This window comes from Salmo trutta, chromosome 4 (assembly GCF_901001165.1).
Source record: "Salmo trutta chromosome 4, fSalTru1.1, whole genome shotgun sequence".
Classification (NCBI taxonomy): Eukaryota; Metazoa; Chordata; class Actinopteri; order Salmoniformes; family Salmonidae; genus Salmo; species Salmo trutta.
Window position 1 is genome coordinate 28,590,676 of NC_042960.1, and position 144,179 is coordinate 28,734,854.

The following is a 144,179-nucleotide window of genomic DNA, read 5'->3' on the forward strand; positions in this document are numbered from 1 at the left end:
GAAGCTGCCACAACCATGCTTCACCGTATGGATGGTGGTAGGTTTCCTCCAGATGTGACGCTTGGCATTCAGGCCGAAGTGTTCCATCTTCCTTTCATCAGACCATGTTTCTCATGGTCTGAGTCCTTTAGGTGCCTTTTGGCCATCTCCAAGCGGGCTGTCATGTGCCTTTTACTGAGGAGTGGCTTCCGTCTGGCCATTTTACCATAAAGGCCTGATTGGTGGAGTGCTGCAGAGATTGTTGTCCTTCTGGAAGGTTCTCCCATCTCCACAGAGGAACTCTGGAGCTCTGTCAGAGTGATCATCAGGTTCTTGGTCACCTCCTTGACCAATGCCCTTCTCTCCCGATTGCTCAGTTTGGTCGGGCGACCAGCTCTAGGAAGAGTCTTGGTGGTTCCAAACTTTTTCTATTTAAGAATGATGGAGGCCATTGTGTTCTTGGGGACCTTCAATGCTGCAGAAATGGTACCCGTCCCTCGATCTTTGCCATGACAAAATCCTGACTCAGAGCTCTACGGACAATTCCTTTGACCTCATGGCTTGGTTTTTGCTCTGACATTTACTGTCGACTGTTGGACCTTATATTCACAGGTGTGTGCCTTTCCAAATCATGTCCATTCACTTTAAATTTACCACAGGTGGACTTCAATCAAGTTGTAGAAACATCTCAAAGATGATCAATGGAAACAGGAAGCACCTGAGCTCAATTTCGAGTCTCATAGAAAGTCTCCTATCTGAATACTTATGTAAATAAGGTATTTCTGTTTTTTATTTTTAATACATTTGCAAACATTTCTAAAAAACTGTTTTTGCTTTGTCATTATGGGGTATTGTGTCGAGACTGATGAGAAAAATAAATAATATAGATTTTATAATAACGCTGTAATGTAACAAAATGTGGAAAAAGTCAAGGGGTCTGAATACTTTCTGAATGCACTGTATGACCCCACTAGCCCCCCTGTCATTTGATCCTGGGCAAAACCATGTTTTAATGTTCAGTGCTGGTCTATTATGTGCTGTTATTGTGCTGGTGCTGTCCAGTGTTGGTACTCACCCCGTGGCCCTTGGCTTTAGTGAAGGCCGGCCCCATCTTCTGGTCAGATTTGAAGAACTGGTGGGTGAAGTGTTGGGCAAAGAAGGCAAACATCAGACTGGAGCCCTGAGGGTCTGGGATAAACTTCCTCCTGATCAGGAGCTTCTTTGCCAGCATCTCAGCATCAGGCAGCTCCTTCTTACCTGGATGGAGGAAAGCAGAGAGATTGGTTTAATTTAGAGGTTTGCTTTTTTAAATGTTGTAGTTTTATAATATATACAGAGAAGGTGCTTGTTTTTATCATTAAATGAAATATATTGACAATACAATAGAATAACCTGATCCTATGTCCACCAAACCAGAAGCATTCATGGGAATGCCACATGAACTTTGGTGTGGCTCAGTGAGTATGATTTACAGGGACTGTCAGGCATGTGCATGATGTAATGAAGCTATGGAGGTGAGGCATCGTTCAAAAATCTGAGAGAGAGAGAGAGAGAGCTTGCTTACCTACGACTCCCATAGGAGTTGGGCAATCCTTGGGCAGAGGAGGAAGGGTGCGTGTGTAGTAGGAGAGATTTGAGTAGGCTTCCCAGCTTTTATAATCATAGTCTGTATTGAAAGTCGGGGGGCTGTCAATCAGATGAGAGCGAGCTGGAGACAGAGAGAGCACAATTGATGAACATGAATTCAAATTAAACTGTGATGACTTTGTATGTTATTGTATTTGTAGCCCTACTTATTGAATGGCCTAGTTTCGACTAAGCAAAACTTCACAACACTAATTTTGACATGATCAAATGGCAAGAGAGAAAACCCTCATCAAGACTACTGTATGATGCTATTGAACTCAACTCACATGTCAGAACATATCTCATGATAGCATCCCTGAGGAATGATATGCTGTTGATGATGTTCCAGAGCCCCTTGTAGTGGGTGAGGAGGTAATGCACTGTGTTCGGGGTTGGCTTCAGAGACACTTTAATCCACGTGACTAATTTAGCTGTTAAGTCAAGATAAAAGCATATGAATAAGGTGTCTAGGGAGAAAAAAATTAAGGATAAAAAAAGACTGATTTGTTTATATAGGATATAACTTACGTTGTGTGCAGTTGTGGCCATAAAATCCTGTGCGTGTGCAATCGCACTCATAGTCGTCGGCGCCCATGGCCGTACACACGCCACGGTTCTGGCATGGCTGTGAGCAGCAAGGGTTGCCTGCATAAAAACATTTTTGGTTAAGTTAGACTAAGTGTAATAAATGATGATCACATAAACATGTAATTATCTGATTGCTTCGATGTACATATAGGCCTACATATCAAATCATTCCTATAGGTTGGCTATATATCCAAATATAGCAAAGGCTATCAATTTATATAGCCATAAAAAAACGCTCATAATGTTCGATAGCTGATAATCTAATTACTTTTCTAACTAAAATAAAAAAGAAAAAGAAAGAGTGAATAAAATGTTTAGACACATTTTGTTAACACATTGCAGATACGATATTAGAAAAACAAACACATTTAGACAGCACCAACGCTTCATAATTACTCTCCCATCATGTTTTTACCTCCTTCGCAGACAAATATTATGCCTAGAGACAGAAATAAAAGCGCCGATATGCTTCTGTTCATTCCAATGCCTTTTACCGATAGCGCACCTCTGTTTTTCTTTCCAGTTTGAGGTTGTGAATGAAGCTGTCTGCAGCGAGTACACGTTTTATAGTAGGCCTACTGGGTGTGGGCTTGAGCGTGACAACCTAAATTATTCGCTCACCAAATGGTGTCGTCGACCCATTGAAGCATTATGCTTACTGACCAGTGGAAATATTTGTGATGATGACTTTGATCATAATGAGCCATCTCAGTCTAGCGAACATTAATTAAGCTATAGGAAACACACTATTTTCTTTAATGTTATTCAGGTTTCTTGAAGATATAGGATAGCCTATAGATATTACAGTAATGTGAGTGCTGAATTTGCTATTAATTTATTTAACAAATCCATATTATGTTGCTAATGTTAATCTTACTTGATAATGACTGAATCGCAATCAATGTAATAGTACTGGTCAACGAATAATGTCCACATTGAACGTGTATTATATTACATTGCCAGACTTTTCAAATCCTATTTGATATGGGTGCTTGGGGGAAATGTAATTCCTAGCTTGTATTATAGGCCACAAATAGGTGACATTTAAATGTAAAAAAAATCCAGCTCAGTTTTTTTCAGACCACCAGCCAGCCTCTCCACAGCATCTCGCAAATGTCCAGTCTGAGAATCAACAAACAACCTAGTCTTTGCGCGCCCTCGAGTGGAGACATTTTACGCACACCACTCATAGAGCATAATGGGAAATGGATTAACGTTCTCCTAGCAGCAGGAAATCATGCTAGCATCATAATTTTCTCCAAAACAAAAGTCCCCTTCCAAAGACACTCAACTTTGGGAATATCGATTTTTTTTTTAATCACACCTTGGAAAAAATACTTAGATAATTTGATGTAATTTTAATTGTAATATTATTATTTATACCAGCATTTCTTTGAAAGCGTACACAAATACTGGTACGTTGAAAGCTATTGTGTATTTAACATAATACAGTTTTAATAACATACAAAAACATATGTTATTGGAATTATTGGAGTCTAAGAATTTACATCTAGTCTCTTGTGCTGGGCAACTGGTGTAATACAGAGTGCTGGTGACTCCTTAGTCCACCCACTCCATTCACAGCAATGCAATTAATTGTAGTCTATATAAAATATATATTGGGCAATAGAGAAAAGGACATACTACATGTCTCAGCTAGAAGGGGTTGAAATTATTCAGTAAGGTCTCTGCTAACCAAATATGTTTCATTTTTGAGGGGAACTGTGTCGTGAATATCCAGCAGCACTTTGCATTTTCCTTTGCCACCAATGCTATACACTGTCTATGAAATACATACTGGGTTATAGAGAAGAAGGTAAAATAGGTAAAAGTGGGGTTGGAAGTACTTAGTAGGGTCTGTAGAATCTATATCTGTCATTTCATGGGGGACTAGGGAATGCGGAGTGTTGCTGGTTTTTATTTTGAAGGTTTCAACATTACCATACATAAGTGACGTCGTCGTTTGTGCTGCTGGAAGAACCAAGATGGAAGCAGGGATGCACTTTTGGAAATGGGCGTACCTACTCATGTAGCGTACCGACGCATGTAGCATACCTAAGCATGTAGCGTACCTACTACATACGCATATAGCGTACCAAAGGAATTTAAATATCTGCTGGTTACTTTTCTCTCGGGGTGTCTGCAATTTATCTTGCCTACTGTCATCAGTGGTGGAAAAAGTACCCAATTGTCATACTTGAGTAAAAGTAAAGATACCTTAATAGAAAATGACTCAAGTAAAAGTGAAAGTCACCCAGTAAAAGTCTAAAAGTATTTGGTTTAAATATACTTAAGTATCAAAAGTAAATGTAATTGCTAAAATATACTTAATTATCAAATGTAAAAGTTAAAGTATGAATAATTTCAAATACGGCACCATTTTCTTGTTTTTTTTAAATATACGGATAGCCAGGGGCATGCTGCAACACTCAGACATAATTTACAAACGAAGCATGTATTTAGTGAGCGCGCAAGATCAGTGGCAGTAGGGATGACCAGCGATGTACTATTGATAATTGTGTGAATTAGACCATTTTCCTGTCCTGATAAGCATTTAAAATGTAACGAGTACTTTTGGGTGTCAGGAAAAATGTATGGAGAAAAAAGTACATAGTTTACTTTAGGAATGTAGTGAAGTATAAAGTTGCAAAAATATAAAAATTAAAGTAAGGTACAGATACCCAAAAAAACTTCTTAAGTAGTACTTTCAAGTATTTTTACTTAAGTACTTTACATCACTGACTCTGATGGGATTCCTTTGAGGTCAAATAGGTAGGCTAGCATATAGCAATATCTCTAATACAACCCATGCACCACATTTCAGTTTTCGATTTGTCCCCCCAAAAGTTATGACTTCCTACATTATCAAAGCTAGAAATTGAATTGCGCTACAGGGGTGTGTACGTTTTTGAGAGACAGTGTTTAGCACATCCTGCTCCTCGTACACAGTGGAACCATACTTCTGCATATGATTACATATGTTCTAGGATTTATGAGCTGATACTGTTCTCAAGGTAAGTGGGAAAATAACTGGCATTCCTCTATGTTGCGTGTTTGTTACAATACAACCACCTTAGGCCTATTATGTAGGACATAGCCTATTTAACCATTTTGACACGCTGCCCTTGCGAGATTGCTGTGCGCAATGGTGTGTCAAGTGTATTGACTTCCTGATCTTTATGGAATTGGCAAGTCAAACATAATATATTTTCCTTATTAGACCACTATTTAATTCCATTGTTAGCCAATTTCATCATAACTTCAAATACCTTACATTTTCTACAACTCAGCAAGGAATGATAAACCCTCCTTTGAATGACCTTTATGCGATTCATAAAATGATCAACCACTGAAGATATTTGGCAAATAGTGATGTCTGATCTATCTGGGATTGATTATGCGCAGCATCCTTAACCGGATGATTCCAACCTAGCAGATTAGGCTAACATGACTAACTTAGCGATGAGTAGGCTACTAGTGATGGGAAGTTAGGCTCTTTTTACTGTCTCGGATCTTTTCAACTTGTTCAGTCAAAAGCACAAATCTTTCGACTCATTTTCTTAATTTGTGCCGAGGAAAAAGTGGGGTTGGAAGTACTTAGTACGGTCTTTGGAATCTACATTGGCAAGAAAAAGTATGTGAACCTGTCACGTCCTGACCAGTAAAGGGGGTTATTTGTTATTGTAGTTTGGTCAGGGCGTGGCAGGGGGTGTTTGTTTTATGTGTTTCGGGGTTTTTGGGTGTATGTTCTATGTCAGTATATTTCTATGTTTGTTCTATTGTGTCTATTTCTATGTTTAGTTTCTTGGGTTGACCTTCAATTGGAGCAGCTGTTCCTCGTTGCCTCTAATTGAAGGTCCTATTTAGTAGGGGTGTTTTTTCCTGTGTTTTTTGGGTGGTGGTTTCCTATTTTGTGTATGTTGCACCTGACAGCACTGTTTATGGTCGTTTTGTTGTTTTGTTGTTTTTGAGTTAAATAAAGTAAATATGAGCACGTCACACGCCGCGTCTTGGTCCCCATTAGACGACCCGCGTTACAGAACCACCCACCATGACTGGATCAAGCGGCGTGCCCGGGCAGAGATGGACACCTGGTCGGTATTGGAGTGGATGGAGAGAAGAAACTGGACTTGGGGGCAAGTTATTGAACAATATCGGAGCCTACCAGGGAAGAACGAGAGGCAGCCCCCCAAAATATTTTGGGGGGCACACGGGTAGTTTGGCTGGGCCGGGGATAAGCCCTGAGCAAACTCCCTGTGCTTATTGTGTCGAGCATGTGCCCGCTTCTCGCACACTCTCTCCGGTAAGCCTCCACAGTCCAGTACGTCCTGTTGCTGCTCCTCGCACTAGCCATGTGGTGCGTGTTACGGTTCTGGCGCCTCCAAAGCCAGCCCCATGCACCAGGCCTTTAGTGCACCTGCCCAGTCCAGTACGTCCTGTTCCTGCTTCTCGCACTAGCCATGTGGTGCGTGTCACTAGTCTGGCGCCTCCAAAGCCAGTCCCACGCATCAGGCCTTCAGTGCGCAGTCCCCGTCTAGAGCTTCCGGCGACAGTGCCCCGTCTAGAGCTTCCAGCGACAGTGCCCCATCTAGAGCTTCCGGCGACAATGCCCCGTCCAGTGCTTCCGGCGATGTCCCCCAGTCCGGAACCGACAGAGACGGCCCCCAGTCCGGAACCGACAGAGACGGCCCCCAGTCCGGCGCAGCCAGAGAGGGCCCCCAGTCTGGCGCAGCCAGAGTCAGCCACCATGCCGGCACAGCCAGAGTCGGCCGGCAGTCCGGCGCAGCCAGAGTCGCCCGCCAGTCCAGAGCCTTCAGCGGTGGGCTACAGCCCTGAGCCTTCAGCAGGGGTGGACAGGTTAGAGTGGGGATTAAGCCCGGAGCCAGAGCCACCTCCGTGGGGAGAGGTTTGGGAAGGGGGGGTGTAGCACAGGAACCGTCGGTGACGGTGACCACCCTCCCTTCCCTCCCTTTATTTGGGGTTTATTTTGTGTTTTCTTTGAGGTGCATACAGGGTCTACATCTTTGGGGGGGTACTGTCACGTCCTGACCAGTAAAGGGGGTTATTTGTTATTGTAGTTTGGTCAGGGCGTGGCAGGGGGTGTTTGTTTTTGTGTTTCGGGGTTTTTGGTTTATGTTCTATGTTAGTATATTTCTATGTTTGTTCTATTGTGTCTATTTCTATGTTTAGTTTCTTGGGTTGACCTTCAATTGGAGGCAGCTGTTCCTCGTTGCCTCTAATTGAAGGTCCTATTTAGTAGGGGTGTTTTTTCCTGTGTTTTGTGTGTGGTTGTTTCCTGTTTTGTGTATGTTGCACCTGACGGGACTGTTTATGGTCGTTTTGTTGTTTTGTTGTTTTTGAGTAAAATAAAGTAAATATGAGCATGTCACACGCCGCGTCTTGGTCCCCATTAGTTGACCCGTGTTACTGAATCCTTAGGAATTATCTGGATTTCTGGTCATCAAATTGGTCATCAAATTTGATCTGATCTTCATCTAAGTCACAACAATAGACAAACATAGTGTGCTTAAACTAATAACACACAAATTATTGTATTTTTCATTTAACATTCACAGTGTAGGTTGGAAAAAGCATGTGAATCCCTAGGCTAATGACTTTTCCAAAAGCTAATTGGAGTCAGGAGTCAGCAAACCTGGAGTCCAATCAATGAGACGAGATTGGAGATGTTGGTTAGAGCTGCCTTGCCCTATAAAAAACACTCACAAAATGTGAGTTTGCTAATCACAAGAAGCATTGCCTGATGTGAACCATGCCTTGAACAAAAGAGATCTCAGAAGACCTATGATTAAGAATTGTTGACTTGCATAAAGCTGGAAAGGGTTACAAAAGTATCTCTAAAAGCATTTATGTTCATCAGGCCACGGTAAGACAAATTGTCTATAAATGGAGAAAGTTCAGCACTGTTGCTACTCTTCCTAGGAGTGGCCGTCCTGCAAAGATGACTGCAAGAGCACAGCACAGAATGCTCAATGAGGATAAGAAGAATCCTAGAGTGTCAGCTAAAGACTTACAGAAATCTCTGGAACATGCTAACATCTTTGTTGACAAGTTTACGATACGTAAAACCCTAAACAAGAATGGTGTTCATGGGAGGACACCATAGAAGACGCCACCGCTGTCCAAAAAAAACATTGCTGCACGTCTGAAGTTTGCAAAAGGGCAACTGGATGTTCCACAGCACTACTGGCAAAATATTCTGTGGACAGATGAAACTACAGTTGAGTTGTTTGGAAGGAACACACAACACTATGTGTGGAGAAAAAAGGCACAGCACACCAACATCAAAACCTCATCCCAACTGTAAAGTATGGTGGTAGGATCATCATGGTTTGGGGCTGCTTTGCTGCCTCAGGGCCTGGACAGCTTGCTATCATCGACGGAAAAATGAATTCCCAAGTTTATCAAGACATTTTGTATGAGAATGTTAGGCTATCTGTCCACCAATTGAAGCTCAACAGAAGTTGGGTGATGCAACAGGACAACGACCCAAAACACAGAAGTAAATCAACAACAGAATGGCTTCAACAGAAGAAAATATGTCTTCTGGAGTGGCTCAATCAGAGTCCTGACTTCAAGTCCTGACTTTAATTCCAAGATGGTGTAGCAGTCAGACATCTTTCTCGTGTCCCATGTATATATCTTTTTTCTTCACATATCTTTTTATATTTTTTCTAAACCTCAACTTCAAAATACTCTCCTGCAACCCGCCTCACCCAATGTGGTGTGGATCTGCTTTTTTCTGAAGTATTTTCGGGGCAACCTAAACTCAGAATTAATATTAGAAATATTGTTTTACCTTTGCTGATCTTTGTCAGAATGCACTTCCAGGACTGCTACTTCCACAAGAAATGTTGTTTTTGTTCGAAATAATCCATATTTATGTCCAAATACCTCCGTTTTGTTTGTGCGTTCAGGTCACTATCCAAAGGCATACCGCGCAAGCGCGGTACCAGAGACGAAAAGTCAAAATGTTCCATTACCGTACTTAGAGGCATGTCAAACGCTGTTTAAAATCAATCTTTATGGTATTTTTAACGTAAAATTGCGCTAATATTCCAACCGGACAATAGCGTATTCATTCAAGGAAAAAAAGAAGGAACAGCGTGCTCGTGTGACCGCGCATATCCAATCCCTTTGTTGCCAGGCAGTCCACTCAGAAACTGAGCTCCTATTATCTGCCCAGTGACAGGAGAATGCTCAAGCCACTTTCTGAAGGCTTTAGACAGCCAATGGAAGCCTTAGGAAGTGCAACGTAACCCCACGGATACTGTAGTTTAGAAAGGGACTAGAAAGAAGAACTACAATTCTCAGATCCTCCACTTCCTGGTTGACTTTTTCTCAGGTTTTTGCCTGCCATATGAGTGCTGTTATACTCAGACACCATTCAAACAGTTTTAGAAACTTCAGAGTGTTTTCTATCCAAATCTACTAATAATATGCATATTCTAGTTTCTGGGCCAGAGTAGTAACCTGTTTAAATTGGGTATGTTTTTCATCCGGCCGTGAAAATACTGCCCCCTAGCCCAGACAGGTTAAAACCTGTTGGGGATAGGGGGCAGTATTTGTACGGCCGGATAAAAAAACGTACCCGATTTAATCTGGTTACTACTCTGGCCCAGTAACTAGAATATGCATATAATTGTTTGATTTGGATAGAAAACACCCTAAAGTTTCTAAAACTGTTTCAATGGTGTCTGTGAGTATAACAGAACTCATATGGCAGTCAAAATCCTGAGACAAATCCTAACAGGAAGTGGAAATCTGATGTGTGGAATCACTTCAAGCCTTTGCCATTGAAACACACAGGGACTTAATCATTTAGCACTTCCTAAGGCTTCCACTAGATGTCAGTCTTTACAAAGTGGTTTGAGTCTTCTATGGTATAAACTGACCCAAAGAGAGGCTTGGGAAGTTGGTCACAGGGGGAGGGCCATTACTACTATGACGCGGGCGCCCATGGGAACCCTTTTGTTCCGAAACGTTTAGTAAGACAATGCAATCGTCCGACTTGAATGTTATTGAAGCTCTGGTTGAAAAAGGCCCTAAAGATTTATGTTATACAACGTTTGACATGTTTGAACAAACGTAAATATATATTTTTTGCACATTTGTGACGACAAGTCCCACTCGCTTCAGTACATTATGAGTAGCCTTTGGAACGCGCTAACAAGAAGGAACTATTGGGACATAAATTATTAACTTTTTTGAACAAAACTACATTTGTTGTGGACCTGGGATACCTGGAAGTGCCTTCTGATGAAGATAATCAAAGGTAAGGGAATATTTACAATAGTATATTTGATTTTAGATGGTTCCAAGATGGCGCTAACATGTATCGCCTAGCCTATTTTTCTGAGCATACCACGTCGTTTATTGCAAAGTGTGATTTCCCAGTAAAGTTATTTTTAAATCTGGCAATGCGGTTCCATTCACGAGATGTTAATCTATAATTCTTTGAATAACAATATTACATTTTAACAATGCTTTCGAATAGTAATTTTGTAAATTGTAGCGCTGATTCACCGGAAGCATTTGAGGGAAAATATTTTCTGAACGTCACGCGCCGATGTAAAATGCTGTTTTTATATATAAATATGAACTTTATCGAACAAAAAAATGCATGTATTGTGTAACATGATGTCCTAGGAGTGTCATCTGATGAAGATTGTCAAAGGTTAGTGCTGCATTTAGCTGTGTTTTGGGTATTTGTGATGCATCTAGTTGCTTTGAAAATGGCAGTGTGATTTTTTTTTTGGCAGGGTACTCTCCTAACAATCTAATGTTTTGCTTTTGCTGTAAAGCCTTTTTGAAATCGGACAACGTGGTTCAATTCAGGAGAGGTGTATCTATAAAATGGTGTAAAATAGTCATATGTTTGAGAAATTGAAGTTATAGCATTTATGAGGTTTTGTATTTCGCGCGACGCGATTCCACTGGCTGTTGACTAGGGTGGGACGCAAGCGTCCCACGTTCCCAGACAGGTTAACTCTCTGTTCCGGACGTACTAGATGACCAGTTCTTATAGCCTTTAGCCGTACCCTTATCCTCCTCCTCCTCTGTTCCTCTGGTGATGTAGAGGTTAATCCAGGCACTGCAGTGTCTAGCTTCCCTCCTATTCCCCAGGTGCTCTCATTTGTTGACTTTTGTAACCGTAAAAGCCTTGGTTTCATGCATGTTAACATTAGAAGCCTCCTCCCGAAGTTTGTTTTATTCACTGCTTTAGCACACTCTGCCAACCCGGATGTCCTAGCCGTGTCTGAATCCTGGCTTAGGAAGACCACCAAAAACCCTGAAATTTCCATCCCTAACTATAACATTTTCCGACAAGATAGAACGACCAAAGGGGGCGGTGTTGCAAACTACTGCAGAGATAGCCTGCAGAGTTCTGTCTTACTATCCAGGTCTGTACCCAAACAATTCGAGCTTCTACCCTTAAAAATCCACCTTTCCAGAAACAAGTGTCTCACTGTTGCCGCTTGCTTTAGACCACCCTCAGCCCCCAGCTGTGCTCTGGACACCATATGTGAACTGATTGCCCCCCCATCTATCTTCAGAGCTCGTGCTGCTAGGTGACCTAAACTGGGACATGCTTAACACCCCAGCCATCCTACAATCTAAGCTTGATGCCCTCAATCTCACACAAATTATCAATGAACCTACCAGGTACAACCCCAAAGCTGTAAACACGGGCACCCTCATAGATATCATCCTAACCAACTTGCCCTCCAAATACACCTCTGCTGTTTTCAACCAAGATCTCAGCGATCACTGTCTCCATGCCTGCATCCGTAATGGGTCTGCGGTCAAACGACCACCCCTCATCACTGTCAAACGCTTCCTATAACACTTCAGCGAGCAGGCCTTTCTTATCGACCTGACCCGGGTATCCTGGAAGGATATTGACCTCATCCCATCAGTAGAGGATGCCTGGATATTCTTCAAAACTGCCTTCCTCACCATCTTAAATAATCATGCCCATTCAAAAAATGTAGAACCAGGAACAGATATAGCCCTTGGTTCTTTCTAGACCTGACTGCCATTGACCAGCACAAAAACATCCTGTGGCGTTCTGCATTAGCATTGAATAGCCCCTGTGAAATGCAACTTTTCAGGGAAGTTAGGAACCAATAAACACAGGCAGTTAGGAACGCTAAAGCTAGCTTTTTAAAGCAGAAATTTGCATCCTGTAGCACAAACTCAAAAGAGTTCTGGGACATTGTATAGTCCATGGAGAATAAGAGCACCTTCTCCCAGCACTGAGGCTAAGAAACACTGTCACCACCGATAAATCCACTATAATTGAGAATTTCAATAAGCATTTTTCTACGGCTGGCCATGCTTTCGACATGGCTACCCCTACGCTGGTCAACAGCCCTGCACCTCCCACAGCAACTTGCCCAAGCATCCCCCAATTCTCCTTCACCCAAATCCAGAATGCTGATGTTCTGAAAGAGCTGTAAAATCTGGACCCCTACAAATCAGCCGGGCTAGACAATCTGGACCCTCTCTTTCTAAAACTATCTGCCGAAATTGTTGCAACAACCTATTACTAGCCCGTTCAATCTTTCGTTCGTATCGTCTGAGATTCCCAAAGATTGGAAATCTGCCACAGTCATCCCCCTCTTTAAAGGGGAGACACTCTAGACCCAAACTTCTACAGACCTATATCTATCCTACCCTGCCTTCTAAGGTCTTTGAAAGCCAAGTTAACAAACAGATTACCGACCATTTCGAATCCCACCGTACCTTCTCCGCTATGCAATCTGGTTTCAGAGCTGGTCATGGGTGTACCTCAGCCACGCTCAAGGTCCTAAACGATATCATAACCGCCATCAATAAGAGACAATACTGTGCAGCCATATTCATCGACTTGGCCATGGGGCAGACTCAACAGCCTTGGTTCCTCAAATGATTGCCTCTCCTGGTTCACAAACTACTTCTCTGATAGAGTTCAGTGTGTCAAATTGGAGGGCCTGTTGTCCGGACCTCTGGCAGTCTCTATGGGGGTGCCACAGGGTTCAATTCTCAGGCCGACTCTTTCTCTGTATACATCAATGATGTCGCTCTTGCTGCTGGTGATTCTCTGATCAACCTCTACTCAGACAACACCATTCTGTATACATCTGGCCGTTCTTTAAACGATATGTTAACTAACCTTCAGACAAGCTTCAATGCCATACACCTCTCCTTCCGTGGCCTCTAACTGCTCTTAAATGCAAGTAAAACTAAATGCATGCTCTTCAACCGATCGCTGCCCGCCCCGCCCCGCCCCTGCCCGCCCGTCCACCATCACTACTCTGGACGGTTCTGACTTAGAATATGTGGCCAACTACAAATACCTAGGTGTCTGGTTAGACTGTAAACTCTCCTTCCAGACTCACATTAAGCATATCCAATCCAAAATTAAATCTAGAATTGCCTTCCTATTTCGCAACAAAGCATCCTTCACTCATGCTGCCAAACATACCCTCGTAAAACTGACCATCCTACCAATCCTCGACTTCAGCTATGTCATTTACAAAATAGCCTCCAACACTCTACTCAACAAATTGGATGTAGTCTATCACAGAGCCATCAGTTTTGTCAGCAAAGCCCCATATACTACCCACCACTGGGACCTGTATGCTCTCGTTGGCTGGCCCTCGCTTCATACTCGTCGCCAAACCCACTGGCTCCAGGTCATCTATAAGTCTTTGCTAGGTAAAGCCCCACCTAATTTCAGCTCACTGGTCACCATAGCAGCACCCACCCGTAGCACGCGCTCCAGCAGGTATATCTCACTGGTCACCCCCAAAGCCAATTCCTCCTTTGGCTGCCTTTCCCTCCAGTTCTCTGCTGCCAATGACTGGAACGAGCTGCAAAAATCACTGAAGCTGGAGACACACATCTCCCTCACTAGCTTTAAGCACCAGCTGTCAGAGCAGCTCACAGATCACTGCACCTGTACATAGCCCATCTGTAAATTGCCCATCCAACTACCTCATCCCCATACTATATTTATTTATCTTACTCCTTTGCACCCCAGTATCTCTACTTGCACATTCATCTTCTGCACATCTACCATTCCAGTGTTTAATTGCTATATTGTAATTACTTCGCCACCATGGCCTATTTATTGCCTTACCTCCCTTATCTTACCTCATTTGCACACACTGTATATAGACTTTTCTTTCTACTGTATTATTGACTGTATGTTTGTTTATTCCATGTGTAACTCTGTGTTGTTGTATGTGTCGACCTGCTTTGCTTTATCTTGGCCAGGTCGCAGTTGTAAATGAGAACTTGTTCTCAACTAGCCTACCTGGTTAAATAAAGGTGAAATTTAAAAAACGATTTTGATGCTGTGGCATGACCTCAAGAGAGCAGTTCATAACAGACATCACAATAACATTGCTGAACTGAAACAGTTTTGTAAAGAAGAATGGTCCGAAATTCTTCCCGACCGTTGTGCAGGTCTGATCCGCAACTACAGAAAATGTTGGGTTGAGGTTATTGCTGCCAAAGGAGGGTCAACCAGTTATTAAATCCAAGGGTTCACATACTTTTTCCACCCTGCACTGTGAATGTTTACACGGTCTGTTCAATAAAGACATGATAACATATAATTGTTTGTGTTATTACTGTCTTTGTCTATTGCTGTGACCAAGATCAGATCAAATTTCATGACCAATTTATGCAGAAATCCAGGTATTTAAAAATGGTTCACATACTTTTTCTTGCCGCTGTATATCTGGATTTTCATGGGGAACTAGGGAATGTGGAGTGTTGCTGGCCTTTTAATCTGCCCATTCCTTTGGCCCCAATGCAATACACTGTATATGTGAGGGTGAAGCCTCTTTCTTACCACACCCAATCATCAAGGTGAGTTCTGGAAGAACAGGACAATGGAATAGATGGATGGAGTCTAAAGTGAGGAGATGAGAGTGAGGAGAAGATAAGATAGGAGAGGAATGTGAAGGGGAGAGGAAGGAGAGGAGAAAGAAGAGAAGAGACAGGAGGGAAGAGGAGTTTCTGTATATTTGGAAGAACAAGACAATGGAATGGATGGGTAGAGTCTGAAGTCTAAATCTTGATAGCCAGTCTAGTGTACTGTCTTCTCTAATGTCTTTAATGACAGGCTCCTATATACAGTGTATTGCATGGGGGGAGTATGAAGTGCTGCTGGATATTTAGTGCTGCTAAAGCCACTTTCTACCACTCTAAATTCCAAGCATCTACCTCTAACCCTAGGAAGCTCTTTGCCACCTTCTCCTCCCTCCTGAATCCCCCTCCCCCCCTCCCTCTCTACGGATGACTTCGTCAACCCTTTTGAAAAGAAGGTTGACGACATCCGATCCTCGTTTGTTAAGTGAAACGACACTGCTGGTCCTGCTCACATTGCCCTACCCTATGCTTTGACCTCTTTCTCCCCTCTGTCTCCAGATGAAATCTTGCGACTTGTGACGGCCGGCCGCCCAACAACCTGCCCGCTTGACCCTATCCCCTCCCCTCTTCTCCAGACCATTTCCGGAGACCTTCTCACCTCGCTCATCAACTCATCCTTGACGGCTGGCTACGTCCCTTCCGTCTTCAAGAGAGCGAGAGTTGTACCCCTTCTCAAAAAACCTACACTCGATCCCTCCGATGTCAACAACTACAGTCCAGTATCCCTTCTTTCTTTTCTCACCAAAACTCTTGAGCGTGCCGTACTTGGCCAGCTCTCTTGCGATCTCTCTCAGAATGACCTTCTTGATCCTAATCAGTCAGGTTTCAAGACTGGTCATTCAACTAAGACTGCTCTTCTCTGTGTCACGGAGGCTCTCCGCACTGCTAAAGCTAACTCTCTCTCCTCTGCTCTCATCCTTCTAGATCTATCTGCTGCCTTTGATACTGTGAACCATCAGATCCTCCTCTCCACCCTCTCCGAGTTGGGCATCTCCGGCGCGGCTCACTCTTGGATTGCGTCCTACCTGACAGGTCGCTCCTACCAGGTGGCATGGCGAGAATCCGTCTACGCACCACGTGCTCTCACCACTGGTGTCCCCAGGGCTCAGTTCTAGGCCCTCTCCTATTCTCGCTATACACCAAGTCACTTGGCTCTGTCATATCCTCACATGGTCTCTCCTATCATTGCTATGCAGACGACACACAATTAATCTTCTCCTTTCCCTCCTCCTGATAACCAGGTGGCGAATCGCATCTCTGCATGTCTGGCAGACATATCAGTGTGGATGACGGATCACCACCTCAAGCTGAACCTCGGCAAGACGGAGCTGCTCTTCCTCCTGGGGAAGGACTGCCCGTTCCATGATCTCACCATCATGGTTGACAACTCTATTGTGTCCTCCTCCCAGAGTGCTAAGAGCCTTGGCATGACCCTGGACAACACCCTGTCGTTCTCCGCTAACATCAAGGCGGTGACCCGATCGTGTAGGTTCATGCTCTACAACATTCGCAGAGTACGACCCTGCCTTACACAGGAAGCGGCGCAGTTCCTAATCCAGGCACTTGTCATCTCCCGTCTGGATTACTGCAACTCGCTGCTGGCGGGGCTCCCTGCCTGTGCCATTAAACCCTTACAACTCATCCAGAACGCCGCAGCCCGTCTGGTTTTTCAACCTTCCCAAGTTCTCTCACGTCACCCCGCTCCTCCGCACACTCCACTGGCTTCCAGTTGAAGCTCGCATCTGCTACAAGACCATGGTGCTTGCCTACGGAGCTGTGAGGGGAACGGCACCTCCGTACTTTCAGGCTCTGATCAGTCCCTACACCCAAAGAAGGGCACTGTGCTCATCCACCTTTGGCCTGCTCGCCTCCCTACCTCTGCGGAAGCACAGTTCCCGCTCAGCCCAGTCAAAACTGTTCGCTGCTCTGGCACCCCAATGGTGGAACAAGCTCCCTCACGACGCCAGGACAGCGGAGTCAATCACCACCTTCCGGAGACACCTGAAACCCCACCTCTTTAAGGAATACCTGGGATAGGATAAAGTAATCCTTCTAACCCACCCCCCCTACTCTCCCCCCCTCAAAAAAAAGATATATATGTACTATTGTAAAGTGGTTGTTCCACTGGATATCATAAGGTGAATGCACCAATTTGTAAGTTGCTCTGGATAAGAGCGTCTGCTAAATGACGTAAATGTAAATGATTTAGGCCAGTCCCCCTGAAAAAATAAACATTCATACTGTATCTCTTGACTTATTCAAAATGTTGTTGTGTTACAGCCTGAATTCAAAAGGGATTACATTTTTTTTTATCTCACCCATCTACACACAATACCCCATAATGACAAAGTGAAAAAATGTTTTTAGAAACTTTTGCAAACGTATTGAACATGAAATTCAGAAATATCTCATTTACATACAGTAAGTATTCACACCCCTGAGTCAATACTTTGTAGAAGCACCTTTGGCTTCAATTACAGGGATTTTACAATGAGGCCAATGGTGACTTTAAAACAGTTTTAAAAAAGTACCCAATTGATTTTTTAAATTAACATTTCTCATTGTTTTAATAAACTCCTTCTTGCGGAATAAGCACAATAAAAAGGCCATTGATTAAAATGTAATATCTTTTGAATGAGTTATCGACATTTACATTTTTTTAAATGCAAGCTTTTATTTTGAAGGTTTCCTCATCACCATACAACGTGGCGTCGTCGTTTGTGCTGCTGGTGTGACCAAGATGGAAGCAGGGGCGCACTTTTGGAAATGATTGCGTACCCTACGCATGCAGCGTACCCTACGCATGCAGCGTACCAAGGTTACCAAAGGAATTGAAATATCTGCAGGTTACTTCTCTATCGGGTTTCTCAGCAATTTATCTCGCCTACTCCCATGGGAGGCATCTGTGGTCAGATAAGTAACGTTAGGCTACCCTATAACAATTTCTCTAATACAACCCATGCGCCACATTTCACGTTTCGATTTGTTCCCCCAAAAGTCCTGACTTCCTAAATTATTAAAGCTGGAAGTTGAGTTGCGCTACAGGGGTGAGTACGTTTTTCGAGAGGCAGTGTTTAGCGCCTCCTGCTCCTCCTACACAGTGGAACCATACTTCTGCATAGGATGACATATTTTCCAGGATTTATGAACTGATACTGGTCTCAAGGTAAGTGGGAAAACAACTGGCATTCCTCTATGTTGCATGTTTGTTACAATACAAACACATTAGGTCTATTATGTAGGACATAGCCTATTTAACCATTTTGACACGTTGCCCTTCGCAATATTGCTGTGCGCAGTGGTGTGTCAATTGTATTGACTTCCTGATCTTTATGGAATTGACTTCATGATCTTTATGGAATTGGCAAGTCAAAGATAATATATTTGCCTTATTAGACCACGATGTAATTCCATTCGATCATAACTTGAAATACCTTAAATCCTTATAATTTTGTTAATTTTCTACAAATCAGCAAGGAATGATACACTCTCCTTTGAATGACCTTTATGCGATTCATAAAATGATCAACCACTGAAGATATTTGGCAAATAGTGAGTGATGTCTGATCTATCTGGGATTGATTATGCACAGCAACCTTAGATTGGAATCATCCGGTTATCAGATTAGGCTAACATGACTAATTTAGCGATGAGTAGGCTACTAGTGATGAGAAGTTAGGCTCTTTTTACTGTCTCGGATCTTTTCGACTCGTTCAGTCAAAAGAACAAATCTTTCGACTGATTTCGTTCATTTGTGTCTGTAATGCCCAGAGCATGCAGTACCTCTACCCGCGAACGATGAACTGAAAACTTTAGAGCAGGGGTGTCAAACTCATTTTAGCTCAGGGGCCACATGGAGGAAAATCTATTCCCAAGTGGGCCGGACCGGTAAAATCATGGTATATATATATATAACTTAAAAACAACAACTTCAGATTGTTTTCTTTGTTTTAATACGATCAACATAAAACATAAAGCTGGAGCCTGAGGACAGTGTGTCCACAATAGTACAAGCACAACATCACTATTAATCATAAAACACCTCAAGTTTATTTGAAAATTCTAAAGAAAAAGAACACAAACACACAATGCCTCAGTGATTCACAGAAGTATATCACAGAACTATATCAGGGTGTCTCATGCAGCACTTTAAGTGGGGTTGCATAGTTTATTTGACTCCTGATACCTGGCATCTTTTAGCTTTCACCAGCGCATCAATATCAGGCGTCACATCCTGAGTGGCGGCCAACTTCAGGATGTGATTCAAGTGCTTGTGCGTGAGCCTTGAGCGCAGCTTTGTTTTATTTATGCTCATTACAGAGAACTTGCTCACAAAGATATGTGGTTCCAAACATGCACAACAGTTTTGCAGCGAGGGCTGTCAAGTTGGGGTAACCTGGCAAGAGATTCTGATAAAATGTGTCCAAGCCAGCTGCGGCAAATTTGCCCTTCATATCCGAGTCACACTGCAAGTCTATTATTTCAAGTTGTATGCTGACGGGCAGATCAGAGGGATTCACGGTGAATGGCGGGGGCAAAAAACGTTGAAGTCTTTCTCCAGTTCACCAAAAATCTGAAAGCGTTGCTCAAACTCCCGTAACAGTCCCGTTATTTTATCTTTGAAACGCTTCATGTCTGCCACATGTTGGGTCGCGCACACATTTTTCAGACAGGGGAAGTGAGCTGCATCACCACCGGCGAGTTGCGTCTCCCACAATGACAGCTTCAACTTGAAAGAACGTATGCTGTCATAATACTGCGTGACGACTTTGTTGCGCCCTTGCAGCTGTTTGTTCAAGTTATTCAGGTGCTCTGTAACATCCACCATAAATGCAAGGTCCTGCATCCATTCTGCGGAATGAAATTCTAACACTGGTTTGCCCTTTTCTTCCATGAACTGTTCTATTTCTTCTCGTAAGTCAAAGAAACGCCTAAGCACAGCACCTCGGCTTAACCATCTTACCTCAGTGTGGTATGGCAGGACATAGATGTGGTCTTTCTCTCTGAGAAGGCTGTCAAACTGACGGTGATTCAGGCTTCTGGATCGGATGAAATTAACAGTTTGGATGACCACCTTCATGACGTTATCCATCTTTAATGACTTGCAACACAAAGCCTCCTGGTGCAAAATACAGTGAAAAGTCCAAAAATCACGTCCTCCATTTGCAGATTGCACTTTCTCTCTGAACTTTGTCACAACGCCTGCTTTTTTCCCGATCATTGAGGGTGCACCATCTGTAGCCAGGCTGACAGCGCGGGACCAGTCCACTCCGACCCTGTCCCGCGCGCCGACGAGTGCGGTGAAAATATCAGCTGCTGTCGTTGTATCGGTCATCGGCACCAACTCCACGAACTCCTCGGTGACGGTCAATGTGTCATCAACTCTGCGGATGAAAATGGCCAGTTGTGCAACATCTGTAATGTCCGTGCTTTCATCAATTGCAACTGAAAACCCAATAAATGACTTCACTTTTTGCTTCAACTGGCTGTCCAAATCCACTGAAAGATCGGAAATCCTGTCTGCAACTGTGTTTCTTGTCAGGCTGATATTTGCAAAGGCCTGCCGCTTTTCAGGGCACACAATCTCCGCTGCTTTCATCATGCATGTTTTTACAAATTCATCCTCACTAAATGGTTTTGAAGCCACTGCGATTTCATTAGCAATGAGGTAGCTAGCTTTCACTGCAGCGTCACTGTTGTCTCGGCTGTGAGTAAACACAGACTGCTGTTTCTTCAGACCCGCCAACAGTTCATTCACCTTCTCTCTTCTCCGCTGTCCTTGAAAGTTGTCATATTTGTCGGCATGAAGACTCACATAGTGGCGACGAAGATTATACTCTTTCAGCACTGCAACATGCTGTGAACACACCAAACATACAGCTTTCCCCATTCAATCCCGTGAATAAATAGGAGGATGACCATTTTTCTTGGAACACTCTGCACTCTGCGTCCACTTTTCTCTTTTTTGACAGAGACATATTGGGGCAATGAGGGTGCCAAAGCACATAATGTTAAAAGTAGAAGCCGTAATAAATATCGCGGGCAAAACAAAGTAGCTCATCCGGACTGGCTGCACTTGCTTGACCTACTTGCTCTGCTCCGGTATAAACAGTTTGCTTGCTTAACACAACTGCTATTCCGCCATCCAGTGGACGCAATTGGAACAGCAGTTTCTTTTATTGAAAAATTGCAGCTCATTTTTATACTTTACAAAATCATCTCGCGGGCCGGATTAAACCCCTTTGCGGGCCTGAAACGTTTGACACCCCTGATTTAGAGGGTCAATGGGAAAGACAAATATTAACAAATCATTGCTCTTAATTTTTTGTACATTCAGTATATATTCATTGACTCATAATTTGTAAACAAATATTGAAACATTCCTAGCTCGGACACTTAATCTGCAAAAATGACAAGTTTAATTAGTGGGCGATGGTGATTTCAGAACCAAAGTTGGGGGGGGGGGGGGGGACACGGGACGACAAATAATAGGCTACAATGTCCCCCCGAATCTGATAGGTAATGTAGATGCCTAGTCTCCCTTATGGGTGAGCTCAGGTGCCTACATAGTACATACACCATAGACATACATCATTTACACACAGACACACACACACACACACACACACAGTCAGCTCATATAGATAGTTACACTTAACCACACAATTTTCCCAAGAGATTGCCCTTCCTTTTAACTTACATTTTGACATCAGAAGCCCTCAAAGATAAGATGCAGTCTTTGTGAGCCAGCAGTGTCTGCCTTCACTGCCCATTCTTCCTTGCTACACTTGCTGACTATTGACCCATCGCTAAGCCCAGACCCCCTTGGTTACTGTTGTGGAGAACATTTTCCAGGGAAGCCCAATTTTCCCCCCTTCTGACCACTGGCGAAATCTCACAATTATCTCACTGTGTTTTTAATACACAACGATATTAAACACACACCGCCCCTTGCTAATCGAGAAACTCTTGGGTATGTTTTGGTGGACTGTTACTATAATTGCTTCTTGGGAACCTGGTAAAATGATGTTTGTAGTGTGGCTAGCCACTGAATGGCTCATTGAAAGTGGCTAATATTGCGTTGATTTGATCACAACTGCCACAGTGAAGGGACACGTTGTGTTAACTAATGGATATATATGCGCTAAACTACAGTCATGTTTGACAAATATGATGTAAGATAATTAATATTAACGTCTAGAGTCATGATTCTACAAGCATCTCGTTCACATGTCGTTCATCGTAAGGGGCTTATTGTAGCTGTCATTTTTGAATGAGACTTGAAACAGTGTGCTTTAAACATAGTATATTGGTTGATTGCTAGGCATACAAATACTACTATTTCTTGATACATTTGAAACGAGGTCTAGTTGTGACCGCAACTGGACTAGATTGTAAACAAGTCTTGGCGGAATGCATTGCTTGAATGCTCTGAACAGGGCCTGGTTAAGAAATCATAGGCCCTGGGTTTTTTTCCCCTGGCAAATAATAATTTCATGTAAACAAATCCGTGCACCAAGATGCAAATCCATGCACCACGATGCAATTCGATGTGTGGTAAATTTACTATTGAAGAAAAATCCCATTTATAATAAAGGCATAATAACTTTTGCAATGTGGCATAGACTACACTTGAGCAGAAGCATTTTTACGATTTCCACACATGGGCAACATTTGTTAGTTGCCTTTTAAAAATGCATTTCATCAAATATATTCTAGATATGATAGAAGACATCAGCTGAATGTTTTTCAATAGCACACACATGACCGAAATAGTGACTACTCTGACAAACAGATCAATCTGGTCTTGAATTCAAAGAAACAATAGCCCAGGCCAATGAAGTGACACACAGATTGTACAATATTAGGAGGCTATATCAATCTGTGTGTTGCTTCATTGGCCTGGGCTATTGTTTCTTTTAATTCAAGACCAGATTGATCACATATATATATATATATATATATATATATATATATATATATATATATATATATATATATATATATATATATATATATATATATATATATATATACACACACAGTTCATACGGAAAGTATTCAGACCCCTTGACTTTTTTCACGTTTTGTTACAACCTTATTCTAAAATGGATTAAATTGCATTTTTTCCTCATCAATATCCCATAATGACAAAGAAAAAACTGGTTTTTAGAAATGTTAGCAAATGTATAAAAAACAACGACAGAAATTTCACATTTACGTAAGTATTCAGACCCTTTACTTTGTACTTTGTTGCAGCACATTTGGAGCGATTACAGCCTCGAGTCTTCTTGGGTATGACGCTACAAGCTTAGCACACCTGTATTTGGGGTTTGTCCCCATTCTTCTCTGCAGATCCTCTCAATCTCTGTTAGGTTGGATGGGGAGCGTCGCTGCACAGCTATTTTCAGATCTCTCCAGAGATGTTCGATTGGGTTCAAGTCCAGGCTCTGGCTGGGTCACTTAAGGACATTCAGAGACTTGTCCCGAAGCCACTTCTGCGTTGCCTTGGCTGTGTTCTTAGGGTCGTTGTCCTATTGGAAGGTGAACCTTCACCCCAGTCTGAGGTCCTGAGCGCTATGGAGCAGGTTTTCATCAAGGATCTGTTAATCTTTCCCTCGATCCTGACTAGTCTCCCAGTCCCTGCCGCATGATGCTGCCACCACCATTGCTGCATCTCACTTCCTTGACAATAAACATGGAGAACTTTGACAAAAGTGCACAAATCAAAAACATATTTATGATACCTCGTAGGGATTTCAAAGACACAAAAATGTGTTTGAACTCCTGGAAAGAGATCGGGGAGGTAAACGGAATAGATGCGATTGGTGCACATGGATTGGCGCACATTCAACAAATCTGTCCAAAAAAGTGGATATTTGTCAAATCCATCATGATTGATTAATTATAACAGGCCCACAATGTGGAAAATCCGATTTGGACATATTTGGCTTTTTTCACTGGGTAACATTTAGAAGACACTTTTCAGGAAAACTGCTAAATGCTAACTGCCATTCGTATATGCTTGTAGCATAGATAGCATACAGAAATTGGTGGTGATAGTCAAAGTAGTTTTAAACTGTAATGCAATTTATTGATGACATGAACATGTATTGGGGTTGACATCTATACAAGCATTATAATCACATTTTTACCTCAACATAGTGTGGTTAAAAAATATGATTTTGCGGGGGGCAATGGTGAGTTGCCCCGGTCAACTGTAAGTGCTGTTATTGTGAAGTGGAAACATCTAAGAACAACAACGGCTAAGCTGCGAAGTGGTAGGTCACACAAGCTCACAGAACGGGACCGCAGAAGCGTGTAGCTCGTAAAAATCATCTGTCCTTGGTTGAAACGACAGCACACAAACTGTTCGTCAGGAGCTTCATGAAATGGGTTTTCATGGCCGAGCAGCCACACACAAGCCTAAGATCACCATGCGCAATGCCAAGCGTCGGCTGGAATGGTGTAAAGCTCACCTCCATTAGACTCTGGAGCAGTGGAAACGCGTTCTCTGGAGTCCGACAGACGAATCTGGGTTTGGCGGATGCTATCTGCCCGAATGCATAGTGCCAACTGTAACTTTTGGTGGAGGAGGAATAAAAGTCTGAGGGTGTTTTTCATGGATCGGGCTAGGCCCTTTAGTTCCAATGAAGGGACATCTTAACGCTACAGCATACAATGACATTCTAGACAATTCTGTTCTTCCAACTATGAGGCAAGAGTTTGCGGTAGGCACTTTCCTGTTTCAGCATGACAATGCCCCTGTGCACAAACCGAGGTCCATACAGAAATAGTTTTGTCAAGATCAATGTGAAAGAACTTGACTGGCCTGCACAGAGCCGTGACCTCAACCGAATCTAACACCTTTGGGATGAATTGGAACGGCGTCTGCGAGCCAGGCCTAATCGCCCAACATCAGTGCTCACCTCACTAATGCTCTTATGGCTGAATGGAAGCAAGTCACGGCAGTTGTCCACATACTTTTGGTCATGTAGTGTATTCTCTGTGTCAACCCCTTTCTTTTCAGTTGAATTATGATTTATGTACGTTTTGTTCCTGTACCTTAAGATGTCAGTTCTTTTTTAAGTTGAGACTTTATAGGACAGTCTGTTTTTTCATTTTAGTTCAGTTATCCATTTTGTCTATTTTAAAGCACTTTTTGGTTTATTTCCTATTGTAATCATTTGTATTTTTGAAAATTTGGAGAATAAAACCCCTACTTGTTTGCACCCTATCTTAGTGTTTTTCATTGCCTCCATGGTCATCCCTAATACAGTGTTATTCAATTCAAAATGTATTGGCTAGATATTTTACCTGTGTACATGGCATGCGTGAATGTCTGACTGAAAAAGTTTTTTGAGCCTGCTTTGAGCCATAACTCATCCTTATTAGGTTAACTGCATGGTATCGAGAATCCTCACGGCCAAGTGAAGAATCTTGTAGTGTGTGACCCCGTCTCGGCCACATAATTTAGTGTGCGCACCCCTGCGTTGGCAAGACAAAAAACTACAGGTGTTGTTTAATGTGAGGAATTGTTTAACGTGAGAGGCTCAGCAATGTTAGGATTTTGAAAGTCGTTACAAAAAGTTACAAAATTAAAATCTTGATATCAACCTGGCCTGATTGTACGATTTACTTCAGTTTGTCGTCACATTCTGCAATTGGCTTGCGAGGCTACGTCAGCCGATGTAGGCTATGTCAGCTGCAGCATTGTGTTTGATCTGCACATGTGCCAGCACCAGCATCCCTCTTACAATATGCAGGTGTGAAGTGAATTTGGAAAAGTATCCATCTTAGAAATAGTTTCACATACAAACTTTAAGTCCAAACTAAGAATCAAATAGGATTCCCAAAACTAACTGTCACGACTTCCGCCGAAGTTGGTTCCTCTCCTTGTTCCTTCGGCGGTCGACATCACCGGTCTTCTAGCCATCGCCGATCCGCCTTTCATATTCCATTTGTTTTGTTTTGTTTTGTTTTCCCACACACCTGGTTTACATTCCCTCATTACTTGACGTGCCTATAACCCTCTGTTCCCCCCATGTCTGTGTGTGGAATTGTTTGTTGTTAAGTGTATGTGCACTTTTGACTGGTTTGCCACGGGTTATTGTCAACCCGTATTTTGTTGTTCTGGGTGCAGTTTATGTTGCTTTATTAAACTGCTCCGTTTGTTACCCAGTTCTGCTCTCCTGCGCCTGACTTCCCTGCAGCCAGTTACACACCTCTTATACTAACATGGTCGCAGTGGTAGAATGTTTATTTTGATTGACGTTTTTATTCATTTATCAAAAACCCATCAGGTAGCCTGATTTCAGAAATTACATGTAAACAGGATTGTTAGGAAATCATTAATCTTGCAAAGCATGTAAACATTTAAATCGAACTATTATATTAATCTGACTGCATAATGGTCCCGTGTGGCTCAGTTGGTAGAGCATGGTGTTTGCAACGCCAGGGTTGTGGGTTCGATTCCCACGGGGGACCAGTACGGAGAAAAAAATGTATGAAATGTATGCATTCACTACTGTAAGTCGCTCTGGATAAGAGCGTCTGCTAAATGACTAAAATGTAACATGTAAATGTATAATCAGTGCCGGCCGTGTTCCTATTGGTCAGTCACTGGGATTGGCTCATAACACCAGCCACACTACATGACAAAGGCTACATTTTTGACACGTAGTGGTACTTAAGCGGCAGACCTAGACCTTGTCACACTGAACAAGCCAAAGACCAGGGCCGGACTGGGACAAGAATTCGTCCCATCCATTTTATCCACACAAGCCTACATCACTGAAATCGAGCTAACTCACATCCCCCCCCCCCACCCCAAGCAGGCCACCAGCTATACACACACACCCCATCCCCACACATACAGTCTACACCCTGACCCTACACACCCTACTTAGACACAGGCAGTATTGCTGGTACTTAACATTGGTAGTACACTAAAGTGATTTTCAACCATTAAATCAAATCAAATTTTCTTTGTAACATACAGATGTTATTGCGGGTGAACCGAAATGCTTGTGTTTCTAGCTCTAACAGTGCAGTAATATCTAACAGTAATATCTAAAAATGCCACAAAAATACACACATCTAAAGTAAAGGAATGGAATTAAGAATATATAAATATTTGTGTAGCAATGTCAGAACTGCATAGACTAAGATGCAGTACAATAGGATAGAATACAGCATATACATTTGAGATGTGTAATTCAAAATATGGAAACATTATTAAAGTGACTAGTGTTCTGTTATTAAGTGGCTAGGGATTCCAAGTATATGTAGATAGGGCAGCAGCCTCTAATGTGCTAGTGATGGCTATTTAACAGTATTTGATGGCCTTGAGATAGAAGCTGTTTTTCAGTCTCTCTGTCCCAGCTTTGATGCACTTGTACTGACCTCGCCTTCTGGATGATAGCGGGGTGAACAGGCAGTGGCTCTGGTGGTTGTTGTCCTTGATGATCTTTTTGGTCTTCCTGTGAAATCGGGTGCTGTAGGTTTCCCGGAGGGCAGGTAGTTTGCCCCTGGTGATGCGTTGGGCAGACCGCACCACCCTCTGGAGAGCCCTGCGGTTGCTGGTGGTGCAGTTTCCGTACCAGGCTGTGATACAGCACTACAGGACGCTCTCAATTGTGCATCTGTAAAAGTTTGAGGGTTTTAGGTTCCAAGCCACATTTCTTCAACCTCCTGAGGTTGAAGAGGCGCTGTGGCGCCTTCTTCACCATACTGTCTGTATGGGTGGACCATTTCAGTTTGTCAGTGATGTGTACGCAGAGGAACTTGAAGCTTTCCACCTTCTCCACTGCTGTCCCGTCAATGTGGATAGGGGGGGTGCTCCTTCTGCTGTTTCCTGAAGTCCACAATCAGCTCCTTTGTTTTGTTGACTTTGGGTGAGAGGTTATTTTCCTGGCACCACACTCCCAAGGCCCTCACCTCCTGTATGCTGTCTTCATCATTGTTGGTAATCTGGCCTACTACTGTTGTGTCATCTGCAAACTTCATGATTGAGTTGGAGGTGTGTGTGGCCACGCAGTCATGGGTGAACAGGGAGTACAGGAGGGGGCTGAGCACGCATCTTTGTGGGGCCCCTGTGTTGAGTATCAGAAAAGTGTAGGTGTTTTTTCCTACCTTCACCACCTGGGGGTGGCCCGTCAGGAAGGCCAGGACCCAGTTGCACAGGGCGGGATTCAGACCCAGGGCCTCAAGCTTAATTATGAGCTTGTAGGGTACTATGGTGTTAAATGCTGAGCTATAGTCAATGAACAGCATTCTAACATAGGTATTCCTATTGTCCAGATGGAATAGGGCAGTGTGAAGGTGATTGCATCGTCTGTGGATCTATTGGGGCCGTAAGCAAATTGAAGTGGTTCTAGGGTGTCAGGTAAGGTAGAGGTGATATGATCCTTGACTAGTCTCTCAAAGCACTTCATGATGACAGAAGTGAGTGCTACGAGGCTACGGTTCAGTTACCTTTGCTTTCTTGGGTACAGGAACAATAGTGGACATCTTGACGCATGTGGGGACAGTAGAGAGGGAGAGATTGAATATAGAGAGATTGAATATGTCTGTAAACACTCCAGCCAGCTGGTCTGCGCATGCCCTGAGGACGCGGCTCGGGATGCCGTCTGGGCCGGCAGCCTTGCGAGGGTTAACACACTTAAATGTCTTACTCACGTCAGCCATGGAGAAGGAGAGCCCACGGTCCTTGTTAGCGGCCCTCGCCGGTGGCACTGTGTTATCCTCGAAGAGGGCGAAGAAGGTGTTTAGCTTGTCCGGGAGCAAGATGTTGGTGTCCGTAACGTGGCTGGTTTTCCCTTTGTAGTCCGTAATTGTCTGTAGACCCTGCCACGGACTGGCGAGACATAGTCCTCCTCATATTTTTTAACCACCTCATGTTTAAAACAAATACAATTTGAGTTGATTTATTTTATTATTATAGTGTCACGCATCATTAGGATGGCCATCCCATATGGCCTATAAGACACTATTTGCTGTAGCAAAATAAAATAATCATGTCTATATATGGACACATGCATATACTGAACAAAATATAAACTCAACATGCAACAATTTTACTGAGTTACAGTTTATATAAGGAAATCAGTCAATTGAAATAAATTCATTAGGCCCTAATCTATGTGTCACGGATTCCCCCGGTACTGCTGCTCATTCCGTGCACCAGCTCCGGAGGTCTACGTCACCGGCCTCTAGGCGTCACTGAACTGTTTCATTACACACACCTGGTTTCCGTTCCCCCTGTTTAGTAATTGTATATATGTGCCCTCTGTTCACCATTGTTTTGTCATTTATTGTTCCCATGTCCGTTGGTCTCGTGAGTACCTGTGCTTTGTTGTTTTGGCTTTCGTGCTGCGTGTATTGTGTACTCGTTATTACGGGTCTCATCCCGTGTATTTATTAGAGGTTTAACCTCGCTCTTTTGTTTGGGTTACATCCCTGTGTTTTTGTATACGTGTTTGTTTTGGGCTTCGTCCCCGAGCCTTTCATGGCATGTTGTAATTTTGGGTGGAGTATTAAAACCCCCTATTATGTATTCCTGTGCCTGTCTCCAATCATTTATACAACATGACACTATGGGCTTCACATGATTCGGTCTTATGTAGCAAAAGTTGAAATTGTGTTTTTTACATTGGATAAAAGTAGAGACTCAGAGCTAGAAAATGGTATATCATACACTACAGTTGAGGAACAATGGGAAAGTAAGTTGATAAACTTTTAACCTCACTTTTGAGCAAATGGACCTTGAATATTTTGATACCTACTGGAGAGCTCTTTATCTACACCCATTCAGCATCGTTTACACCCTTTTAAGCTTTAGCTCCACCAATCTCTTTCAGGATTCACATATGAGGCTATGTACTAAACAACCAAAGATTTCAAGACTAAAGGTTGGCTTATACTACAGGTGTGTTTGTAAATTTAATCTGGAGTGCCAGAGTGTGCTCTGGACGTTTGTAAAGTCAGAGCGTTGTCAGATTGTCCGTTCGTAAATTCAAAGTGTTTCACTCTTGGAGCGTTGTTAGGTCAGAACACTCGGAACAACCTTACTTTCCGGCCAGAGCGTCCAGTGTGCACTCTGGCCGAAAAGTAAGGTTGATCCGAGCGTTCTGACGTAACAGCAGTCAAACGCCCAAGCTAACTGGTTGGCAAGTTTGCTAGCTACCATTTTACTCGCCCTAGCAGAGCTGGTTAAGCTGTTTTTATGTTATCCAGAGCGTTGGTGACTGCAACTGTGCTGCTGGAAAGAATTTAATTAAAACATTTTGCCAACGTTTAGTGACACCGGCCATATTCAAAAGGTGTTGAGAGTTCGTAAATTCATCAGTTATTCTGCGCTCTGGCACACTCAGATGAGAGTGCTCTGAAATTGGAGTAGATGGCCAGAGTGAATTTACCAGCTATGTCTATCGACAGTTGTCGCAGTGACATCATAAACATTGTGTTGAAATAGTGACTTCCATAGCAGAGTCTTTTGTTTAGACATGTAGCTAGCTAGCCAAACAATGAACCATTATCCCAACTAATAACATTACTACCCTGCATGAATCTGCAGGTAGCTAACCAACCATGTTCAATTTTAGCTAGCTAACATTAGGCTATAACTAGCAATGCAAATGCTTCTGAGATACAAATAATATTACTACACATCATACACGAGATGTTAGCTAGCTAGCCAGCCACACTTTAACTTGAAATTAAAATGACTTTCTGACAAAACATGTAATATCTGAAAATGTAATTAGCTAGACTCTCTTACCCGTATAACGTAAACTCACTGACACATCGCCTTGGTCCGTACAATTGACCTTATTTTAGCGCCCCAAAAACGTAATACTTCCAGATCAACTGTAATGTCAATACCATTGTAAAGCACAATTTCTCCCCTTTCCAACAAAATTAATGACATGACCTCCAAGCTGCCCGTTTCTGCATTATTCAAGAAGGCAATTGAGCTCCGTCGGGTCTTTTAAAAAATGGCGGGTGGGAAGCAAAACTAATGCGTGGTAGTGAGAAGGAGAGGAGATTTGTGGGAAAACTGCTTTTTTTCTCACTCTGTCCAACTTATCACCTTATCGCCTCTAAAATGTAAATAAAACACTATAAAGAGTTTATATAATGTGTCATTACATATCTATTTGAAGGTTTGTGTTGAATTTGAATCGCGTTTTTAGGGCGGTGCTAAAGTGATCTTCAGAAGTAAACAGCGGCTTTGAGAGTCATGATCGCTTATAGTGATGACGCAAAAAATGACTAGGTATCCCCCTTACCCCCGTCACTGTCCATTTCTTGTTTTTAAACGATGAGAGAAGTGCTACACCTGGTGGAGAGAGATTGTAAGACAGAAATAGTTGCTTTATGCATGCTGTACGTTACGGCATGACACGTCACGATGTAACGGAGGGTCAGTTTTTTTCAACTTTTCTCCGATACTATAGAGCCATTACCATGTCGATCAACGCTTGAATAGAAACGTAGTTCACACCCCAGATTTTGAAGTCAACACAGTCGCTACAGTCCCATTAGTTTTCTTTGCAGCCTTGTTTGAATGTCGTGATTGCGCACATTTGTACGGAATGGGGTGAGTTTACGTTACATGGATGGCCGCTTCTCCCTCTCTGTCACGGATGCCATGGTTGCCCTTAGTTTGAAGATGTAATCTGGAGGCAGGTGTTTTACAACAGCCTTCCTTGTGTTCTCTTTTCGATTCCGTCTGCATATTTGCAATCACACGCCAGAATGTTCTCCATCTCCTTAGCTATCATACTCTAATTCCACTGATTTCAAAACTCGGTCCCCCAGAAAGTGGAGAGCAACACTTATGCACTTCTACTACGTGATATCTTTCAAAATAGTCGCGTTTAAAAGGATTACCTACACATACTGACCAGCTCATAATATAGACAATAGCATGCTACATGGCAGACCAATCCGAACTCATCTCTCAGCATGTCCAGCCCACTCATTATCTCAGCCAATCATGGCAAGCGGGAAGGTTACTGTCTTTTTTCTGTGGCAAAACCAACTAGGCTGGAAATTTAACAATTGTATTCGTATTTACAGATGGCATACAAGTTTGTTATTAAGGCACATGAAAGTTCACATGTTGCAGAAGGCATTTCTGCCCAAAATTGCATTTTGATTAAAAAAAAAAACGTTACGTTCAAATGGCTCTCCTGTGAAGAAGTGACGCGCGACATACGTCTAGCTTCCTGAAACGAGTTACATATGCATCTGTTGGTCACAGATACCTTAGAAAAAGGTAGGGGGATTGGATCAGAAAAAATTTCAGTATCTGGTGTGACCATCATTTGCCTCATACAGTGTGACACATCTCCTTCGCATAGTTGATAAGGCTGTGGATTGTGGCCTGTGGAATGTTGTCCCACTCCTTTTCAATGGCTGTGCAAAGTTGCTGGACATTGGTGGGAACTGGAACACACTGTCATACATATCGATCAAAAACATCCCAAACATGCTCAATGCGTGACATGTCTGGTGAGTAGGCAGGTCATGGAAGAACTGGGACATTTTCAGCTTCCAATAATTGTGTACAGATCCTTGCGACACTGGCCCATGCATTATCATGCTGAAACATGAGGTGATGGCGGCGGATGAAGGGCATGACAATGGGCCTCAGGATCTCGTCACGGTATCTCTGTGCATTCAAATTGCCATCGATACAATGCAATTGTGTTCGTTGTCCGTAGCTTATGCCTGCCCATACCATAAGCTTATCGTCACCATGGAGCACTCTTCACAACATTGACATCAGCAAACTGCTCGCCCACACGACGCCATACATGTGGTCTGCGGTTGTGAGGCTGGTTGGAGGTACTGCCAAATTCTCTAAAATGACGCTGGAGGCGGCTTATGGTAGAGAAATTAACATTAAATTCTCTGGCAACAGCTTTGGTAGAGCTGTTTCCTGCAGTCAGCCATTTGCACGCTCCCTCAACTTGAGCCATCTGTGGCATTTTGTTGTGTGACAAAACTGCACATTTGAGTGGCCTTTTATTGTCCACAGCACAAGGTGCACCTGTGTAATGATCATGCTGTTTACTCAGCTTCTTGATAAGCCACACCTGTCAGGTGGATTTATTGTTTTGGCAAAGGAGAAATCCTTACTAACAGGGATGTAAACAAATGTGTGAACAAAATTTGAGAGAAATAACTTTTTTGTGCATATGGAGAATTTCTGGGATCTTCTATTTCAGCTCATGAAACATGGGACCAACACTTAACATGTTGTGTATATATAAACATACGTTCATACTGCAGTGAAAAATAATTGAGAAAACAAAGCAATTCAAGATGACAGCTTATCTTGTCACATTTACAATTATGTAAAAATACCACAGGAGATACAACACACCATTATAACTATAGCTCTAGCCATTTTGTTTGCCTTCACTCTGTGCTTATTCTTGTTCGCTGTCTGTCTGCTTAAAGTGGAACTGACAGCGTTTTAGCAACATGAAATATTATTGAAATCTGTTCATATACACCCCCAGGAAGAATATGACACCTTTTTTTTCTTGTTTTTCTGACAAGCGAGCGCTTAGATATGGTCATTTTCACATTACCATAAATTCATAGAATGTTTTGGAAAGATGTATGCTAAGGCGTTTGTCGAAATTCTATAACAATACTGTAGAGTGGGAAAACGGCTGTGCGTTTGGACAATTAATAGACACTGAAGTAAATAAAACCTAATAAAAACATCTCTTGTCCAGGACCGGTGTCTACGAAGACCGGTGCGCCATAGCCAATCAGAGCTACAGTAGGCCTATATGCAAATAAGACATTTGCCACAGGGGCCTACCATCATTCCCTTTGAACTGGGCTGTGTTTACAGGCAGTAGCACCACCACGACTTTAGATAATTAGAACGCGTTCGCCAAAAGCCTCAAAATACACCTGAATGGATTTCTGCAAATATGTAAATACCACTGGAGTCCCCTTTCATTTAGGTAATTCACAGACCTATTGATCAAACAACCATGAAAAGGTAGGCTCTCTCCCTCAGTTTCCTATGCACATCAACAAGATCAACAACTAATGCTAGCCAGAGCGAGATGAGCTAAAATGTAATGAGAGAACACTAGATAAACGCTCTCAAATGTTTTCAGCCCATTGGCCTTCAAAATTGCACTAATAAACAATGAGGAATAGAAGCCTGCTCATCCTTCTGCAGCTTGCCTTCCAATGCATGCTTGTCCCAACCCACATTTTGACAATTGAATGGGAACTTGCCTGCCTGCCAAATACATTTGATTGACAACTAAAATAAATGCTAACTGTGGATAACAGTCATTCAAGTTCAGCATAGCTAGCTACCCATACCCAAACTGTTTTAATTGTATAATAATTGTTTTATTAGAAAAGAATATGGCCCTTTATAATGTCCATTTATGTACATAAGATGCTGTATATAGCATTTTAACATATTAAAACAAAAGATACATTTTTGTCCAGCCTTTGCTGCTATGCTTACAGATGTGCATAGTATGGTGAAACCCTAATCAAAAAGTATTTCCTATCTCCAAATAACAAAAACATAGCTATAGGTTGTTGTAACTTTTAAACTTAAAACAGGTTTTTCTTTTTATGCACTGCATGGCTCACCGGTGCGGTTGAAAAATGTTTTGTAGTTGAGTAGCCAGCCAGGCTACTGCTCAAATGCCTTACTATATGTCATGGAATTTTGATGAAAATATAACCTATTTTAAAAACCTCTTATACAGTAAGGCTGGTTTTGTAGCATAAACTAGGAATTTGATATTTTCACTGATATTATCATGACACAAGGCGAGACCCAGATGCAGACACAGGAGGCAGATGGTTGGAGTCTTACAATGTTTATTAATCCAAAAGCAGTAGGCAAGAGAATAGTCGTGGACAGGCAAAAGGTCAAAACCAGGTCAGAGTCCAGGAGGTACAGCATGGCAGACAGGCAGAATGGTCAAGGCAGGCGGGTACAGAGTCCAGAAACACGCAAGGGTCAAAACCGGGAGGACTAGAAAAAGGAGAACAGCAAAAAGCAGGAGAATGGGAAAACCGCTGGTTGACTTGGAAACATACAAGATGAACTGGCTCAGAGAGACAGGAAACACAGGGGTAAATACACTGGGCAAAATAAGCGACAGCTGGAGGGGGTGGAGACAATCACAGTGACAGGTGAGACAGATCAGGGCGTGACAGATATTATGATTGTCTGTTTCATATGTGCAAAGTTGTTAAAACGCTGTCAGTTCCACTTTAAGCCTTTTACCTTATAAAAGCTAAGTTAACTACTTAGGCTATATTGCAAATTGGTGCTTGTCATATCATATGTGTTCCTCTGAATCAGAATAAAATGTTCCCCTTGTGTCACTGGTGCCACTAACTTTTACAGTTGGTGGCACCAGCCCATGATTTGGTCAGTAATCATCTTATGAAGTCATTCATAGGGCTTTATTAAGAAGTGTAATAAATATACTACTGTGGTATTCAATAAATAAATAGTTTAATCTAACATGTCCCAAGCAGGAATGCATGACTCAAGATATTATGTTATGTGACCTAATCCAGTGACTGACATACATTTTGGGTTGACAGACTATAGTTGCTATATTTTTACTGTTGAAATAGAACTCCAGAATTTCCGGATGAATTACATACATATTTACAGTTGAAGTCGGAAGCTTACATAAACTTAGGTTGGAGTCATTAAAACTTGTTTTTCAACCACTCCACAAATGTCTTGTTAAAACCTGTTAAGGACAGACGTTCCGCTACGGAACCCCTAGCCAACAGCCAGTGGCATCGCACGGCGCGAAATACAAAACCAACTAAAATAACACAATTCAATTTTCTCAAACAATCAACTATTTTACACCATTTTAAAGACAAGATTCTCGTTAATCTAACCACATTGTCCGATTTCAAAAAGGCTTTACAGCGAAAGCAAAACATTAGATTAGGTCAGGAGAGTACCCTGCCAAAAATAATCAGACACCCATTTTCTAAACAAGCATATATGTCACAAAAACCAAAACCACAGCTAAATGCAGCACTAACCTTTGATCTTCATCAGATGACACTCCTAGGACATTATGTTATACAATACATGCATGTTTTGTTCAATCAAGTTCATATTTATATAAAAAACGCTTTTTACATTAGCATGTGATGTTCAGAACTAGCATACCCGCCGCAAACTTCCGGTGAATTTACTAAATTACTCACGATAATCGTTTACAAAAAACATAACAATTATTTTAAGAATTATAGACACAGAACTCCTTTATGCAATCGCAGTGTCAGATTTTAAAATAGCTTTTCGGCGAAAGCACATTTTGCAATATCACAGGCTAGCTAATTTGACACCCACCAAGTTTGGTGCTCACTAAACTCACAATTACTATAACAAAAATTGGATTACCTTTGCTGTTCTTCGTCAGAATGCACTCCCAGGACTTCTACTTCAACAACAAATTTAGTTTTGGTTTGAAATAATCCATAGTTATATTGAAATGGCTCCGTTTTGTTCGTGCGTTGAGGTCACTATCCGAAGGGTGACGTGCGGGCACATTTCGTGACAAAATAATTCAAAATATTCCATTACCGTACTTCGAAGCATGTCAAGCGCTGTTTAAAATACATTTTTATGCTATTTTTCTTGTAAAATAGCGATAATATTCCAACCGGGCGACATTGTATTCATTCAAAGACTGAAAGAACAAAATGGAGTAGTCTCGTGGACGCGCATCTCCAGTGTCACTGTCACCAGGCAGGCCAGTAACAAACAGAGCTGCTGTACTTAGCCCAGAGACTGCAGAGCTCTCATTCCACTTTCTGGCGCCTTCTGAGAGCCAATGGAAGCCTAAGAAAATGTCACGTTACAGCACAGATGCTGTATTTTCGATAGAGAGGCTACAGAAGGACAATAAATTGTCAGACAGGGCACTTCCTGTATGGAATGTTCTCAGGTTTTGGCCTGCCATATGAGTTCTGTTATACTCACAGACACCATTCAAACAGTTTTAGAAACGTTAGAGTGTTTTCTATCCAAATCTACTAATTATATGCATATTCTAGTTTCTGGGCAGGAGTAGTAACCAGATTAAATCGGGTACGTTTTTTATCCGGCCGTTAAAATACTGCCCCCTATCCCAAACTATAGTTTTGGGAAGTTGGTTAGGACATCTACTTTGTGCATGAGACAAGCAATTTTTCCAAAAATTGTTTACAGACAGATTATTTCACTTAATTCATTGTATCACAATTACAATGTGTCAGAAGTTTACATGCACTAAGTTGACTGCTTGGAAAATTCCAGAAAATGATGTCATGGCTTTAGAAGCTTCTGATAGGCTAATTGACATAATTTGAGTCAATTGGAAGTGTACCTGTGGATGTATTTGAAGGCCTACCTTCAAACTCAGTGCCTCTTTGCTTTACATCATGGGAAAATCAAAATAAATCAGCAAAGACCTCCACAGGCCTGGTTCATCCTTGGGAGCAATTTCCAAATGCCTGAAGGTTCCACGTTCAGCTGTATAAACAGTATAAACACCATGGGACCACACAGCCGTCATACCGCTTAGGAAGGAGACATGTTTTGTTTTGTAAAACACTTTCTAGAGATCAAAAGTAATCCGACTATGGGTAGTTTGTGTGCTCCGGAATGTTTTTTTTTCTTCTTCACATCAACCAAAGATAATAAGAGGAGACCAGATGAGTTTGGTCTGTTTATAGTATGCATGTTGAAGGGGGTGTGTCGTCTACGATCATCCGCTACCCTTCATTCACTTCCGGAAGTTTATTCGAAAGATGAGTGAACCATTCCTTCACCTCATTATAACATATTTGGTCTGACAGATTACGTTACACCTAGAATGCATTGTATAATTGTAACCGATGTGAAATGGCTAGTTAGTTAGCGGTGGTGCGCGCTAATAGCGTTTCAATCAGTGACGTCACTCGCTCTGAGACTTGAAGTAGGGTTTCCCCTTGCGTTGCAAGGGCCGCGGCTTTTGTGGCGCGATGGGTAACGATGCTTCGTGGGTGTCAGTTGTTGTGTGCAAGGGTCCCTGGTTCGAGCCCAGGTTGGGGCGAAGAGAGGGACGGAACCTACACTGTTACATAATGTCAACAAACATGGAGCCACACATAGCTGGCAAATAGCTTAGCTCATTATAATCAGGACAACCTTCAAAAAAGTATTTTACACACATCATAGGTGGCAATTACAATATATACAATAATCGGAATGTCACCAGTACTTGTGAATACAACTGTAAATACATTATACTACATATATACATACAGTATGTGTCTACAGTAGAAACGACAACACGATATACAGAAAATCAGGAACTTACTTTTACATTTACATTACATTTACATTTAAGTCATTTAGCAGACGCTCTTATTTACATTTACATTTAAGTCATTTAGCAGACGCTCTTATCCAGAGCGACTTACAAATTGGTGCATTCACCTTATGATATCCAGTGGAACAACCACTTTACAATAGTGCATCTAAATCTTTTAAGGGGGGGGGGGGGTTAGAAGGATTACTTTATCCTATCCCAGGTATTCCTTATAGAGGTGGGGTTTCAGGTGTCTCCGGAAGGTGGTGATTGACTCCGCTGTCCTGGCGTCGTGAGGGAGCTTGTTCCACCATTGGGGTGCCAGAGCAGCGAACAGTTTGGACTGGGCTGAGCGGGAACCGTGCTTCCTCAGAGGTAGGGGGTCCAGCAGGCCAGAGGTGGATGAACGCAGTGCCCTTGTTTGGGACTTGTTTTTACTTTGATAGGAACGCACACATGTCCAAAGTTTTTTTTTTGTACGGAAAACAACAAGGAAGGCAAAGCGAGCGCCAGCAAGAAAATGTTCCAATTCTTGCAAGACTGCGCAAATATATGCATACTTGATCTGCGCAAACATGAGTGAGGTGAGGTGGGCTCTCCTCGAAGAGAGAAGTTTATCCGGCCCAGTAAAGGCTCAAACATACATTTTCCGCAACGCTGAATGTGAATTAATGAGGAGGTGGAATACACCTCAATTCAAACTGTTGTTCGAAAGTGTAACTTGTTAGATAATAATTTGAAATTGACAAGTTGAAACAGCCTATAGATAGTTAGTAGGCAGCGCGTGTTAACTGTCCTGTTGTGTAATAATCACATTTTGGAACAGTGAGTTCTTTCTGACATCACGTGTATAAAACAACTGTCGCTGGGGCGACCGTTAGAGATATTTGGAACTCACATGTGGAAAAGGTTAATGCGTTTGATGCGTCAGTTGTGCTGTGACAAGGTAGGGGTGGTATACAGAAGATGGCCCTATTTAGTAAAAGACCCAAGTCCATATTATGGCAAGAACAGCTCAAATAAGCACGGATATGACCGTCCGTCATTACTTTAAGACATGAACGTCAGTCAATGCGGAACATTACAAGAATAACCAAATAACACTATTTGACAATGACACTTTGACATGTTAAATAAGCTTTTAATTTGACATGTCAAATAACACAGTTATAGAATGTTGTGTGTTCTGAATTTGCACGTGCAAACCAAGCGCCACCACTACTATCAGTAGCACTGTCAAAGCTGTACAAAAAGTCTGCAAATATGAACGATGTGTTAACAATATCGCGTTGGTAATAAAGCATTATTTATTCGACTGCAACCTCTGGGGTAGCTAGCTAGCTTTAGCTTAGTACCTAGCTAGCACCAATGCAACCATCCTCAAAACAATTACCAGTGGAAACTGCAGTAATTTTCACTATTCTTAGCAATGATTTAGGAATCTTTGTGAGTAAGTATTAGCTAGGTAGCCACTTGTTGATTGCCTATTGAAATTGAACTTCAGTTTATGAAAATAAATAGTTAGCCAGCTACTTAACCCTGGTCCCCAAAGCTAACGTTACAAGCAGCCAGCTAGCTTCATCTGGCTAGTGAGTCTCGACCTTACTGGGTTATGTGTTGTGAAGCTAGCCACAATAAGGATTAGGCACAATAGTGGACTTTGCAGTTTGCGTTCAAAATAAAAGTACCTCTTTTGAAAGTGATACAGAAGGTTACAATTGGTGGAATCTTTCCATATTTAGACTAGATCATGTTAAACAAGGTTGAAATGTGAAGCAAAGAAATGGGGTGTCAGTCTACTCGGTGACACCAACAGAACACAACTGTGAAGAGTTTACACAAATATTAGCATTGTAGCTCTTATCGCGGGACTGTGACTATGTGAAATCACCTCCCCAGTCAGCCTATTGACATTTATATTGCACTGAAAAAGCTTTACCTAAGGATTGGGGATACATGGGGTAACAGTCTACTCAATACCCAAAATATTTTTTCCAATGTCCTCTTCAGAGTTATCAGACTCAAACATCCACACAGTATTGTTTTTCCTTGGGAATAGTGTTCAATACACATAGGTTGACAATAAATGTGGTTCAATTCACAGTTTCAGAGTCCCGCAATAAGAGCTATGATGCTAATGTTCTCTGGGTGTCACTGAGTAGACTGATAGCCCATTTCATTGTTCCACAACCAATAGCTAAGGCTGTAGGGTGAAATAAGTATTCCCCCAATGCAATTCTAAAGTATAATACATCCAGTGATTTTTGTCAAATTAATAAATAGTCTTTTGATTTTATATAAGAACATTCCAACCTCATTTAGCATGATCTATTCAATTATGGAATAATTATACTATTTGTATTCATTTGCATCACTGTCAATGACACTTTTTTTTATTTTTAAGGCTAACCGCAAAGTCCACCATTGTGGCTAATCCTTATTGTGGCTAGCTTCACGTAGATGGGTCCGACCACCATGAATAAAATAAGAGCTGTTTTATAAATTAGGGTTATTTTAGATGACACCTAGCTATATAGTTAGCTAGCTAACGATAGCTACTGAAACAGATGTGGTTTTGCTATGTTTTTGGGTAAGAACATTGTTTGCATTCATGAGCTAGCTATCTTTTGTTTATGACCTGCACTGTAGGTGCGCGAGACAACTTTACCAGCATCATAGCATACGTATCGATGTATCGTTGTGACGTATGAAATCCGAGTGATAGTGTAATCAATATGTAATAACGTAAAACATTTCTGAATTATTTAAATTATTATGTGATGTGCAGTCATATTCAGGTCCTGATTGGTCAACAAGCTTATTTGACATGTCAAAAAGTGTTATTTGACGTGTATCTTTTTTGACATGCAAAGACCAAAACGCCGTTCAAAAGAAATCCTGGTTGAGAATAAAATGACTGAACAACGAAACAGCACAGCAAGTAAGTGAAAGAAATAGGTTTTGATTATGTTTCACTGGTAATGGGGACATTTGTAAATGCATCGGCCAAAAATATCATATCGGTGCATCACTATAAAAAAATACATGTTACAAGTTTTGATTTATCTCAGTAAAGGGGAGATGTAGTGATGTATGATCTATCTGGGATTGATTAGTTATGTGCAGCATCCTTAACAAGATGTTACCAAACTAGCAGACTAGGTTAACCCCACTGGGCACAAACTGGTTGAATCAACATTGTTTGAACATCATTTGTCAATGTATTGTGACAAGGAATCTACATGGAAAATACATTGGATTTGAAAAAAGTAATCAATGTAAACTGTTGTTGAGGGTGAACTTTCAACCACAGGAATATGTCATCACTGTAACCAATTTTCAACATGTATTTATTTTTTATTTCACCTTTATTTAACCAGGTAGGCCAGTTGAGAAGTTCTCATTTACAACTGCGACCTGGCCAGGATAAAGCAAACAGTGCGACAAAAACAACACAGAGTTACACATGGGATAAACAAGCGTACGGTCAATAACACAATAGAAAAATCTATGTATAGTGTGTGCAAATGTAGTAAGATTAGGGAGGTAAGGCAATAAATAGGCCATAGTGGTGAAATATTTACAATTTAGCATTAACACTGGAGTGATAGATGTGCAGATAATGATGTGCAAGTAGAGATACTGGTGTGAAAATGAGCAAAAAAATAAATATCAATATGGGGATGAGGTAGTTGGGTGTGCTATTTACAGATGGGATGTGTACAAGTACAGTAATCAGTAAGCTGCTCTGACAGCTGATGCTTAAAGTTAGTGAGGGAGATATGTCTCCAGCTTCAGTGATTTTTGCAATTCGTTCCAGTCATTGGCAGCAGAGAACTGTAAGGAAAGGCAGCCAAAGCAGGTGTTGGCTTTGGGGATGACCAGTGATATATCCTGCTGGAGCGAGTGCTACGGGTGGGTGTTGCTATGGTGACCAATGAGCTGAGATAAGGTGGGGCTTTACCTATCAAAGACTTATAGATGACCTGGAGCCAGTGGGTTTGGCGACAAATATGTAACGAGGGCCAGGCAACGAGAGCATACAGGTCACAGTGGTGGGTAGTATATGTGGCTTTGGTGACAAAACGGATGGCACTGTGATAGACTACATCCAATTTGCTGAGTAGAGTGCTGGAGGGAATTTTGTAAATGACATCGCCGAAGTCAAGGATCGGTAGGATAGCCAGTTTTACAAGGGTATGTTTGGCAGCATGCGTGAAGGAGGTTTTGTTGCGAAATAAGAAGCCGATTCTAGATTTAATTTTGGATTTGAGATGCTTAATGTGAGTCTGGAAGGAGAGTTTACAATCTAACCAGACACCTAGGTATTTGTAGTCCACATATTCTAAGTCAGAACCGTCCAGAGTAGTGATGCTAGGCGGGCAGGCAGGTGCGGGCAGTAATCGGTTGAAAAGCATGCATTTAGTTTTACTAGCGTTTAAGAGCAGTTGGAGGCCACAGGAGTGTTGTATGACATTGAAGCTCGTTTGAAGGTTTGTTATCACAGCGAAGGGCCAGATGTATACAGAATGGTGTTGTTTGCTTAGAAGTGGATCAGAATATCACCAGCAGCAAGAGCAACATCATTGATATATACAGAGAAAAGAGGCCCGAGAATTGAACCCTGTGGCACCCCCATAGACTGCCGGAGGTCCGGACCACAGACCCTCCGATTTGACACACTGAACTCTATCTGAGAAGTAGTTGGTGAACCAGGCGAGGCAGTCAGTTGAGGATCCAAGACTATTGAGTCTGCCGATAAGAATGAGGTGATTGACCAAGTCGAAAGCCTTGGCCAGGTCGATGAAGACGGCTGCACAGTACTGTCTTTTATCTATGGTGGTTATGATATCGTTTAGGACCTTGAGCGTGGCTGAGGTGCACCCATGACCAGCTCGGAAACCAGATTGTGTAGTGGAGAAGGTGCGGTGGGATTCGAAATGGTCGGTGATCTGTTTGTTAACTTGGCTTTCGAAGACTTTAGAAAGACAGTGCAGGATGGATATAGGTCTATAACAGTTTGGGTCTAGAATGTCACCCCCTTTGAAGAGGGGGATGACCGCGGCAGCTGTCCAATCTTTAGGGATCTCAGACGATACGAAAGAGAGGTTGAACAGGCTAGTAATAGGGGTTGCAACAATTTCGGCGGATAATTTTAGAAAGAGAGGGTCCAGATTGTCTAGCCCAGCTGATTTGTAGGGGTCCAGATTTTGCAGCTTTTTTCAGAACATCAGCTATCTCGATTTAGGTAAAGGAGAAGGGGGGGATGGGCAAGTTGTTGCGGGGTGCAGGGCTGTTGGCCAGGGTAGCCAGGTGGAAAGCATGGCCTGCCGTAGAAAAAGGCTTATTGAAATTCTCAATTATCATAGATTTATCGGTGGTGAGAGTGTTTCCTAGCCTCAGTGCAGTGGGCAGCTGGGAGGAGGTGCTCTTATTCTTAATGGACTTTACGGTGTCCCAAAACTTTTTGGAATTAGTGCTACAGGATGCCAATTTCTGCTTGAAAATTTGCCTTAGCTAAGCCTTAGCCTTAGCTTTCCTAACTGACTGTTTATATTGGTTCCTGACTTCCCTGAAAAGTTCCATATCGCGGGGGCTATTCGATGCTAATGCAGTATGCCACAGGATGTTTTTGTGCTGGTCAAGGGCAGTCAAGTCTGGAGTGAACCAAGGGCTATATCTGTTTTGCTAATATCTGCTATGCTAAGCATATCCCAGTTTAGGTCACCTAACAGTACGAACTCTGAAATAGATGGTGAGCAATCAATTCACATATGGTGTCCAGGGCACAGCTAGGGGCTGAGGGGGGTCTATAACAAGCGGCAACAGTGAGAGACTTTCTGGAAAGGTGGATTTTTAAGAGTAGAAACTCAAACTTTTTGGGCACAGACCTGGATAGTATGACAGAACTCTGTAGGCCATCTCTGCAGTAGATTGCAACTCCGCCCCCTTTGGCAGTTCTATCTTGACGGAAAATGTTGTAGTTGGGGATGGACATTTCAGAATTTTTGGTGGCCTTCCTAAGCCAGGATTCAGACGTCAGGACATCAGGGTTGGCGGAGTGTGCTAAAGCAGTGAATAAAACACATTTAGGGAGGAAGCTTCTGATGTTAACATGTATGAAACCAAGGCTTTTACGGTTACAGAAATCAATAAATGAGAGCGCCTGGGGAATAGGTGTAATGCTTGGGCTTCAGGGCCTGGGTTAACCTCTACATCACCAGAGAAACAGAGAAGGAGTAGTAGGATAAGGGTACGGCTAAAGGCTATAAGAACTGGTCGTCTGGTGCGTTGGGAACAGAGAATAAAGGAGCAGATTTCTGGGTGTGGTAGAATAGATTCAGGGTATAATGTACAGACAAGGGTATGGTGGGATGTGAGTACACTGGGGGTAAACCTAGGCATTGAGTGACGATGAGAGAGCTTGCATCTCTGGAGACACCATCTAAGCCAGGTGAGGTCTCCCCATGTGTAGGGTGTGTGACAAAAGAGCTATCTAAGGCATGTTGACCTCGACTAGGGGCTCTACAGTGGAATAAAACAGTAATAACTAACCGAAAACAGCAGTAGACAAGGCATATTGATATTAGAGAGAGGCATGTGTAGCCGAGTGATCATAGGGTCCAATGAGCAGCAATAGGTGAGTCAGGGTGCCGTTCGGTAGTCGCTATTATGCTAGGTGAGTGTGAGGCACAGCGTTCAGAAAGCTAGCGGGCCGGGGCTAGCAGATGGGTCTTCGGCGACATCGCAACGGAAAAGCCTATTGAAACCACATCGGACGATTACGTCAGCAGACCAGTCATGATGGATTGGCAGGGCTCCGTGTCGGCAATAAAGGGTCAAGGCCAATTGGCAAAAGAGGTGTTGTAGCCCACGAATTAGCGGGTATACCGCTTCGGCTAGCCGGCAGATGGGCCTAGCTCGAGGCTAGCTCAAGGCTAACTGGTGCTTGCTTTGGGACAGAGGCGTTAGCCAGCAGTGGCCACTCGGTTGCAGCTAGCTAGCTGCAATGATCCGGTGTAATGGCCCAGAGCTTGCGGCAGGAATCCGGTGATGTGGTGGAGAAAAGCAGTCCTATATGCTCTGGGTAGATATCGTGCTGTGCAGACTGGCATTGTCCAAGCTAAAGCTGGCTAGTGTCCGAGCTAAAGATAAAGGCCGCTAGATGTGGCTAACAGTGACTACTAGCTAGTTAGCTGGCTAGCTTCTGATGGAGGTTCCAGTTATCACGTATAAAAATAGCAGATCCGTACCACATTTGGTGAGGCGGGTTGCAGGAAAGTATATTTAGATTGTAGGTGGGAAGTGAGATTAAAATATATACGAAAGAAACGCAGAAACTGACTATTTACACGGGACAAGACAAACACACATCTGACTGCTACGCCATCTTGGATTCAACATAGACAAACCTTGTATGAAATATGTTGAATGTACCTTTGAAACAACGTCAGATCTTAAATGTTATATCCACTTGCCGAAAATAAAATATGGGCTGGGCAGCACCTCCTACTAGAGCGGATCTATCTACAGCTATTCATTTGGTCTCCCTTTGATGATTTTAACCAAGCCCAGTTTAGCTTTGATATTTGTCACTAACTACTACCAATGTGCTATCGTGAGAATGATTATTGAGATCTCTTAACTAAATACAGGACATTCACTGTTGCTATCAAAGTCATTCCAAAGGGTAGGTTTAACAGAGCAATATAATTTAACAGAGCCATATAAGTCTCATACTGTATCATCAATGATACTATATTGGCCTTAATAGCATTTGAAAAGTCATCAACAGCTATTGTTTCAATTCAACCCAGGATTCAACTAAAAATAGACAATACATATTTAGGCCTTGGGTTTCAAGTTTCAAATGTAATCTTCTATGTTATCATTAATATGTTTGATTCACGTCTCCATCTCAACCAAAAATGAAAGTTAAAGTATAGGACTAAATCAAATCAAACTTTATTTAAAGTGTATTTAAAGTTTGATTCAATTTAGTCCTATTGTTTAACTTAGATTTTTGGTTGAGATGGAAATGTGAAAGGTCGCAGGTCTGTGTAGATCTTCATAATTGCTATAATAATCTATGCAGAATCTTGAACAGCATTGATCACTTGCACTGTGTACTTCTAATGTAATCTCAACTGCAGTCCTTGTAATTTGGTAGTGGTATTTAATGATGCACAGTGATAACAAATTAAGTTGTTTAATAAATACAAAAATATCTGATATTGTATTCCCATTTGAACTTTGTGCTTTGAAATGATTGAAAGTGCAGTGATAACGCATTTAGATGACTAAACCCAAAATCAGTCATTGCTTTTCCATTGGTTGTGCTTTTAGATGGTTGAAGTATAGTGATAACACATTGGGAATTCAACAGACTTCTGGTTCTTTTTGAGTGGGTGAATAATCTCGTTGATCAACGTCGCAACCAAATATTAACAAAATGTCCACGTTGAAATTACGTGGTGTGCCCAGTGGGACATGGCTAATCTAGCAATGAGTGCTAGATGACAGTAGCTCTGTGGATTGCATGTTAAGTTCAGGGCCGTAACCAGAGATTGAGTTTTAGTGAGGTCCGGAAAACTCATAGGAAATTATTTGAAAGTTGAAGCTCGATACGGTTACATATCAGGATATTATTTTTTGACAATATCTAAATATTATTTCTGAGCTAGTTGGCTGTACCCCCACCAAAACCCCAGTACTTTTCCTTCATAGGTTGTTCTCCATCTTCTTTTTACATAGGGAAGCAATTTGTTTTCAGCTCTTATTTCCATGACTGATCAATACTTGTTTTCTCAAGGCTCTCTCTTTTCCCTCTGCAGCAGACATATGGTGAGCAATAGGTTTGGAACATCGAATTGCAATAAATATAGAATTGTGATAATCGTAATACATATCCTATCGGCAGCAAAGTATCGTGATATTATCGTATCTTGAGGTCCCTGGCAATTCTCTGCCCTACTGGCCATGTAAAATGTTATTATTTTATCTTCATTTTTGTTATTAACTTTCATTTGGATCAAAGTCAAGGCATTTAGGTTAGTTAAATGCTATTGTCTCCCGCCACTCTCTATGAGCAGAGTGATACCTTAACATAATAACACAAGTGTTCCAACATGGCATATTACTCCATGTTAGTTACCGGTATTACTCCATGTTAGTTACCGGTATGTCTGTGAAAGGAGTTTGGAATATGATGTTAAAATTAGAGGTCGACCGATTATGATTTTTCAACGCCGATACCGATTATTGGAGCCCCAAAAGCCCCGGTACCGATTAATCGGCCGATTTATTATGTTTTTTTTTTAAGTGTGTGTGTGTGTGTGTGTGTGTGTGTGTGTGTGTGTGTGTGTGTATATGTATATGTGTGTATGTGTGTATATGTATGTATGTATATATGTATGTATGTATATATATATATATATATGTATATATATATATACATACACACACACACACACACACACAGCTCTGAAGTGACAACGATACTGAAGAGTCTGCTTAGGAGACAAATACTCTCAACTGTTTGAATAATAAAAATAGAGTTTAAGTTACCTGTGATGAATGCTGAAAACAAAAACTGTAATTTCTATATGCAGGAAATCCTATTTTAATAATGGGCATGGTAAGAATTGACTACCAAAGTGCGAGTCATAATTCCCATGACACCTTCTAGCAAAATCTGAAAAGCAGTTCCTTGATTTATTCCATAGGATATTTTTAGATTAACTTAAAATAAGGTCTGTGTTTGGTTTAGGCTTACACCACCTTGCCAATTTTATAACTGTGTAGATATCCATAGGGTATAACTCTGATCAATATAAGCGTAGATAATTTTTTTTGTAGAGTGGATTTATGAAAATATGTTGACAAACGTTACCTAGTGAGATTTACACGGGTATCTAAACGCCGAGGCGGTTTAAGCACAAAACACAGACCTTATTTGAAGTAGATCAAGACATTCTCTATGGAAGACATCAACGGTAAAATAACGAAGGAACCCATTTCAAGTTCAGCCGCAAGTTATTACAGGAATTATGACGCGTCGACTATTTCTCTCTAAACCATATACCTTTGACTATTACGAGCCTGCTGCTGCCTACCACCGCTCAGTCAGACTGCTCTATCAAATATCAAATCATAGACTTAACTATAATATAATAAACCTTAGTTTCCGGATTTTACCATATTAATGACCTATCATCTCGAAAATATTATTCTTTCAGTGACATACGGAACCGTTCCGTATTTTATCTAACGGGTGGCATCCATAAGTCTAAATATTCCTGTTACATCGCACAACCTACAATGTTATTTCATAGTTCCGTAAAATTCTGGCAAATTAGTTCGCAACGAGCCAGATTCTGTATACCCTGATTCTGCGTGCAACGAACGCAAGAGAACTGACACAATTTCACCTGGTTAATATTGCCTGCTAACCTGGATTTCTTTTAGCTAAATATGCAGGTTTAAAAATATATACTTCTGTGTATTGACTTTAAGAAAGGCATTGATGTTTATGGTTAGGTACAGTCGTGCAACGATTGTGCTTTTTTTCGCAAATGCGCTTTTGTTAAATCATCCCCGTTTGGCGAAGTCTGCTGTCTTTGTTATGAAGAAATAGTCTTCACAGTTCGCAACAAGCCAGGCGGCCCAAACTGCTGCATATACCCTGACTCTGTTTGCAAGAGAAGTGACACATTTTCCCTAGTTAAAATAAATTCATGTTAGCAGGCAATATTAACTAAATATGCAGGTTTAAAAATATATACTTGTGTATTGATTTTAAGAAAGACATTGATGTTTATGGTTAGGTACACGTCGGAGCAAAGACAGTCCTTTTTCGCGAATGCGCACCACATCGATTATATGCAAAGCAGGACAGGCTAGATAACTACACATGGTTGATGATATTACTAGTTTAACTAGTGTTTATGATTGATTTATTGTTTTTTTATAAGATAAGTTTAATGCTAGCTAGCAACTTACCTTGGCAACGTAAAGCAGGTGGTTAGAGCGTTGGGCTAGTTAACGTAAGGTTGCATCCCCAAGCTGACAAGGTAAAAATCTGTCGTTCTGCCCCTGAACAAGGCAGTTAACCCACCGTTCCTAGGCCGTCATTGAAAATAAGAATGTGTTCTTTAACTGACCTGCCTAGTTAAATAAAGGTTTAAAAAAATATATATATATATATATTACCGATTTGTTATGAAAACTTGAAATCGGCCCAATTAATCGGCCATTCCGATTAATCGGTCGACCTCTAGTTAAAATAGAGAGAAATAGAGTCTACATTCTCTGACCATGGTTTTGTGCTTAGGAACATAAAAATGCAGTCATGATATTGTCATTTAAATGTGATTAACCATTGTTATTCCAGTCCATTAATCCAATAATGATGCCAGTAGTTATTAAGCACATTGGCACTGCTTTCTTTAATGTCCCTGGCAGCTAAAGAACCAGACGACCACTTAGCAGTGGCAGAACGTCAGGCCCTGCTGTGTCTGTGTTCCTGTCCAATCTACTCAGCTCTTATTGCTTTGTGGATCATTCAGAAATATGGTGCATATGCAGGTCACCACGTCGCAGACCGAACAAGCTCATTCAGAACTTGGACCATCCATTCAAACTACGTGACCAGCACTGCGAACACACACACCCACAATACGTGCATGAACTGCTCACAGAATTGCTACGCTTTATTGAACAAGCGAGAACTGAGGAAAGCCTTTTAGCCACACTGAGCTTGTGAGACACACATGCACGGTAACACACACACAACATTATTCGACTGTGGTAGCATCTTTTACTTCGCTGAGTCACTTAGGCCTCTCTCTCTCTCTCTCACTCACACACACACACACAGGCCTATCTCAGTCCTGTGGCTTTAGCACACTTCCTCTCTCCGTGGTCCTACAGTAGGTCCTACAGTAGTTGCTAACCAGTTACACAGTTATTTCAAGGCATTATTTTAGTATTTGCATCATCACTGTTACAGTAAACCTGACCGGCTCCCGAGTAGCGCAGCGGTCTAAGGCACTGCATCTCAGTGCTAGAGGCATATTGTGAGGTCCCACAAACGGCTGGGATTGGGAGTCCCATAGGGCGGTGCACAATTGGCCCAGCTTTGGCCGGTGTAGGCCGTCATTGTAAATAAGAATTTGTTCTTAAATGACTTGTCTAGTTAAATAAAGGTTAAGTAAAAAATAAACTGTTTCACACACCAGCACAAATACATTTTTTCACTAACTGCCAGTCTGTAGATGCTACCACACCGTGCCTTACATCAGTGGTATTCAGAGTCGGGGTTTTGGTGGAACTGCAGTGGGGTCACCAAAATAAAAGTAAATACTAGCATTTTTTTTTTCTTTACAAAAATGTATGAGTACAGATTACTGTATGGAACAATATGCAAAAACATTTTTTTAAGATAATTTGAAATGTACAATTTTATTGAGTACATTTATTTACTGTTTTCTTTTTATCTTGACAAGAGATTATTTGGTTATTTGTTGATGTAAAAATATTAATTTACAGACTCTAATGTTGTGTCATTAGATTTGGGGTGGGGTCACAAGAAATTGTTGTGAAAAGAATGGTTCCCCGCAGAAAAAGTTTGAATACTGCCTTACATGATGATTCTCTGTGCGTCACCAGAGTCTCGATACTACAACACCATCCCTTACATCAGCCAAACTCAACTGGCGGACCGCGGTCAGGGGTCCAGACTCAGAAGGGTCAATCCGGGTCGCATGTTGTTATATAAAAGTGAATACATAATTTTTTAGACATCTTTAAAAAAAAACTACCCGGCTCAGCAGCCTCTTTAACTCAGCAACCTCTCGTTCTCGCTCTCTCTCGAAGCAACGCCCACCACTACTAGTGCTTGTCTAATCCATTCGTGTGGTTATATGCAAATACAAGAGTATTTGCTTACCCAATCACATTAATCCAAATATCCTCCGTTGAACCTTGGGACAAGCAGGCAGAAAGAAACAGAAATATGTGACCGCAGTTCAACTGTAAATATCACAGATAGAATGAGCTTAGTTACCAGTGTCTTTGTTAATATGGCTTGTTAATTCTTTTTTAAGTTGATTCTGAAAACCGTATATTCAAAGTTGAGTGGACGGAACAGTATTTATTCATTCTGCCGCAACTAGCACAAAACCAATGTGCCTGATATGCAGTGAGTCCAAGGCTCTCATGAAAAGTGCCAATGTTAAACGCCATTATGACACCAGGTATAGCAAATTCGATCAGATGTATCCCCTGAACACGGAGGTGAGAAGAAACAAGATTAACCAACTCAAATCCCAATATGAGAGGTCCAACAAAGTCCTTGTCAATCCCTGAAAGCCCAAGAACGTGCAATAGAGTGTTCACTGAGTATAGCTTCGGGTTTTGGGGGGAAAAAATGCTAAATTCAGACACTGAGATGGTAAAAGAATGAATGTGTAAACTTGCTGACACCTTGCTTGGAGGTAAACAAAAAGATGAGCTCAGGGAAAAGATCAAACAGATCCCACTGTCAGATTCCACAGCAATGAGGAGAACTGAAATATTAGTGAAGATTTAACTTCACAACTTGATGAGGCCATTCAGTATGCAGTTCATTAGTTCTGGGTGAATCAACAAATAACACTGATAATGCCCAGCTTCTTGTGTTTGTCAGATTTTATAACAAAACAGAGGAATTCTGTGAGGAGCTGTTGGGATTAACAAATTTAGAACCACACACACGGGAAGAAGATATGCAGTACCAGTCAAAAGTTTGGACACCTTCTCATTCAAGGGTTTTTCTTTATTTTGTACTATTTTCTACATAGGAGAATAATAGTGAAGACATCAAAACTATAAAATAACACATGGAATCATGTAGTGACCAAAAAAGTGTTAAACAAATTAAAATATATTTTATATTTGAGATGCTTCAAAGTAGCCACCCTTTACCTTGATGACAGCTTTGCACACTCTTTTCATTCTCTCAACCAGCTTCACCTGGAATGATTTTCCAACAGTCTTGAAGGAGTTCCCACATATGCTGAACACTTGTTGGCTGCTTTTCCTTTACTCTGCGGTCCAACTCATCCCAAACCATCTCAATTGGGTTGAGGTCAGGTGATTGTGGAGGCCAGGTCATCTGATGCAGCACTCCATCACTCTCCTTCTTAGTCAAATAGTCCTTACACAGCCTGGAGGTGTGTTGGGTCATTGTCCTGTTGAAAAACAAATGATAGTCCCACTAAGCGCAAACCAGATGGGATGGTGTATCACTGCAGAATGCTGTGGTAGCCATGCTGTTTAAATGTGCCTTGAATTCTAAATAAATCACTGATAGTGTCACCAGCAAAGCACCATCACACCTCCTCCTCCATGCTTCACGGTAGGAATCACACATGCGGAGATCATCCGTTCACCTACTCTGCATCTCACAAAGACACGGCAGTTGGAACCAAAAATTTCAAATTTGGACTCATCAGACCAAAGGACAGATTTCCACCAATCTAATGTCCATTGCTCGTGTTTCTTGGCCCAAGCAAGTCTCTTATTATTGGTGTCCTTTAGTAGTGGTTTCTTTGCAGCAATTCAACCATGAAGGCCTGATTCATGCAGTCTCCTCTGAACAGTTGATGTTGAGATGTGTCTGTTACTTGAACTCTGAAGCATCCTCTGCAGTAGAGGTAACTCTGGGTTTCCATTTCCTGTGGCGGTCCTCATGAGAGGCAGTTTCATCATAGCGCTTGATGGTTTTTGCGACTGCACTTGAAGAAACTTTCAAAGTTCTTGAAATGTTCAGCATTGACTGACATTCATGTCTTAAAGTAATGATGGACTGTCATTTCTCTTTGCTTATTTGAGCTGTTCTTGCCATAGTATGGACTTTGTCTTTTACCAAATAGTGCCCTCTTCTGTATACCACCCCTACCTTGTGATTGGCTCAAAGGCACACCTGTTAATTGAATTGCATTCCAGCTGTCTGCCTCATTAAGCTGGTTGAGAGAATGTTAAGAGTGTGCAAAGCTGTCATCACGGCAAAGGATGGCTAATTTGAAAAATATAAAATATATTCAGATTTGTTTAACACTTTTTTGGTTACTACATGATTCCATATGTGTTATTTCATAGTTTTTGATGTCTTCACTATTATTCTACAATGTAGTAAAAATAAAGAAAATCCCTGGAATGAGTGTCCAGACATTTGACTGATACTGTACCTGAGGCCATCAAAGGGATGCTGACAAAAAGGGGGATAGATCTGAAGTCAGTGGTCTCCATCACCACATCACCATGATTTGAAGAGGGAGGGGACTGGTTGCACGTTTGAAAGTGGACAACCCTGACCTGACTTCATATCACTGCATAATCCGTCAATCTGTCCTGTGTGCCAGTCTGGGACAATAGTATTCTGAGGTCATGCCAACGATAATGAAACTGTTCAACTTTTTGACAGCAACATCATCCCTACAACACCGCCTGCTACGAGGCATTCTGACAATGGCCAATACCAGTTTTGATGACTTACTACTGCACACCAATGTCAGAGGGCTCAGCAAAGGCAGGGTTTTGGAATGCTTTTGGGCCATTCATGGAGGAAATCAAAGCTTTCTTATCAGAGCAAAAGAGTGACAAGCCAACTCAATTTTCTGATTTTTTGGAAGATGAGGAGAAGATGGAAACAGTTGCATTTTTGACAAACATTACATCACACCTTAATCAACTGAATGTTAAGCTGCAAGGACGGGACAACACAGTGCGTGATATCATAACAGCAGTCTGGACTTTCCAGAAGAAATTTGAGCTTTTCAAGAATGATCTCTCTGGTGCAAATGCAGGGAGATAAAGATGTTCCCAACCATGTTCTTTCATTTAGAAGCTGATGGATAACTTAAAGGCACGCTTTGATAACTTCACTGTTGGAAGAGAACTGCTGTTGCTCATCCAAAACCACTTCTCGGTCACAAATGTGACAAAGTTTTCAGAAGAAGCTAAATTGATCTTCAGATGGGTTGATTGAGCCCAGAGTGACTTATACACTGCTCAAAAAAATAAAGGGAACACTTAAACAACACATCCTAGATCTGAATGAAAGAAATAATCTTATTAAATGCCTTTTTCTTTACATAGTTGAATGTGCTGACAACAAAATCAGACGAAAAAAATCTATGGAAATCCAATTTATCAACCCATGGAGGTTTGGATTTGGAGTCACACTCAAAACTAAAGTGGAAAACCACACTACAGGCTGATCCAACTTTGATGTAATGTCCTTAAAACAAGTCAAAATGAGGCTCAGTAGTGTGTGTGGCCTCCACGTGCCTGTATGACCTCCCTACAACGCCTGGGCATGCTCCTGATGAGGTGGTGGATGGTCTCCTGAGGGATCTCCTCCCAGACCTGGACTAAAGCATCCGCCAACTCCTGGACAGTCTGTGGTGCAACGTGGCGTTGGTGGATGGAGCGAGACATGATGTCCCAGATGTGCTCAATTGGATTCAGGTCTGGGGAACGGGCGGGCCAGTCCATAGCATCAATGCCTTCCTCTTGCAGGAACTGCTGACACACTCCAGCCACATGAGGTCTAGCATTGTCTTGCATTAGGAGGAACCCAGGGCCAACCGCACCAGCATTTGGTCTCACAAGGGGTCTGAGGATCTCATCTCGGTACCTAATGGCAGTCAGGCTACCTCTGGCGAGCACATGGAGGGCTGTGCGGCCCCCCCAAAGAAATGCCACCCCACACCATGACTGACCCACCGCCAAACCGGCCATGCTGGAGGATGTTGCAGGCAGCAGAACGTTCTCCACGGCGTCTCCAGACTCTGTCACGTCTGTCACGTGCTCAGTGTGAACCTGCTTTCATCTGTGAAGAGCACAGGGTGCCAGTGGCGAATTTGCCAATCTTGGTGTTCTCTGGCAAATGCCAAACGTCCTGCACGGTGTTGGGCTGTAAGCCCAACCCCCACCTGTGGACGTCGGGCCCTCATACCACCCTCATGGAGTCTGTTTCTGACCGTTTGAGCAGACACATGCACATTTGTGGCCTGCTGGAGTTCATTTTGCAGGGCTCTGGCAGTGCTTCTCCTGCTCCTCCTTGCACAAAGGCGGAGGTAGAGGTCCTGCTGCTGGGTTGTTGCCCTCCTACGGCCTCCTCCACGTCTCCTGATGTACTGGCCTGTCTCCTGGTAGCGCCTCCATGCTCTGGACACTACGCTGACAGACACAGCAAACCTTCTTGCCACAGCTCGCATTGATGTGCCATCCTGGATGAGTTGCACTACCTGAGCCACTTGTGTGGGTTGTAGACTCCGTCTCATGCTACCACTAGAGTGAAAGCACCGCCAGCATTCAAAAGTGACCAAAACATCAGCCAGGAAGCATAGGAACTGAGAAGTGGTCTGTGGTTACCACCTGCAGAACCACTCCTTTATTGGGGGTGTCTTGCTTATTGCCTATAATTTCCACCTGTTGTCTATTCCATTTGCACAACAGCATGTGAAATTTATTGTCAATCAGTGTTGCTTCTTAAGTGGACAGTTTGATTTCACAGAAGTGTGATTGACTTGGAGTTACATTGTGTTGTTTAAGTGTTCCCTTTATTTTTTTGAGCAGTGTATATGAGTATCGCATGGCCCACAGTGACATTCGGTGCATTTAGACTACTATTTTTGTTCAACTCTCCTTTGTTCTCCAGAAAACATACACTTTATTTGATAAAAATTGAAATAATAATATTCGAGGCCCATGTACAATGGTTCATAGTGCACTTTTTGCATAGACAATTATGCAACCACTTTTGTTCTTCAGCAATGTTGCACATGTTTACATTTGAAATAAGTTGTAATTAATTCAAATTCTTAGTCTCATTTAATGTACATTTTATATAGCAACATGTTTCCTAAGTCATAGACGACTGTTTGTTACTATCCTGTACCACAGCACCAATATAGGACGATATCCATCTGGAACTTTGCCACGTAGTAAATTTGTGTTTCTGGACCTTCTCAAATAGTAGTTGAGTACCCCAGCCTTACATTATGATGCTTTGTGTGTCCCCAGAGTCTGTAGATGGTACCCAGTATCACTGGAGGATCTTCCTGAGTTCAAAGACACTGGAGACTGGACAGAGACTGGACAAGAGGGTAACACCAACCAGCCAACAATGTCTTCCATTGACCCCTACCAGTACATTATTGTAAGTCCACACATGTCCTCTTGCATTTAAAGTCTATGGCAGGGGGAACCCACTGCCTTGGCTTGTGTGTAAGCTCAGACCCTGTTGGGGAATTAAACAGCAGTATAACTTCAGTTGAAAACCTCTGTTTCCTGTCTCACTCTATCAGCACATTAGTGGGCAGCACTGCATGTTTCTCGTCATTGAAGCTCTAGGCATACTATATATCATTCTAGGATAAAGAAGACGCCCTGCTGGTGCTGGAGTCTGGTCTAGTGGTAGTGCTGCTGACTCAAAACGACACATTGTCTCTTGTGGGGCATGGGTTCAAACACTATCTCCACCTTCATATATGTATTACTCTACCTAGCTGTCTGCTCATTTGTGACTTTCTATTTCAATAAAGAAAACACAGATAAAAACTATTTTTAAATGAAGAAGGCGCCCAACTGGCTTGAGATATATGCCACTGTACTGTAGCCCCAACATGGCAGTCTAGTTCCCAGTGAAAGTCTGTGCCTGCTAATCACTCATCACTGTTACACTGTAGTGAAGACTAGCAGATCTACAGATTCACTACAAGAGGAATGGTGATAAGACAAAATGACATCTTACAAATGTTTACAAATGACTGCAAAACAATAACAAGGCAACAAAAAAGACCAGCGGCTGCCCCTTATTTGGGGTAAGGGAGCTCGGATAATCTTAAAGAAAAGGAGTAGGACTCACACCTCACCTTGACACCTCTTGCATCACATGATTGTATCAAAGCCTAGGTTTTGACAATAAGCACAGTTAATATTGTACACGCTGTCCCTAAGTAGTTCTAGGCAGTTGTTGGAGTTCAAGTGTAATAGATCTGTGCATGTGTGGTGAGTGTGTCCTTGCTCACAGACTATGTTTCTGTTGATGTTTGTGTGCAGGTGGAGCAGCAGTTCTCTCACAAATTCAGAGTGACAGTGTTGCGAGCTAAGAATGTCACTAAGGGAGCACTGGGTGACCTGTGTGAGTCTGACAACACCTGTTATTCCACATGCTCCTAGTTCACATGTTAATTAACAATCACAAATTCTCCAACATAAAAACATATCACAGGGAGTTGTCACTTCTGTAAAAGCAAATCATTTATATTGTGTCGTGAAATGTAATTATTCCAAATACTCAAGACCTGCCAGAATATTCAAACACTTCATATTAACTTGCTCTTATAGCTGTGTAATAACAATATTGTAGTTGTGTTCATCTATGTTATGTTTTTATCGAACATATATGTACAGTATGTTTGTATCACTCTTTCTATTTCTATGTTTGCTTGTATGTACTGTATGTAATGTGTGTTTGTGTCTGCAGTGGACACTCCTGACCCCTATGTGGAGCTGTTCATTCCCACCACCCCTGAGAGCAGGAAACGAACGAGGCACATAGACAACGACATCCACCCAGAATGGAATGAGACCTTTGACTTCATACTGGACCCAAACCAGGATAATGTTCTAGAGGTGAGAGATGGAACCGTGTCAGTTCAACTCAGTTCAGCACAGTTTAATTTAAGTCAAATCAACTGAACTCCCAGTCAGGTCAAGATGTGGAAGCTGAAGCCTTAAAACCTGTTACGGCTAGACGTTCCACTAGCCAAACGTTTCGACAACATCCGGTGAAATTGCAGAGCGCGAAATTCAAATAAAATTATTAGAAATATTTAACTTTCAGAAAATCACAAGTGCAATACCCCAAAATAAAGCTTAACTTCTTGTTAATCCAGCCACTGTGTCAGATTTCAAAAAGGCTTTACGGCGAAAGCAAACCATGCGATTATCTGAGGACAGCACCCCATCATACAAACACATGAAAATCATATTTCAACCAAGCAGGTGCGACACGAAAGTCAGAAATAACGATATAATTCATGCCTTACCTTTGAAGATCTTCTTCTGTTGGCACTCCAATATGTCTCAGAAACATCACAAATGGTCCTTTTGTTCGATAAACTCTTTTTTTTATATCCCCAAAATGGCCATTTATTTGGCGCATTTGATTCAGAAAAACACCGATTCCAACTCGCCCAACATGACTACAAATTATCTAATAAGTTACCTGTAAACTTGGTCCAAACATTTCAAACAACTTTCCTAATCCAACTTTAGGTATCCTAAAACGTAAATAATCGATAACATTTAAGACGGAATATACTGTGTTCAATAGCGGATAAAATCAACCAAATTCTCAAGACTGTTGACATCTTGTGGAAGTCATAGGAACTGCAATCAGGTGCCTCATAAATCTAGTTTCCCATAGAAAACCAGTAGAAAACACAGTGAACTCAAAAAAAAAAAAAATGTCCTGGATGGTTTGTCCTCGGGGTTTCACCTGCCAAATAAGTTATGTTATACTCACAGACATTATGTTAAAAGTTTGAGAAACTTTAGAGTGTTTTATATCCAAATCGACCAATTATATGCATATCATAGCTTCTGGGCCTGAGTAGCAGGCAGTTTACTTTGGGCATGCTTTTCATCCGGACGTGAAAATACTGCCCCCTATCCCAAAGAGGTTTTAAGCTTGTTGGTTGGTGCTGTACTCAATCAGATAACATTAATGGACGCCAATTACGTGATGGACGAGAAGCTTGGGACTGCATCGTACAACATCTCCAAGATGTTGAAAACTGGCCACACAGAGACAGTGCCTTTCCTCATCGGCAAAGTAAGACCTCTATACTTTCGCAGTCTGTCTGTAGAGTATCCTGAAGGAAAGAGTGTGCCTGAAAGACATTAGCTCACACAAATATAATTGTCTGTTGAGTGATGTTGACTCATCTATGGCAGTGAGGTTTTCCTCTCTTCTCCTACCTCTTACTGAATATCCCTCTTCTTTCTCTTCTCTCACCCTCTATCTATCCCTCTTCATCCACTCTTCCCTTTCCTTACTGTAGCTTACCTACCTGCATCTCTCTCCCCTTCTCTCCTCTCAGTACCCTCATCCTCCTACAGTATTTCTTATCCCCTCTCCTTCTGGATGTTGTACTGTATCCCATACTGTATCCCAGGGTGTTTTGCTGTTGACAGATTCATTTGTTTAGTTTTATCCCAGGCTGAAGACAGATTAATCAATTTTTTCTCTTCTACAACAACCACAGCGTCTTTGTGTTGTTTTGACAGGCAACCAATGTGTACTTAGAGATGGTCCTGGAGGTCTGGTACGTGTACTTCCATTAACACTCCTCTCCTCGTCTCTGTCTGTTTATTTATTTGTATCCCCATTTAGCTTTTGCAGAAGCAGCAGCTACTCTTACTGGTGTCAGCTTAAACAAAGCACAGGAATTCACATCAGGCTATGTAACCCACACCAGTGTGGTTTAGTACAAAACTCTTAATGTTTATTTTCAATTTTTTTTAGTTTGTCCATTTTTCAGAATGTGTTTACAGGTACCACCTTCCTGTACATGTGGGCTACCACTCAAACAAAGAAATCTGAGAAGTGCATACAAAGACAAAGAACAGCATCAGCAGTTGAAGTAATATTCTGTATGAAGGGAAAATACATTTAAAAAACTCCCCCTCCCAAACCCATTCCCCCCAACCCCCTCAGTCCCCATCCACCTGCCTGCATTCTCCCTCCCCTACCGAAAACCATGTTTCCCATCCCTCCTAGCCCCCCTCTTCACACATCTTCATTGTCATTTTTCCATATTCTGGTCCAGTTAAAGGATGATTCAGTTACATTTAGATCTGTGGGCCATACCTTTTTGATGGCGAGCTTTCCAAAAGTTGTTGAAATATTACCGAGATTAGTCCTTTCATGAGACCAGATAATCTGTTTACAAATTCCATCATTGGATGAATCGACAACTGGGTTTCCCATGGAACCCCATAAACCAGCACAGCTGACCTAAGTTGGAGATAAAGAAAAAAAGAGTTACCTGCTAATATAAATAAATGCTTCTTTCAGATCTTGGAATATCCTCAAACCATTACTATCCATGATATCGCAAAGGGTACGGATGCCACATTTGGACCATTGAGGCGATGTGAAAGGCCATCCTCCAGATCGCAAGGCATTATTGTTAAATATTGGAAGCTGGGGGTGCCATTTCATTTCCCAGTTGAATTGTTTTTCAAATTTGCAATAAATAGGTTGTTTGGGTCAAAGTGTAGTTTGTTTAAGAGAGATCCACTTCTTCCAGGGCAATGGGAGCCACCATATTTCTTTCTATTCCTTTTTTTAACAACTGTAACTGTTTTCAGTAAACACATGGCTTAGATTTACTGGACTGTTGCAAAAAAAGACAAAAATAAATGTTTTATTGTCATATACACTGGAATGTGTTGTTTTACAGGGTCAGTGATAGTAGTACAGCGCCCCTGGAGCAAATTGGGTTAAATGCCTTGTTCAATGGCCCATGGACAGATTTTTCACCTTGTCGGCACGGGTATTCAAACCAGCGACCTTTCGGTTACCGGCCCAATGCTCTAACCAGACTGTTGTTTTAGGTAAAGGGGAGGACATGCTTGGCATGATTGTAGTCTCAGTAATGCGGAGGTGGGAGGTTGGAGGTCTTGGGTGTGTTTGTCTCTGGAGGTCTATCTCAGACCAGACCAACTTGGAACCAGATCTAATCACATCTGGAGCCTAAGTAAACTTCAGTCATGGCTGGCTAACCTACAGAACATCAAATCAATCATCACGGCTGACTAACAGGTCTACTAGAGAGAATACAGAGACGTCTGTCTGTTTCCATATGGGAAAACGTGATGTTTTAAAGCAGTTGTTGAAATGTAATGACAGAAGTGTGAATATGTTTTGCCTGCGTTTGTTTATGCTTATTATTGTAGGTCTTCTAAACTAATCTTACTTCATTTCACTCAACAACAACACATCCTAAACTCACTGACCCCACAAACAGGCTTTTGCTAGTGGGACACATTCAACTGAGCACTCTAACAATCTAAATTGATAGTATATTATTACATTTGTCAAATAGGACAAATATTTATTGTTAACACTTTATTTGGATAGTATGTAGAGCATCTACAGACTATCTACAACCTCTAACCCTAGTTAGGGTTATTCTTACCCTAACCGTAACCTTAGCAAGCAGTTGCTTATCAACAAATAGTTTATTCATAGTATGAAAATCCAGACTATTCAAATAAAGTGTGACCTATTTATTTGATAAACATTTTGTCTCGCTTATGATGGCCATATGCAGGGTTATGTCTCTGTGTCCCCATGTAGTACGAACCTGGACCTGCGGTTCAGCCTGACCCTGTGTGACAAGGAGAAACTATTCAGACAGGCCCGCAGAGAGAGGGTGATGCTGGGCATCAAGAAGCTGCTGGACATGGAAAAGCCCCGCTTCCTCCCCAGCACCCCTAAGGAGGTGGGCATACCTGAGTACTGTGGGCCCAGGCTTGCAAAGCGGCCTACTGCCAACCCCAGTGTTCTTTTCTAAATCAGTTTCTGACTTATAGTCAAATGCAGTGTTTTACATGTGAAACCTCATGTATTAGGATGCATTGCAGGGTCAATGGGTCATAGAATGGTAACCATTTCAAAATGAACGGGCAATATAATAGACATGAACTAACTAAGGCATTTATTGCCATAGAAAGGGGGCTTACTCTGCAGTATTACTGAGCATAGTGGTCAAGTTCATAGACGAGACAATATTAGCCAACAACACCACTTGTTATATGCAAGAACACGTACACCACATCCACAGGTCTCTTAGTATTCAAATGTGATAATTTTATAGGCACTAACTTCCTCTCACACTGAAAGCTCTGAAGGCTGGTTCAGAGGCAGCTGACATTTGGCCCTGTTCTCCTGGTTGTAGCCTCTACCAACACCTCTCACTGCCTGCCTGTGTTCTCGGATGATCCGGAAGCTTACCAGCCATAATGAGATAATAATCCACCACATAAAAGTGTTGTTGCAGAACTTCTGAGCTGCCACACCGCATTCCCATTGAGGCTAGTTAATACTAGAACATTTCACAACTCAGTGAAGTGCAGTTGTTGTCAGAGTGGGTTATAATATTTGTTTGAATTGTCTACGGAAATGACTGTGGTTCTAGTTCAGAGAAGTCAGTGCAGAGGCGGAAAGAGGCCCAGGAACTACAGCAAGTAGAGTGAGGCAACAACAGTCGGAAGTAACATCAGGAAGTGGGGCTTACTGACAGTTGACCTGCTATGAATCTCAAGGAGTCATGTTATGACAGGGATCCGAATCCTTTCCAATCTCTTCCTGTCTGTGGCTGTCATTGTCTGTGTCTGTGCAGGTGCCGGTGATCGCCATAGTGGGTTCAGGGGGAGGCTTCAGGGCAATGGTGGGCTTCTCTGGGGTTATGAAGGGCCTGTATGAGTCTGGGGTCCTGGACTGTGCCACCTACATTGCTGGCCTCTCTGGATCCACCTGGTCAGTCAACTATTCATCTGTTTATACCATGCTCTCTCTCCCTCCCTCCCACTCCTCTTTTCTCCTACAGTGTCTACCCATCTACCTCTGCACTAAAATGTAACCCGTTTTTAGATGGAGGACTGTATGTGCTCTACCTGTGTGTTCTCATGCCTCCCTTCCTCCCTCACTATCTCTTTCCCTCTCCCTCCCTCCTTATCTCCGTCTCTCCCACAGGTACATGTCGACCCTGTTCTCTCACCCAGAGTTCCCCTCTAAGGGTCCTAAGGAGATCAACGCGGAGCTGATGAAGAGAGTGAGCAGTAACCCTCTGAGACTGCTGCTGCCCCAGCACATCACCAACTACATCCAGTCTCTGTGGAGCAAGAAGGCCAACGGACAGCCTGTCACCTTCACTGACATCTTCGGCATGCTCATCGGAGAGACACTCATCCCTGCGGTGAGAGGAGAACCGCACACACCTGTTTTTGTTGTTACTCCATTATTTCACCCATCTCTCTCTCTCTGTCTTCAAGAGGGTGAAACTAAACTGACTATAACTCCCAGTGTTTCTCTGTTTTCATCAGAGGATGGACACAAAGCTGAGTGAGTTGCAGGAGAAGGTGAACGAGGGCCAGTGTCCTCTCCCTCTGTTCACCTGTCTGCACGTCAAACCAGATGTGTCCGAGCTCATGTTCGCAGGTCAGTGAGCGTGTATGCATTGTGTGTGTGTGTCTGTGTGGGTGGTCTGTGTGAGTGTGTGTTTGTTCACGCAATGGTTACGCAACAATCAATGTTGTCAGTTTGAGTAGACCTGCGTAAGAGGGGGAGGAGAGAGTGATGAGCCCGTCATTGCCTTTACCTCACTGATTTACATTCATAATGGTGTGTTAACGTTTGTTTGTGTGTGTATTACTGTAGATCACAAGGTCATTTCAGTAGGAGTTCATGCACCACAGGAGGCTGGTGAGAGGAAGACTGCTCATAATAATGGCTGGGATGGAGTGAAAGGAATGGTATCAAACTCAAACTCTGTGTTTGATACCATTCCAATTATTCTGTTCTAGCAATTACAATGAGCCCGTCCTCCCCAATTAACATACCACCAGCCGCCTGTGTCATGCACGTAGTATGAGTGTGAGCATTATGAGTAATCAGAGATGGTCAGATAATCTCTCCCGCATGAAAATTTCCATTCTCTACATTTCCTTGGAGCATCACTCATTTCACACACACTGATGTGTCATGGTTGGTTGAAATTCAAATGTTGCTTTGAGAGAGTCATCCATGAATGTACTGCAGATAACCAGCGCTGGCCATATGCACAGTGGCTAAGTTTGTCCCATTCATTTTAAACAAATGAATAGTGACACGAGTCTAAACAATTTGCAGATCAGAAACAGTCTCTGTTACTGACGGTAAGGAGGAACTGGAGGTGATGAAGAACAAAGGATTATGCAAACAATGTTATTCCAAAACAGTGAATGAAGCTATCAACATATTGACCCCAGGCATTCTTGTAGTTTTAGTGCTGTAGTGTGAGAAGGAACGTCAACAATGTGTAAGTGTTAGTGCTGGGAATTGTCAGGGACCTCACGATATTATCAAGATACTTAGGTGCCGATACGATATGTATTGCGATTCTCGCTGATTCTCACAATTCTATATGTATTGCGATTCGATACTGTGATTTTATTGCGATTCGATGTTCCAAACATATTGCTCCCCATATGTCTGCTGCAGAGGGACAAGAGAGCCATGAGAAAACAACATGTTTTGATTAGTCATGGAAATAAAAGTGCTGAAAACAAATTGGCTGCGTATTTAAAAAGAAGATGGAGAACAAGCTATGAAGGAAATAGGGGCAGGTACAGCTAACTAGCGCAAAAATAATATTGCGATATTGTCAAAACGATATATCATAAAAAATAATATCCCGATATGTAACTATAGATTTCTCCCCCCATCACTAGTAGGTGTAGTAGTACAATGTGGAAGGGCAATGTTATATAGGTGTCAATGTGGTTGTGGTACGCCCCTAGTCTGATCTAGGATCTTTCTCAAATTTTAGCTTGACTCATAATGACATGACATGTAAATCGGACCTCAAAACAGTCCTTAGGGACAACCTGTCCCCTGTTAGGGTGACTGAGTCCATTACTGTATGCTGAGTCATTGGTACTGTGACCAACATATTTGTAATAATATTCATGCAAATGAATGTTGGTGTTCCAGTGTATTTTATAGATTAGCTGGAATAGAATATTAAATCGGTTAGTCATTGACTTTTTTTTTTTACTGTAAATCCCCCACCTTTTATCTCTGGTGTGACAAGGTAATGCTGTCACAACTATTCCAGATTAAGGCAAAAATAACACCACATAATTTACAGTACAGTAGTAACATTATACTCCTTAATCCAGGACCAATGATAGGCTGAAAGGTGATAGTGTATTGTCATTCTGAGGAACTCTGTCAGACGTATAATGTGTGAACAGTGTGTTGTGCCTTACAATTATATGTGTGGGTGTTGTTGTCACTAGAGTCAGGTAGGGTGTATATACCCCCTGTCACCTGGTTCCAGTAATGGAGGTCATAATGACAGTTGCTTCTGAGCTGCACTGTTACTGTAAACCTGGGCTACCCTTTTTCCATAACAAAAACATACACATATTTACTGCAGGATATACACATTTTCCCAATTACATTGCACTTAGTGTGCTCCCCTAATTAAAGAGTTAGCTAGTTACATGCACATATTGATTTTTATCAATGGATGTTATTTTATTTAACATTTTATATTTAACATTTTCTTTTGGACAGACTGGGTGGAGTTCAGCCCATATGAGATTGGAATGGCAAAGTACGGAACATTCATGACCCCTGATCTTTTTGGAAGCAAGTTCTTCATGGGAATCACTGTGAAGCAGTATGAAGAGAACCCACTACATTTCCTTATGGGTAAGAAAATCCAGACATATACACACGCATACATACACAAACAACCGAATATTGCTGGCACTTCAGCATAGGACTTCCTGAAGAGATTCCTCACATAAGCTATCATCAAACATGATATTCATAAGTCATCACATGATATTGATGTTGATCTAGTGGGTTTATCTCTCTCCAGGGGTTTGGGGGAGTGCCTTCTCCATCCTCTTCAACAGAGTGCTGGGTGTCAAAGACACTGTCGGGGGGAGCACCATGGAGGAAGAGCTCGGTAAGTAACCACACACACTTTTCTTATAACCCCAATCCTAACTCTGACCTCTGGTCTTACCCCTGACCCAAATGAAGTCGTGCACCCTGTACAGATAAAGTACCACATCGTGGTCTCCTCCACAGTTAGTACAGCACATACACTTGTCTTGTATCTACTCACAGTGAAGCTCATACATTGTAGCTTATAGACCTGAAGACAATGACTGTGCTTAGCCCAAAGGCTTAGTTCCTATGTGTTGTGTTAGCCCATAGTCCCAATCCAATGTGTTGGATCTGCTCTGCGCAACACAAGCCAACTGCATCTCCCATTGTAGTCTGCTTTCTTTATTATGTACGGTACGCCTGACTCTTTGTGTGAACGCAGATTAATGTGACATGCTAGTACCTGATGCTAGTACCTGATGCCAGCTCACAGATGTGAGTGTGATTTCCCTTCGGTCAAAACAAAGATAATGTTCAGCTTCCTGTTATTATTTATAACTGCTTTTTAAGTTTGTTTTATGGGCTGTTGGTGTTTGATTTGACCTTTTAGCACACCAACACACATATCTACAATAGAATACATACAGTACCTGCTTGCAGATGCAGTGAGTGCACATGTGCACTCACTGCATCCCATTCCAATAATTCACTGGTTTATGTTAAATGCCAATTGTTTTATTGTGTTTGCTATGTAAGCCATTGTTGCAAATGAGTTTATAAAAAGGTAGTGCCTAAACAATTGAAAGTTAATTGGACAGCCTAATATAAGCGATACAAGTCATGCTATGATAACCTCTGACTTGGATATGAGTGAAAGTGTGATTAAAGAAGATGTCCTTGTCTTTTCCTGCAGAACAGTTAAAGCCTCAACACATTGTGGGGGAGGACAGTCTAGATAATGACGAGAGGCCTTGGAAAGGTGAGAACTGCAATATCCGTGATGCATAATGATTCATACGAAATACACAGAAACCTGAATAAGTGTGTGGTCTACATTTATTTTAACACATTCAAACTGTTCAGGGGAAGTCACCGCCTTGATGCTGCATTGATGGAGCAGTGACTGTCTGATGAGGAACAGGCTGTCTCGACATAGTGAGCTAGGTTATAGGGCTACATCATGGGCTGGATAGAAGCAGTCTACCATCTTCAGAACTGGATAATAATTGCTTTATTTGCCTCATAAAATAGAAAATAAATAATATTGTTTGTTCTATCTCTCATAAAGCTGTGATTTGAGAATAGCACATGCTTAGGCTATAGACTTTCATTCTTGTTATTTTTGAAAGCCACAACAGGCTAGAATACCTTAAGTTTTTAGGCTAGAGAGAAGGGAATATAGGCTATATTTCTTTAAACAGCTTGACAATAGATAGTTAAGGAGTGTCCTTTATAAAACAAAATTACGTTTAGGCTATTGCCTAATGCCCATGCATCCGACAGAGAGAGAAACAATAGGCTATTTTCTGACTGGACATTGTGCGCTATTTTGGTGGAATTCTCTGCTCTGTCTGGCCTACAGTCCTCTCTTGCAATTCCTCTCTTTCTATATTCCTCTCGTTCTATATAGTTGGCTATGTAGTTAAAATAGGCTGAACCATTGTCTGTCACATCACAATGTTGTCACCATCAGCGATGGCAGTCAATTATCGACGATGCTATGGTAATATCGCCCAACCTTAGTCGTGCATGTAGGGAAGAACCGGGACGAAATTAACATTTTTTTTCCCTAATCACTCAAAGATCGATAGAACTAGAGAGACCGTCTTTCATGACAAACAACTTATATACACTGAGTGTAAAAAAAACATTTAACCTGTTATGGCTAGGGGGCAGTATTTTCACGGCCGGATAAAAAACGTACCCGATTTAATCTGATTATTACTCCTGCCAAGAAACTAGAATATGCATATAATTATTAGCTTTGGATAGAAAACACTCCAAAGTTTCTAAAACTGTTTGAATGGTGTCTGTGAGTATAACAGAACTCAAATGGCAGGCCAAAACCTGAGATGATTCTGTACAGGAAGTACCCTGTCTGACCATTTCTTGCCCTTCTTGATTATCTCTATCCATTACAGGGGATCTCTGCTGTTACGTGACACTTCCTACGGCTCCCATGGGATCTCAGAAGGCGGCAAAAAGCTGAATCGTGGCTTTGCAGGCTCTGGCTGAAAAAAAGTAGCGTGTTTGGATAGTGGCCAGTCACAGTACTATGAAACTCAGGCTCGTGCACGAGGGGATCCCATGCTTTTATCTCTTTGTACGTATACACGCTTTCCCGGTCGGAATATTATCGCTTTTTTACGAGAAAAATGGCATAAAAATTTATTTTAAAAAGTGGTTGACATGCTTCGAAGTACGGTAATGGAATATTTTGAAATCTTTTGTCACGAAATGCGCCATGCTCGTGACCCTTATTTACACTTCGGATAGTGTCTTGAACGCACGAACAAAACGCCGCTATTTGGATATAACAATGGATTATTTTGAACCAAACCTACATTTGTTATTGAAGTAGCAGTCCTGGGAGTGCATTCTGACGAAGAACACCAAAGGTAATCAAACTTTTCTAATAGTAAATAGGAGTTTGGTCAGGGCTAAATTTGGTGCGTGTCTAAATAGCTAGCCGTGATGGCTGGGCTATCTACTCAGAATATTGCAAAATGTGCTTTCACCGAAAAGCTATTTTAAAATCGGACACCTCGATTGCACAAAGGAGTTCTGTATCTATAATTCTTAAAATAATTATGTTTTTTGTGAACGTTTATCGTGAGTAATTTAGTAAATTGTTAGTAAATTCGGCGGAAGTTTGCGGGGGGTATGCTTCACACGGCATCACACTATCCGAATGGTAAATAAGGGTTACGAGCACGGCGCATTTCGTGACAAAAAAATTCTAAATATTCCATTACCGTACTTCGAAGCATGTCAACCGCTGTTTAAAATCAATTTTTATGCCATTTTTCTCGTAAAATAGCGATAATATTCCGACCGGGAATCTGCGTTTAGGTAAATAGACGACAGAAAATAAAGCACGGGATCGACTCGTGCACGCGCCTAAGCCCATTATCCTCTTATCGGCCACTTGCCAAAAGCGCAAATGTGTTTCAGCCTGGGGCTGGAATGACATCATTCAGCTTTTTCCCGGGCTCTGAGAGCCTATGGGAGCCGTAGGAAGTGTCACGTTACAGCAAAGATCCTCAGTCTTCAATAAACAGAGGCAAGAAAAACAAGATCTTGTCAGACAGGCCACTTCCTGTTCGGAATCTTCTCAGGTTTTTGCCTGCCATATGAGTTCTGTTATACTCACAGACACCATTCAAACAGTTTAATAAACTTTAGGGTGTTTTCTATCCAAAGCCAATAATATATGCATATTCTAGTTACTGGGTAGGAGTAGTAACCAGATTAAATCGGGTACGTTTTTTATCCGGCCGTGTAAATACTGCCCCCTAGCCCTAACAGGTTAATACCCACCTCTACGGGATCGGTGTCCCTAAACCGGGACGGTTGTTGCTCAATGTACGATAATGTGACTAGAAAATGTTGTATACAACAGCCAACTTTCCGGCACATAGACATCTTATATGGGCTGAAAGCTTACATTCTTGTTAATCTAACTGCAGTGTCCAATTTACAGTAGCTATTACAGAAAACAAATACATGCTATTGTTTGAGGATAGTGCACAACAACAAAACACTTATCATGGCAACTAGTTTGATATATTAACCTCTGAAGGTAAATAATGTACTTACATTGAGTAATCTTGCTCTGATTTGTCATCCTGAGGGTCCCAGAGATAAAAAAAGTGCTTTTTTTGGGAAAAAATGCGATTTCTATATTCAAATGTAGGAACCCATCTAGATGTGTGAAGGTTATGTAGGGAAGCTAATGATCCATTTTGTATGACATTCCTGGGAGTGTGTAAAATTCTTCAAAGTAGCCACCCTTTGCCTTGATGACAGCTTTGCACACCCTTGTTATTCTCTACCAGCTCACCTGGAATGATCTTCCAACAGTCTTGAAGGAGTTCCCACATATGCTGAGCACTTGTTGGCTGCTTTTCCTTTATTCTGCGTTCCAACTCATCCCAAATCATCTCAATTGGGTTGAGGTTGGGCGATTGTGGAGGCCAGGTCATCTGATGCAGCACTGTCACTCTCCTTCTTGGTCAAATAGCCCTTGCACAGACTGGAGGTGTGTTTTGGATCATTGTCCTGTTGAAAAACAAATGATAGTCCCACTAAGCGCATACCAGATGGTATGGCATATTGCTGCAGAATGCTGTGGTAGCCATGCTGGTTAAGTGTGCCTTGAATTCTAAATAAATCACAGACCGTGTCACCAGCAAAGCACCCCCACACCATCACACCTCCTCCTCCATGCTTCACAGTGGGAACCACACATGCGGACATCATCCATTCACCTACTCTGCGTCTCACAAAGACACGGCGGTTTTAACCAAAAATCGCTAATTTGGACTCATCAGACCAGAGGACAGATTTCCACCGGTCTAATGTCCATTGCTCGGGTTTCTTGCCCCAAGCAAGTCTCTTCTTATTGGTGTCTTTTAGTAGTGGTTTCTTTGCAACGATTTGACCATGAAGGCCTGATTCACGCAATCTCCTCTGAACTGTTAATGTTGCGATGTGTCTGTTACTTGAACTCTGTGACGCATTTATTTGGCCTGCAATCTGAGGTGCAGTTAACTCTAATGGACTTATCCTCTGCAGGAGAGGTAACTCTTGGTCTTACTTTCCTGTGGCGGTCCTCATGAGAGCCATTTTCATCATAGCGCTTTATGATTTTTGCGACTGCACTTGAAGAAACTTTCAAAGCTTTTGAAATGTTGTGTATTGACTGACCTTTGTCTTAAAGTAATGATGGACTATCATTTCTCTTTGCTTATTTGAGCTGTTCTTGCCATAATGTGGACTTGGTCTGTTACCAAATAGTGCTATCTTCTGTATACCACCCCTACCTTGTCACAACCGATTGGCTCAAACGCATTAAGAAATTCCACAAATTAACTTTTAACAAGGCACACCTGTTAATTGAAATGCAGTCCAGTTGACTACCTCATGGTTGAGAGAATGCTAAGAGTGTACATAGCTGTCATCAAGGCAAAGGGTGGCTACTTTGAAGAATCTAAAATCTAAATATATTTGTTTAACACTTTTTTGGTTACTGCATGATTCCATATGTGTTATTTCATAGTTTTGATGTCTTCAGTTTTCCACAGTGTAGAAATGTTTCTAAAATAAAGAATCCTTGACTGAGTAGCTGTGTCCAAACTTTTGACTGGTACAGTATATACTGAACAAAAATATAAACGCAACATGTGACGTGAACTGAAATAAAAGATCCCAGTAATTTTCCATCTGCAGAAAAAGCGTATTTTTCTAAAATTTTGTGCACAAATTTGTTTACATCCCTGTTACTGAGCATTTCTCTTGTGCCAAGAAAATACATCCACCTGACAGGTGTGGCGTATCAAGAAGCGGATTAAACAGCATGATCATTACACAGCTGCACCTTGTGCTGGGCACAATTAAAGTCCACTCTAAAATGTGAAATTTTGTCACAACACAATGCCACAGATTCCTCAACTTTTGAGGGAGCGTTCAATTGGCATGCTGACTGCAGCAATGTCCACCAGAGCTGTTGGCAGAGAATTTTATATTAATTTCTCTACCATAAGCCACCTCCAATGTCGTTTTAGGAATTTGGCAGTACGTCCAACCGGCCTCACAACTACAAACCACATGTAATCACGCTAGCCCAGGACCTACACATTGAGCTTCTTCACCTGCGGGACAGTCTGAGACCAGCCACCTGGACAGCTGATAAAACTGAGGAGTATTTCTGTCTGTAATAAAGTCCTTTTGTGGGGAAAAACTCATTCTGATTGACTGGGCCTGGCTCCCCTGGCTCCCATTGTAAAAATTGTTGCATGTTCCGTTTATAATTTTGTTCAGTATATTTTTAACCACTAACCTGTCGCTAAAGGATTATGTGAGAAGTTTCAAGTCAATTGATTAAGACATAATTCTGTCATATAATTTTCAAACATTTCAAACATTCAGTCACTTGTTGATATTTTGTTAACATTATAAAATCATTATAATATCAATATGAACTAGAGGAGACAATGGCCTGTGCATGATACTTGAAACCTATCCTGTCTCATTAGATGGGTTAAGAAAATGACATATGTTTGGAATCTTAAACAACATAACTGTACAACCGAAAAACACTTCTGGGGACGTTTTTTTTTACTTACATTGCTCAAAACCTCTTTTTGTTGATAACTCGGTGAAGCATGGTCGAACTGGGCTGTTTTTTGTTGTTGTTGGGAGCTCGTCCTCCGCATTAGGAACATGCTGACTCCTCTACATCATTCAAGCTTCTGTCTTATCTGAGAAAATTGGTGTGTTACTTTCGTCCCGGCTCTCCCCTTGCCTTGTAGTATCAGACAATATACCTACTATACAGTACAGTGCATTCGGAAATTATTCAGACCACTTCCCGTTTTCCACATTTTGTTATTTTACAGCGTTATTCTAAAATTGATTAAATTAAAAATGTTCCTCATTAATCTACACAAATTACCCCATAATGACAAAATGAAAACAGGTTTTTAGAAATGTTTGGAAAAAACATGAATACTTAATTAACATAACTATTCAGACCCTTTGCTATGAGACTCGAAATTGAGCTCAGGTGAATCCTGTTTCCATTGATCATCCTTGAGATGTTTCTACAACTTGACTGGAGGTATATTCAATTGATTGGACATGATTTGGAAAGGCGCACACCTGTCTATATAAGGTCCCACAGTTGACAGTGCATGTCAGATTAAAAACCAAGCCATGAGGTCGAAGGAATTGTCCGTAGAGCTCCGAGACAGGATTGTGTCGAGGCATAGATCTGTGGAAGGGTGTCAAAACATTTCTGCAGCTTTGTAGATCTCCAAGAACGCAGTGTCCTCCATCATTCTTAAATGGAAGAAGTTTGGAACCACCGAGCTGTCCGCCCGGCCAAACTGAGAAATCAGGGGAGAAGGGCCTTGGTCAGGGAGGTGACCAAGAACCCGATGATCCCCCTGACAGAGCTTCAGAGGTCCTCTGTGGAGATGGGAGAACCTTCCAGAAGGGCAACCATCCACTCCAGCAGCACTCCAATCAAATCAAACTATTTGTCACATGCGCTGAAAACAACACGTGTAGACCTTACGGTGAAATACTTACTTACAAGCCCTTAACCAACAATGCAGTTCAAGAGAGGGTTAAGAAAATATTTACCAAATCAACTAAAATAAAAAGTAACATAATAAACTAATGAGGCTATATACAGGGGGTACCAGTACCGAGTCAATGTGTGTGGGTACCGGTTAGTCGAGGTAATTCTGTTAATGTAGGTAGGGGTAAAGTGACTATGCATAGATAATAAACAGCGAGTATTAGTAGTGTAAAAACAAATGGGGGGAGGGGGGTGTCAATGTAAATAGTCTGGGTGGCCATTTGATTAATTGTTCAGCATTCTTATGGGTTGGGGTAGAAGCTGATAAGGAGCCCAATTTTTTTGGGGGGCCCGAGTGTGGCAGATGTGTTGTTGCCTACCCTTATCACCTGGGGGTGGCCCGTCAGGAAGTCCAGGATCCAGTTTCAGAGGGAGGTGTTTTAGTCCCAGGGTCCTTAGCTTAGTGATGAGCTTTGTGTATACTGTGGTGTTGAACTCTGCGCTGTAGTCAATGAACAACATTCACACAGGTGTTCCTTTTGTCCATGTGGGAAAGGGCAGTGTGGAGTGCGATTGAGATTGCATCATCTGTGGATATGTTGGGGCGGTATGCGAATTGGAGTGGGTCTAGGGTATCCGGGATGATGCTGTTGATGTGAGCTGTGACCAGCCTTTCAAAGCACTTCATGGCTACCGACGTGAGTGCTATGGGGCGATAATCAGTTAGGCAGGTCACCTTCGCTTCTTTAGGCACAGGGACTATGGCGGTCTGTTTGAAATATGTAGGTATTACACACTCGGTCAGGGAGTGGTTGAAAATGTCCGTGTCTGGATTAGTGTCCCGCTCCTTGAAAACAGAAGCTTGAGCTTTTAGCTCAATGTAGAAGCTGTTAAGGAGACTTTTGGTCCTAAACTTGGCACTCCGGTACCTCTTGCCGTGCGGTAGCAGAGAGAACAGTCTATGACTTGGGTGACTGGAATCTGTGACAGTTTTTGGGGCTTTCCTCTGACACCACCTAGTATATAGGTCCTGGATGGCAGGAAGCTTGGCCCCAGTGAAGTACTAAGCCGTACGCACTACCCTCTTTAGCACCTTACGTCAGATGCCAAGCAGTTGCCATATCAGGCAGTGATGCAACCGGTCAGGATTCTCTTCATGGTGCAGCTGTAGAACTTTGAGGATCTGGGGACCCATGCCAAATCTTTTGTCTCCTGAGAAGGAAAATGTGTTGTTGTGCCCTCTTCATGACTGTATTGGTGTGTTTGGACCATGATAGTTTGTTGGTGATGTGGACACCAAGGAACTTTCAACCCGCTCCACTACAGCCCTGTCGCTGTTAATGGGGGCCTGTTCTTTCGGCCTGCCTTTTCCTGTAGTCCACGACCAGCTCCTTTGTCTTGCTCACATTGAGGGAGATGTTGTTGTCCTGGCACCACACTGCCAGTTCTCTGACCTCCTCCCTATAGGCTGTCTCATCGTTGTCAGTAATCAGGCTTACCACTGTTGAGTTGTCAGTAAATTTAATGATGATGTTGGAGTCATGTTTGGCCACGCAGTCCTGGGTGAACAGGGAGTACAGGAGGGGCCTTAGCACGCACCGCTGAGGCGCCCCAGTGTTGAGGATCAGCGTGGCAGAAGTGTTGTTGTCTATCCTTACCACCTGGGAGCGGCCCGTCATGAAGTCCAGGATCCAGTTGCAGGGGAGGTGTTTAGTCCCAGGGTCCTTAGCTTAGTGATGAGCTTTGTGGACACTATGGTGTTGAACGCTGAGCTGTAGTCAATGAACAGCATTCTTACATAGGTGTTCCATTTGTCCATGTGGGAAAGGGCAGTGTGGAGTGCGATTGAGATTGTTCTGCTTGAAACATGTAGGTATTACACACTCAGTCAGGGGGAGGTTGAAAATGTCAGTGATGACACATGACAGTTGGTCTGCTCATGCTTCGAGTACTCGTCCTGGTAATCCGTCTGGTCCCGCGGCTTTGTGAATGTTGACTTGTTTAAAGGTCTTGCTCACATCGGCTACCGAGAGCGTTATCACACAGTCATCCGGAACAGCTGGTGCTCTCATCCATGCTTCAGTGTTGCTTGCCACGAAGCGAGCATAAGTTATTTAGCTCGTCTAGTGGGCTTGTGTCACTGGGCAGCTAACGGCTGGGTTTCCCTTTGTAGTCCGTAATAGTTTTCAAGCCCTGCCACATCTGATGACCGTCAGAGCCGGTGTAGTAGGATTCAATCTTAATCCTGTATTGATGCTTTGCCTGTTTGATGGTTCAACTGAGGGTGTAGCAGAATTTCTTATTAGTGTCCTGCTCCTTGAAAGCAGCAGCTCGAGCCTTTAGCTCGATGTGGATGTTGCCTGTAATCCATGGCTTCTGGTTGGGATATGTACGTACGGTCACTGTGGGGACGACATTGTCATGACTTGCCCTGTTGGGTGAGGATTATAGGTGCCAGATTCTCCTCCCCACCCCTCTCTCGCTCTCTCTCCCCCACCAGTTTTATGACCGGTCGTAAAAACTCTGCTTTTTGGCTCTGCCGTATTGAGAGTGGAATGTGTGACTGTGGAATACAGAGAGACTTGGCCAAACTTTAACATAAAAAAGGTTCAATAATGAAACAATATTTCTGTATTCCAACCAGTTGGAAGGGTCCATTGGCACGTAAAGAACAATCCTGTTGAATTTGTTAATAATTGCAATGTAACTAAGGACAATCGAACAACATAACTCTATCTCTGAATGTGTATAATTCTCAGTGATCAGATTCACATCCAATATGATATGATTAAACTATTTGTGAGAAGACGGAATGTGATCTAAATGAGAGAATTGTTTTTCATATGAAGTCTTAACCAAGTCAGTGGCCACACCCACTTGAGCACAGACATTACGACAAAAGAATGTAACGCCCCTGTTTCCACGAGTGCTTAAATAAATGTACATTTAGTCAAGAAAATGCAGGGACGGGAGTCCCCACGTTGAAATGGCTACTACTCTATAGACCAGAGAGCTTGGAGCTGTAGCTACATGTTGAAATGGTTGGCAATTTAAATAGAGACCAAGCAGGCGGATGGTGTGAACCGGAACTCACGAATGGTTAAGAAATCTACAAAACTAAAGACTACACATTCACAGTCTGCAACTGTATATGTAAAATGGTCTAGGAAACTTGAACGAAGAAGAGAGAGAAGAACGATCTCCTTTCACCACTATAGATACCTCTAAAGTAACTATTCTAGTAACCTCGACCAATAACCACCGGGTGGTACTTGTGAAAGATCCATTCTAAAGTACATTTCCTTATCAAACAACTAATATATTACAGTTTTTAATGTCCCGTTGGTAGGATAGTCTTGACCATATATCATCCATTTAGTTTTCCAATGATTGCACAATGGCCAATAAAACAGATGATAGTGGAAGTTTACTCAAGCGCCTACGAATTCTCAGAATGAAGCCTGACCTCCGCCCCCCTTTTCTCTGTCTTTTCTTCCCGCAAATGGCGGGTATTTGGGCCCATTCCCGAGAAAGCAGTATATCCTTCACGTCGGACTCGTTAAAGAATAAATCTTTGTCCAGTTCGAGGTGAATAATCGCTGTTCTTAACTAATCAGTCCTTTATGGTAGAGTGGCCAGACCGAAGCCACTCCTCAGTAAAAGGCACATGACAGTTTGCCAAAAGGCATCTAAAGGACTCTCAGACCATGAGAAACAAGATTCTCTGGTCTGATGAAACAAAGATTGAACTCTTTGGCCTGAATGCCAAGCATCACGGCTGTGGGAAACATGGCACCATCCCTACAGTGAAGCATGGTGGTGGCAGCATCATGCTGTGGGGATATTCTTCAGCGGCACGGACTGGGAGTTTAGTCAGGGTTGAGGGAAAGATGAACGGAGTAAAGTACAGGGAGATCCTTGATGAAAATCTGCTCCAGAGCACTCAGGACCTGAGACTTGGGAGAAGGTTCACCTTCCAACAGAACAACGATCCTAAGCACACAGCCAAGACAACGCAGGAGTGGCTTCAGGACAAGTTTCTGATTGTCCTTGAGTGGCCCAGCCAGACTTGAACCAGATCGAACATCTCTGGAGAGACCTGAGAATATCTATGCAGCGACGCTCCCCATCCAGCCTGACAGAGCTTGAGGATCTGCAGAAAAGAATGGGAGAAACTCCCCAAATCCAGGTGTGCCAAGCTTGTAGCGTCATACCCAAGAAGACTTGAGGCTGTGCTTCAACAAAGTAATGAGTAAAGGGTCTGAATACTTATGAAAATGTGATATTTCAGTTTTTATTTTTAATACATTTCCAAACATTTCAAAAAACCTGTTTTTGCTTTGTCATTATGGGGTATTGTGTGTAGATTGATTAGGAAAAAAATACAATTTAATCCATTATAGAATACGGCTGTAATTTCACAAAATCTGGAAAAAGTGAAGGGTTCTGATACTTTCCGAATGCACTGTATATAATATTTTTATACCTGGGCGTGTAGACTAAACGATTGATCAATTAAACTGTGACCCTCGGAACTGTGCACTTCAGATCAAGGCCTATCAAGCACCTCTAGCCACCAAATGCATACTGTAAGCCTACTGTACATCCCATGTGGCCTCTCTATCAACATTGTCCCCTTCTCTCTTCCTTGCCTCCCTTCTTTTTCTCCATCTCTCCCCTCTCCAGGAGGCAAGGAGAACCCAGAGGCGGAAGATGAGTACGGCACCGCCCAGAACAGCTGGGTCCAGCGAATGATCACCTCCCTCTTCAGCGGCGACTCCTTGTTCAACACAAGAGAGGGGCGGGCGGGGAAGGTCCATAACTTCATGCTAGGCCTCAACCTCAACACCAACATGCCCTTCTCTACCTTCGGAGACTTTATGTACCAGAACTCCTGCGCCTCCTTCGAGGATGAGGTTGATGCTGTCACAGGTCAGATGTCAAATCTGGAGATCTAGGAGTTCTAGATGTAATACATTCTAGATTCCAGATATGACAGGTCTATGACCGTTGTTAGATTCTAGTTAAATCAAATCAAAGTTAATTTGTCAGGTGCACAGTACAGTGAAATGCTTACTTGCTAACTCTCCTCAACAATGCATTACATGATCAATATCCATCAAGAATCAAATGCCAAATACAAAAGTACAAAAATAACAAATAGTAATAAAAAGTCAGATACTCTGATGTGCACGCTGAGGAACTTGAAGCTTTATACCCTCTCCACTGCAGCAAAGATTCCCAAAAATGTTCACTCGGGGACCCCCTTCCAGTATTGGGGAACATCCCGTGCCCGTGTGCATGTGCCACATCTATTTCTATGGGCACAAGCACTGTTCATAACAAAAACTGTTCACACCACTCTTGAGAATTTTGCAGGTTTAAAGCTTATTTCCTGCAATTCTGCTCATTTTGTCATAGGGTTGTTAGGTTCTAATTCTCAGAGTAAAAAACTGAACGGACACTATGAAAGCTTAACCAAGTTTATTCTTCCCAGAGGATCAATACAGCTGCATTAGACAAAACATGTTTTCACCAACACAAGTGTATATATACTCCAATTTAGATGCACTCCTCCTTCTCTCCAACCCTGACATCTGTTAAGGTTCGACAGGAAGACGAAGTGATGGGGTAATAAACTGTTCCTCCTCCCTTAAGGTGACCTGACCTCAACCCCCATGATGCCTAATCCAAAGTTCTCCACCCTTATCACCTATAGCCCTCCCTTAACCAATCTAGGGTACGTGGGACCACCTGGCCAACATCCAGTGAAAGTGCAGGGCGCCAAATTCAAACTACAGAATTGTAAATATTTAACATTCTTGAAAATACACATGCAATATGTCAAATTAAAGCTTGACTTCTTGTTAATCCAGCCACGGTGTCAGATTTTAAAAAGGCTTTACGACGAAAGAAAACCATGCGATTATCTGAGGACAGCACCCCATCAAACAAACACAGAATCATATTTCATCCCGTCAGGCGCGACACAAAACTCAGAAATAACAATATAATTCATGCCTTACCTTTGAAGAGCTTCTTCTGTTGGCACTCCAATATGTCTTCCTAAAACTCACTGCAGCTGGGACTTTTGTCCCTTTTACAGATCTCGCAGGGGAATACCCCACTAGGGACCTATCCTAATTCGGAACCTACCCTACACTGTATTGTCACTCCTAGATCTTGCAGAGGAAAACCTCTACTCGGGACCTATCCTTGAAGGAACCCACCCTACACGTGATATCAGCCTGGATCTTGCAGAGGACAACCTCCACTCGGGACCTATCCTTATGGATCCTACCCTAAACCTGATTTTTACCTGGATCTCGCAGAGGAAAACCTCCACTCGGGACCTATCCTTAAGGAACCTACCCTCCACCAGATATTTACAACTGGTCGTTACACAATGGGCCTACCGAATAAACTCAGGCTCTCTAGGTCCATATCCTATAATTGTTCAGACTACGATTCTCATCTCCCCAAGATGTCAGAATGAATGGATAACAGGTGTGGGAACTGTGCCTACGTTGTTTGTTGCCAGCTCCTACTCCACTGATCTGGACTCTCTGGTTTGACTACAAATTGTGGTGAACCCTGCTCGCAGCGCCAACTGTTAGGTTCTAATTCTCAGAGTAAAAAACTCAATGGACACTATGAAAGCTTTTTTTTACGTTAGTTGACATGGGCTAGTTGATCAGGACATTTCTGACAAATTATAAATAGCTCTCTAAGGTGTGCAAAGACGAACATGCCATGAGGAACTGATGATGCACTACTCAATTTCGAAATGTCAGCTTGTACATTCTACTATTACTACTTTCAAGAGTAAGTATAAATGTCCCAGCCAGACTGGGTTCCTTTAAAAAATAAATTGTAGGGCGCGCCCCCTCCTGCTGATCCCTTGCGCCCCCCACAGTTTGGGAACATTTACATTTTAGTCATTTAGCAGACACTCTTATCCAGAGCAAATTACAGTAGTGAATGCATACATTTCATATTTAATTTAATTTCATGCATTTTTTTGTACTGGCCCCCCGTGGGAATCAAACCCACAACCCTGGCGTTGCACACACCATGCTGGCGTTGCAAACACCATGCTCTACCAACTGAGCCACAGGGAGGTCTTCACTTGTCCAAAAAGTTGGAACTGATATGCATGAAATAGAGAACGGTTCCGAACAGACCTGAGGACAACTAGATCTGTTCTGTATTGACCTGGTTAGATCCAGTCTTGGTCCAAACCTGGTGAGGGAAGCACTAGAAAAGTAATTTTTTAAGCTACTTTATTAAGCATAGCTGATAAAGCGTGAGAGGAGGGGGAGAGAGGTTGTGGTGCTGCTCTAGCGGGCGGGGGAGGGGCCATACTGTGAGCGAGGGGAAACGGGCAGGCAGGAAGGAGGGAGACATGAGAGACAGCAACCAACCAAGCCGACTTGCACTATAGTAGTCTAATAGCTGCCATAGCTAGGTTAACGTTCATCAAATATGATTACGTAGTACCGGTCTTGACTGCATAAAACTGAGAGACACTAGTCAAGCAAGCCGACATTAGCTAGCTAGGCTAAATGAGGCTGCAGTGCATGCGCTTTCTCATCCTACACTTACAAATAACATCAACTCCATTCAGAATATTAAGTAGCACCCTACCTGTTGGCTCTTGGTAGTTGTAGCCTATCCTTCTCCTTTAACTTTTAATTCGGTAATTTTAAGTCCATCTTCCATTGATTAGACATCTAACATTTGCCACACACTGAGGCTCTATGACTGTAACCTATTGCCGCAATGATGACTTATGATTGGCCAACAACAAGCTACACACGCCACGTCCACTCTAGTGAAAAACAAGAGCAGCGGCAAAAATTATAGAATTTCTCTCTACTGCAACAGTCGCGTTCGGATCTGTATGGGCCCTTCCAGACAAGTTGGTTAAAATTACACATACCCGTGACAATCACATCATATGACATCCGACCCAGACCCCTGACATTATTTCGAATTCTGGATCCGGACCCTCTCGGATCGGATCGGGTATTTGGGTACAGGTGGATCCATGAAGACATCTACTGTGTACATATGGAAACAGTTATAACATGACCATCACACACAATTAACACACACATCTGTTCCCTTATGCATTTACTATAACACGTTCTGTATTTATTCTGCATTGTATTCCATAACATTCTCAGACCCAGATGAGTTTGCTGGTATCTACGAGCCACTGGACGTGAAGAGTAAGAAGATCCACATAGTGGACAGTGGTCTGACCTATAACCTCCCATACCCCCTCATCCTGCGCCCGCAGCGTGGCGTCGACCTCATCATCTCCTTCGACTTCTCAGCCCGCCCCAGTGACTCCAGCCCACCCTTCAAGGTCAGTAGGTTGACCACATGTCCAGGATTGTGCAGGACAGTCCTGCAATTTGGACCTTTGTACTGAGTCCCGCAACCAATCATGTTCCACATTTTATCAACAAATTCAAACATCACTAATTTAGAATTAAAAAGTTGTTTTGTTCCATATTTCAGTCAGACATTCCAACCTGTCTCTTCCAGTCACATTGTGCTTATGAAAAAATATATATCATAAGGATGTGGTACTGGTGATGTTAAACACTTGTTCAATCGTTGTTGAGATCTGATATTCTGCGCAACGCAAGATGAGACGTAGGCCAATGTCATATGCCTATTGTCAAGCAATCATTTCTCAAATCCTTTCGGGTTAAATTCCAGCAAAAATTGGAGAGGACAGTTAGGCAGTCCCTTCAGGATTCCGCGATTCTGCGATTGGTTGATTTTGCATTGAATTATGCAATCGGTGCATATTATGTGAGAGCTCGCAATTTTGAACAATTCCCGCACTTTTAGAGCATAAAAGGCTCCAATCAAAAGCGGGTTTGGAATTTTGACTAATTACTGCACTGTTACCATGGAAAATGGCCCAATCCAACCACACGTCAACAAAATTTCCCCCCTGGCCTGTCAGTGTATTCACGTGCGAAGATGACGGGTGCAATGAACAGAAATCAATCTCATTTGCCAACAAAAATAACAGCTAACGACCGTGCGAAACAATTTCCAAATTACCGTGAAAAAAAAACATTGCAAAATGTATCGCAGAATTTCAGAAAAGCTGCCACAAAATCAAGCATTTTTGGCTGCAGAAATCACAAAAACAATTCGCAAAATCCTGGAGGGACTGGTTAGGCCTAACAACTTATAAAAAGCGTACTTCTGACGAAGAGCTACAAATTTAAGTAAATAGACATATCTTTCAGTTTAATACAAGGTCATTTCATCAAACTTGTGAGGCTCTCCATGCTCATTAGTTTCTCATTCAACATATTTGCTGCTACTTCACTCAATCCTGTTTTAAGTCTCCCTTCCGAACTGTTTTACATTCCCTTTGCTCGCTCAGTGCAGCGGGAGCAGGTGTGGCCGGAGCATTGTGCCGCCACTTCTCACAATGGTTCTAGTTTAGTGAAGTTAGATCAAAGCTAAATCAATGTCTAGGAAGATCACATAATGAATAATTAGCACTGTACATAACAGAACCAAGTATAATCACATGATATAACGTCACTGTTACACCAAAAACACCACCTAATTTGTTATGAGATTTTAGGATGGTCAGCTGAATAGTAAAAAAATTATAATGCGGACAAAACTCAAACCATGCAGAATGATACAGGAAGGCTATGTGCCTTGCAAAAGTATTCATCCCCCTTGGCGTTTTTCCTATTTTGTTGCATTACAACTTGTAATTTAAATGGATTTTTATTTGGATGTCATGTAATGGACTTACACACAATAGTCCAAATTGGTGAAGTGAAATGAAAAATATAACATGTTCCCAAAAATAAAATAAAAACGGAAAAGTGGTACGTGCATATTTATTCACATCCTTTGCTATGAAGCGTCTAAATAAGATCTGGTGGAACCAATTACCTTCAAAAGTCACAAAATTAAAGTCCACCTGTGTGCAATCTAAGTGTCACATGATCTCGTTGTATATATACACCTGTTCTGAAAGGCCCCAGAGTCTGCAACACCACTAAGCAAGGGGCACCACGAAGCAAGCGGCACCATGAAGACCAAGGAGCTCGCCAAACAGGTCAAGGTTTACAAAGTTGTAAAGTACAGATCAGGGTTGGGTTAATAAAAAAATTAAAAATAAAAATTTGAACATCCCACAGAGCACCATTAAATCCATTATTAAAAAAGTGAAAGAATATGGCACCACAACAAACCTGCCAAGAGAGGTCCGCCCACCAAAACTCACAGACCAGGCAAGGAGGGCATTCATCAGAGAGGCAACAAAAAGACTAAAGATAACCCTGAAGGAGCTGCAGAGCTCCACAGCGGAGATTGGAACATCTGCCCATAGGACCACTTTAAGCCGTACACCCCACAGAGCTGAGCTTTACGGAAGAGTGGCCAGAAAAAAGCCATTGCTTCAAGAAAAAAATAAGCAAACACGTTTGGTGTTCGCCAAAAGGCATGTGGAAGATGGTGCTCTGGTCAGATGTGACAAAAATTTAGCTTTTTGGCCATCAAGAAAAACGCTATTATCTGGCACAAACCCAACACCTCTCATCACCCCGAGAACACCATCCCCACAGTGAAGCATGGTGGTGGCAGCATCATGCTGTGGGGGGTGTTTTTCATCTGCAGGGACTGGGAAACTGGTCAGAATTGAAGGAATGATGGATGGTGCTAAATACAGGGAAATTCTTGAGGGAAACCTGTTTCAGTTTTCAAGAGATTTGAGACTGGGATGGAGGTTCACCTTCCAGCAGGACAATGACCCTAAGCATACTGCTACAGCGACACTCAAGTGGTTTAAGGGGAAACATTTAAATGTCTTGGAATGGCCTAGTCAAAGCCCCAATCCAAAGACCTCAATCCAATTGAGAATCTGTGGTATGACTTAAAGATTGCTGTACACCAGCGGAACACATCCAACTTGAAGGAGCAGTTTTGCCTTGAAGAATGGGCAAAATCCCAGTGACTACATGTGCCAAGCTTATGGAGACATACCCCAAGAGACTTGCAGCTGGAATTGCTGCTAAAGGTGGCTCTACAAAGTATTACCTTTGGGGGGTGAATAGTTATGCTAGCTCAAGTTTTCATATATTTTTTTGTCTTGTTACTTGTTTGTTTCACAATAAAAATATTTTGTATCTTCAAAGTGGTAGGCATGTTGTGTAAATCAAATGATACAAACCCCCCAGAAATCCATTTGAATTCTAGGTTGTAAGGCAACAAAATAGGAAAAATGCCAAGGGGGTGAATACTTTCACAAGCCACTGTAGTTTGTTAACACCATCTGTTCTAATTTGCACACGAACAGTAGTTCAAGAAGATCTAAGTGCATTTTCCCATGAAACTGATTGAGATCAAATGGTTGACATGCAGATGTAGTTTAAGTAATATTATTCACGATTGACAGTGATGATGGCCTATTTTGAAATTAGGTATGCCTAACTTGGTGTTTGAAAACATTTCTTGAGACGATAAGTGTGGTCATAGGCAGTACAATGCAAATGGAGGGTGCATTTTAATATATTAGGTATTTTAAATGTGGTCACCCTTCAGGTCAGATCATTGTACTGCCAAGCTCCGCCTGCCAGTACTTTACTTTAAAATGTTTATTTCATTTTATCATTGAAGATTATTTTGTGAGCAATTTTTTTGTGTGATGATTAAGTAGTTATGAGTTAGGATAAAAGTTACAATCATTTTACTATGCCGTAGTAATCAAGATGTGAACTTTTTGACTTGTGTTTGGTATATAGGAGCTGCTGCTGGCTGAGAAGTGGGCCCGGATGAACAAGCTGCCATTCCCTAAGATCGACCCCAAAGTGTTTGACCGCGAGGGCCTGAAAGAGTGCTACATCTTCAAGCCAATAAAGGGGGAACGGAACTGCCCCACTGTCATCCATTTTGTCCTGGTCAACATCAACTTCAGGATGTTCAAAGCCCCTGGTAAGTACTGTATATGTACAGTGTATGCCATATGTATGTCTGTAGATGTTGTTTGTGTACATGTGAAATATGTGAGCCCTGTTTGAAAGTGATTTCCTCTTCAATTAAGCTATGGGGCTTTTAGCTATAAGCAATGTTATTTTAGTGACTGGTCTCCCCATCTTGGTTTTGGTTCCTAGATCAATTCCAGTGTATTCCGATCAAGTCTGGTCTGTTCCAATGTATTCCATACATAATAGTAGGCCCCTTACTGACTGTTTATCCATAGGGAATATGCCCCTAAGGAATATGCCCCTTTATGGTGTAGAACTGGGCCATATATGGGATTGGTATTTTACGAGTTGCCTAGTGGGGTGACTTATGAACCCATAAGGAGCAGATCTGTGACCAGGTGCTATGGGGGGAATCTCTCACTATGCTGGGAGAGCAGTGTGTAAATAGGGTATACATCATCAGCCGTAGGAACACATATATATATATATATATATATATATATATATATATATATATATATATATATATATATATATATATACACACATATATACATACACACACTGGCCTGGCCTCTGCGCTGCCTCACACACTGAATTATAGTGTTTAGGGCCTCATGACGAGGGCCACTCACATGTTGTCATGTGAGTGGTAAACAAATCAATGGCCAGAGCGTCAAGTGTGCACTCTGAACGCTCCGAGAGTGAAACGACATGGGTAGGGCTAAAGCTTAAGAGGGTGTGAACTAGAGGTTGGCCGATTAATTGGAATGGCCGATTAATTAGGGCCGACTTCAAGTTTTCATAACAATCGGTAATCGGCATTTTTGGACACCGATCATGGCCGATTATGTTGCACTCCACGAGCAGACTGCGTGGCAGGCTGACTACCTGTTACGCGACTGCAGCAAGGAGCCAAGTAAGGTGCTGGCTAGCATTAAACGTATCTTATAAAAAAACAATCAATCTTAACATAATCACTAGTTAACTACACATGGTTGATGATATTACTAGTTTATCTAGCTTGTCCTGCGTTGCATTTAATCAATGTGGTGCCTGTTAATTTATCATTGAATCATAGCCTACTTCACCAAACGGGTGATTTAACAAGCGCATTCGCGAAAAAAGCACTGTCGTTGCGCCAATGTGTACCTAACCATAAACATCAACGCCTTTCTTAAAATCAATACTCAAGTATATATTTTTAAACTTGCATATTTAGTTATTGCCTGCTAACATGAATTTATTTTAACTAGGGAAATTGTGTCACTTCTCTTGCGTTCTGTGCAACAGAGTCAGGGTATATGCAGCAGTTTGGGCCGCCTGGCTCGTTGCGAACTGTGTGAAGACTATTTCTTCCTAACAAAGACAACCAACTTCGCCAAACGGGGGATAATTTAACAAAGCGCATTTGCGAAAAAAGCACAATCGTTGCACGAATGTACCTAACCATAAACATCAATGCCTTTCTTAAAATCAATACACAGAAGTATATTTTTTTTAAACCTGCATATTTAGTTAAAATAAATCCAGGTTAGCAGGCAATATTAAACTAGGGAAATTGTGTCACTTCTCTTGCGTGGATTGCACGCAGAGTCAGGGTATATGCAACAGTTTGGGCCGCCTGGCTCGTTGCGAACTAATTTGCCAGAATTTTACATAATTATGACATAACATTGAAGGTTGTGCAATCTAACAGGAATATCTAGACTTATGGATGCCACCCGTTAGATAAAATACGGAACGGTTCCGTATTTCACTGAAAGAATAAACGTTTTGTTTTCGAAATGATAGTTTCCGGATTTGACCATATTAATGACCTAAGGCTCGTATTTCTGTGTCATTATATTATAATTAAGTCTATGATTTGATAGAGCAGTCTGACTGAGCGGTGGTAGGCAGCAGCAGGCTCGTAAGCATTCATTCAAACAGCACTTTACTGCGTTTGCCAGCAGCTCTTCGCAATGCTTCAACCATTGCGGTGTTTATGACTTCAAGCCTATCAACTCCCGAGATTAGGCTGGCAATACTAAAGTACCTATTAGAACATCTAATAGTCAAAGGTATGTGAAATACAAATGGTATAGAGGGAAATAGTCCTATTATAACTACAACCTAAAACTTCTTACCTGGGAATATTGAAGACTCATGTTAAAAGAAACCACCAGCATTCATATGTTCTCATGTTCTGAGCAAGGAACTTAAACGTTAGCTTTTTTTACATGGCACATATTGCACTTTTACTTTCTTCTCCAACACTTTGTTTTTGCATTATTTAAACCAAATTGAACATGTTTCATTATTTATTTGAGACTAAATTGATTTTATTGATGTATTATATTAAGTTAAAATAAAAGTGTTCATTGTTCATTCAGTATTGTTGTAATTGTCATTATTACAAATACATATATAACAATCGTCCGATTAATCAATACATTTTTTGGTCTTCCAATTATCGGTATCGGCGTTGAAAAATCATAATCGATCGACCTCTAGTGTGAACAATGCTGAATGGGTGTTAAACAAAGAGCTCTACACTCGATACCAAAACATTCAAATGCCATTTTTGCAGAAGTGAGTTTAAGTTTATCAACTTTCAAAGCAGAATTACTTTCCCATTGTTTCTCAAAAATGCAGTGTATGATATACCATTTTGTAGCTCTGTCTCTACTTTTGTTCCATGTCAAAAACATGATTTAAAATTTTGCTACATAAGACCGAATCCAGGTGGTGAGTCACAAATGACTAGACATCACGTAACTTCGCCATTGTTAAAATGGATTGACAGTGCCTAATCCACTGGAGTTGGGGCTGAAATAGCCGTAGTTCTGAATTAGTCATATGATATAGGCTATTATTAGCTGTATATGACCATTTATTAGTTAGTCATAGTCACTATCATCCTGAAATACATATCATCCCTTTGCTGTGTGTTTGAAGGAGTGCCTCGTGAGACAGAACAGGAGAAGAAGATGGCTGACTTTGACATCTTTGATGACCCCGAGACGCCGTACTCCACGTTTAACTTCCAGTACTCAAACCAGGCCTTCACACAACTCCACGACCTCATGGAGTTCAATACACTCAACAACATCGAGGTATGTTCAGCCTTCAACAACATCACCACTGGCTACTGTACATCCATCTCTAATATGTTAGGTCAGACAGTTTTTGGAACAATTAAGTGCTCTTAAAAGAGCCAGGAAATATGTTGATGTGGAGCCATCTAGTTTTGTCTGTGGTTGGTGCGTTATTGTTAAGTGTTTTACAATATCAAGGTCAAATTGATTCTTAAGCACTGTGTGTGGGTGTGTAAAAAGATCCCACGAATCAAAAAGTCAGTTCAGTCGGTCAGAACTAAAATGCAGGGACTGAAGGGGTTTCCCAATATGACATTAGTACTGTATGTGGTAGATGGTAATGTGCATCCGGACTCCTGTTCAAACCACCCTCAACAAAGTGGTGAGTTCGGTTAGCCAAAACTAATGTATGTAAAACAATATTTCAACAACGTAAATGTCAGTTCAGCCAGCCAGATGTAATGTATGTTAAACATTCCAGCAACATCAAAGTTTGCTCAATTATCCATCACTAATTATGGGTCCCCCGGACATCAAACACCTGTGTGTAGGCCTATGCTGATTGTTTTTTTTTTATCTAACCTATAACCACATTTGAATTCATTATGATTGCTTGTTAACGGTCAATTGACTAACCACATGTGTAGGCTAATACAGTGTTTAATCCATTCCACCTCCTCCATCCACCTCTCTAGGTGATAAAAGAGGCAATTAAGGAGAGCATTATGTACAGGAAGGAGAATCCCTCACGCTGTTCTGTGTCCCTCTCACTCAACGAGATCCAGAACAAAATGTTCCTGAAGCGGGAGAAAGCCCAGAAGTGAGAGCCGGAATGCTGGCAGAAACGACGTCAAGCTATCAGAGAAGACTTTGCGAATTGACATACAGTACCATTTAAGTTATTTCTACATTTTTTAATTTTTTTTACTAAATAACACACATGGAATCATGTAGCAACCAAAAAAGTGTTAAACAAATGAAGATATATTTAAGATTCTTCAAAGTAGCCACCCTTTGCCTTGATGACAGCTTTGCACACTCTTCTCTCGACATAAAGTATTTTTTTCAAGTTAAAGTGTACTGTTAGCTAGCTAGCTAACGTTAGCTGGCTGGCCCGCTAACTAACGTTACGTCATGCGTTGGGATTCATAGTTTACCTAGCTAGCTACATTTCTTAACTAAAGACTCTCGTCTTAGTGTGCCAGAGTGCAGAATAACTGATTCATTTTTATGCTCAACACCCGTTGAATATGTCCAGTGTCAGTTAACGTCGGCAACAAAGCGTAATTCAATTGTTGCCAGCAGCACAGTTAGCCACCAACGCTCTGGATACCAGCTCTGTTAGGGTGAGTAAAATGGTCAGTGTGGGGTGTTCTCATTATGTGCCTGGAAGTAGCTAGCCAATGTTAGCCAGTTAGCTTGGGTGCTTGACTGTTGTTGTGAGGTCAGAGCTTTCGGATCAACCCTACTTATTGGCCAGAGAGTCCAGTGTGCACTCTGAACAAGAAACGCTCTGAAATTACCAACGGACAATCTGACAGCACAGTTGCAGTCATCAGCGCTCTGGATAACATAACAGCCTAACCAGCTCTGCTAGGGCGAGTAATGTTCAGTGACCTGTTCTCTCTCTCTCTCTCTCTCGATGTCTGGATGAAGCTGGCAAGATAGTACAGAATGCTCAGATCAACCCTTAAAGAGATGGGTGGGGCTAAGGCTTAAGAGGGTGTGAGCAATGCTGAATGGGTGTAGACAAATAGTAGTACCAAAACAGACAGTTTTCTCAAAAGTGAGTTTACAAGTTTATCAACTTTCAAAGCAGAATTACTTTCCCATGGTTTCCTTAAATGCAGTGTATGATATACCATTTGTTGTAGCTCTGACTCTCTACTTTTATCCAATGTACAAAAACAGAAATTCAAATTTTGCTACATAAGACCGAATCCAGGTGGTGAGTCACATACAGTTGAAGTCTGAAGTTTACATACACCTTAGCCAAATACATTTAAACTCCCGTTTTTCACAATTCCTGACATTTAATCCTAGTAAAAAGTCCCTGTCTTAGGTCAGTTAGGATCACCACGTTATTTTAGGAAAGTGAAATGTCAGAAATAAATTTCAGAGAATTATTTATTTCAGCTTTTATTTCTTTAATCACTTTCCCAGTGGGTCAGAAGTTTACATACACTCAATTAGTATTTGGTAGCATTGCCTTTAAATTGTTTAACTTGGGTCAAACGTTTTGGGTAGCCTTCCACAAGCGTCCCACAATAAGTTGGGTGAATTTTGGCCCATTCCTCCTGACAGAGCTGGTTGAGTCAGGTTTGTAGGCCTCATTACTCGCAAAAGCTTTTTCATTTCTACCCACAAATTTTCTATAGGATTGAGGCTTTGTGATGGCCACTCCAATACCTTGACTTTGTTGTCCTTAAGCCATTTTGCCACAACTTTGGAAGTATGCTTGTGGTCATTGTCCATTTGGAAGACCCGTTTGCGACCAAGCTTTAACTTCCTGACTGATGTCTTGAGATGTTGCTTCAATATATCCACATAATTTTCCTACCCCATGATGCCATCTATTTTGTGAAGTGCACCAGTCCCTCCTGCAGCAAAGCACCCCCAGAACATAATGCTGCCACCCCAGTGCTTCACGGTTGGGATGGTGTTCTTCGGCTTGCAAGCCTCCCCCTTTTTCCTCCAAACATAACAATGGTCATTATGGCCAAACAGTTCTATTTTTGTTTCATCAGACCAGAGGACATTTCTCCAAAAAGCATGATCTTTGTCCCCATGATCCTTTGCTGTTGTTCTGGGATTGATTTGCACTTTTCGCACCAAAGTACATTCATCTATAGGAGACAGAACGCATCTCCTTCCTGAGGGGTATGACGGCTGCGTAGTCCCATGGTGTTCATACTTGCATACTATTGTTTGTACACATGAACTTGGTACCTTCAGGTGTTTGGAAATTGCTACCAAGGATGAACCAGACTTGTGGAGGTCTACAATTTTATTTCTGAGGTCTTGGCTGATTTCTTTTGATTTTTCCATGATGTCAAACAAAGAAGCACTGAGTTTCAAGGTAGGCCTTGAAATACATCCACAGGTACACCTCCAATTGACCTCCAATTGACTCAAATTATGTCAATTAGCCTATCAGAAGCTTCTAAAGCCATGACACCATTTTCTGGAATTTTCCAAGCTGTTTAAAAGCACAGTCAACTTAGTGTATGTAAACTTCTGACCCACTGGAATTGTGATACAGTGAATTATAAGTGAAATGATCTGTCTGTAAACAATTGTTGGAAAAATGACTTGTGTCATGCACAAAGTAGATGTCCTAACCAACTTGCCAAAACTATAGTTTGTTAACAAGAAATTTGTGGAGGGAATGAAAAACAAGTTTTAATGACTCCAACTTAAGTGTATATAAACTTCTGACTTCAACTGTATATTTATTTTTTCACTTCTATGGGCTTAATGGGACGCCAGCGTCCCACCTGCGGGACACAGCCAGTGAAATATCAGGGCGGCAAATTCAAAAACAACAAAATGTAATAATTCAACTTTCTCAAACATACGACTATTTTACACCATTTTAAAGATACACGTCTCCTTGATGTAACCACATTGTCCGATTTCAAAAAGGCTTTACAGCGAAAGCAAAACATTAGATTATGTTAGGAGAGTACATAGACAAAAATAATCACACAGCCGTTTTCCAAGCAAGGACATGTGTCAATAAAACCCAAAACACAGCGAAATGAAGCACTAACCTTTGACGATCTTCATCAGATGACACTCCTAGGACATTGTTACACAATACATGTATGTTTTGTTCGATAAAGTTCATATTTATATCCAAAAACAGCATTTTACTGGCGCGTGACCTTCAGAAAATATTTTGCCTCCAATACTGCCAGTGAATCAGCACAACAATTTACACAAATACTCATCATAAACGTTGATAAAATATTAAACTGTTATTCAAAGAATTATAGATGAACATCTCCTTTATGCAACCACTGTGACAGATTTCAAAAAAGCTTCACGGGGTACTGTGCTCAGAAAAATACACCAGGCAATACAGATACCCGCCATTTTGGAGTCATCTAATATCATAAATAGAATTAGAAATATTCACTTACCTTTGATCTTCATCAGAAGGCACTTCCAGTAATCCCAGGTCCACAATAAATGTTGTTTTGTTCGATAAAGTCCATAATTTATGTCCAAATAACTCCTTGTTGTTTTGCGCGTTCAGTAAGCTACTCCAAATGTAGGAAGCGCGCCGAATATTTCACGACAAAAAGTTATATTTACGTTCGTTGAAACAAGTCAAACGTTGTAAAACATCAATCTTTAGGGCCTTTTTAACGTAAAACTTCAGTAATATTCCAACCGGATGATTCCAATGTCTTGAAAAACGTTATGGAACACAGCTACCTCCTCACGTGAAAGCGCGTAATTGTGGCCTGTCATTCTCTCGGTCATCAGACTCCAGGAGGTCTTGTTCGCTCTCTGTTGATTGCAAAAGCCTGAAACACGTTCTAAAGACTGTTGACATCTAGTGGAAGCCTTAGGAAGTGCGAATTTAACCCGAAGTCACTGTATACTGAATAGGCCCAGTCTTGGAAAAACTACAATCCACTTCCTGGTTGGATTTTTTTCTCAGGTTTTTGCCTGCCATATGAGTTCTGTTATACTCACAGACAGTTTTAGAAACTTCAGAGTGTTTTCTATCCAAATCTACTAATTATATGCATATTCTAGTTTCTGAGCCAGAGTAGTAACCTGTTTAAATTGGGTACGTTTTTCATCCGGCCGTGAAAATACTGCCCCCTAGCCCAGACAGGTTAATAACACTTTTTTGGTTACTACATGATGTGTTATTTCATAGTTTTATTCTACAATGTAGAAAATAGTAAAAATAAAGAAAAACCCTGGAATGAGTACGCTCGTGTACACAAACTTGTGATTGGTACTTGCTTAATTAATTTGATTACATTTATGGTGTTTCTACTCCAAGTAAAATGAAAAACCCTCTGGGTTTCCGTTAGGATGGAACGGAAAATATAGCGCTGTACAACGTGACGGTCGGGAGTAGTCTACAGTGCTGGGCTATTTAGCTGAAGAATCTTTGTGTCGTGCGCAGCACGCAGGAGACCGGGGTTCAATTCCCGATGGGAAGAAGTAGGCTGTCCTTGTAAATACAAATTTGTTCTTAACTGATTCCATAGTTGTGATGTCTTCACTATCATTCTACAATGTAGAAAATAGTACAAAATAAAGAAAACCCTGGAATGAGGAGGTGTGTCCAAACTTTTGAGGCCATCAAGATGTTTTCTCTAGAGAAATTGAGATGCTACAATGCAACAAATACATTGATCATCTCAGCAAGGTTTTACCTGTGGTTGTGGAGCTGGGTGGAAGTGCAACTAAAATGTACGTTAAATAACCATCTGCATTTTGAATGTCTTTTTTTCTAGTTATTTTATTAACGAAAGCAGAAAGATGTTGATGAAGAAATACTGTACCGCTGTTTTGAGTTAGAAATGTAACACTTCAGTACTTAATACATAAGCATCAAACACATTGTAGGTAGGGGGATGTTCACTCCTACAGTAGCCGGGCTATAAAGAGTATTGTCCTGCTAATCGGGCTACAAGTGTTTGAAAACCTGTTTTCAAAATGGCACCAGCTGTCCATCACTACTGTAAATAAAAACACAGCATCTTGTTTACATCTTGTTTACATTCTTTATTGTAACCACATCAAATAATTTGTATCAACCTTTCCAATTATTTTTAGAGTTTGGGATTAATTTGATTAATATTATGGTGTTTATATTCCAAGAAAAACGAAAAACCCTCTGGGTTACCTTTAGGATGGAATGGAAAATATGGTGCTGTACAAAGTGACAGTTGGGTGTAGGCTATACAGTACTGGGCTATTTAGCTAAAGCATCCCCATGTTGTGCAGGCACACGGGAGACTGGGGTACAATTCCCCAACAGGGAGGAAGGAGTAGGCTGTCCTTGTAAATAAGAATTTGACTTGCCTAGTTAAATAAATGTTACACTAAGAGCATAACATTTGTACACCATAATTGTAGTCTAACCAATACCAAAACGGAGGTTCAGTGAAAATAAAATCTCATTGATTTATCAAGACCAGTCCCCATGCTTCTCTCAGAGCACTGCGAAACGGTGCTAAAATAGTTGTAGGCTATTGCTTCTAACTTCAATATGTTCTTTAAATAAGACCTAAACCACTTTTAACAGCACATTACTCAACACTAGTGAGACTCATGTCGCCTACGGTAGACCTACAGTATATCGAAAAATATGATGTGACTCTCCGCCAATAATTACATGTAGAGGATTGGAGGATTCTAAATTAAAACCAAAAGCCGCCTCATGGGTCTCCCGGTGGCGGCCTGCACGGGTATCTGTAGCAACGCATTTTGCATTGCGATGCGGTGACTTAGACAGCTGCACCACTGGGGAGACCCCATCCACAAAGTATCAAAATACAGAGAGGTGTTGTTAAATTGTTCTGCTAATAGCCCGTAATGGATTATTATAATAATGTACATGGTGTCCAGGTCAGGATAACCAGAACATTTATTTATTAAAGACTATCAGAAAGAATTTTGGTACTTATTTATTTTGACCCAAAGCCATGAATGGGTGAGTCACTCAGCTTTATGTAGGTGACTGTGCCATCAACTTGATAATATATAACGATATTTTGGAGTGTCACGAGTTCCGCCGAAGTCGGCCCCTCTCCTTGTTCGGGCGGCGTTCGGCGGTCGACGTCACCGGCTTTCTAGCCATCGCCACTCCATTCTTCAATTTTTCCATTGGTTTTGTCTTGTTCCATTCACACCTGGTTTGCATTCCCCAATCACACTAATTGTATTTATTCCTCTGTTCCCCCTCATGTCTTTGTGTTAAATTATTTTTGTGCTACGTGTTGTACGCACTAGGCTAAGTGTTTGTTGTTTTCCATGTGTTTTCACGAAGCGTATTTGTATTGCTATACATTTATGTTGTGACATTTGTGCACGCTATACACTTTGCCTTGTTGGCTGGAGGAGGCTTTTGACGCAGCTGCGTCCATCTGTATATCTCTCCTGCCTTAATAAAGTGTGCACCTGTTCACAATTCTCTGCTCTCCTGCACCTGACTTCACCACCAGTACGCACACGCCTGACATGGAGGTTATTTCGTTTTCAAAAAAACAAAAATGAGCGATTTGTAATCTGAATAAAGGCCAAAATAATATTTGTGAAGGCCAAAACATTTCTGTTTTTAGAGGGAGAGAAACACTGGGCCAATTGTTCGCCGCCCTATAGGACTCCCAATCACGGTCGGATGTGATAAGTAAGTATTATTATTATTAACTTAGAACCTAACTTAGAAATACATTTGACGATAGAATTCTCCCCTACCCTCCATGTAGGCAAGTCTATTGTCCAGTTACCTGCTAGTCAGCTCCATTATTAGTGCAATGCCCATGAAAGTGTCGCTCTGTGCTACCCAATGTGGGGAGGTGGGGGTCCAAGCCAACAGTCTCTGTGAAATACTGTAGCTGAGATTAACTTCTTCGGACACTTCTGCAGGCACTGTGACCGTCTCAGGAATAAAAGCATTAACGTGCAGTGTGTACTCTGCTTCCGATGATACATTTTCCGCTTTGTGGGGGACTGAAACTCCTTACAATGACACTAACGGCATCAGTTCCGCAACTGACCCGATGACTCCTACTGTTGAAATACTGTGCGATATAGCAGACAGATATCATTGTCTCAGTTCGCAGGTACTGAAACGGTTGCCACACTCAGACGCTGTGGTGACTGACAGGCCTCGACAACCTCTGAGCGTTTTGAAGCACTCGTATACCAACCGCTGGTGGGGGGGGTCCTGAGACACAAAGGGGGGGAATTCTAGCCCAGCCATGATGAGCCTCGTCGAAACCGGTGTGGGGGTTGAGACTATGCAACACAGTACGAGGCCGCCAGAGCAGGATATAAATCTATTTGTAAACTCCCCATGAGAACAGAGAGGAGCGGACAGGCCCCTCGACAAGTCTAACCTTAGAATACATCCGAGATATCCCTGAGGTGTACCACAATGGTTGTAAAAGAAGTCAAGTGGACTTTCCACCTCCAAGAGAAATGGCAACAATAATCATTCCTTGCCATGTGTAGTTTCAACTACAATGCAACTAGTAAAATGCTCTAATCATGTGTTCTGGTAGGATAACATTTCAGAATAAATTGGTAGGATAACTGGTCCCCTTGAGTACCAGTACCAATGCCAGCACTGTCAGTCCAGCAACAATTAGTAAGAAGGTTAGAGACCTCACAATTCAAATTGCTATTGATAACAGCGACAGAGGAGTTAGTAGTCACTTAGATTGCAACACGTGGAAGGGAATCTCCAAAACACTCTCCTGATGGTTAACACACATGCCACTAAATAGACCCCTCCATTCAGGAGGAACATTATTAGAAGTCATGAACCATGATCACACCGCGTACGACTGGTTCAGTGCTTATAGAGTACTTCCGTTGTGATGTTAGCTCCTCTGTGGATAACATAGCTATGAAATAGACTCCTTCATACCTACCGCCACTACAATGGTGTAAGACACAGTGACTTGTAGTAAAACTACAGGTCCCCTTAACATATGTCTTGAGGTCGGCATCAATTGTTACTGACCTCCAGGCATTGACATGGAAATTATCTGATGACGTCAGACTCATTCTGAACAGGTTGCAGCTACCAAGATACTTGGTTTTCTTTCCCTTGGCATGTGCGCTTGTGTAAGCATAAACACACACGTACAACAGAACATTTAATGAGCAAAATACCAGCCTTAGGGTACATTTTCAACTTTACTGAGGCCTTTGACTCTACAGCTACAGTACTCACCAGTTTCTCCCCAGAGGTCCATAGGTCATCCCTTTAGACTGTCCGAAGCTAGTGCCATACAGCTGTAGACTTATCATGTAGTTATCAACTTAGGATAGTGTCCTAGAACAACACACCACTAAGTAGGAACGCCCTAGATATGACAGACACAATGCCATTATAGTCATTTAGCCAAGACCTTGGACATATATAGAATACAGTCCAATTAGATGATTAAGTTGTGGTAACTATATATTTTTTAATGCTTTAATTCATTTTTGTTTCATTTTCTTTGAAACTTAGGAAGTGATAGAGCCATAAACAAGTTTCCCATATGACCATCAGTTAGTGCCACAACACTGCTCATTTGGGAAAGAAATTGAATTATGTATTTTGTGAGTGTGTGTACCCCTCTCTGGGGTAGGGGGCAGTATTTTGACATCTGGATGAAAATCGTGCCCAAAGTAAACTGCCTGTTACTCAGGCCCAGAAGCTAGGATATGCATATAATTAGTAGATATAGATAGAAAACACTCAAGTTTCTAAAACGGTTAAAATTATGTCTGTGAGTATAACAGAACTGATATGGCAGGTGAAACCCTGAGGACAAACCATCCCAAAAACAAAAAATTCAGCTTACCACTATTTTCAACGGCTAGTTCTATAATTATAAGCCCAAGTCCTTCCAAATTGCAGTTCCTAGGGCTTCCACTAGATGTCAGTCTTTAGAAAGCGTTTCAGGCTGGTTTTTGGAAAAATAGCCCAGAAATTGTAGTTTTTCTAGGTGGCTCCCATTTTGGCTGTAGTGTTTCCAAGCGCGTGGAGGAAAGCACGTTCTTTATTTATCTCCGGTAATGAACATACTATTCTCCGTCTTAAATTGTATTGTTTATTTGCGTAGTAGGATACCTAAGGTTTGATTATAAACGTTGTTTGAACGGCAATTCCCAACCAGGATATCCCCTGGCCATTCTTGTGGTGGTCTGCAGCTTTCAGAAAGCCTACCAGTGTAAACCACCAGAGAGGGACTGCAACGATGATCCACAACCAGGACATCCCGTGGTCATTTTTATGGTGGGTTGCAACTTGCAGAATCATTCCAAGGTTGAACCCACCAGAGAGGGACTGTCATGACTCTCACCTTGGTTAGGATCAAAAGAACCCATCAGCTAGGCAAATGTTTGAGGATTGGCCTATTTTATAACTTAAATACCTTGCAGAAACTCTTCATTTGGCTTCGGCAGGATTGGAAGGCTGAAAATCCTTTGTTACACAGAGACTTTGCCACCAAAAAACTGGGAAAGACGACCAAAGGGAAGGTCAGATCCCTCTGAACACTGTGTCGTACATCTGAAGTATCTAACGAACACTCCAGAACAAAGGAAGCCTACAATTAAGGACATTGTGACCTCTGGTGGACAACCAGAGACTTACATCGAACCACTTCCCATAGAACCATCGAGTTCAACAGAGAGATGACAAAGACATCTACGCATAAATGTATACATTGCATTTCTTTTCTGAATGAGCGGTCGTTCATGTGCAAAGTATTCATATTCCCATGAGCATAGCTTCCAAATGTATGTACGATAAGTTGACTCTCCTTACATACCCCTCCCCCTTACATTGCGTAACCCAACGGTCAAGCTTTTGTTAGTCCACTGTTTTCATTGTATTATGCATGTAATCAATAACATATGCTGTGTGTTTACGTATTCTGTGTGATGATTTAGTTACATTTTACATTTTAGTCATTTAGCAGACGCTCTTAACCAGAGCGACTTACAGTAGTGAATGCATACATTTCATACAATTTCATACATTTTTTTCTGTGCTGGCCCCCCGTGGGAATCAAACCCACAACCCTGGCGTTGCAAACACCATGCTCTACCAACTGAGCTACAGGGAAGGCTGGTTGTATCATGGCCTGGTACAGGAATTGCTCCATCCACTCCCTCCAGCGTGGTGAAGACAGCCCAGTACATCACTGGGACCATGCTCCCACCCATCCAGGACATCTACTCGAAAAGGTGCCTGAGAAAGGTGCGCAGCATCATCAAAGACCTCACATACTCCAGCCACGAGCTGTTCTCTCCCTTACTGTCGGGCAGACAGTATCGGAGCATGAGGTCTGATAGAAACTATATCTATAAGCCATCAGACTGCTGAACACATGAACTGGACTGACAACCTGCTCTGATTCTCGGTACCTTAGCACACATGCACTCCAGTGGTGGTCGGTGCCATTTAAGATGAGGTAGGACGATTAGATTTTTTATGAGCATGGCTTTATTTCTTTTACAGCATATTTGATAACTGTCTGTTACGAATCCCTTTGGCCCTGCAGTCTAAGGGGGATGGAAACGAGACCCGTAACATAACTCATGCAAATTATAACAGTGAAAAGGGAACAGTGAGAACAAAAACCACAGACAACTTAAATCTACCGTCAAAGACTATAGGTTTATTTTAAAACACACGGTAAAGGGGGGCGGGAAGAGGGGCTGTGCTGGACACAAGGAAAGAAACAATAATCCAAAAACACCCCTAAACTAGACTAGCCTACTTCAATAACCGCTAGCTATCTAACCAATAAAATACAGTGGGTGTTCCACACAGTTCTAACTAGGGTACTTAGACAAAGTATTCCTACAGGTAGTGTATGCCCATGGGTGACTTGTCTTGGTACCCCCTTTTGTGTGTGAGTGAGTGAGTGATTTTTTTTTTTTAAACCAAGGGGATGTGATAGGGTATTGAAAAAGGAGCAGGTGTCTTCTGATTGAGGAATGATGATTGTCACTTGTGAGGGGAGAAGGAGAGAAAAGAAATACACACTCAGGATAACTGTATCCGTAACACTGTCATTCATATTCCATTCACCCAGCTCAATGTAACATCGATAGGTTTAGGTTTCTACATGATACTCACATTTTTCCTGTAGCTTATGCTTTCTGTACTACATTCATTCTCTGATCCTTTGATTGGGTGGACAACAAGTCAGTTCATGTTGCAAGAGCTCTGATAGGTTGGAGGACGTCCTCCAGAAGTTGATATAATTAATGTGTACATCTATGGAAGGGGATGAGAACCATGAGCCTCCTAGGTTTTGTTTTAAAGTCAATGTACACAGAGGAGGATGGAAACTGGCTGTCCTCCGGCTACACCATGTGCTACACCAGAGAGTTCTGTTGAGGCTACTACTCATTGCAAAACAGTGTGTTTTAATTAATTATTTGGTGACATGAATATAGTTAGTAATGTTTGACTATTTTTATGAAATTCACTGAGGAGGATGGTCTTCCCCTTCCTCCTCAGAGGAGCGTCCACTGATGCACTCACTCATGCAAACACCCACACAGACATACACACACACACACACATCACAACTTCTGTCCTCCCTTTGTCACGGTTGTCGTCGGTGAAAGAGGACCAAAACGCAGCAGGTACGTGTATGCTCATCTTGAGAATTTAATAAGTACAAAATGAACACCAACATAACAAACCAAGAAAAATGAACGAACTAACAACAACTAACAGTCTGGCCAAGCATAGGCTCAACACAGAACAATCACCCACCAATAACAACCACAAACACACCCTAATATATGGGACTCTCAATCAAAGGCAGATAGACAACACCTGCCTTCAACTGAGAGTCCCAACCCCAATCAACACAACATAGAAACACACTCACCAGACTAGACATAGAAATACATAAACAGACTATAAACCAAAACACCGGAAATACTAAATCAAACACCCTTTAACCAAACACACCACCCTGAACCACATAAAACAAATACCCTCTGTCACGTCCTGACCAAACTACAATACTAATTAACCCTTATACTGGCCAGGACGTGACAGTACCCCCCCCTTAAAGGTGCTAACCCCGGAAGCACCTTTAAAACAAAAAACAAAACAAAAACAACAACCCCAAACAACAAAACAAAAATTCCCCTCTACTAAAGGGAGGGAAGGGAGGGTGGCTGCCGTCAACGACGGCACTGTGCTACACCCCCCCCTCCCCAACCCACCTATATCAGGAGGTGGCTCCGGTTCAGGCCTTTCCCGGCAGTCGGGCCACTCTGGCAGTTCGGGGCAGTCGGGGCAGTCTGGCAACTCGGGACAGTCTGGGCAGTCTGGCCACTCCGGCAGTTCAGCGCAGTCTGGCCACTCCGGCAGTTCAGCGCAGTCTGGCCACTCCGGCAGTTCAGCGCACTCTGGCCACTCCGGCAGTTCAGCGCACTCTGGCCACTCCGGCAGTTCAGCGCACTCTGGCCACTCCGGCAGTTCAGCGCACTCTGGCCACTCCGGCAGTTCAGCGCACTCTGGCCACTCCGGCAGTTCAGCGCAGTCTGGCCACTCCGGCAGTTCAGCGCAGTCTGGCCACTCCGGCAGTTCAGCGCAGTCTGGCCACTCCGGCGACTGTTGACTGGCGGGCAGCTCCGACGACTGTTGACTGACGGGCAGCTCCGACGACTGTTGACTGGCGGGCAGCTCCGACGACTGTTGACTGGCGGGCAGCTCCGACGACTGTTGACTGGCGGGCAGCTCCGACGACTGTTGACTGGCGGGCAGCTCCGACAACTTGACTGGCGGGCAGCTCTGACGACTGTTGACTGGCGAGGCTGGGTTTACGCACTTGCAGTTTAGTGCGGGGAGCGGGAACAGGACGAGTCGGACTGGGTGGACGCACTTCCGGGTCCGCACGAGAGACAGGAGCTGGAAACCCAGGGCTATGGAGGCGCACAGCCGGTCTAGATCTTACCTCCTGCACAACCCGCCTTGGCTGGATGGAACTAGTAGCCCTGTACGAGCGGGGTGCTCGTACAGGGCAGACTGGGCTGTGCAGGGGCCTGATGGTAGCCGTGCGTAGAGCGGGAGTTGGGTAGCCTGGTCCTCGGAGGCGTACCGGCGACCAGATGCGCTGCGCAGGCATCCTCCTACCAGGCTGGATGCCCGCTCTAGCACGGCACCTGCGAGGGGCTGGAATAACTCGCACCGGACTGTGCGTGCGTATGGGTGAGAGTGCGCTTCTCAGCGAAACATAGCGCTCTCCACCCCATACGCTCCTCCATATAACCACGGGTAGCTGGCTTCCGGCTCTTCCTTTGCCTAGCCAAACTACCCGTGTGCCCCCCCCAAAAAATTTCTTGGGGGTGCCTCTCGTGCTTCTCCCTCAGCGCGTCTCTGGCCTCGTACCATCGCCTCTCCGCCTTGGCTGCCTCAATTTCCCACTGCGGGCGCTGATAATCCCCAGCCTGATGCCAAGGTCCGGCCCCGTCCAGAATTTCCTCCCAAGTCCACTTCTCCCGCCAGTCCAACTCGAACGCCGTCTGCTCCTTCCTCTGCTGCTTGGTCCTTTGGTGGTGGGTGATTCTGTCACGGTTGTCGTCGGTGAAAGAGGACCAAAACGCAGCAGGTACGTGTATGCTCATCTTGAGAATTTAATAAGTACAAAATGAACACCAACATAACAAACCAAGAAAAATGAACGAACTAACAACAACTAACAGTCTGGCCAAGCATAGGCTCAACACAGAACAATCACCCACCAATAACAACCACAAACACACCCTAATATATGGGACTCTCAATCAAAGGCAGATAGACAACACCTGCCTTCAACTGAGAGTCCCAACCCCAATCAACACAACATAGAAACACACTCACCAGACTAGACATAGAAATACATAAACATAGACTATAAACCAAAACACCGGAAATACTAAATCAAACACCCTTTAACCAAACACACCACCCTGAACCACATAAAACAAATACCCTCTGTCACGTCCTGACCAAACTACAATACTAATTAATCCTTATACTGGCCAGGACGTGACACCCTTCCCCATACACATGTCAATATTGGACTATAAAGTGTGCCTTCCTGTATTACACTTATGCTAAAAAATATATTATATTCTACTGACATTTACTTTGTTTGTATTCTTATTTTTTATTATTTCTTATTGTTGTTGCATTTTTGAGAAGGATCCTGCAAGTAAGCATTTCGTTGGAAGATGTGTACCATGTTTGTCCTCAGGCCTGGAGGGAAGCCAAAGTAATTCCGCTACCCAAGAATGGAAAAGCAGCCTTTACTGGTTCTAACAGCCGACCTATCAGCTTGCAGCCAGCTCTTAGCAAACTGTTGGAAAACAATTTGTTTGGCCAAATACAATTCTATTTCTCTGTAAACAAATTAACAGATTTTCAGTATGCTTATAGAGAAGGTCACTCAGCATGTACTGCACTGACACAAATTAATGGTGATTGATTGAAAGTCATTGATAATAAGAAGAATGTGGGAGCTGTACTGTTAAGATTTCAGTGCAGCCTTTGAAATTATTGACCATCACCTGTTGTTCAAAAACTTTTGCGTTATGGCTTTTCAACCTCTGCTATATTGTGGATTCAGAGATATCTAATAGAACAGAGTTTTTATTTTATGGAAGCTTCTTTGATGTTAAACATGTAAAGTGTGGTGTATTGCACGGCAGCTCTCTTCGCCTCTACTCTTTTTAGCAATGATCTGCCACTGGAATTAAACAAAGCCTGTGTCCATGTATGCTGCTGATTCAACCCTATAGTGTCAGCAACCACAGCTAGTGAAATCACTGCAACCCTAAACAAAGAGTTCCTGTCAATTTTAGAATGGGTGGACAGTAATAAACGGGTCCTAAACATCTCTAAAACTAACAGCATTGTATTTTGTACAAATCATTCCTTATTAAGTTCTAGACCTCAACTGAATCTGGCAATGAATGGTGTAGGTGTTGAGCAAGTTAAGCTAGCTAGCCTACTCCACCAGCCAGCAGTACTGTATCATTTTCGTCATTTTAGTCAATAAGATTTTTGCAACGTAAGCTTAACTTTCTGAACATTCGAGACGTGTAGTCCACTTGTCATTCCAATCTCCTTTGCATTAGCGCAGCCTCTTCTGTAGCTTGTCAACTATGTGTCTGTCTATCCCTGTTCTCTCCCCTCTGCACAGGCCATACAAACGCTTCACACCGCGTGGCCGCTGCCACTCTAACCTGGTGGTCCCAGCGCGCACGACCCACGTGGAGTTCCAGGTCTCCGGCAGCCTCTGGAACTGCCGGTCTGCGGCCAACAAGGCTGAGTTCATCTCAGCCTATGCTACCCTCCAGTCCCTAGACTTCCTGGCGCTGACGGAAACATGGATTACCACAGATAACACTGCTACTCCTACTGCTCTCTCCTCGTCTGCCCACGTGTTCTCGCATACCCCTAGAGCATCGAGCCAGCGGGGTGGTGGCACTGGAATCCTCATCTCTCCCAAGTGGACATTCTCTCTTTCTCCCCTGACCCATCTGTCTATCTCCTCATTTGAATTCCATGCTGTCACAGTTACCAGCCCTTTCAAGCTTAACATCCTTATCATTTATCGCCCTCCAGGTTCCCTTGGAGAGTTCATCAATGAGCTTGACGCCTTGATAAGTTCCTTTCCTGAGGATGGCTCACCGCTCACAGTTCTGGGTGACTTTAACCTCCCCACGTCTACCTTTGACTCATTCCTCTCTGCCTCCTTCTTTCCACTCTCCTCTTTTGACCTCACCCTCTCACCTTCCCCCCTACTCACAAGGCAGGCAATACGCTTGACCTCATCTTTACTAGATGCTGTTCTTCCACTAATCTCATTGCAACTCCCCTCCAAGTCTCCGACCACTACCTTGTATCCTTTTCCCTCTCGCTCTCATCCAACACTTCTCACTCTGCCCCTACTCGGATGGTATTGCGCCGTCCCAACCTTCGCTCTCTCTCTCCCGCTACTCTCTCCTCTTCCATCCTATCATCTCTTCCCTCTGCTCAAACCTTCTCCAACCTATCTCCTGATTCTGCCTCCTCAACCCACCTCTCCTCCCTTTCTGCATCCTTTGACTCTCTATGTCCCCTATCCTCCAGGCCGGCTCGGTCCTCCCCTCCTGCTCCGTGTCTCGACGACTCATTGCGAGCTCACAGAACAGGGCTCCGGGCAGCCGAGCGGAAATGGAGGAAAACTCGCCTCCCTGCGGACCTGGCACCCTTTCACTCCCTCCTCTCTACATTTTCCTCTTCTGTCTCTGCTGCTAAAGCCACTTTCTACCACTCTAAATTCCAAGCATCTGCCTATAACCCTAGTAAGCTCTTTGCCACCTTCTCCTCCCTCCTGAATCCTCCTCCCCCTCCCCCCCCCCTCCTCCCTCTCTGCAGATGACTTCGTCAACCATTTTGAAAAGAAGGATGACCTTCTTGATCCTAATCAGTCAGGTTTCAAGACTGGGCATTCAACTGAGACTGCTCTTCTCTGTGTCAAGGAGGCTCTCCGCACTGCTAAAGCTAACTCTCTCTCCTCTGCTCTCATCCTTCTAGACCTATCTGCTGCCTTTGATACTGTGAACCATCAGATCCTCCTCTCCACCCTCTCCGAGCTGGGCATCTCCGGCGCGGCCCATGCTTGGATTGCATCCTACCTGACAGGTCGCTCCTACCAGGTGGCGTGGCGAGAATCTGTCTCCGCACCACGTGCTCTCACCACTGGTGTCCCCCAGGGCTCTGTTCTAGGCCCTCTCCTATTCTCGCTTTACACCAAGTCACTTGGCTCTGTCATATTCTCACATGGTCTCTCCTATCATTGCTATGCAGATGACACACAATTAATCTTCTCCTTTCCCCCTTCTGATAACCAGGTGGCGAATCGCATCTCTGCATGTCTGGCAGACATATCAGTGTGAATGACGGATCACCACCTCAAGCTGAACCTCGGCAAGACGGAGCTGCTCTTCCTCCCGGGGAAGGACTGCCCGTTCCATGATCTCGCCATCACGGTTGACAACTCCCTTGTGTCCTCCTCCCAGAGTGCTAAGAACCTTGGCGTGACCCTGGACAACACCCTGTCGTTCTCCACTAACATCAAGGCTGTGACCCGATCCTGTAGGTTCATGCTCTACAACATTCGCAGAGTACGACCCTGCCTCACACAGGAAGCGGCGCAGGTCCTAATCCAGGCACTTGTCATCTCCCGTCTGGATTACTGCAACTCGCTGTTGGCTGGGCTCCCTGCCTGTGCCATTAAACCCCTACAACTCATCCAGAACGCCGCAGCCCGTCTGGTGTTCAACCTTCCCAAGTTCTCTCACGTCACCCCGCTCCTCCGCTCTCTCCACTGGCTTCCAGTTGAAGCTCGCATCCGCTACAAGACCATGGTGCTTGCCTACGGAGCTGTGAGGGGAACGGCACCTCCGTACCTTCAGGCTCTGATCAGGCCCTACACCCAAACAAGGGCACTGCGTTCATCCACCTCTGGCCTGCTCGCCTCCCTACCTCTGAGGAAGCACAGTTCCCGCTCAGCCCAGTCAAAACTGTTCGCTGCTCTGGCACCCCAATGGTGGAACAAGCTCCCTCACGACGCCAGGACAGCGGAGTCAATCACCACCTTCCGGAGACACCTGAAACCCCACCTCTTTAAGGAATACCTGGGATAGGATAAAGTAATCCTTCTAACCCCCCCCCCCTTAAAAGATTTAGATGCACTATTGTAAAGTGGTTGTTCCACTGGATATCATAAGGTGAACGCACCAATTTGTAAGTCGCTCTGGATAAGGGCGTCTGCTAAATGACTTAAATGTAAATGTAAATTACTTGGTGTTACCTTCGATTGTAAACTGTCATGGTTGAAAACATATTGATTCAATGTTTGTAAAGATGGGTAGAGGTCTGTCTGTGATAAAGAGATGGTCTGCTTTTTTTGACACCACACTCCACAAAGCAAATCCTGCAGGCTCTAGTTTTATCTTATCTTAATTATTGTCCAGTCATATGGTCAAGTGCTGCAAAGAAGGACCTAGTTTAGCTGCAGCTGGCCAAGAACAGTGGCATGTTTTGCTCTTCATTGTAATCAGAGGGCTAATATCAATAATATGCATGGAAGTTTCTCTTGGCTAAGAGTTGTCTTTATAAGAAACAATATGTTAGAAATTCCAAATTGTTTGCATAGTCAACTTACACACAGCACTGACACACACACACACACACTTACCCCACCAGACATGCCACCAGGGGTATTTTCAAAGGTCCAGAACAAATTCAAGAAAACATACAGTATTATATAAAGCCATGATTGCATGGAAATCCAATTTTATATAGCGCAAGTGAACAGCATACCTGGTTTCAAAAACAAAGCACCACCTCCACTTTATGACCTACTTTTTGTGTGTATGTACTGACAAGTATGTGTACCTGATAGATGCAAACGCACGCACACTACATGTTTAATGTTTTTAAATTGTCAAGAATTTTGTCTGCAATGTTTTTTCATTATGTGTCAGACCCCAGTAAGACTAGCTTTCGCCGTTGCTTCGGAGGGTGTGCATGGATGTGTCTGGATGGTACATGTAAGGTCAGCCGGGTCAGACATCTGAGGGCATTAGAGAGTGCTTCACACTCTCTTCCCATTTTACTCACACTTTCTCTGACACCACACAGAGCTATTCTATTCCAGTTAGTCAGATTCCACCACATGCACTCCCGACACAGTTACACACACTCCTAACCCAGTGAGCAATCCTTTCTCACACATCTGACACAGACTGGAAACAGGCAGATACAGTGGTCAGGTCCAGCATGTCTGACCCAATGGGAAGTAGTGTGTTTATGTTATCCTTTCTCTTCAATAAGAGGCAAAAGGCCAACTGTCTAGACACGGCCCATTAGACGTGTTACAGTAAATGTTAATGCACCAGTAGTATTAGGGTGTGTCCATTCTCATAAATGATATTTAGGCCTACCAGTAAGTGTAGTTTGTTTTGAGTCTGGAATTTATTTAAAAGTACTGTTTTTTGGGAAGATGTGTCTTTTGTGCTTTTAACAAAGACCGTCTCTGTGGGCTTCATGATGACAAAGCTAAAACCAGCTGGAAACGTTCCCTTATTTCCTGCAAACCTAAAAAGACCACTTCAAAATCATTTGACGTAGTCGTGACATCATGGAGTGTGAGCTGCACAGGGTTTCTCTTTCATCTGTCATGGGGGACCACCACGGTCGACTGGCTGGCAGTTTCTACCCCCTGGACCAGCACAGCACGGTCGGTAAAGTACATACAGTGCCTTGGGTAAGGGTTCACACCCCATGACTTATTCTACATTTTGTTGTGCTACAGCCTGAATTTACATTTAGTTTTTTTGTCACTGGCCTACAAACAATACCCCATAATGTCAATGTGGAAATATGTTTTTCAAAATGTTTACAAATTAATAAAAAATGAAAAGCTGAAATGCCTTGAGCCAATAAGAATTTACCCCCTTTGTTACTGCAAGCCTAGATAAGTTAAGGAGTAAAAATCTTAAGTCACATAATAAGTAGCATGGACTAAATCTGTGGGCAATAATAGTGATTAACATGATTTTGAATGACTACCTTATCTCTGTACCACAGTGGCGGATTTAGTTATAGGCGACATCGGCAGCCGCCCAAGGTGGCATCTTACCGGGGGCGGCACGGGGCGCCCACACAATTTTTGGGGGAGTGGTGACATTTGCGCGATTGGTTTTCTATCGCTCATTTGCACGTCACATCAATGATATCATGTCACCGTGTGGGACTGTAGGTCAATTAACCTTGTCGGAGTGGGCTCCCTGATTCTAGTTTGTGAGCTAGGCAGGCTACTGCCTGGGAAGGTCTCCCACTCAAAAATACGAGATGGGGAGGGGGGCTGGGGTAGGTTGACCTCAGGTCTCCCCACTGGAAGCCCGAGGTAGAGAGAGCAGGGGAATCTATCAAATAGCACACCTCTAACTTTGTACACTACTAATGCAATTAGTAAAATCAGTCACAATATGAAATTCTACCAAATAAACCACAATTCATTCATCATACTGTGAATATATACACTACTGTTCAAAAGTTTGGGGTCAGGGGCCTCCCGGGTGGCGCAGTGGTCTAAGGCTGTGCCACTAGAGATTCTGGGTTCGAGCCCAGGCTCTGCCGCAGCCGGCCGCGGCCGGGAGGCTCATGGGGTGACACACAATTGGCCCAGTGTCGTCCAGGTTAGGGAGGGTTTGGCCGGCAGGGATATCCTTGTCTCATCGTGCACTAGCAACTCCTGTGGCGGGTTGGGCGCAGTGCATGCTGACCAGGTCGCTAGGTGTACAGTGTTTCCTCCGACACATTGATGTGGCTGGCTTCCGGGTTGGATGTGCGTTGTGTCAGGAAGCAGTGCGGCTTGGTTGGGTTGTGTTTCGGAGGACGCACTATTGTAGCTGGAAACAACAGATTTTTTATGGAATATCTACATAGGCCCATTATCAGCAACCATTACTCCTGTGTTCCAATGGCACATTGTGTTAGCTAATCCAAGGTTAGCATTTTAAAAGGCTAATTGATCATTACAAAACCCTTTAGCAATTATGTTAGCACTGCTGAAAACTGTTGTTCCTGATTAAAGAAGCAATAAAACTGGCCATCTTTAGACTAGTTGAGTATCTGAATACTTTTGCAAGGCACTCACTGTAGGCTATATTGTAGCTTATTTGGCCAGCAATGCCATGATCTGTTGCTAAATTTGATTCCCTGGAGGTTTCCTTGCGTACATTCCTGGGGTACTTTTTCTTGAACTTGATTGTTGTGGGTTTTTTTAGGACTGTGCGGACCTTGTGTTGAAGGTGCTGAGCTCGTTTAAGAGTAGTATAATAGAGCATGGGGTCCAATCTCTGGATAAGGACAGAGTGGACCTGCTCATGAAGTACATCTACAAAGGCCTTGAGACGCCATCGGATAACAGCAGTGCCGTCCTGCTACATTGACAAGAAAAGGTACTGCTATTTTTGTATATTTCACCTTTATTTAACCAGATAGGCCAGTTGAGGACAAGTTCTCATTTACAACTGCGACCTGGCCAAGATAAAGCAAAGCAGTGCAACACAAACAACACAGAGTTAAACATGGAATAAACAAACGTACAGTCAATAACACAATAGAAATGTCTATATAGAGTGTGTGCAAATGTAGTAAGATTAGGGAGGTAAGGCGATAAATAGGCCATAGTGGCGAAATAATTACAATTTAGCAGTTAAATACTGGAGTGATAGATGTGCAGAAGATGAATGTGCAAGTAGAGATACTGGGGGTGCAAAGGAGCAAAAAATAAATAACAATGTGGGAATGAGGTATTTGCGTGGGCTATTTACAGATGGGCTATATACAAGTGCAATGATCAGTAAGCTGCTCTGACAGCTGATGCTTAAAGTTAGTGAGGGAGATAGAAGACTCCAGCTTCAGTGATTTTTGCAATTCGTTCCAGTCATTGGCAGCAGAGAACTGGAAGGAAAGGCGACCAAAGGAGAAGTTGGCTTTGGGGATGACCAGTGAAATATACCTGCTGGAGCGTGTGCTATGGGTGGGTGCTGCTATGGTGACCAGTGAGTTGAGATAAGGTGGGGCTTTACCTAGCAAAGACTTATAGATGACCTGGAGCCAAATCAAATTTATTTGTCACATACACATGGTTAGCAGGTGTTAATGCAAGTGTAGCGAAATACTTGTGCTTCTAGTTCCAACCATGCAGTAATATCTAACAAGTAATATAACCTAACAATTTCACAACTACCTTATACACACAAGTGTAAAGGAATGAATACGAATATGTACATAAAGATATATAAATGAGTGATGGCCGAACGGCATAGGCAAGATGCAGTAGATGGTATAGAGTACAGTATATATATTTGAGATGAGCAATGCAGGGTATGAAAACATTATATGAAGTGACATTGTTTAAAGTGGCTAGTGATACATTACATCAAGATGGCAAGATGCAGTAGATGAGCAATGTAGGGTATGAGAACATTATATAAAGTGGCATTGTTTAAAGTGGCTAGTGATACATTTAATTACATCAGATGGCAAGATGCAGTAGATGGTATAGCGAACAGTATATACATAAGAGATGAGTAATGTAGGGTAAGTAAACATGATATAATATAAAGTGGCTAGTGATAAATTGATTACATCAATTTTTTCATTATTAAAGTGGGTGGAGTTGAGTCAGTATGTTGGCAGCAGCCACTCAATGTTAGTGATGGCTGTTTATCCTGTTTAGGATAGGGGGCAGTATTTTCACGGCCGGATAAAAAACGTACCCGATTTAATCTGGTTATTACTCCTGCCCAGAAACTAGAATATGCATATAATTAGTAGATGTGGATTGAAAACACCCTAAAGTTTCTAAAACTGTTTGAATGGTGTCTGTGAGTATAACAGAACTCATATGGCAGGCCAAAACCTGAGAAGATTCCATACAGGAAGTGCCCTCTCTGACCATTTCTTGTCCTTCTATAGCCTCTTTATGGAAAATAGAGGATCTCTGCTGTAACGTGACATTTTCTAAGGCTCCCATAGGCTCTCAGAAGGCGCCAGAACGGGGAATGATGACTCTGCAGTCCCTGGGCGAAAAACAGTAGGGCATTTGGAAAGTGGTCGATCTGAGAACAATCACACGGGTGCGCGCGTGCATGTGAAGAGTCCATTTTACATTTTCAGTGTTTGAACGAAAACAAGGTCTCCCGGTTGGAATATTATCGCTATTTTACGAGAAAAATCGCATAAAAATTGATTTTAAACAGCGTTTGACATGCTTCGAAGTACGGTAATGTAATATTTTGAATTTTTTTGTCACGATACGCGCCGGCGCGTCACCCTTCGGATAGTGTCTTGAACGCAAGAACAAACGCAGCTATTTGGATATAACTATGGATTATTTGGAACCAAAACAACATTGGGTGTTGAAGTAGAAGTCCTGGGAGTGCATTCTGACGAAGAACAGCAAATCCAATTTTTCTTATAGTAAATCTGAGTTTGGTGAATGCCAAACTTGGTGGGTGTCAATTAGCTAGCCTGTGATGGCCGAGCTATCTACTCAGAATATTGCAAAATGTGCTTTCACCGAAAAGCTATTTTAAAATCGGACACCGCAATTGCATAAAGGAGTTCTGTATCTATAATTCTTAAAATAATTTGTTTTTTGTGAACGTTTATCGTGAGTAATTTAGTAAATTCACCGGAAGTGTTCGGTGGGGATGCTAGTTCTGAACGTCACATGCTAATGTAAAAAGCTGTTTTTTTATATAAATATGAACTTGATTGAACAAAACATGCATGTATTGTATAACATAATGTCCTAGGAGTGTCATCTGATGAAGATCATCAAAGGTTAGTGCTGCATTTAGCTGTGGTTTTGGTTTTTGTGACATTATATGCTAGCTTGAAAAATGGGTGTGTGATTATTTCTGGCTGGGTACTCTCCTGACATAATCTAATGTTTTGCTTTCGTTGTAAAGCCTTTTTGAAATCGGACAATGTGGTTAGATAAAGGAGCGTCTTGTCTTTAAAATGGTGTAAAATAGTCATATGTCATATTCTAAGTCAGAACCGTCCAGAGTAGTGATGCTAGTCGGGTGGGCAGGTGCGGGCAGCGATCGGTTGAAGAGAATGCATTTAGTTTTACTTGCCTTTAAGAGCATTTGGATACCACGGAAGGAGTTTTGTATGGCATTGAAGCTCGTCTGGAGGTTTGTTAACACAGTGTCCAAAGAAGGGCCAGAAGTATACAGAATGGTGTCGTCTGCTTAGAGGTGGATCAGAGAATCATCAGCAGCAAGAGAGAGATCATTGATGTATACAGAGAAGAGAGTCGGCCTGAGAATTGAACCCTGTGGCACCCCCATAGAGACTGCCAGAGGTCCGGACAACAGGCCCTCTGATTTGAAACACTGAACTCTATCTGAGAAGTAGTTGGTGAACCAGGCAAGGCAGTCATTTGAGAAACCAAGGCTGTTGAGTCTGCCGATAAGAATGCAGTGATTGACAGAGTCGAAGGCCTTGGCCAGGTCGATGAAGATGGCTGCACAGTATTGTCTCTTATCGATGGCGGTTATGATATCGTTTAGGACCTTGAGCGTGGCTGAGGTGTACCCATGACAAGCTTGGAAACCAGACTGTATAGCGGAGAAGGTACGGTGGGATACGAAATGGTCAGTGATCTGTTTGTTAACTTGGCTTTCGAAGACTTTAGAAAGGCAGGATAAGATAGATATAGGTCTGTAACGTTTGGGTCTAGAGTGTCTCTCCCTTTGAAGAGGGGGAGGACCGTGGCAGCTTTCCAATCTTTAGGGATCTCAGACGATACAAAAGCTAGGTTGAACAGGCTAGTAATAGGGGTTGCAACAATTGCAGCGGATAATTTTAGAAAGAGAGGGTCCAGATTGTCTAGCCCAGCTGATTTGTTGGGGTCCAGATTTTGCAGCTATTTCAGAACATCAGCTATCTGGAATTGGGTGAAGGAGAAATTAGGGGAGACTTGGGCAAGTTGCTGTGGTCACACACACACACACACAGAGAGAGAGCAAGACACACGTGAATTAGACTTGATAAAGAAAGTTACATATGAAAACTTACGTAAATTACACTTTATCCCTGTATTCCCTCTCCCCCAGGCTCTATCTGCAGGTGGAGTGGAATGCATCTTCAGAGTACTAACAGCCAGAAAGACTGTTTAACTTACAAATGAGGAAAGGATCCATGTTCGTCACAGCAACTGTCTGGTACACATCACAACACAAGGATGATATGTGTATTATACAGTAGATCACAGGGTGCCACATGGGAGATCTGTCTGTTTCTAGTCAGATCTCACTTCTCACTGTCTTCCTGTACCTATACAGATACATAATGACACAAACTCTTTAGCACATTCACCCAAACACATAAGACACGCCAAATTGGCATGGTTTATACTCCATTGTCTTCCCTCCCTAGACCCTCAAATACACACACAAACAATGCTACAGCACGCTTTTTAGGTCTGGCTTTGTTTCTTTCTGGAAAAATCTCTGATTATTGTCAGCTCATTTGTTTACCGTAATACTATTTTCATTAAAGCTCTGTTAGTCCGTTGTCTTTGCTAAAAAGCTGATCAGAGAATTCCAGATCGAACAAAAGCCTATAATTCCCCTCCAAAATCCCTAATTAAGTGGGAGGCTCCTGAAAAGCACAGCCACAGATAGAGCGTTTGCTCCTGCAAGGTGGGATCCAGCCATCCTCCCTGCCCTAGTTAGGGATTATTACCCACGATGTATAACTACTACTCCTACTACTAAATAATCCTAGGCCATGTTCCAGTAAACACACTAGCCTACCACAAATGTAATGGTCATGCATTCTAAGTGGTATTCTACTATGGGTGTAGTGAGATGTAGCCCTATTCTCACTGAATCACTAACTCACTCACACCTACACAGCATTATCATGTCAGGTTTTGTGTTATACTGTTTTATAAGGGAGGCATTTGTTGAACTTTCAGGAAATTAGACCTATTCATTTTTGTATTATTCTTAGTTGGACTACCAGAGAAATTGACTCTGATTTATTCTTTGCTCTGTGTTGCCATTGATTCTCTCACTCACACATTCCCTCACCAGAATGAGTCCTAATTTACCTTTTTGTATACCATCACTGCTAGACAATCACTGTGTATCTTTCTTGCACTATTTAACCTGTGCAATTGTTTGTTTAATTGTAATGCTTTTCTATTGTTATTTTTAAACAGCTCTCTTTGGGCGTCTTCCTGTTAATTGATCAGTACTTCAAAAAAGCCATTGAATTATCAATACATATTGCATTAAATAGGAGTTGAGCTTACTCCTTTTTTAAAGGCCAATTTATTTGGAATATGATCCCAGAGAATGTGTTCAGTTAAAAATGCTATCATACATTAGGTAGGACAGTATTTTGTGGTGAACAACCAAACACTTTCCCTGGGTTTTGTGTCATTCGGGGTGGGACCCAGGACATTTACAAAAAGTTAATTGATGCAAGGTTTTAAATGATTATTTTTCTATTATTTATGTTCAAATCAGTGTCTTCTGTTCATTCCTCTCAAGCACTTATTGTTTGAGGACCACTATCAGCATTATGTCTTCGTCTCCAAAGGGAGAGTGAGTCCCAAATGGCACCCTAAATACAACTGAACATACCAAACTGGTGTACAAACTGCCTTACTTGATAACAATAAAAAAATATATGTTTGTGCTTTGTGATGAAATAATATAATTGATATGAAAACAGATTTGAAGTTATGAGTTATTGTACTTGAAAAGTACTTGTGGTGCAGTTGGTATAATTATTCACAGAAGCACATTACCTTTATCTTGATTGTATGTCTGTTTATTTATGTTTTTTTTTAAAATTGAATACAGAACAATACAGTATAGAAATACATAATAAAAAACATTTATATACAAAACATAATAGAATACATCTTGGCACTGTAACCGACTATGGATGAACTGGTTAAAAAAAGTTACATGAACCTTTAATGATGGGGTTGTATTGACTATAATGTAGTACTGCAAATAATAAATACTGATCCTATCTGATAATGAAGGATGGAGTGTATTGTGTATCCTGGGGATGAGGAGGAGGGGTGATTACTTGAGGTGGGTTATACTGACAGACAGCCAAACTTCTCTTGCCAACTAGTCTCTACAAGCACCATTTCTGACCAATCAAATGGACAGCTCAGTTATCCGGTCTGATGTCACATTCTGTGACCAACTAGACGAGAGTTGAGCAAAGGAGGGAACTGACCCTTTTTTTCATATTAAAGTACTTCCCAATAACTTAATAGGTAGTTGTAAATAAAGGCTAGCTAGTGTTTCTTGTCTCCACCACATTGAGCCTGCGGGAGGGAGCCTACATTCTGGGCCAACGGTGGACTCATCATCGTCCCTGGAGAATAAGTCTGGGTCATCTCTAAATATCACTACACCTTGTGGGTGGGAGAGAGGAGGGCAGGGTAAAGTACAAGAAGAGGGTAAAAAATCCTTTAGCATGGGAGAGTACAATATTCTTTTTAGGATCTCTGGCCAATTAATGTGTTTACGTCCATCCAAGAGGAGCTTGCTCGTGTGTAAACTCTGTTGTGCACCAGGGGCGAGTGTTGAACTTTCCTAATCTGCCTCCTGTGGTTTGCAGTTCTGTTCTCCGGTCCTGCCTTAGTTCTCACTTATGAACAGTCTTTTTCTACTACACTGAATAAAAATATAAACACAACATGTAAAGTGTTGGTCCCATGTTTCATGAGCTGAAATAAAAGATCCCAGAAAATGTCCATACGCACAAAAAATGTATTTCGCTAACATTTTGTGCACAAATTTGTTTATATCCCTGTTAGTGAGCATCTCTTCTTTGCCAACATAATCCATTCACCTGACAGGTCGGCATATCAAGAAGCTGATTAAACAGCATTATCACTGCACGGGTGCACCTTGCACTGGGGACAATAAAAGGCCACTAAAATGTGAAGTTTTGTCACAACACAATGCAACAAGATGTCTCAAGTTTTGAGGGAGCGTGCAACTGGCCACATATGTGGCAGTTTCCCAACCACACATACAGATAACTGCCAAAATAAAGGAAACACCAACAAAGTGTCTTAATAGGGTGTTGGGCCACCACGAGCCAGAACAGCTTCACCTTGGGATAGATTGTACAAGTGTTTGGAACTCTTGAAGGGATGCGACACCATTCTTCCACAAGAAATTCCATAATTTGGTGTTTTGTTGATGGTGATGGAAAACGCTGTCTCGGGGACCACTCCAGAATCTCCCATAGGTGTTACATTGGGTTGAGATCTGGTGACTAAGATATATGGTTTACATCATTTTCATGCTCATCAAACCATTCAGTGACCACTTGTGCCCTGCGGATGGGGGCATTGTCATCCGATGGGGTCATAGCCATGGTAGCCAAAATAATGGCCTGCCCAGCATTTTTACACATGACGCTAAACATGATGTTATTTGCTTAATTAACTCAGGAACCACACCTGTGTGGAAGCACCTGCTTTCAATATACTTTGTATCCCTCATTTACTCGTGTTTTCATTATTTTGGCAGTTACCTGTACATCCACACATACAGTCGTTCTCAGTGGGGCTGCATACAGAGGTCGCAACCTTTTCAGGGCCCCCTTTATGTTGTTGTTTTAAAGTGCTCTCAGTAGGGGTAGGCGGAGATGACGATGTAGACGATGAAGGTGGTATGGTACTCGATGCCTTCGTCAGCCCTCTAAGACAAGGAGCGGACCTTCATCCGGTAGGTGTGGGGCTCTCTGAGGGCCCAGGTCATGAGCAGCATCCCCTTCAAGTTCTCGTCCCACAGGGCGAAGTGTAATGTCGCGTCCTCATCCACCACCAGGAAAGAGGTACATGGGTGCACCACACTGTTGTGCGTGTACGCCACCAGCCAGAAAAGGTCCTGATTTGCCGTGATGCCGAAGGGGAGGGACAGCAGCTTGTACTCCAGCGCGTAAGGGCTCATGGCACACTCCAGGTCATTGGGTGGGCAGTTCTTCAGGCAGAACCTACAACATAGAACACAACATGGACATTTAGGGACATTCTTAGTGTGTACCCAGAAAAACAAAATTGGTTCTGTGAAGGTTCAGAGAAAATTTGTTAGGTCGCGGCAAATGTTCTCAAAAACTGTCCAGTGATGATTATACAATGTTTGTATAAAACATTCATCAGATGTTGCAAGAACGTTCCTACAATACATTTAATATGTTCTTTAAAGGTTACCAGAATGTTTCATTAGGTTGGGGAAACAATCTGGTGAGAACAATGTGGGGACATCACAAAAGATATCTTCCCAAAACACAAAAACTGTACAGTTGTACAAATCATTCTACAATGTTTCTTTTAGGGTGCAAAAAACTTTCACCTGATGTTACAAGAACATTCCCAGAACACATTAAATGTGTTCTTTAAAGGTTCCCAGAATGTTTCATTAGGTTATGACAAGGTTTCCCAAACTCGGTGCACGTTTTGATATTTGCCCTAACATTACACAACTGATTCAAATAATCAACTAATCATCAAGCTTTAATAATTTGAATCAGCTGTGTAGTGTTAGGGCAAAAACCAAAACGTGCACCCCTTGGGGTCCCGAGGACCGAGTTTGAGAAACGCTGGGTTATGGGAACGCAAAAACGTTCCAGGTGTGCTGATTATTAAAACGTTTCTATTAGGTTGCAAAAAACATTTGCCTAAAGTTGCAAGAACATTCCCAGAACACATTTAGTATTTTCCTTAAAAGTTCCTAAAACATTTATTTAGGTTGTGGGAACATTGTGGGGATATGACAAGAAATAGGTTCCCAAAACACTAAAACTTTCCAGTTGTGCTGACATTCAGATAATGTTAATATCAGGGTGCACAAAACATTCCTTTGTTGTTGCATGAATGTTGACAAACAGCCTTTCGGAGTTATTTAAAGGTTCCTAGAACATTTAATTAGGTTGTGGGACCAGTGTGGGTACATTGCAAGTTCCAAAAACACAAAATATGCTCAGTTGTGATGCTATTCATACAATGTTTAAGTTAGGTTGCACAGGACATATTCTACTGATGTTCACACAATATACATTTTACCTTGTCTTTTAGTTTTACCTAATATTACCACAACATTCTCAGCATGCACATTTGTAGCTCCTTAAAGCAGATTGGAATACATCCCCATTATGTTTATCTCCAGATGAAATGGCAATTTGCATTTGAGTACTATCAAAGACAGTACAACTAAAACTGCTTCTCCAATAGAAATCCCTGATCACACTTGTAGGCGATGTCATGGTGACGCTGGCTAGCAAAGCTCATGCATAGAAACACGTCATAGAGTCTAACGGTCATCTCGCGCCGAACTGCACGTGGAGGCCGTCAAATTAAAGGCACTCCTTCGATACAAAGTTATTTTTGACAAATAAAAACGGCCCAGTTTGTTACTTTCATGTGGTTGGAGTAATAACATGTTCAACTACTTAAGACATTAGCTCGAATGTAGGTTGTGCCTAGAACTGTGGTGGTCATAGAATTTCGTCAGACAGTGATTTTCAAGCAAATAACTTTATCACGATAATTGACCATTAATTAACATAAACACATTTAGCATCTCCTAGCTTCCACACATAGCCTCAAAGCCACTGATGAAGACCTTTGGAACATCTACATTTCGAAAAGTCTAATAAATCCATTTAATATAGCCTATACCTTCACAATAAATCCATTATTTATTTTAGACAGGTCTAAAGAAGCATGATATGAAGAAAATGTAGTCTATTTCAGAAGAACAGAATAGCATACTCTGATTTGTCCTTATGTTAGGTACTGATCTGGCTATGCCAAATGGCTGTGGGCTACACTAGTTCATTTAGCAGACAAGATTTGCTTTGAATTCCATGGGATTATTTTATAGTATGAATCAAACATAGCTGAATAAAATAGAAAGGATATTTTCTCCTATATGCTTAATTTAGAGTTATTAATGTAACTTTGGTTGTTCTACAAACATTGGGTTATATGTTTAGATTTTTAATACATTGTAAGGCTGCATGATGCGACTAATGATGATTTGAAAAAAGTTGCTTGAAAGGCATGATCTCTGCTCATTTATTTGTGCAGACTGGACACACTACATCAGCCACTCATTCACTATTTGACAAGCACTTGATAATGCCTAGAATTTCACGACGGCATCCCCTTTGTGTGGCAATAATGCACCCTAAATAAATGCTCCCGCTTTCCCTCTCTGGCACTCGAGGGCTTCCTTTCAATTCGCACACCTGTAACCATCATTACGCGCATCATCGCTCATTGGACTCATTCACGTTTTGATTGCCTTTGATTTGACAGCCTCCACATGTGCAGTCCGGCACCCCTAGAGGAGGCGTACTGTCACACCTGCTCCCGCTCTCCCTCTCTGGCGCTCGAGGGTGTGATGCCCTATAGGACTCCCAATCACGGCCAGTTGTGATACAGCCTGGAATCAAACCAGGGTCTGTAGTGATGCCTCAAGTACGAGAGGCAGTGCCTTAGACCGCTGCGCCACTCGGGAGCCCTTTCTCACAGGCTACAAGTGAAGACAGACACATCGTGGAAGCAACTGCATGCGTCCTTATCCAATTCTGAGGTGTATATTGATGATATTGGAAGAACTGTCCACATTTACTTTTCATCAGCAAACAAGATGAGTAGGCCTAACGAACAGCGAAAGCACTAGCCTATGTCAATCTACTATCCCCCAAAGTACAAAAGTTTACCTATTCTATTCACCGCAACAGCCCTAGTTGTGTCTTCAGATTTTGAGAAAATTAACAACTAAGGAAGAATATTTCACTTCTCAAACCCCAGCCTGGACTTTTTGGCAAGCATTCCCGGGAAGTCTCGCCACTGGGTTTAGAAACTCTGACTGTGTTGTAGGTGATATAAAGACACATGGCATTTTAACTTCATTCACAGAGCATTTTAACAGAATTTACTTATACAAACACATGCATATTAATTGTAGGTAAGATGGCGCCGGAGTGGATGGCTGCCGTTTTATGGGCTCTTAACCAACCGCACTATTTTGTTCGTTTTTTTCTTATTTTGTACATAATGTTGCTGCTACCATCTCTTATTAAGGAAAGAGCTTCTGGACATCAGAACAGCGATTACTCACCTTGAACTGGATGAAGAATTTTTCTTTAATGAGTCGGACAAGAAGGATTTACTCCAGACACCGGAACAGGCCCTCATCCCCGTCATTCACAGAAGAAAGAGACTGAGGTTTCGCGGAAGGAGATAGGGGTGCCTTGTGAGGATCCGGCGATGCATGGCTAATCTGCCTTTGCCATCCGTACTATTGGCCAACGTACAATCTCTCGATAATAAAGTGGACAAACTACAAGCACGTATATCCTACCAACGGGACATTCAAATCTGTAATAACTTGTTTCACCGAGTCGTGGCTGAAACACAACATGAATAACATACAGCTGGCAGGTTATACACTGTATCGGCAGGATAGGAAAGCAGCCTCTGGTAAGACAAGGGGTGGCAGTCTATGTATATTTCTAAATAAAAGCTTGTGCACGATATCTAAGGAAGTCTCAAGGTTTTTGCTCGCCTGAGGTAGAGTATCTCATGATTAGCTGTAGACCATACTATCTACCTAGAGAGTTTTCATCAATATTCTTTGTAGCTGTCTATTTACCACCACAAACTGATGCTGGCACTAAGACCACACTCAATGAGCTCTATACGGCCATAAGCAGACAGGAAAACGCTCATCCAGAGGCATCGCTCCTAGTGGCCGGGGACTTTAATTCAGGGAAACTTAAATCCATTTTACCTAATTTCCACCAGCATATTAAATGTGCAACCAGAGGGAAAAAAAAACTCTAGACCACCTTTACTCCACACACAGAGATGCGTAAAAAGCTCTTCCTCGCCCTCCATTTGTCAAATCTGACCATAATTCTATCCTTCTGATTCTTGCTTACAAGCAAAAATGAGGAGGGAGCAGTAGCGACTCTGACAATAAAAAAGTGGTCAGATGAAGCAGATGCTAAGCTAAAGGACTGTTTTGCTGGCACAGAATGGAATATGTTCCGGGATTCTTCCGATGGCATTGAGGAGTACACCACATCAGTCACTGACTTCATCAATAAGTGCATCGATGACTTCATCCCCACAGTGACCGTACGTACATACCCCAACCAGAAGCCATGGATTACAGGCAACATCCGCAATGAGCTGCCGCTTTCAAGGAGCGGGACTCTAACCCGGAAGCTTATAAGAAATCCTGCAATGCCCTCCGACGAACCATCAAACAGGAAAAGCCTCAATACAGGACTAAGATCGAATCGTACTACACCGGCTCTGACGCTCATCAGATGTGGCAGGGCTTGCAATCTATTACAGACTACAAAGGGAAGCACAGCCAAGAGCTGCCCAGTGACACGAGCCTACCAGACGAGCTAAATACTTCTATGCTCACTTTGAGGAAATTACCACTGAAACATGCATGCGAGCACTAGCTGTTCCAGACGACTGTGTGACCACGCTTTCCGCAGCCGATGTGAGTAAGACCTTTAAACAGGTCAACATTCACAGGCCACAGGGCCAGACAGATTACCAGGACGTGTACGGCAAGCATGCGCTGACCAACTGGCAAGTGTCTTCATTAACATTTTCAACCTCTCCCTGTCGGAGTCGGTAATACCAACATATTTCAAGCAGACCACCATAGTCCCTGTGCCCAAGAACACTACGGTAACCTGCCTAAATGACTACCGACCTGTAGAACTCACGTCTGTAGCCATGAAGTGCTTTGAAAGGTGGTCATGGCTCACATCAACACCATCATCCCAGAAACCCTAGATCCACTTGAATTTGCATACCGCCCCAAGAGATCCACAGATGACGCAATCTCAATTGCAGTCTACACTGTCCTTTCCCACCTGGACAAAAGGAACACCTATGTGAGAATGCTATTCAATGGCAACAGCTCAGCGTTCAACATCATAGTGCCCTCAAAGCTCCTTGATAAGCTAAGGACCCTGGGACTAAACACCTCCCTCTACAACTGGACCCTGGACTTCCTGACGGGCCGCCCACTGTTGGTAAGGTAGGTAACAACACATCCGCCACGCTGATCCTCAACACGGGGGCCCCTCAGGTGTGCGTGCTCAGTCCACTCCTGTCAGCCTGATCACCGACAACGATGAGACAGCTTATAGGGAGGTCAGAGACCTGACCGTGTGGTGCAAGGACAACAACCCTCCCTCAACGTGATCAAGACAAAGGAGATGATTGTGGACTACAGGAAAAGGGGGACCGAGCACACCCCCATTCTCATTGACAGGGCTGTAGTGGAGCAGGTTGAGAGCTTAAAGTTCCTTGTTGTCCACATCACCAGCAAACTAACATGGTCCAAGCACACCAAGACAGTCGTGAAGAGGGCACGACAAAACCTATTCCCCCTCAGGAAAAAGGTTCTACAGCTGCACCATCGAGAGCATCCTGATGGGTTGCATCACTGCCTGGTATGGCAACTGCTTGGCCTCCAACCGCAAGGCACTACAGAGGGTAATGCGAACGGCCCAGTACATCACTGGGGCCAAGCTTCCTGCTATCCAGGCCCTAACAATTCAAACAGTACCGGAGTGCCAAGTCTAGTTCTAAGAGGCTTCTAAACAGCTTCGATCCCCAAGCCATAAGACTCCTGAACGTCTAATCAAATGGCTACCCAGATGATTTGCATTGCCCCCATCTTTTACACTGCTGCTACTCTGCTATTATCTATGCATAGTCACTTTAATAACTTTTACATTTACATATAATAACTCTATCTACATGTACATATTACCTCAATTACCTCAACTATCCGGTGCCCCCACACATTGACTCTGTACCAGTACCCCCTGTATATAGCCTCGCTATTGTTATTTTACTGCTGCTCTTTAATTATGTGTAAATTATATTTATTTATTTTTTTGTAGGTATTTTTCTTAAATCTGCATTGTTGGTTAAGGGCTTGTAATTAAGCATTTCACTGTAAGGTCCTACACCTGTTGTATTTGGCTTATGTGACATAACATATGATTTGATATATTTTACACTTCCTATGTACAGTACATGTGGGGTTTGAACCTATCTGGCAAGGGAACCTGCAATGTTTGGTTCCCTTGCCAGATAATTAACCCCCTGCACCACCAAGGGATCGCTGTGGCATTTGTTTCTCAGTCAAATATGATCAATCATAAAACGGAACAGTTATTAGGTAACTCTCAACCCCAATTTCACTCTCAATAATAATAATAATAATAATAATAATAATTCAGGTCAGAATTGCATTTTTGGGGTGGGTAAACATGCACTGAGTATACCAAAAATTAGGAACCCTTCCTAATATTGAGTTGCACCTAGGGCTGTAGCGGTCATTTCATCAGCCAGTGATTGTCAAGCAAGTAACTGCCGGACTCACGGTAATTGACTGTTAATTAACATATACACATTTAGCATTTCCTGTCTTCCACACAGCCTACAAGCCACTAATGCAGACCTTTGGAACATCTACATTTTAAAAAGTCCAACATAAATCCATGTACTAATGTCTACACCTTCACAATAAATCCATTATTTATTTTAGACAGGTCTAAAGAAACATGATATGATCAAAAATGTAGTGTATTTCTAAAGAACAGAATAGCATACTCTTGTCCTTATTTTAGGCCCTGATCTGGCTATGCCATATGGCTGTGGGCTCCACTAGTTAATTTCGCAGACAAGATTTTCTTAGAATTCCGTGGCATTATTTCATATTATTTCATAGAATGAAGAATACAATTGAACATAGCTGAATAAAATAGAAAGGATATTTTCTCCAAAGGATTTGAGGGAGTGCGCACATGCGGCTATTCTGTGTTGAGCAGTTTAACAAAGAAGCAGGTACTCCTATATGCTTATTTTAGAGTTACTATAGAACTTTAGTTGTGATACAAGCGCTGGGCTATATGTTTAGATTTTTTATATATTCTAAGGCTGCATGATGCAACTCTAATGATGATTTGTAAAAAGTTGCATGAAAGGCATGAGTTCTGCTTTGTTTCTTAGCGCAGGCTGTACACACTATCAGTCTCTCATTCACAATTTGACAAGCACTTGATAATGCTTCGAATTTCCCGCCGGCATCCCTTTGCGTGGTCATAATCCCCCCTAAACAAATCCATGCCTTTTGCAGCCAATGGCGTTGTGCTCTTGGGCTGAATATAATAATTATCATTCCCTTCTCCCAGCTGCACGCTCCAAAGCACCTCTCACTCAAATGGCTCTCCGTCACCTGATCGGGTCTTTCTCACAGGCTAGAAGTGAAGACAGACCCATCGGGGACTCAACTGCACGCATCCTTATCCAATTCTGAGGCGAATATTAAAGATATTGGAAGAACTGTCCACATTTACTTTTTGTCAGCCAACAAGATGAGTAGGCCTAATGAACAGCAAAACTACTAGCCTATGTCAATCTATTATCCCCCATAGTACAAAAGTTGACCTTTTCAGAAATAAATATTCAAAACATAGTCTGGGACAGTTGCGGGATGGGATAGATCCCAAATTAATACAACCACTAGCATAAAAAAAAAATGTTAAGCAATGAGGCTGACACAATGGATCAGAATATTTAGCTTAAAATGTTGATAAACTATTAGGCTATTTCTTCACATTATAAACACAGCAATGTGTACATTAGAGCTATAAGCGCAAATATTCTATTCGTGGGAAAACACCATTCTCAAAAGTGACCGCAAATGCAATTATTAATGTAATGCTTTTATTATAAAGGTGCATTTTTATGGTGAAAATGATCTTCACCACACTTGAAACTCATGTGCTGCATATGTATGCCAGTTAGGCTCTAAACCTGTTGTAAAGCTGATTAATGTGCTTAATTTTAAGAAGTTATTTGGCCACTTTAGTTGTGATACAAACCATCACTCTGTTTTCTCACACAATTGCATAGCCTATAGAAATGTTGCACACAAAATCATGGGCTCTCATGAAGTGTTTGATTAGATTTTCGATGACATTTGCATTGATGTCTGAGTGATTAGAGGTACAATAGAGTGCTGAGTAGCAGGCAGTTAGCAAAGTTTTGTAGGCTACTAATGACCAGCAGCAACATCAGAGCTTGGAGAAGCCTAATTACCATGACTAAACGGTCACATGGAATTTGACTGCCATCAAGACTCGTGACCGCCGGTGTGGCGGTAATACGGTCACTGTAACAGCCCTAGTTCTCCTTCAGAAAAGCTTCAATTCGTCGGGGCATTGACTCTACAAGGTGTCGAAAGCATTCCACAGGGATGCTGGCCCATGTTGGCTCCAATGCTTCCCACAGTTGTGTCAAGTTGGCTGGATGTCCTTTGGGTGGTGGACTGTTCTTGATTCTCTGTACAGGCCAAGGTTATGACGGCTACTCTGATCTAACCATAAATGAATATGTTGTGCAACTGGCCTGAGATTATTGAAGTTCAAGATGTAGCCTAGATATAGCCTAGTAGGCTCACATTAACAAGCAAGCTCACTTAGCTGGTTCATTGTTGCCCATGCGATGAAGTTAGGCTAGCAAGCATTTCAGCTAGGTAGCCTATGACAAAAAAAAAATTTTTTAAAAGTGTACTGTGTGACAGAGCCATAGACCGTTTTCCCAACATGAAAGAGAGGATGGCATTGGCATTCAACTAGTCTACAAGTAGGGTGAGTCAACATTTTTTGTTTTACTCACTCACACACACACACACACACACACACACACACACACACACACACACACACACACACACACACACACACACGTCAGTAGTATGGACAGCAACATGATATTTACTAACATTGATTGGACTAAATCGTTTTTGGTATCTTTAAGTTTGTTTTCATTGAATAAACTAAGCCTTATTGATTTGATGATGATTAAGTGTTTAATTTGAAATGGTGCTGGAATAGCTGAGGCAGTGCTCCTGTTGTCTTTGTGCTGACTTGCGGTAACTCTGTGGCACTTGTTTAGTAAACTTTTGAAAACATTAACTTGCTTGACCATGCTGCAGGTGATATAACTGTTTGTTACATGTAATATTTGCTTTGTGGACTTCACAGGACAGATATTACGCTCCGGTTTTGTAATGAAACAAACGTATGTGTAGTGGAATGTATTCCCCCACTGTGTGACTGTTGTCGTTTTGTTGTCACGGCCTTATTGTATATTACGGTGGCATATGAATAAATGGGTTACAAAGCAATTATCACAACATAGGTTGTAATATGGCTTTTTTACAGGCTTGGGTTGGCTTCCTCAGTGATTTTAACCAGGCACCACCACTACTGTACTGCCATGGATATATACTGAAAAAAGACAATGAAAGACAGCTTCCAAGGTGGTGCAGAGCATAAAAAACTTGACTTGGGAATCAAACATTGCAGAGTACAGTAGAGTACAGTACAGTAGAGAATACTATAGTAAAGTATAGTTTAATTCAGTAGAGTACCGTACAATACAGTATAGTTTAATTCAGTAGAGTACAGTACAATACAGTACAGTTTAGTTCAGCAGAGTACAGTACATTAGAGTAAAGTATATCACAATATCGTACAGTATACTTTTCTTTACTGTATTCTAGTATGCTCTACTGTACTGTACTGTCCTATACCTTTTTTTACTGTACTGTGTACTGCAATGTACTGTACTCTGATGTGCTCTACTGTACTGTGCTGTCCAAATTTGTGAAACATAGATGTTTATGATTGATTCAGATTTGGTTCGGTCTGGACCAAAACTAAACGTCCGTGAACATTGAAATCAAGACCGGCCGGGACCGCACCAAAATAAGACCCTAAAAAAGACGGAAGGACCAAAGAAATATGTGCAAAAGACATCGCCTGAAGTTAAATGCTTAGTGTGGAGTGCCCTCCACACTAGGTCCAGGAGTTGTGCCTATGACCTTTTTTTTTGTTGTTGCTGATGTTGCATGGTCATGGAAAAACTTGACCCTCATACCATATTACCACTCCTGGCAGCACAGTTGTTTTCAGTTAGGTTCGTTTGCATTTATTTTGTTGTTCCTCATCATAAGCCCTGTGCCAGGGCAGGGCAGAGCAGGGTCCTTGCAGTGGAGAATGATGGAGGGAGGCTGTGCCAAGCTGTACTCAATATAATCAGAAACCCCCAGCCAGTGTTAGGAACATTTCTATGATAACCTGTGTTTGCAGTGAGGTCAGATTACTGTACCGTAGCATACATCTCACCAACGTTAGCTACAATCCTCTGCTTTGATCCCTGCCAGCCCAGCCATCACTCAGGCTAGGGCCTGGGAGAATTCCAGGCCCTAGCCGGAGGTCCGACCGGACAGCCCCAGGTTCCAGGGCCCAGAGCCAAAACCCTGAAGTATTGCAGCAATCTCAATTAATTAATATTGTTTTAGTGTTGGTACCATTTCATGGCTGATACAATGTGTACCATGAAAATAGCGAGCAGCGGGGGCACGTGGTGCAGCCTGTAACCGATCTGGGCGGTTGCCTTGCCAACAAAAACTTCTTGGAATCTTTCAATTTGCAAAAATAAATCAGGACAGGGAGTAGTGGCCAGTCAATCTTCCCAGGGTCTGAAACTCAAGCCGTCACATTTGTGTGTGGCTGGTGTGTGTGTGTGCTGCATGTGTGTGTGTGTGTGTGTGTGTGTGTGTGTGTGTGTGTGTGTGTGTGTGTGTGTGTGTGTGTGTGTCCGTGTGTGTGTGTGTGTGTGTGTCCGTGTACGTGTGTTGGGTCTAGGGGCTCAGAGTGAGGCGTCTCTCTGGATCATATCTGTGCCACTTAATCATGTCTCCCAGCAGATGAACAAATGGAGATTGATGTTGCTCTCATCCCTGTGAGTGGCTTACACACAGGCATGACCGATCCCATCACATGCGTGTCACAAGATATACGAGAGGCTGCACGTATGAACTACTTCACAAAATGTGTTGAAGAATAGAAAGGAAGTGTGCACTACGTCAAACAGAGGATGAGCTAGGAATAGGACAGTTTGGGTCTCCACGTACGGCTAGCACAAACTACTTGGCTAACAAGCAATACAGAGCAAAAGGGAGTACAAACTAAATCAGAGCAGACTTTCACAATTGCACTGGTCCAGGTAGTTTTAAACTTGCTCTAGGCTATAGTCTGGCTTGTATTATACCATATATACCAAAAAAGTTCTTGGACACTAAAGTCCATGGAGAATCAGAGCACCTCCTCCCAGCTGCCCACTGCTCTGAGGCTAGGAAACACTGTTACCACCGATAAATCCACTATAATTGAGAATTTCAATAAGCATTTCTCTACAGCTGGCCATGCTTTACACCTGGCTACCCCTACCCCGGTCAACTGCCCGGCACCCTCCACAGCAACTCACCAAAGCTCCCACCATTTCTCCTTCACCCAAATCCAGATAGCTGATGTTCTGAAAGAGCTGCAAAATCTGGACCCATACAAATCAGCCGGGCTAGATGATCTGGACCCTCTCTTTCTAAAATGATCTGCTGAAATTGTTGCAACCCCTATTACTAGCCTGTTCAACCTCTCTTTCGTATCATCTGAGATTCCCAAAGATTGGAAAGCTGCCGCGGTCATCCCCCTCTTCAAAGGGGGTGACACTCTAGACCCAAACTGCTACAGACCTATATCTACCTACCCTGTCTTTCTAAGGTCTTCGAAAGCCAAGTTAACAAACAGATTACCGACCATTTCGAATCCCCCCGTATCTTCTCCGCTATGCAATCTGGTTTCAGAGCTGGTCATGGGTGCACCTCAGCCACGCTCAAGGTCCTAAACGACATCATAACCGCCATCGATAAGATACATTACTGTGCAGCCGTATTCATCGACCTGGCCAAGGCTTTCGACTCTGTCAATCACCACATTCTTATTGGCAGACTCGACAGCCTTGGTTTCTCAAATGATTGCCTCGCCTGGTTTACCAACTACTTCTCTGATAGTGTTCAGTGTGTCAAATCGGAGGGCCTGTTGTCATGACCTCTGGCAGTCTCTATGGGCGTGCCACAGGGTTTAATTCTCGGGCCGACTCTGTATACATCAATGATGTTGCTCTTGTTGCTGGTGATTCTCTGATCCACCTCTACGCAGACGACACCATTCTGTATACTTCTGGCCCCTATCTCTACTTGCACATTCATCTTCTGCACATCTACCATTCCAGTGTTTAATTGCTATATTGTAATTACTTCGCCACCATGGCCTATTTATTGCCTTAACTTACCTCATTTGCACTCACTGTATATAGACTTTTTGTTTTCTTTTGTTCTTCTGTATTATTGACTGTATGTTTTGTCTATTCCATGTGTAACTCTGTGTTGTTGTATGTGTCGAATTGCTACGCTTTATCTTGGCCAGGTCGCAGTTGCAAATGAGAACTTGTTCTCAACTAGCCTACCTGGTTAAATAAAGGTGAAATAAAAAATAAAAAAATTTAAAAAAAGTCATTACATTATAATATAGTTTGACTTGATATTGACACTGGAAATTGTACTTTTAATTATTTGATACTTAACCTGTCTCCTGCCCTTCATCTACACTGATTGAAGTGGACTTAACAAGTGACATCAATAAGGGATCATAGCTTCCACCAGGATTCACCTGGTCAGTCTATGTCATGGGAAGGTGTTCATAATGTTTTGTACACACTGTGTATATGCGCGAACATCAATTAACTATTATGTTAAACCTAAAGAAAATATTCTACGAATGTCATAAAAACTGACAACCCAAAGTACTCGTTACATTTTGAATGCTTAGCAGAATAGGAAAATTGTGAAATTCACGCATTTATCAAGAGAACACGTGGTCATCCCTACTGCCTATGGTTTGGCGGACTCATTAACAGAAATACATATTTTGTAAATAATGCTCATGAGTGTTGGAGTGTGCCCCTGGCTTTCCGTACATTTTTAAAACAAGAAAATGGTGTCGTTTGCAGGAATGTCAAATGATTTACACTTTTACTTCTACTTTTGATACTTAAGTATATTTTAGAAATTACATTTACTTTTGATACTTAAGTATATTTAAAACCAAATACTTTTAGACTTTTACTCAAGTAGTATTTTACTGGGTGACTTTCAATTTTAATTGAGTAACCTTCTATTAAGGTATCTATACTTTTACTTTTGGATGTTAACAAGGCGGATTGGTTGAACACTGCAGAAGAGAACCTCTAGTTTCAGGCGTTTCTTTTACGCCTGCTACATTAGGTTAGCTAATATGGTGACAATGATGTAGGCTGTGTAACGGTTAGCCCATGATAGTATGAAGCTTTGGCTTGCCGCTTGGAGTGTTTTTTTTTGGACTGGTCACAGACAACTGTTGTGTTGTGCACTGAAGACCACAAGCGAAGGGAAAAGGTGAGAGGAGGAGAGCATGTAGATTAAGAATTCTACAATGAGCAAAGTGATGATGCTGTATGTGGCTGCTATGAAAGTGAACTGTGTGTGCGGGTGATCAGGAGTGTATTCATTCCGCCGATTCTGTTGGATTCTGCAAATGGAATGAAACGGGGTTGGATCTACCAGAATTATTCCAATATAAAATCTTGTTTAAGTTGCGAAATGAAACATGAGATTAGGAGGACACTTCTTTTTTTCCCATGAGCATTGCTTTATTTCTTTACAGCGTATTGGATGACTGTCATTCATATTCCATTTACCCAGCTCAATGTAACATCGTTTGGACTAATGATTACACCCCAGATCAGCTAGATACAGGCAAGAGTGTGCAAGGCAGTATTGAATGTGTCACTGTCTGTCACCTTGATTACTCCAATTTGTGTCTCTACCTGTCTCTACATTATACATTTTCATTTGTAGGCTAGGTTGTAGCAACCTCATGATGGATATGGGGAAAATTTGAGTATCATGTAGTAGCCTAAACCTATCGATGTTACATTGAGCTGGGTAAATGGAATATGAATGACAGTCATCTAATACGCTGTAAAGAAATAAAGCAATGCTCATTAAAAAAAAGTGTCCTCCTAATCTCAAAAACCACCAACCGCCACTGGTCTATACATTCAACTGGTGGAAGATTGAACTCACCTCCAGGCTTTGTACCACTGGATTGTGGGAAACGGGGTTCCTTTGACCTTACAGTCCAGACTGATCTCCTGGTTCAGCACAGCTGACACCTCTCGAGGGGAGCCCGTCCCTACAATGGTGGGGGGAACTAGGAAAAAAGGGGGAAGATTGTAGATTGTCAAGAAAAAGGAGTCAAAGGAGACAAAATCTTCAACAGAGCATATGTTTTTGAGGAAATTATGAACACTGTACAAAACCAACAACAAGTACTACCCTATCTACTCTACTACTCTCTACACAGTGGTGTATAGTACTTAAGTAAAAAAACTTTTATTGACCATATTGACCACAACTAAGCCCAAAAAGAGATTGCATTTGAAAGTAACAATTACTTCATACTGCACCTTGATTACACTGAGACACAATCACATAAGTCTCTTTTTTTACTCGTGGGAATACTAGAACAGATTTCCTAAATGAAACACATTTTTATTACGAATAACTTTGGGGGGGGCAAATAAAATCACTCGCTGGGTGGTTTTGGCCCATAAGCCGCCTGTTGCCGACCCCTGCTCTACAGTGACAAGTCCAGCAGTAAGGACATGAGTATGTTAAAATAGAATCCTCCCCCACCACCTGTCAGTGCTGCCTCCACTCACCCAGAACATCCAGGCGGAAGTTATTCTCTGTACTTCCTGCAGTATTGATGGCTTTGCAGCTATAAATTCCTGCTGTCTTCACCCGCTGCAGGATCTGAACACCGTTACTGGGAACCATCCACACACACACACACACACACAAACACACACACACACACAAATAGTAATCAAATCAGATTTACATGAATAAATATATGATATTGACATATTTAAAACGTACTCATTTACAATTACTTGCTAACTATTGCTTTCTATCTGACAGCAGACAGAACAGAACTATACTTTAGATTTCACTTTATTACCGTATTAACATTATAAAACTATTAGCATTTTCCCATCTGGAGGATATGAACTCTGTTGAAGGGAAAAGAACCCTTACAGCCAAAGAACAACACTTAGCCTGCAGCCAATGTTAACTTAGGGATAGCTTCCCGCTAGCGGGACACAACATCCAGTGAAATTGGAGGGCGCACAATTCAAATATTCGTAATATTAATATTAAACATTCATGAACATCTTATATCATTTAAAAGCTTAAATTCTTGCTAATCTAACTGCGTTGTCCGATTTACAATAGGCTTTACGGCGAAAGCATACCATGTGATTGTCTGAGGAAGGCACCCCACAACATATTTTTCAACCACCACTGGCTTCATAAATCACAAATAGCGATTAAATAAATCACTTACTTTTGAAAATCTTTCTCTGTTTGCAATCCCAAGGGTCCCAGCTACAACATGAATGGTTGTTTTGTTAGATATAATCCTTCTTTATATCCCACAAAGTCAGTTTAGTTGGCGCCATCGATTTCAGTAATCCACTCGTTCAACATGCAGACAAAGGAGTCCAAAAAGCTTCCGCTAAACTTCATCCAAACAAGTCAAATGATGTTTCTATTTAATCCTCATGTACTCTAAAATGTAAATAAACTATAATATTTCATACGGAAAGTAGTATGTTCAATAGGAAAGGAAAATTAGTAAGCACGCGCCCTCTCCCTCACGTGCCAAAAGACTGATATTGTTCCAGTGCTCTTCTCACCAAAACTCTAAATTCTTGCTTGTTTTTCAAAAAACAAGCCTGACACCTTGAATAAAGACTGTTGACATCTAGTGGAAGCCATAGGAATTGCAATCTGGGAGACAGATTTACAAAGTAACAATAGATTTCCATTATAAGAGCCTGGGACCTAAACAAATATATAACATTCCGGTTGGTTTTTCTTCGGATTTTTGCCTGCCATTCTGTTTTAGTCTCAGACGTTATTTTAACAGTTTTAGAAACTTCTAAGTGTTTTCTATCTAATGCTACCAATTATATGCATATCCTGGCTTCTGGGCCTGAGTAACAGGCAGTTTACATTGGGCACGTCAGTCAGGCGGAAATTCAGGAAACTAGACCCTATCCCTAAGAAGTTTTTTAAGTGGAATATATTAAATTGGTGTAATGTAGGTTTATGCACCCACATTAAAATATCATTATTATGATGTTATTACATCTATGCTTCTAAAGCATCATTCAATATTTCCTTGTTGCTGTTTTTATTCCACACACACGCACACACACATGCACACACACGTGCACACAGACACACACACATGACCCAACACACACTTCAATCTGAAAATGATCCACATCAAGATGGCTTTAAGAGCAGTGTTTGAGATTTACAGCTGTTTTGTTGGAGCGTGCAACCTATGATCAGAGCTCTTTCAGATTTTTTGGGCTCTTTCATTCATGGAGGAAAAGCAGCCTTTCCTTTCATCCTTAACTCTGGTTATATTTAAGTATGTTAACCCATGATGCTATCCATGAGTATGGATCTGCAAATATTGATCTTATCCAGTAAATTCCTAAAATACCAATCTCAAGGCCAGTTCCTCTGCTTTTTTCATTCTTCACTTCTAATCAAGAAATTATTCAGACCTGGGCACAAGGTGCGTGCAATTAATGATCAGGTAGAACAGCAAACCAGCAGTACTCTGGGCCTCATAGGGTAAGATTTGAATTACCCTGCTCTTAGTAATGGATGTATTTGATGATTAAAGGTCTGTTATCATATTCACAATATCGTAACAAGCATAGAACAATAACAAACTACAAGGATGATTGATGAGTTATTAATAATCTATTCAGGAGACAATCTATTATGTGTCAAATCAATGTGCATTGCATATGTTTTATCCTATCCTCCATCTCTACAGCAGCTGTGTAATGAGTTCATCCAAAGATTGTCTATTATTTTGACAAGATAGTCGATTGATGACCGCTCTAACAATGGAAATACATGTCCTTAAAGATGGAAAGCAGGCGGGAGATGCAACCAGGTGGAACCATTCTAGCCAATGAGAGGGGGAAAAACACATGTGAACAACAGGTCATAGAGATAGATAGATAGATAGATAGATAGATAGATAGATAGATAGATAGATAGATAGATAGATAGATAGATAGATAGATAGATAGATAGATAGATAGATAGATAGATAGATAGATAGATAGATAGATAGATAGAGGACTCATCTTTGAATATGTGCCATTATAGTGTTTGTGACAGCATGGGCAGACGTTCTTCAATGGCTGATTGCTCCAAACTCATAGGAATTCCAACCCAGCTGACTAACTTAAAATGTGGAAGCTCTCAATGGTAATGTCCTCGTTAAAACAGGTTATATCCATGATCTATCTCTATGACAACACAACTTTGATATAAAGTATTTTTTTTTTTATATCAGTGCATTTGTAACAACCTAACCATTACAAAACGTATATTCAATCAAATAAGCCTCATGTACAAAATGAGCAATAATATTTTTGGTTCACATAAATTTGACACTGTAATTGATCTCCATTAAAAAAATCCTCAATTCACGGGCTTATTTTTCGTGGACAGATTTTGGGCAGAGTAAAACCTCTCGCTTTGCCTCTTCCTCTCTGGTTCACCTACAGGGAAACCATCCTTGTACCAGGTGATGATAGGGGCGGGACTTCCTGTGACATCACACACAAGGTTGGTGGTCTGGTTCAGCACCACAGACACGTTGCCCGGCGACCCATTGTCGTGGAGATCTGGGGGAACTGCATGGAGGTCAAAGGGGAAAGGTCAGGTCTGCCATGTTACACTTCGCTTTTCTTCAGCAGTACTACCATATGACACAGTAAAATACTAGTACTACCATATAATAATATAATTCAATTCAACTATTGATTCAGTACTACCACCACAGTAGTATTATTCAAGGATTCCACGCTAGGATAGCTCACCGTTGACTGAGTTGGTACTGCTTCTTGGTGGTGGCAACCTCGTTGGCGGCAGTGCAGACATACTCTCCGTTGTCCAACTGAGACACCGATGCCAGGATGAGGAGGGTTCCGTTCTCCATGATGGTCAGACCGGGCTCATTCCCCGTCAGCTCCTGACCGTTACACAACCACTTTATAATGGGGGTAGGAGTGCCTGGGGGGGAGGGAGGGGAATAGTGGGAGGAGAGATCATAGAAAGATACAGCGAGAAAGAAAAGTGGTAAGACGTGTAAATTATATAAGTAGCTAGCTTTTTTGGGATATCCTGTAAGCAAAAAGTTTCTGTCCATTCTATAAGGGTGACTGAAACTAATATTATTGGTTGACAGATGACACTTATCTGCCTGGTGGGTGCCATTGTGATTGGATGCCTGTATAAAGCAAAGTTGGTTCTCACCTTTGGCGGTGCAGGGGAAGGCAATGCGCTGGTTGGCAACTCTCTCCTGGTGGGGGCTGTTGAAGGGGGGCTCCAGCACCTCCACCACGGGGGGAACTGAAGACGGACACAAAGAAGGACACTAACATTAAATCAATGATAAGAAGAACAGTACATGGGCACAACCTAAACCTTTATCAAACTTGTTTGTAAAGAGTTTGAATGCAGTTTTTCAAAACCATGTCCTCACTTTAACTTCTACATTTCCAGTGAGTGTGTGTTTTGTTCCGTTTCAGGCTTATAAGACACTCAGTGACTCACCTTGCACCTGCAGCTGTACATTGGCCTGGTCTCGTCCAGCGATGTTAGTGACCACACAGGTGTAGTTTCCCTCGTCACTCAGCCCCACCTGATCAAAGGTCAGAGAGCCATTGGTGGAGATCCTGTACTGTGCCCCGTCCACCCCCAGGGCGGCATCATCCTTCAGCCAGGCCAGGGATGGCTGTGCCCCGTCCACCACCTACACCTTCATCACCAGTGGCCCCACCTGGATACTGGGGGGCACTGGAGAGAGGGAGAGGAGAGAACAAGGAAAACAAATGACTGAGGTATTTCATTGGGCAATTATTTTTAACAATTCATCATAAAGGCTCCCGAGTGGCGCAGCGGTCTAAGGCACTTTTATTTTTATTTTATTTAACCAGGTAGGCCAGTTGAGAACAAGTTCTCATTTACAACTGCGACCTGGCCAAGATAAAGCAAAGCAGTGCGACACAAACAACACAGAGTTACACATGGGATAAACAAACGTACAGTCAATAACACAATAGAAAAATCTATATACAGTGTGTGCAAATGTAGTAAGCATCTCAATAAGCATCTCAGTGCTAGAGGCGTCTCTACACCACCCTATGTGAGTCCCATAGGGTGGTGCACAATTGGCCCAGCGTCATCCGGGTTTGGCCGGATGTAAATAATATTTTTTTTGTAACCGACTTGCCTAGTTAAATAAAGGTTAAATAAAATAACACTCATTATGCATTTGGGTCCCAAGGTTTTTATATGACCAATCATATCGGGTGGTTCCAATGACGAATTTTGACGCGAGCCACCCTTGCCTTGTGGCGTTCTTCAACAAAATGGCTGACAAAACATTATGGTGGAACCAGTTGTTATAGCGTCATAACGAGTCAAGCAAAACATTAACAATTGAGAGGAATATGTTAGTTAATGTAGTGTGGCAGACCAGGGGGTTTGGTCAAGAAGTTTACATAGATCAGACACGGACAGAGTATGATTAGCTCGGTTTCAGGGGTGTTTATTAAGTAATAAATCAAAAAGAAAAGAACAGGTCTCCCCCATGAGACCATCTCCAGGATACCTTCTCCTGAGCTCCAGGTCTTCCTGTATCCTGTCTGGGCACACAAACTCAACTCCCTCGTCTTCGCTCAGGTAACCGTATCCAACCACCTGGAAGTCACCTCACTTTCCCTAGTCCTCCTTGTGTGCTGACCTTCTGGCAGCTTTATGGGCCTCGCACAGCTGGTGAGAAATCCACCCTTGATTACTCACCAGCTCCCAATCAGCCCCAATTAGTCCTGTCCAGAGAGCCCGTCGAGACCTGGCATGTCCAGCAGATGGAGCCACCGCCTCGTGATGTATACTCCATCTGTTACCAGGCCTCGACGAGTCTCCCCCTGGTGTCTGACCTGCTGTACGCCACAGTAGAGAAACGTTTGTGCATTTTTTTGTCATCAAGTTAATTTACAAAAATCTGACTAGCTAACATTAGCCAGCTAGCTAGTGTTAGGAGAATGAATTTGTATATAGAACTAAAATAGAACTGTTTGGCCATAATGACCATTGTTATGTTAGGAGGGAAAAGGGGGAGGCTTGCAAGCCGAAGAACACCATCCCAACCGTGAAGCACGGGGGTGGCAGCATCATGTTGTGGGGGTGCTTTGCTGCAGGAGGGAATGGTGCACTTCACAAAATAGATGGCATCATGAAGACGGAAAATTATGTGGATATATTGAAACAACATCTCAAGACATCAGTCAGGAAGTTAAAGCTTGGTCGCAAATGGTTCTTCCAAATGGACAATGACCCCAAGCATACTTCCAAAGTTGTGGCGAAATGGTTTAAGGCCAACAAAGTCAAGGTATTGGAGTGACCATCACAAAGCCCTGACCTCAATCCCATAGAACATTTGTGGGCAGAACTAAAAAAGTGTCTGCGAGCAAGGAGGCCTACAAACCTGACTCAGTTACACCAGCTCTGTCAGGAGGAATGGCCCAAAATTCACCCAACTTATTGTGGGAAGCTTGTGGAAGGTTAAACAACTTAAAGGCAATGCTACCATATACTAATTGAGTGTATGTAAACTTCTGACCCACTGGGAATGTGATGAAAGAAATAGAATCTGAAATAAATCATTCTCTACTATTATTCTGACATTTCACATTCTTAAAATAAAGTGATGCTAACTGACCTAAAACAGGGAATTTTTACTCTGATTAAATGTCAGGAATTTAGAAAAACTGAGAGTTTAAATGTATTTTGCTAAGGTGTATGTAAACTTCCGACCTCAACTGTACATGATTAGTTTAATAGCGTAATTTAATTATGCAGAGAATTGATTTGATAAGAAACAGTTTTCACATTTAATGATATTCAACGACACGACAGTATGATGGAAGATAAGACATTTTATGCTTGAGTAGACTGAGCAACACGTAGGACTCATATATACATTGTATACATTCCAAAAGGATATCTATTATTCATCTGGCTATTCGTCTACTAAAGGCCTGTAACAACAACAGACGTTAGTTAGTGTCCTGTCTCTCCACTTTGGGACCGGTACTGTGGTGTGAGAACACTAAGGATTCCTGCTTGAGAGGATACAGCATGAGGAACGACCGAGAAATTAACAAGATGGTCGCCAGATGTTCACACATACAATACCTAACCAAAAGTGTGTGATCGTCGAACATCTTGATCGTCGAACATCTCATTCCAAAATCATGGGCATTAACATGGAGTTGGTTCCTCTTTGCTTCTATAACATTCTCCACTCTTCTGGAAAGGCTTTCCACTAGATGTTGGAACATTGATGCGGGGACTTTCTTCCATTCAGCCACAAGAGTATTAGTGAGGTCAGGCACTGATGTTGGGCGATTAGGCCTGGCTTGCAGTCAGCATTCCAATTCATCCCAAAGGTGTTCAATGGGGTTAAGGTCAGGACTCTATGCAGACCATTCAAGTTCTTAACACCGATCTCAACAAAACATTTCTGTGTGAACCTTGCATTGTGCATGCTGAAACAGGAAAAGGGCCTTCCCCAATGTTTTACCATAAACTTGGGAGCACAGAATCATCTATAATGTCATTGTATGCTGTATCGTAAGCATTTCCCTTCACTGGAACTAAGGGGCCTAGCATGAACCATGAAAACAGCCCCAGAACATTATTCCTCCTCCACCAAACTTTACAGTTGGCACTATGCATTCGGGCAGGTAGCGTTCTTCTGGCATCCGCAAAACCCAGCTGGTGAAGCGTGATTCATCACTCCAAAGAAGACATTTCCACTGCTTTACACCACTCCAGCCAACACTTGGCATTGCGCATGAGACAATCCAGATGCTGAGCTAACAGACCGTATATATGTATATATGTGTGTGAGTGAGTGATATTCGTTGCGTGACTGGACCAACTTCCATGTTTTGCTTGGTGTGTTGCCACGGTAACCCCAGAGGCGGGGTGTTATGGGCTGGGCAGGGACTGTGTCACTAGGGATGTGGGGCAAACGTTTATATGGGGCAGCTGGATCTGACATGATCTTTAGCCCAAATAAGAACCCAATGACTATGCGTTCCCCCAAATAGAGGCCTGAACTTCCCTTGTGGTTAACAAGGTACATGTGTGTAAATACACAAATGCACAACATTCAAGCAGCACTTACACACACACAACATGCATTATGCGCACTCATGAACGAGCACACACACACACAACCTGCCATGCAGTTAACAGGGTAGTGAAACCTGCAGAGATGATTCAAGGAGAGAAGGAGTGCTTTTCATAAATAAACATACATACACATTTTTTTCATACACAAATGTACACATTCACAGTCACATACAATCCAGAGAGGTGCGTGGGGTTTGACAGGGCTGTGCTTTGAAATGAGAATCCAAACACTGATCATCAATCTCTGCAACTTTTATCAAATAGAAATACAGTAGGATTGCATGCATACCATGGATCCTTTAAAGACTGCAGAGGACCTGCTGTTCTTACGCAATGTCAAGATAATTAAAAGTCAAGGTATTTAAAAGTGTTACAAAACAGATATACAAATGTATATTGGCCAGGAAACGATTGACTAATACATCACTGAGTCTTTCTGAGAGAGAAGTTAGATCAGATGAATGTGACACACTCGTGCACGCATGCACACACACACACACACACACACATCTGGCCCTGTGGATTCACATTCTCTCTCTCTTTCTCACTGTGAGGGTTTGATTCAGGTCTTTTCTCCCATGACTTCTACAGACCTGACAACCCCTTTAAACCGTGCCAGGGAATTCTTGCCACGTTTCGCTAAGTTCAACCCTACATTCCCTGGCTTTCCAATAAACCCAATTCATGCTGACCGTAATGCACACACACAATCACAACACAAATGAAAGATCACTCAAACTCTGACTGCTTTGCTCTGCTGCTCCCAGTGAGAACATTTGCTTTCTTTTCAAACTTAGCTTTTTTCTCTTTGCATGCAAACTGAAGACAGACCTGACCTCCACTGTATTCAGGTTGAAAGCTTTTGAGGAGTTAGGCCATGAACTGAAGTTCTCAGGGAATAAATAATGAGGGGAGTAATGCAAAAAACGAAGGGCTGGCGGGAAACGGAGCTAGGTGTTATGTACCGTATCCCTCCTACAGTACCCAGATCATGTGACAGGGAGCCCTGTCTCTTACCCAGTCCAGTGACAGTGACTCTGGATCATCCCAAACTGGTTCTGGGCCTCACACACATACACAGTCTCATCCTCCACCCACAGATCTGACACAGAGATTGCAGGAGGTGAGACAGGGATTAGTGTGTGTGTGTATATGTGTGCGTTCATGCATGTGAATGTGTGGGTGTGTGTTTGTGTGTATGAACCAAAACCTTACTGCATATTTGCAGGTATCCTCCCTTGTTCTGTGTGATGGTGCTGTGTAAGGTGAAGAGGGATACGTTGTCCTCCCTCCTCCAGGTGATCTGGGGTTAGGGGTACCCTGTGCGTGGCACGGCAGGGTGAACTAGGGTGCAGCTGGAGGTGAAAAGGTCAGAGGTCAGGGGTTACAGAGGGCAACAACTCTTAGAGCTTATTCACTTATATGACCATGAAGAAGGGCTACATTCATCAAAACAGCCATGTACCCAGCAGGCAACATTTGACATGGGGCAATACAATGTGATTTTCTGGTGGTAAACTGGTTTTCCGGTTGTAAAGAGAGAAATAGGTAGCTGCATCCCAATATGGCGACCGGAGTAAGAGCGAGTGGGTGTGTCAAAGGAAAGTAGTGGATGTGTGGAAAGGAATGGGTGTGTCGAAAGCACTCTGCTATATGTTCAACGGTTTTGATTGAGCAGTGTTTTTTTCTTCCGTTTCTTACCACACAACTACTGTACATTGAGCTACCATACCGCGAGAGTTTGGACTTCTGTTTTGAAGCCAGAGGATGGGTCAGAGTTGTATTTCACTGTTAGATTTACACCAATAATTCTACATTTTCTCATGGTGGGTGTACTGTTGCTTCATTCATTGTCTACTGGTGCTTACTGTGACTGTCACCCTGATATTGGTTACTAGGTAGCTACAGTAGTGCAGGACAGTAGTGTTTGGCAAGCAGGAGCAAAGGGCACTGTGTCCTGGTTATATTTGATTTGACATCTCAAATCAAATATAATTTGTCACATGCGCCGATTTCAACCTTACCGTGAAATGCTTACTTACAAGACCTTAACCAACAATGCAGTTAAGAAAAATAAAAGTTGAGAAAATATTTACTAAATAAACTAAAGGAACAAAATAAAAGAATAACAATAAGATAACAATAAGGAGGCTATATGCAGGGACTTCTGGTACTGAGTCAATGTGCGGGGGTACAGGTAGTCAAGGTAATTGAGGTAATATGTACATGTAGATAGGGGTAACGTGACTATGCATATATAATAAACAGCGAGTAGCAACAGCGTCAAAACAAATGGAGGGGGGGGGGGTGTCAATGTAAATAGCCAGGTAGCCATTTGATTAGCTGTTCAATAGTCTTATGGCTTGGGGAAAGAAGCTATTCAGAAGACTTTTGGACCTAGACGTGGCGCTCCGGTACCGCTTGACATGCAGTAGCAGAGAGAACAGTCTGACTAGGGTGGCTGGGGCCTTCCTCTGACACCGCTTAGTATAGAGGTCCTGGATGGCAGGAAGCTTGGCCTCAATTATGTACTGTGCCATACGCACTACACTCTGTAGCGCCTTGTGTTGGAGGCTAAGCAGTTGCCATACCAGGTGGTGATGCAACCAGTCAGGATGCTCTCGAGAGTGCAGCTATAGAACTTTGAGGATCTGAGGATCCATGCCAAATCTTTTCAGTCTCCTGAGGGGGAATAGGCTTTGTTGTGCCCTCTTCATGACTGTCTTGGTGTGTTTGGACCATGATAGTTTGTTGGTGATGCGGACACTAAGGAACTGGAAGCTCTCAACCTGCTCCATTACAGCCCCGTCGATGAGAATGGGGGTGTGCTCGACCCTCCTTTCCTGTAGTCCACAATCATCTCCTTTGACTTGATCACGTTGAGAGAGAGGTTGTTGTCCTGGCACCACACTGCCAGGTCTCTGACCTCCCTATAGGCTGTCTCATCATTGTCTGTGATCAGGCCTACCACCGTTGTGTTGTCTGCGAACTTAATGATGGTGTAGGAGTCGTGCTTGGCCACGCAGTCATGGGTGAACAGGGAATACAGGAGGGGATTTTGCACGCACCCCTGAGGGGCCCCCGTGTTGAGAACCAGTATGGCAGATGTGTTGTTGCCTACCCTTACCACCTGGGGGCGGCCCGTCAGGAAGTCCAGGATCCATTTGCAGAGGGAGGTGTTTAGTCCCATGGTCCTTAGCTTAGTGATGAGCTTTGAGTGCATTATGGTATTGAACGCTGAGCTGTAGTCAATGAACAGCATTCTCACATAGGTGTTCCTTTTGTCCAGGTGGGTAAGGGCAGTGTGGAGTGCAATAGAGATTGCGTCATCTGTCAATCTGTTGGGGCGGTATGCAAATTGGAGTAGGTGTAGGGTTTCTGGGATGATGGTGTTGATGTGAGCCATGACCAGTTTTTCAAAGCACTTCATGGCTATAGGCGTAAGTGCTACAGGTCGGTAGTCATTTAAGCAGGTTACCTTGGTGTTCTTGGTCACAGGGATTATGGTTGTCTGTTTGAAACATGTAGGTATTACACACTCGGTCAGGGACAGGTTGAAAATGTCAGTGAATACACTTGCCAGTTGATCAGATCATGCTCTGAGTACACGTCCTGGTAATCCGTCTGGTCCTGCATCCTTCTGAATGTTGACCTGTTTAAAAGTCTTACATCAGCTACGGAGAGCGTGATCACTCAGTCGTATGGAACAGCTAGTGCTCTCATGCATGCTTCAGTATTGCTTGCCTCGAAGCCCGCATAGAAATTGTTTAGCTCATCTAGTACGCTCGTCTCACTGGGCAGCTCGCGGCTTGTTTACCCAAGTAGTCTGTAATAGTTTGC

General features: G+C 42.4%; 2 protein-coding genes across 3 annotated transcripts in view; one reads left to right on the forward strand and one right to left on the reverse strand.

The window, feature by feature from the left end:
* LOC115192190 (prostaglandin G/H synthase 2-like) overlaps nt 1-2,757 on the reverse strand; it is an 8,576-nt gene extending 5,819 nt beyond the window's left edge. The window contains exons 1-5 of the mRNA XM_029750409.1: nt 2,609-2,757; nt 2,134-2,250; nt 1,893-2,036; nt 1,544-1,687; nt 1,055-1,236 (exon numbers count right to left, since the gene is read on the reverse strand). Coding sequence (XP_029606269.1) covers nt 1,055-1,236; nt 1,544-1,687; nt 1,893-2,036; nt 2,134-2,250; nt 2,609-2,672 — 651 coding nt within the window. The 5' untranslated portion in view covers nt 2,673-2,757. The remainder of the gene's footprint in view (nt 1-1,054; nt 1,237-1,543; nt 1,688-1,892; nt 2,037-2,133; nt 2,251-2,608) is intronic.
* A 15,200-nt stretch (nt 2,758-17,957) lies between these two features.
* LOC115192191 (cytosolic phospholipase A2) lies at nt 17,958-89,568 on the forward strand. 2 transcript variants are annotated; one of them, XM_029750410.1, is made up of 18 exons: nt 17,958-18,304; nt 56,592-56,727; nt 57,630-57,711; nt 58,057-58,205; nt 59,293-59,409; nt 59,865-59,902; nt 61,942-62,086; nt 62,987-63,123; nt 63,340-63,562; nt 63,690-63,804; nt 65,926-66,063; nt 66,236-66,325; nt 67,163-67,228; nt 78,242-78,487; nt 81,745-81,929; nt 85,354-85,543; nt 88,477-88,634; nt 89,312-89,568. In XM_029750410.1, exons 2-18 carry the CDS (start codon nt 56,695-56,697, stop codon nt 89,438-89,440), a joined length of 2,241 nt encoding a protein of 746 aa, XP_029606270.1. In that variant the 5' UTR covers nt 17,958-18,304; nt 56,592-56,694; the 3' UTR covers nt 89,441-89,568. The 2 variants fall into 2 exon arrangements, with proteins under 2 accessions (XP_029606270.1, XP_029606272.1); XM_029750412.1 differs by lacking the exon at nt 17,958-18,304 and having other exon boundaries at nt 56,366-56,727.
* Nucleotides 89,569-144,179: the final 54,611 nt, after the last annotated feature.

What these genes read in the sequence shown, in the direction of transcription:
- LOC115192191 (XM_029750410.1), top strand. Translation starts at nt 56,695, where the DNA reads ATGTCTTCCATTGACCCCTACCAGTACATTATT. An exon ending in ACCCCTACCAGTACATTATT is followed by an intron (nt 56,728 to 57,629) that starts GTAAGTCCACAC and finishes GTTTGTGTGCAG; the next exon opens with GTGGAGCAGCAGTTCTCTCA. An exon ending in TGCCTTTCCTCATCGGCAAA is followed by an intron (nt 59,410 to 59,864) that starts GTAAGACCTCTA and finishes TTGTTTTGACAG; the next exon opens with GCAACCAATGTGTACTTAGA.